Source organism: Zea mays, chromosome 6 (assembly GCF_902167145.1).
Source record: "Zea mays cultivar B73 chromosome 6, Zm-B73-REFERENCE-NAM-5.0, whole genome shotgun sequence".
NCBI classification, from domain to species: Eukaryota; Viridiplantae; Streptophyta; class Magnoliopsida; order Poales; family Poaceae; genus Zea; species Zea mays.
In genome coordinates this window covers 47,267,749-47,411,927 of record NC_050101.1, presented here as the reverse complement: position 1 = coordinate 47,411,927, position 144,179 = coordinate 47,267,749, and the positions used below count along the sequence as shown (strand labels likewise).

Below are 144,179 nucleotides of genomic sequence, written 5' to 3'. Positions count from 1 at the left end.
TATGTTGAATTAATCGCATCATCTAGCATTCGTCAGTTCGTAGGTTATGTGAAGGATATGTTGGGATTTTTATCGGCTAGCCAACTATTTTTCAGTGTTATGACGCTTTTAATTATTAAGATATAATAGATGCTCAGCTCTAGTAGTAGTTATTTTTTATGTTCGGTAACCGATTAAATGTCTTAGATTGATGACAATGTAAATTAGACAAGGAGTGCTTAGGTAGACGTGTAGGTCTGGTACGTTTAAATCAGTTCTACGTTTTCGACGGGAGGTATAACGATGATGTGCGGGATAGGTTTAGTGTTTCTAACAGCTAGCTGACGTGTTCTTCTCGAGTGTCCAATTCTATTGGTTTGAGGAAAGACTCGAACTAGAACCCACTATCGATGCCGTAGTTTCACGTGAAATTAGTATTAGTGGATTTGAGCTGAATTTAATATTGGCGCGCATTTTTGTTATTCCTATTAGCCGAAATATTAGAATTAATAGTCTCTATCCTTAGACTGAGTTAGGTGTCCCTAAATAATCAGCCTAAGTCTAGTCCGCCTTTTGATGTATTCTCTAGCTTAGAAATATATATAGGACTTGTGTTTCGTATTAGCGCTTCTTCTTCAAGTCAGATTCGGTTAAGTTAAAATAGCGCGGACATTGTGCTTAGTAATATCCTGGCATCTGGTAATTGCTTTTAAATATTATTATGTGCCTCGCCACTAGGTATTTAATGCGCTATCGTATAGCACTATTTAGATTTGTGTTGTTCCTGTTGATATGCATTCATGTGCATAATGCATTTCATTTAGGTACGTTAAATAATCGTGTGATGCGAAAGATGAGTCAAGTCGACCTCAAGCATGGGCTACTCCGCATGGTGGTGCTGATGGACGAACCCACCTAATCAAGTGTTAGGACAAGGATGATCGTCAAGTGGACGTCGTCTAACAACACTAACCTAGTGTTATCCAGGCAAGCCCCGGTGCATGCAACCCCTTCCTTGTGTTTTTAAATAATTTTTGCACACTTTAAGTCTAGTGAAATGTGCATTAGGTTTATAGGAGTTGCTTGGAACCCTTTGATGCACTGCCTTCCTTGATATCCATAACTTTATAGATACTTCTGGTGAAGTATCAAAACATGATTTACAAAAATGCTTAGCCCTGCTCAGATCTTGTGGATAGAGGTTGTCTTTTGCATTAAGGCCTAGCTCAGGGGTTATCCTGAGGAAAGATGGCTTCTACCTGCAAGAATATTTTCAGTGAGAGCGTGGTGGGATCTTACTGCAAAGTTCCCTTTGATGCTCTTTTCATCCTAAGGAATACAAACAATCCTAAGGGTGGAAGTACTTAAATCGGGACTTGGGTTAGGAACAGGTGATGCTCCGCCCGGGTCAATTAAGGATTGGATGCGTATGTAGGCCTGATAGATCAAGGACTATCTTAACTGGCCACATGCCCTGGAAATGGGACAGGGTAAGCTTGAACCCGGCTATTCCATACGTGAAAAGACAACCGCGCACTGGGCGTGGGAGATGGTGGGAGTAGCGTGTGCCCTCCTGGCTAGAGGCTGGATGGAGGAGTACTGTGCTCCCGGGTAGCGCGGACCGGTTCACGTTGTGGAGGATCTGTGGGAACGGTTGACATATGCAAGGGTTAAGTGCTACATATGTCGTGTGGTTAGAGATCCTCAGCTGAGTAAATCAATTCGGATCGCCGTTATATCCCCGGAGAGTGGAGACTTGATCACTGACCTGCAACCTAAGTCAGGATGTGAACCTCATGAATAAAAATGATGTTGTATTGATGAGATGGTGAAATTAGACCAGATGCAAACATAGTCTATTAATATTTAATCTGGCGTTAAAATATTGAAAGTAAGGACTCACTTTAGTAAGCTCTTTTTGCAAAAGTATCTAAGTTGATTCTTGTTAAAGCCTCTCCTTGATTCCCAAATCCAGCATATCTTTGAGAGTCTTTTCTTTAGTCGGGTAAGTCTTGCTGAGTAATTCCATACTCAGGGTTTTATTCCCTGTTGTTTTTCAGGATATAACTTTGTGCTGCTGTGATGGTGTTAAGTGCCGGTGGGCTCGGCCTTCTTATATAAGTATAACCCGTCTTTATCTTCTTACTGAGGATGGTCATTTGAGCTAGCATATATTTCAAACTTATACTTTTGTAATCACTCCGATAAAATAATATAAATTTTTTGTAACTTGTAAAATTTGGTAATAAGATTTCCGCTGCAAAAATATTGGTGTGTGTGATTTGTGTTAATTAATCCCGCAGTTCTGGTTGTAAGTGGTTTATCCGGTGTCCTTGGGGCAATCGGACGGATCCTGTTAAGTTATCTGGTGCACATGCATGGCCGTCTGAGGTCTTTGAGACAAGGACAGATGCATGTGGGCCCGATAACTTGGAGGTTCTGCCACAGCTGGTATTGGAGCGAGATTAAGTATATACGGTCACATACGTATTTTCAAAACAAAAGTTTTGGTTTTGAAAAACCTATTTTCAACTAAACACATAGGTTGGCTTTGAAAAACAGCTTTGAAAAACTATAATGCTAGCGACATCCTCTATTAAGCCCTAAGTTAAGGACTATCAGGTGGCTTAGTTGAAAACCACAACCGGGGGTATTGCATACATGTGTATTGTTATTTTTGAGGCCATTCAGTTTTGAATGGATCGACGCTCAGGTAAGGTGAGATGTGAGAGCATGACCGAACAACCGTCGGTCTAGGGAAGAGTATAAAAAGCGCTTGATTATATACATGTTCCACATATGTATATATGAAGGCTGCGATGTGGAGTAATTACTTTTCTAGGAATTCAGTACCCCATGAATGTGTATGGGTATACAGACATGGGAATACTGGGAAATGTAATGTACTTGTAACGACGCACCTACGCTCAGGTAAGAAGGTGAGTTACCATAATGAGTTGCCCTATGGTTAAAGTGTGGCAACGGCGCCTATGCGTGGCTCGGCGCTTAATGATGAGCTGGTCTCCATATAGCAATATATGGAGTATAAACTGTGATACACTGTCATGTGTGACTTGCATCATTGGGAATTGGGTTGTGATGGATTTTTCTGCAGGTACACTAACCTCGAAAACGTATGTGTAGTTGACGACTGGCAAATTACCGTGAGAGAACGTATGCCACCGATATAGAACGTTATTGCCACAATATGTTGGCAAAATTAGTGAGGACGAATAGGACGAGCATGCATCCTAATTGTTGCATCATGTTTGTCACCTATACACCCAAAATGCTTCTCTCATCTTTATTCCAGTAACCAGTGATTGTAGATAATGTGGTGTAATGCGTTATTATGAACTTTGATGAAATAGTTGTCCTCCGTTCTTGAGGTAATCTGTTTAGGTGTTATATGTGTTTGCTCTTGTGCTTGATGTGCCGATAGAAGGTTGGTAATTTGATTGCCTAAACCCAAAACTAGGCCATGTTCTTATTTAGTGAACCATGACCCAAATTTGAATTTTCCGTTATCACTCCATGACTAAACCCATGCAAATAAATGCGTAGATAATTTCTTTGTTGGACATAAATTGTGCCTAGGCTTAAACAAGAATCTCGAGTCATGTTTCCTTCTAAAACCATTCCCTTGTTTATTGGTGCAAGCTGATGTACCTTAACCAGTTCGCCTGTTCTTAAGGATCGCCATGTTGAATTATCAACCCAACCTAGGAAAAGTATGTTCGACCATTTTCTTGAATTTGATGCCTTTGATTTCCCCCATACCTATCGAAGGCATACCAACTTAATCTTATGATTGTTTCCCCTCTGTATCTAATCAGATACTAATTCCTTGACCCTTGTACTCTCTGCGATGGGCATAGAGATATGCTTGGGGCTGAAGACTCCCTCACCACCCAGTTTAGGTTATGGCCATGTCGTGTTCACTTCATCGGGCCATGATCTATTTGGCTCTCTACTTGTAACCATTCTTACAGGTGGAGTCTTTTTTGAATATTGTCATTCAGACTCAGTCTATTTGTGCAGTGCGAGATTTGTTATTGGTTACGTCTGATAATGGTGTTGTGACTAAAATTGATGGTGCCGCGACGAAACCGAGGGCCTCCTGTGGATGCATACACATGGTTGCGCTACTCGGCACGCGCTGGTATCACAGTTAGTAGTTATAATCCATTATGAGACTATATCAATGTGTTATCTTGTCACAAATTATTCTTACCATGTGAGATTCATTATTGGTGCCTGTTTGGTAATGGTGTCACGATTAACGACTTATGGTGCCGCAGCGAAACTGAGAGCCCCTTGTTAATGTACACGCAAGGCTATGCTGCTTGGCGCATGCTGGTATCGAGGTCTCTAGTCATGATCCATTATGGAACTACTCTAATGTGTTATCTTCCGTGGACTTTCCCTTGAAACAATTTCTATGTTGTTTGTCGAGTGATCAAGCAACATTTATCATCTCTGTTGGATCAAAAGGGCATCCCACTTTCATATGTGGTCTCTTTTCTTTTGATCTTGGTGGTGACTACTCATACAAGTTCCCTTTACGTCCCTTGTAAAGGTGAAGCCTTGAAGCTTTTTAGTGTTGGAAAACAGCTAATTAGCTCTCAAATGGAGATTGACTTCCCCTGCTGCTGAGATGCAGGAGTTTGTTCATTCGCTCTCTTATTTAATCCATGTATTTCTGAACCAAGTTAGTTCATCTCGCATGGAGAAACGGATGAACAATCTGACCAAATGGATTTTTACCCAAGTGCATGATCTCCTGTTAACAAGAGTGAACTCTTGACCATTGAATTGCCGATGGATAATAAGAGGACTTGCTCAATGTCAAAGGTAGTTCGACAAGTTGGTTTTACTAACTTGTAACTGCATTGTGATCAAAGGTTGAGTTTAGAGATCGTTTTGTCGAGTTGTCTAAACTCACTTTGGTTCAACCCATCCTGAGAAAGTACTTATAAGAAGCAAGTTAAGTAGACTGGTAACCACCTAATTATTGCTCTAGTCATGCCTCGATTGCCTCACGTGTGCTTTTCCAGCATGTGTGATCAAGTCGAGCCATGCATAGTGCTCGATAAAATGGATTGGTTGCGAAGTCAACATCAACGGATCTCTTCATTGATATTTTCCGAGTCTCTATCATTTTTCTTGAACTTGGATTTTCGGGCTAGCCACGGGTCAACTGTGATATTATTCGACCTTCACACCCGTATCGTGTGATATGAACTTACCATAACCACTTGTTGGTAAACCTCTTTCTGTGTGTTTTACCCAAGAGGTTGCATCTGGTTCTGTTTGGGTAAAGAGATATAATTACCGCTCGCCCAACAGACTCAGATAATATAGTGTCATCAGAAAAAGCAAACTGCACACATGGAACCTTATGTGTTCTTCTGGCAGACCTCGTCTCTATTGTTGGACATCTCTAAATTGGCCTAAAGCGATACATGTTATGTCCACTAGAGAAACCCCATCCTGAGACACTCGCCTTTGCTTGGAACTGTATTATGTGATCGCTGATATGGACAGAAGTTACATTCTTCTCTGCTCTTAAAAGTCTTTTGCTCCGAATCTCGGGACGAGATTCTTTTAAGGGGGGAGGGCTGTAACACCCCAGGTGTTTATCTCCTGTTGGATATCGACTATGGACTTAAGTACGGGATATCGATGAATATAATAGTCACTAAATTTTAGTCGTCTTCGTCTGTTACGATTTTCAATATCTTATCTGTTTCTGTTTGTCTGAACTGTCTAAATTATTTTGCCGGATATTATTTTGGGTCAATCCCTTGTTATCCCTTTTAAACCCTTATCCTAGATAAGATGTCGGCTCCTTAGAAAAAAAAATACAAAATAAACGTTCATGAGAACTTGCAATTGGTGAGAACGTTTGTGAAATATCTTCTTCCAGAGAATGCTCCTCAACGTGTACGTTCTTATCTTCTTCTAGTGCATGCTCCAGACGTGGCTTAGAAGAACCACGTACCCTCTGAAATCTTGCCAGCCTTGCTCTTATCTTGTGCATTATTGCATCGCTGGAAGTCTCTCACGCAGACCGCCAGCATCCTCGTAACGTCCTCGCCCGCCATCGTGCCGCTCACCTAGGCCGGACAACGCCAAGCGTCCCTTCCTGCTTCCTCCTTGCCCTTGTACTCAACACATCAGCGCCGACGACCTCGTCCTGGCCTTCATCATCAGCGTCAAGCTGCTCGCATCACTGCTCCCCACCGCACCGAGCTGCTCACGTCCCTGCTTCGTCCTCCCTCGTATTTGTGCATGAGCAGCTCCTGTACGCCGTCATTTTCAGCGGCGTGGTCGTGTTTCTCCGCCGGCCAGACTCCTCATCGTAGCGTCTCGGTTCTCCTCTACACCAGCACACCAAGCCATAGTCATGGGACTTCGTCTGGTCCGCACTCGCCGGCACCGGAGCACCCGCGCCTTTGCTTCTGTTCCCATGGCCGCTCGCCTGGATGCTGTTCCTAGCTCCACGCTGATGCTCGCCGAGCCGCTTCCTGATGCCTGCTCATGAATTTCCCCAACGCCATCATCAGTCGCTCCATCCTTCATCCTGTCGGAGCCGCTCACCGTCAACCCGCTCAGCCACCTTCCTGTTCCTGTCGTCGTTCTTGCGAATATTGAGTCGAGTTGATTATGGTGAGCTGATTCTCTATTTTTATTATTTGTTTTAATAAATGAATCGATAGTTATGTAGGTTATGTTGATTCTCGTATTTTTAGCAAAAGTGATATATGTTGAATTAATCGCATCATCTAGCATTCGTCAGTTCGTAGGTTATGTGAAGGATATGTTGGGATTTTTATCGGCTAGCCAACTATTTTTCAGTGTTATGACGCTTTTAATTATTAAGATATAATAGATGCTCAGCTCTAGTAGTAGTTATTTTTTATGTTCGGTAACCGATTAAATGTCTTAGATTGATGACAATGTAAATTAGACAAGGAGTGCTTAGGTAGACGTGTAGGTCTGGTACGTTTAAATCAGTTCTACGTTTTCGACGGGAGGTATAACGATGATGTGCGGGATAGGTTTAGTGTTTCTAACAGCTAGCTGACGTGTTCTTCTCGAGTGTCCAATTCTATTGGTTTGAGGAAAGACTCGAACTAGAACCCACTATCGATGCCGTAGTTTCACGTGAAATTAGTATTAGTGGATTTGAGCTGAATTTAATATTGGCGCGCATTTTTGTTATTCCTATTAGCCGAAATATTAGAATTAATAGTCTCTATCCTTAGACTGAGTTAGGTGTCCCTAAATAATCAGCCTAAGTCTAGTCCGCCTTTTGATGTATTCTCTAGCTTAGAAATATATATAGGACTTGTGTTTCGTATTAGCGCTTCTTCTTCAAGTCAGATTCGGTTAAGTTAAAATAGCGCGGACATTGTGCTTAGTAATATCCTGGCATCTGGTAATTGCTTTTAAATATTATTATGTGCCTCGCCACTAGGTATTTAATGCGCTATCGTATAGCACTATTTAGATTTGTGTTGTTCCTGTTGATATGCATTCATGTGCATAATGCATTTCATTTAGGTACGTTAAATAATCGTGTGATGCGAAAGATGAGTCAAGTCGACCTCAAGCATGGGCTACTCCGCATGGTGGTGCTGATGGACGAACCCACCTAATCAAGTGTTAGGACAAGGATGATCGTCAAGTGGACGTCGTCTAACAACACTAACCTAGTGTTATCCAGGCAAGCCCCGGTGCATGCAACCCCTTCCTTGTGTTTTTAAATAATTTTTGCACACTTTAAGTCTAGTGAAATGTGCATTAGGTTTATAGGAGTTGCTTGGAACCCTTTGATGCACTGCCTTCCTTGATATCCATAACTTTATAGATACTTCTGGTGAAGTATCAAAACATGATTTACAAAAATGCTTAGCCCTGCTCAGATCTTGTGGATAGAGGTTGTCTTTTGCATTAAGGCCTAGCTCAGGGGTTATCCTGAGGAAAGATGGCTTCTACCTGCAAGAATATTTTCAGTGAGAGCGTGGTGGGATCTTACTGCAAAGTTCCCTTTGATGCTCTTTTCATCCTAAGGAATACAAACAATCCTAAGGGTGGAAGTACTTAAATCGGGACTTGGGCTAGGAACAGGTGATGCTCCGCCCGGGTCAATTAAGGATTGGATGCGTATGTAGGCCTGATAGATCAAGGACTATCTTAACTGGCCACATGCCCTGGAAATGGGACAGGGTAAGCTTGAACCCGGCTATTCCATACGTGAAAAGACAACCGTGCACTGGGCGTGGGAGATGGTGGGAGTAGCGTGTGCCCTCCTGGCTAGAGGCTGGATGGAGGAGTACTGTGCTCCCGGGTAGCGCGGACCGGTTCACGTTGTGGAGGATCTGTGGGAACGGTTGACATATGCAAGGGTTAAGTGCTACATATGTCGTGTGGTTAGAGATCCTCAGCTGAGTAAATCGATTCGGATCGCAGTTATATCCCCGGAGAGTGGAGACTTGATCACTGACCTGCAACCTAAGTCAGGATGTGAACCTCATGAATAAAAATGATGTTGTATTGATGAGATGGTGAAATTAGACCAGATGCAAACATAGTCTATTAATATTTAATCTAGCGTTAAAATATTGAAAGTAAGGACTCACTTTAGTAAGCTCTTTTTGCAAAAGTATCTAAGTTGATTCTTGTTAAAGCCTCTCCTTGATTCCCAAATCCAGCATATCCTTGAGAGTCTTTTCTTTAGTCGGGTAAGTCTTGCTGAGTAATTCCATACTCAGGGTTTTATTCCCTGTTGTTTTTCAGGATATAACTTTGTGCTGCTGTGATGGTGTTAAGTGCCGGTGGGCTCGGCCTTCTTATATAAGTATAACCCGTCTTTATCTTCTTACTGAGGATGGTCATTTGAGCTAGCATATATTTCAAACTTATACTTTTGTAATCACTCCGATAAAATAATATAAATTTTTTGTAACTTGTAAAATTTGGTAATAAGATTTTCGCTGCAAAAATATTGGTGTGTGTGATTTGTGTTACTTAATCCCGCGGTTCTGGTTGTAAGTGGCTTATCCGGTGTCCTTGGGGCAATCGGACGGATCCTGTTAAGTTATCTGGTGCACATGCATGGCCGTCTGAGGTCTTTGAGACAAGGACAGATGCATGTGGGCCCGATAACTTGGAGGTTCTGCCACACCAACCACCGGCCCTCGGCAAATGTTAACGGCCGTCAGCTTTAGACGGCCACTGACGGCTATTTGCCGAGCGCCGCCTTTGCCGAGAGTTCAGTACTCGGCAAAAAAGTCTTTGCCGAGTGTGTTTGTGTACCGAGTGTCCTGCACTCGGTAAACGACCTCGTTACCGAGTGTGGGACTTTGCCGAGTGCGACGCTCGGCAAAGACGTCTTTGCCGAGTGCCCGACAAAAAGCACTCGGCAAATCTTCTGGCACTCGGCAAAGGCCTAGATTTCGGTAGTGACAATAGGGTACATGAATGCATAATTGTTGTGTAATAAAGCATTAGTGGCCGAATGCTCCTGTTTTTTCAATGAGTTGCACATTTGCGAAGCATGAAGCTTTGTACATTTTTACTATCCGAGTAGTGATACCTGGTACTTTAGGGGTTGTAGCACATTTGGGAAGCATGAAGCTTTGTTGTGTAAGCAGAAGCAAGCTCTTATTTTACACCTGTGTGATCTTCTTTCCCCCCAGCGAGCAGCGACAGCACGTCGGCTTGTTGATCGCTCGCGCTCAGGAGCCTTTGCATGAGAGCAGCAGCTCCGAGCTCCAATGTATCGAAGGTTTCAATCGCTAGGCACATTTTAATCAGAGCATTGAACAACGATGGTATGGTTGACAAACCAAAAATCCTATCTCCTCTTGACTCGAGGGAGCCATGTAAGCTCTCCGCCCTTCGCCTTGTCGCAGCTCCATCATTCAGATCCGACATGGACTGACTTCCTCTCGTCGGGGTCAGGGAGAAGAGCGAGCGCGAAGGCGACATTCACGGTAGCAAATATTCGAGAGATTGGAAAACCCTAGATGTCGGTCTACTCTACTGAAGAAGAAGAAAAGACCATAAGGTGTTGGACGAACCAGCTTCCGAGTTCCGACACGGGCTGACTCCCTGTTGTCTAGGTCAGGGAGAAGAGTGAGGGCGAGGGCGACATTGACGACAGCGAAGATGGAGAGACTGGAAAAACCCTAGATACCGGTATACGCTACTAACGAAGAAGAAAAGGCCATAAGGTGTTGGACGAACCTGTAGAACCTGTGGAGGCGACCATAGCGCACAAGGAGTGAGGACGCACGACCGCTGGTCTCTGGCGTCGTCGTCGTTTGAGAGGAGGCCCTTTTGGGAGACAGAGGTGTGGTATTCGTACATCCCAAAAATCCTATCTTCTGGAAGGTTGTAGGCGTAGGTAGGTTGAGAAGGAACTGCGTCCGTTGATGAGAAATTGTGTGCACGGGTTTTTTTATGCCGATGTGGACGAACGACATCACATGTTTGCGTCGCAGTTTGTAAAGTAGTATATACATCCCAAAAATCCTAAATCCTATCTTCTGGAAGGTTGTAAGCGTAGGTAGGCTGAGAAGGAACTGCGTCCCTTGATTAGAAATCGTGTGCACGGGTTTTTTATGCTGACATGGACGAACGACATCACACGTTTGCGTCGCAGTTTAATTTGCAAAGTAGTAATAGTAATGGCAAAGAGACGGTAGAAGAGCAGGTGCATCCCATCACTGTGTTTCTTTCAGTAACCTGTTGGCAGAGCACACAACTGTATAGATGTCCAAACAGTGCGGGCCGCCCGTTTGGCCCGTGGCACGACACGAATTTAGCCCGGTCCAAACACGGCCCGGCATGGTCGGTTACGGGCCCGGGCCGGCACGGCCCGTTTAGCGGGCCGGGTATGGGCAGATACGGCGGCCCGCGTGCTTTGGCCCGGCCCGGCCCGATAAATGGGTCGGCCCGACGGCGGCCCGCATATTTATGTAAATACTAAATATGTAAATACATTTAATTCTCTCATAGTATATAAATACTAAATACACGGCCAAACATATATAAAATGCATACATAAATATAAAATGCATACATAAATATTTTGTTGTCTTAATATATATAAATAATATGTTATTATATATGATTAATTTTATTAAATATATGTATTTATATACCGTTCTACTGTTGGTTTGGGCCAGTGCCCGGCCCGGTCCATTGAGGCCCACCGGGCCAACAGACCGGCCCGGCACGATTTTTCCCTGTGCGTGCCGGGTTTGGGCATGTCCCTAGGCACGTGGGCCAGCCCGACCCGGCCCGAAGCATCAACGGGCCGTGCCTGGCCCGGCCCTATTCGTACCGGGCCGAAACGGGTTCGGGCCGGGTCCGTGCCGGGTGGCCCGTTTGGACATCTATACACAACTGTAGTCATCTAGGTGTGCATTCTTTTCCTCCGCGACGTATTTCTCTTGTGCTTGGTCTGTGGTTCCTTGTGTGCACATACATGACAATGACGCATGCATGGGGTATGGAAATGAATGATGAAGGCAGATGCCCCTGTTTTACTCCATGTAGCAAAGCCTGCCAAGCATGGTCCTTTCAGGTGGAGCGGAGAGAGTGGCATGCTGGGCATGCATGCTTGGAATCCAAGTCTCAGAGTCAGAAGCAAGCAGACCAAAGCTTCAAGCCTTGGCATCATTCCCCTTTTGCGCAGGTGCGCGCCTTGGCTTTGCTTCCAAGCAATGCCCATGCAGCAGCTAGCAGAACACGATCGATGCGTATATATATACGTGCATGCATTGTGTTTGTTTCATCCATCCCGAGCAAGCAAGTAATATGGCTTGGTCTTGTGCTCGTCCGATGAGCATCGCCCTCGCTGCCGTCCTCCTGCTGTGCGGCGGCGCGTGGCTGCAGCAGGCGGCGGAGGCGCGCCCCCACCACATGGACGACGACAGCAGCATCGACATGGACCGCGGCAGCGACGACTTCTTCTCCATCGTGGGGTACTCGCCGGAGGACCTGACGCAGCACGACCGGCTCGTCAGGCTGTTCGAGGAGTGGGTGGCCAAGTACCGCAAGGCGTACGGCAGCTTCGAGGAGAAGCTGCGCCGGTTCGAGGTGTTCAAGGACAACCTGCACCACATCGACGAGGCCAACAGGAAGGAGGTCACCAGCTACTGGCTGGGCCTCAACGCCTTCGCCGACCTCACGCACGACGAGTTCAAGGCCACCTACCTGGGCCTCCTGCCGAAGAGGACCAGCGGTGGCCGGTTCAGGTACGGCGGCGTGGGCGACGGCGGCGACGAGGTGCCCGCGTCCGTGGACTGGCGGAAGAAGGGCGCCGTGACGGAGGTCAAGAACCAGGGGCAGTGCGGCAGCTGCTGGGCCTTCTCCACGGTGGCGGCCGTGGAAGGGATCAACCAGATCGTGACGGGCAACCTCACGTCGCTGTCGGAGCAGCAGCTGGTCGACTGCAGCACCGACGGGAACAACGGGTGCAGCGGCGGCGTCATGGACAACGCCTTCTCGTTCATCGCCACCGGCGCCGGGCTCCGCTCCGAGGAGGCGTACCCGTACCTCATGGAGGAAGGGGACTGCGACGACAGGGCCCGCGACGGCGAGGTGCTCGTCACTATATCCGGGTACGAGGACGTGCCGGCCAACGACGAGCAGGCGCTCGTCAAGGCCCTCGCCCACCAGCCCGTCAGCGTCGCCATCGAGGCGTCCGGGAGGCACTTCCAGTTCTACAGCGGGGTACGTACGGCAAACTCTGATTGCATTTGCAGCTGGACTAGACTGGGCCATTGATGATCTCTGATTGCACGATGCATGCAGGGCGTGTTCGATGGACCGTGCGGGTCGGAGCTGGACCACGGCGTGGCGGCGGTGGGCTACGGCAGCAGCAAGGGGCAGGACTACATCATCGTCAAGAACTCGTGGGGCACCCACTGGGGCGAGAAGGGCTACATCCGCATGAAGAGGGGCACCGGCAAGCCGGAGGGCCTCTGCGGCATCAACAAGATGGCATCCTACCCGACCAAGGACCATTGATGGATCATGGACGACGGAGATCATATCTATCTTCCCTTCCCTTTCATCCGACTCTTTCGATTTCCATCGTTTGCCCCCTTTTCCTGAATGTGTGTGTTTTTTTTTATATATTACTGTGTCAAGTAATTTCTCGATGGATCGATCGAGGAAGAACGACAAACATGCACTCAAGCACGAGCGCAGCAATGTCATCTTTCTCTTCATTTGGTGCGTTGAAATGACGAATATCAAATAAAGTGGTTTATTTTTTGTCTTGCTGGTGCAAATACATATGCATTTTTTCTATATGCATTTTTCGAGTTTGAGTCTCTATATTGCATCCCAAAGTTTGCATGTGATGTGAGTTTATATGTGAAATATGAATGCGCTGCAGAAACACCAAATGTTAATTTTTTCTGAATTCCCCGGATCAGTTTACGAGGGTATGCACTAGGGGTCCTACCGGTAAAGGCATCAGTGGGCCGATCCACGATAAAGCAAGAGTGAGTGCACCCTTACAAGAATAAGTACCAAAATATCATAGCAGATGTATTTAAATTATGCTGAGCAGGAGACGTTATGATAAAAATTTAGACGCTACGACTTGCAACAGATAAATGAGCGGAGTCATGGACCCTCACTCTTGTCTACCTAGGTTCGCCGCGGGGTAAAGGATGTGTATATTAGTATATAGGATACTCGAGATAAGCACTAGAAGATAACGACGACTAAGTTGGTTCCAGCTGTGAATCCGGACTTGGACTCGATAACTCGAACTTGGTACAAAAACTTAGACTCGGGTCCAATGGGAGTTTGGGGTTTGGCCCACTCATCGAAACCAGATCGACATGTGCAAAAAATAAGAAAATTAAAGTCGACACTTTTCCTTATGCTTGAAGGCTTCTAGTTATGGTATTTTTATATACTAAGGGAACCTGTATGTAATCTCGGAGGATATAACTCCTAGATGGTAGGCCGAACTATAAGAACAAATCTTAGCCTGTCACACATATTTTACCAAGTATCATTCATGTCCTCCTTCGACATAAAAGAGGGGTAAAGCACCTCGCAAGAAAAGGGGGAATAGTTATCGAGAAACTGAACGTAGTGTATTATCTTGTATTATCTCGCATGAAAGCCAAAACCAATATAAAAATTGTTGAATATCAAAATGACCAAAATGTGATACGTAGCATTCCAACTGTGTGGAGTCGCACTGGTCGAGCACAGATGGGTACCGACTGCCAATTTGGCTGAATCCAGATATCCCCCCTCTCAATCCTCGCTATTCGTACTTTCTATCCATATTTAAATACCTCCATTTGAAAGATTATTCACAATAGTTTATCTTATCTGCAACCATTCTTCATATCCATCTCCTTATTTACTTTTTAGCTGAGATATTTGATTTTTCTAAGTAGTTTTTGGAGTTTTAAAAATCTATATAGTATTTATAGTACGATGATACACATTGTTATCTGATAATTAAATTTGAAAGAATTAATTTAATGTAATAATTAATGAATGTGGAAGATTCAGGCTCTCCATTTATTACGGCGTGACCTTCACCCTCGCGAGGTAGAAGGATGGGAGGGAGGAGGCGATGATGTTCGGTGAATTGTTGGAGCGGACACTATCGCCGTGGTTGGTACATCAACCAACCGATCTGGCGATTGAACATGTGATGGCACGACACCGTCCCAGGCGATAGCGTCCGTTACAGATTGGGATCCTCTGAATTTGTGGATGGGTCACTGACACGCGGGACTGAGCAGGACTGGGTCCCACGTGCAGTGACACAACTGCACAAATGCACAAATTCAGAGGACCTGCGTCCGTCCGTTACCGTGCCATCCCGTCCCGCGTTGATATGGTGGGCCCGAGCAAAGTAGGCAGGTGGTGGTGAGAATCGGAGAGCAGATGAAATTCAGTAGTCGATTAGGGGGCGTAAGAGTTGGACTCGATTAGGTCCCTTACCGCTGCGTAGGGGTGAAAACGGGTCGGTATCCAAATTGAGTATTGATTCGGCCTAATTTTTTGGATACAAATACATATATTTTGTAACCTAGATAAATAAGGATACTACCAGGATAAATATTTACCGGATACGGGTCAAATATGGAACGTTCAATATCAGAGTTATTAAAACTTGACCTCTTTTGAAGCTCTGTCCGCGTTTGGCGGCCTCCGCGCCATTCGTCTCACGACGCGTGGAACTATTCGCGGATGCGATTTTTCATTTCATTGCATTGGATACGACTTGCATCCGATTTCTCACCTAGTCAGTCACCTTCGCCTGCGCATGCCTCGCGTTCTCTGTCTCGCCACCGCGTCGTCGCCTCTGCCGCTTTGCCGTGTTGTCGCCTCTCTGCTGCTCCACCGGTCCCTAAAGTGCTTGAAAGGGAAATGAACCTAATCATTTCCTATAATCGATTTTGGTGGTTGACGCCCAACACAAACCATGTGGACTAACTAGTTTGTCTAGATATCATTTATCTTAGGTGCATAAGGTTCAACACAAACCAAGAAAGAAATTCAGTTAGGGGCTCAATCAAAATTAGAGCAAAGGACTTAGAGTATGCTGAAATTTGGCGCACCGGACACACCAGGCCAGCCAGCAAACAAACAGGCCACTCTCGGGTTTCTTCTGGGCACGCTCCACTACGATTCACCGGACTGTCCGGTGTGCCACCGGACTGTCGGTGAGCCAGCAGAGCAATGACTCCCTGCGCGCCAACGATCGACTGCGCAGAGTCTACAGTGGTGAACAGTGCCGCGCAGAAGTGAGCGCAGAAGTCAGAGGTCACCGGACTATCCGGTGTGGCACCGGACTGTCCGGTGCAGCAAAAGGACAAACGACCAACGGTCAACAGCTCCAAACCCTAATGGACGCGCTGACGTGGCGCGCACCGGACAGTGAACAGTGACTGTCCGGTGCACCACCGGACTGTCAGGTGCGCCCATCGCCAGCAACCTTTGCTAACGGCTAGGAAGTGGTTGGGGGCTATTAATACCCCGCAACCACCTCATTCAAAGCCATACAAGCATTCTAAAGTTTCCATTCATTGCAAGAGCAAAGTCCAATAATCCAAGACACAATCAAAGTAATCAATCCACTCCAAGTTCCCAAAATCAACTCTAGTGCTTAAGGGCTTGTGAGAGGATCATTTGTGTTCTTTTGTTGCTCTTGTCGCTTGGATTGCCTTTCTTCCTTCCTCATTCTTTTCTAAGTGCTTGTAAAGCTAAGCAAGAGACACCTAAGTGTGTGGTGGTCCTTGCGGGATCTTATTGACCCGTTTGATTAAGAAGAAGGCTCACTCGGTCTAAGTGACCGATTGAGAGAGAGGGAAAGGGTTGAAATAGACCCGGCCTTTGTGGCCTACTCAACGGAGACTAGGTTCTTTGGAACCGAACCTCGTTAAAACAAATCACCTTGTCTACTCGCTTTGATTCTCGCTTGATTTGTTTTCCCTCTTTCCTCTCTCTAACGTTTCCTTGCTAGTATTGATTTGAGTTTGCTCCCTTACGTCATCCGCATTCTTTGAGCGCCTCTTGGCAAGAGAAACAATCTTTCAAACTTGAATTTAATTCTAACACTAACCCCGACCTTAGTGTGTGTTTAAGTTTATAAATTTCAGGTTTCGCCTATTCACCCCCCCCCCCTCTAGGCGACTTTCAATTGGTATCAGAGCCAGGGCTTCATTAAGAGTCTAACCAACTCGAAGTGATGTCTGGAGATCACGCCAAGAGGGAGATCGTGACCAGCGACAAGCCCGCGGGCTCGGGGAAGACTCTCTCAAGGGAGTCCGGCAACAAATACAAGGAGGAATCCTCTTCCTCCATCAAGTCACATAGGAGGGGTGACAAGAAGAAAAAGAAGATGAAGAAGGTGGTCTACTATGAGACCGATTCTTCAACACCCTCCACCTCCGGCACCGAGACGTCCACTACTTCTAAACGGCATGAGCGCAAGAAGTATAGTAAGATACCTCTACGCTATCCCCGTATTTCAAAGCGCGCTCCATTACTTTCTGTACACCTAGGCAAACTGAAAGGGAAATAGGCTCACACCTTTTCCTAAATGATTTTGGTGGTTGAATTGCCCAACACAAATAATTGGACTAACTAGTTTGCTCTAGATTATGAGTTCTACAGGTGCCAAAGGTTCAACACAAACCAATAAAAAGTCCAAGAAAGGGTTCAAATAAAAAGAGCAAAAGACAACTGAAGGCTGCCATGGTCTGGCGCACTAGACTGTCCGGTGTGCCACCGGACAGTGTCCGGTGCACCAGGGTGGATCATCTCCAACTTGCTAGCTTCGGGTTTTCTGGGAGCCACTCCACTATAATTCACCGGACTGTCCGGTGTAGCATCGGACTGTCCGGTGTGTCAGCGGAACAACGGCTAACTGCGCCAACGGTCGTCTGCAAAAGTGTACAGTGAACAGTGCAACTGCGCGCGCAAAAGTTAGAGCAGGCGCCAGATGACGCACCGGCCAGTGAACAGGACCTGTCTGGTCACCACCGTACTGTCCGGTGGCCCACATGTCAGAAGCTCCAACGGTCGAACTCTAACGGTTGGGTGACGTGGCTGGCGCACCGGACAGTGTCCGATGGTGCACCGGACTGTCCGGTGCGCCCGTCGACAGCAGAGTTCCCCAACGACCATTTTGGTGGTTGGGGCTATAATTACCCCCCAACCACCACTCTTCAAGGCATCCAAGCATTCACTACTCCTCATTCAATACAAGAGCAATACACAACACTCCAAGACATAAATCAAAGCCTCCGATCGAATCAAAGTCCACAATGCAACTTTAGTTTTTTAGGACTTGTGAGAAGATCGACTTGTGTTCTTTTGTTGTTCTTGTTGCTTGGTTGGCTTTCTTCTTTCTCTCATTCTTACTCTCAAAGCCTTGTAAGCGAAGCAAGAGACACCAATTGTGTGGTGTTCCTTGCGGGGTCTAAGTGACCCGGGAAATCAAGGAAGGAAGCTCACTCGATCTAAGTGACCGTTTGAGAGAGGGAAAGGGTTGAAAGAGACCCGGTCTTTGTGACCACCTCAACGGGGAGTAGGTTTGCAAGAACCGAACCTCGGTAAAACAAATCACCGTGTCATCCGCCTTATTTGCTTGTGATTTGTTTTTCGCCCTCTCTTTCGGACTCGATTATATTTCTAACGCTAACCCCGGCTTGTAATTGTGCTTAAACTTTATAAATTTTAGATTTGCATATTCACCCCCCTCTAGGCGACTTTCAATTGGTATCAGAGCCCGGTACTTCATTAGAGCCTAACCGCTCAAAGTGATGTCGGGAGATCACGCCAAGAAGGAGATGGTGACCGGTGAGAAGCCCGCCACAAGCCATGGGAAGGCTCCATCGGGAGAGTCTGGCAACAAGTTGAAGGGATCCCCTTCACACAACAAGACGCATCGGAGTGGCGAGAAGAAAAAGAAGATGAAGAAAGTGGTCTACTACGAGACCGACTCCTCATCGCCATCCACCTCCAGCTCCGACGCACCGTCCATCACTTCTAAGCGCCAAGAGCGCAAGAAGTTTAGTAAGATTCCCCTACGCTATCCTCACGTTCCTAAACACACTCCTTTACTTTCCGTTCCATTAGGCAAACCACCCGTTTTTTAGGGTGAAGATTATTCTATGTGGAGTGCTAGAATGAAAGGTCATCTAACCTCACTCCACAAAAGTATATGGGATGTTGTTGAGTATGGAGCGCAGGTACCACAGGTGGGGGATAAGGACTATGACTCGGATGAGGCCGACCAAATACGGCACTTTAACTCCCAAGCAACAACTATACTCCTCGCCTCTTTAAGTCGAGAGGAGTATAACAAAGTGCATGGGTTAGAGTCCGCCAAAGATATTTGGGACATGCTCAAAACCGCGCACGAAGGAGATGAGGTGACAAGGATCACCAAGAGGGAGACGATCGAGGGGAAGCTCGGTCGATTCATGCTCAATCAAGGGGAGGAGCCACAAGCCATGTACAACCGGCTCAAAACCTTGGTGAACCAAGTGCGCAACCTCGGGAGCACCAAATGGGATGACCATGAAATGGTCAAGGTTATTCTTAGATCACTTGTTTTTCTTAACCCTACTCAAGTTCAATTAATTCGTGGTGATCCAAGATATAAACTAATGTCTCTCGAGGAAGTGATAGGAAAGTTTGTGAGCTTTGAGCTAATGATCAAAGGCTCCAAACAAATCATCGAGCGAGGCGCCACTTCCACACCCGAGGTGCAACCCGTCGCATTCAAAGTGACGGAAGAGAAGAAAGAAGAGTCTACATCAAGTAGGCTCCCCATCGACGCCTCCAAGCTCGACAATGAGGAGATGGCTTTAATCATCAAAAGCTTTTGCCAAATCCTCAAGCAAAGGAAGGGGAAAGACTACAAGCCCCATTCCAAGAAGGTGTGCTACAAGTGTGGTAAGCCCGATCACTTTATAGCAAAATGTCCTATTTCTAGTGACAGTGACAGGGGCGATGACAAGAGAGGGAAGAAGAAGGAGAAGAAGAGGTACTACAAGAAGAAGGGCGGCAATGCCCATGTTTGTCGAGAGTGGGACTCTGATGAGAGCTCCACCGACTCCTCCTCCGACGAGGACGCCGCAAACATCACCGTCAACAAGGGTCTCCTCTTCCTCAACGTCGGCCACAAGTGCTTCATGGCAAGGGACGACAAAAAGAAGGTAAAATCTAGAGCCTCCACTGAATATGCAACATCTAGTGATGAGGAGAACTCTAATGATGATGAGGATAATTTACTTGCCCTTTTGACAACCTAAACATGCAACAAAAGGAAAAATTAAATGAGTTTATAGGTGCTATTCATGAGAAGGATGAACTCTTGGATAGCCAAGAGGACTTCCTTATTAAAGAAAACAAGAAGCATGTTAAGGTTAAAAATGCTTATGCTCAGGAAATAGAAAAATGTGAAAAATTAACTAGTGAGCTAAGCTCTTGCCATGATACTGTTGCCAACCTTAGGAATGAAAATGCCAAATTAATTGCTAAGGTTGAGAGTTCAAATGTTTGTGATGATTCAATTGTTAGTCTTAAAAATGATTATGCTAATTTGATTGCTAAGATTGACAAGTTGAATAAATCACTCTCTAGCCTTAAAATTGAGAATGAAAAATTAATTGCTAAGGCTAAAGATTTAAATGTTTGCAATGTTTTTATTTCCAATCTTAGAAATGAGAATGCTATTTTACATGCTAAGATTGATGAATTAAATGCATGCAAACCCTCTACATCTAGTGTTGATCATGTAATTATTTGTACTAGATGTAGAGATATTAATGTTGATGCTATTCATGATCACCTAGCTTTAATTAAACAACAAAATGATCACATAGATCAACTTAGTGCTAAGATTAATGAGCATGACTTAGAAAATGAAAAATTTAAATTTGCTAGAAGCATGCTCTATAGTGGGAGACGCCTAGGCATTAAGGATGGCATTGGCTTCCAACAGGGAAACAATGTCAAGCTTAATGCCCCTAAAAGATTGTCTAATTTTGTTAAGGGCAAGGCTCCCATGCCTCAGGATAACGAGGGCTATATTTTATATCCTGCTGGTTATCATGAGGATAAGATTAGAAGAATTCATGCTAAGAAGACTCATTCCCACCATGCTTTTATTTATAAGAATGAGGCTTCTAGCTCTAGGCGTTCTACTCATGTTAAAATGCCTAAAAGAAAATCTCCTATTGCATCAAATGAATATAACATTTCTTTTAAGACTTTTGATGCATCATATGTGCTTACTAACAAATCAGACAAAGTAGTTGCCAAATATGTTGGGGCCAAACACAAGGGCTCAAAGACTTGTGTTTGGGTACCCAAGGTGCTTGTTTCTAATGTGAAAGGACCCAAGACTGTTTGGGTACCTAAGAACAAGGCCTAAATCTGTTTTGTAGGTTTATGCATCCGGGGGCTCAAGTTGGATAATTGATAGCGGGTGCACAAACCACATGACTAGGGAGAAAAGGATGTTCTCCTCCTATGAGAAAAACCATGATCCCCAACGAGTTATCACATTCGGGGATGGAAATCATGGTTTGGTCAAAGGACTGGGTAAAATTGCTATATCACTTGACCATTCTATTTCCAATGTTTTTCTTGTAGATTCTTTAGATTACAACTTGCTTTCAGTTTCTCAATTATGCAAAATGGGCCACAATTGTCTATTTACTGATGTAGGTGTTACTGTCTTTAGAAGAAGTGATGATTCAATAGCATTTAAGGGAGTGTTAGAGGGTCAATTATACTTAGTTGACTTTAATAGAGCTGAACTCGACACTTGCTTAATTGCTAAGACTAATATGGGTTGGCTCTGGCATCGCCGACTAGCCCATGTTGGGATAAAGAATCTTCACAAGCTTATAAAGGGAGAGCACATTTTAGGACTAACCAATGTTCATTTTGAGAAAGACAGGGTTTGTAGCGCATGTCAAGCAGGGAAACAAGTTGGTGTTCATCATCCACACAAGAATATCATGACGACTGACAGGCCGCTCGAGCTACTCCACATGGATCTATTCGGCCCGATTGCTTACATAAGCATCGGGGGGAATAAGTACTGTCTAGTTATTGTGGATGATTATTCTCGCTTCACTTGGGTGTTCTTTTTGCAGGAAAAATCTCAAACCCAAGAAACCTTAAAGGGATTCTTGAGACGGGCTCAAAATGAGTTCGGCTTAAGGATCAAAAAGATTAGAAGCGACAACGGGACGGAGTTCAAGAACTCACAAATAGAAGGCTTTCTTGAGGAGGAGGAGGAGGAGGGCATCAAGCATTTGTTCTCCTCTCCCTACACGCCTCAACAAAATGGTTAGTGGAGAGGAAGAATAGAACTCTACTTGACATGGCAAGGACCATGCTTGATGAATACAAGACTTCGGACCGGATTTGGGCGGAAGCAATCAACACCGCTTGCTACGCCATCAACCGTCTCTACCTTCACCGAATCCTCAAGAAGACATCCTATGAACTCCTCACCAGTAAAAAGCCCAATGTTTCATATTTTAGAGTCTTTGGTAGCAAATGTTTTATTCTTGTTAAAAGAGGTAGAAAATCTAAATTTGCTCCTAAGGCTGTAGAAGGTTTTTTACTGGGATATGATTCAAACACAAGGGCATATAGAGTCTTTAACAAGTCCACTGGACTAGTTGAAGTTTCTTGTGACATTGTGTTTGATGAGACTAACGACTCTCAAATAGAGTAAGTTGATCTTGATGAGCTAGATGATGAAGAGGCTCCATGCGTCGCGCTAAGGAACATGTCCATTGGGGATGTGTGTCCTAAGGAATCCGAAGAGCCTGCACATGCACAACATCAACCATCTTCCTCCATGCAAGCATCTCCACCAACCCAATATGAGGATCAAGCTCAAGATGATGAAAATGAAGATCAAGAGAAGCTACCCCAAGAGGAGGACAATGATCAAGGGGGAGATGCTAATAATTAAGACAAGGAAGATGATGACGGTCCAAGACTGCCACACCCAAGAGTCCACCAAGCAACTCAACGAGATCACCCTGTGAACTCCATCCTCGGCGATATTCATAAGGGGGTAACCACTCGATCTCGTGTTGCTCATTTTTGTGAACATTACTCCTTTGTGTTTTCTATTGAGCCATACAGGGTAGAAGATGCATTAAGGGATTCGGATTGGGTATTGACAATGCAAGAGGAACTCAACAACTTCACGAGGAATGAGGTATGGCATTTAGTTCCACGTCCTAATCAAAATGTTGTAGGAACCAAGTGGGTCTTTCGCAACAAGCAAGATGAGCATGGTGTGGTCACAAGGAACAAAGCCTGACTTGTGGCCAAGGGATATTCACAAGTCGAAGGTTTGTATTTCGGTGAAACCTATGCACCCGTAGCTAGGCTTGAGTCAATTCGTATATTACTTGCCTATGCTACTTACCATGGCTTTAAGCTCTATCAAATGGACGTAAAAAGTGCCTTCCTCAATGGACCAATCAAGGAGGAGGTCTATGTTGAGCAACCTCCCGGCTTTGAAGATAGTGAGTACCCTAACCATGTTTATAAACTCTCTAAGGCGCTTTATGGGCTCAAGCAAGCCCAAGAGCATGGTATGAATGCCTAAGAGATTTTCTTATCGCTAATGGCTTCAAAGTCGGAAAAGCCGATCCTACTCTCTTTACTAAAACTATTGCAAATGATTTGTTTGTATGCCAAATTTATGTTGATGATATCATATTTGGGTCTACTAACAAATCTACTTGTGAAGAGTTTAGTAGGATTATGGTTCAAAAATTTGAGATGTCTATGATGGGGGAATTGAAGTATTTCTTAGGATTTCAAGTCAAGCAACTCCAAGAGGGCACCTTCATTAGCCAAACGAAGTACATTCAAGATATACTCACCAAGTTTGGGATGAAGGATGTCAAGCCCATCAAAACACCCATGGGAACTAATGGGCATCTCGACCTCGACACGGGAGGTAAATCCGTAGATCAAAAGGTATACCGGTCGATGATAGGATCTTTACTTTATTTATGTGCATCTCGACCGGATATATGCTTTTCGTATGTATGTGTGCAAGATTCCAAGCCGATCCTAAGGAAGTTCACCTTAGGGCCGTAAAACGAATCTTGAGATATTTAGTTCATACTCCTAAGTTTGGTCTTTGGTACCCCAAGGGATCCACTTTTGATTTAATTGGATATTCAGATGCTGATTGGGCAGGGTGTAAGATTGATAGGAAAAGCACATCAGGGACTTGTCAATTCTTGGGAAGATCCCTGGTGTCTTGGGCTTCAAAGAAACAAAACTCAGTAGCTCTTTCCACCGCCGAAGCCGAGTACATTGCCGCAGGCCATTGTTGCGCGCAATTGCTTTGGATGAGGCAAACCCTTAGGGACTATGGTTACAAATTAACCAAAGTTCCTCTCCTATGTGATAATGAGAGTGCAACCCGCATGGTGGATAATCCCGTTGAGCACAGCCGCACTAAGCACATAGCCATTCGGTATCACTTTTTGAGAGATCACCAACAAAGGGGGGATATCGAGATTGCTTATGTTAGCACCAAAGAACAATTAGCTGATATCTTTACCAAACCACTTGATGACAAAACTTTTACCAAACTTAGGCATGAGCTAAACATTCTTGATTCTAGGAATTTTGATTGATATTTTTGCACACATGGCTCATTTATATACCTTTGATCATCTCTCTTTCATGTGCTATGACTAATGTGTTTTCAAGTGTATTTCATGCTAAGTCATAGATTGAAAGGGAAATGGAGTTCTTCGGTGAAGACAAGGCTTCCACTCCACTCCATCGAATTATTTCATCCTTCGCCGTCACTCCGCATAGCTCTCCAATTTGGTATAATCTTCACTCATATATTTTTTGCCAAAGGGGGAGAGAAAGTGTAAGGGCTTATATTTCACTCACAAGTATCCGTTTTTGGTGATTCATGCCAAAGGGGGAGAAAGTATTAGCCCAAAGCAAAAGGACCGCACCACCACCAATTTCAAAAAATGTAGTCTCACCACCAATTTCAAAAAATGTAGTCTTTCAATGTTATATTAAAAGAAGTTTTTCGATTGGTATCTTATTTTTGATATAATTTCAAATTGGTATGACCTCTTTCAAAATTAATATATAAAACCCTCTTGAACACTAAGAGGAGAATTTCATTAAGGGGGAGTTTTGTTTAGTCAAAGGAAAAACATTTGAAACAGGGGGAGAAAATTTCAAATCTTGAGAATGCTTCTCAAAATCTTATTCATATACATTTGACTATTTGTAAAAGACTTTGAAAAAGAACTTCCAAAACATTTTCAAAAACAAAACAAGTGGTGCAAGCGTGGTCCAAAATGTTAAAATTAGAAGAAACCATCCATGCATATCTTATGAAATGTAAATTTGTTTAATTCCAAGTAACCTTTTGCACTTACCTTTTGCAAACTAGTTCAATTCTGCACTTATATATTTGCTTTGGTTTGTGTTGGCATCAATCACCAAAAAGGGGGAGATTGAAAGGGAAATAGGCTCACACCTTTTCCTGAATGATTTTGGTGGTTGAATTGCCCAACACAAATAATTGGACTAACTAGTTTGCTCTAGATTATGAGTTGTACAGGTGCCAAAGATTCAACACAAACCAATAAAAAGTCCAAGAAAGGGTTCAAATAAAAAGAGCAAAATACAACCGAAGGCTGCCCTGGTCTGGCGCACCGGACTGTCCGGTGTGCCACCGGACAGTGTCCGGTGCCCAGGGTGGATCATCTCCAACTTGCTAGCTTCGGGTTTTCTGGGAGCCAATTCGCTATAATTCACCGGACTGTCCGGTGTAGCACCGGAATATCCGGTGTGCCAGCGGAGCAACGGCTAACTGCGCCAACGGTCGTCTGCAAAAGTGTACAGTGAACATTGCAACTGCGCGTGCAGAAGTCAGAGCAGGCGCCAGATGGCGCACTGGACAGTGAACAGGACCTGTCCAGTGCACCACCGGACTGTCTAGTGGCCCACATGTTAGAAGCTCCAACGGTCGAACCCTAATGGTTGGGTGACGTGGCTGGCGCACCGGACAGTGTCTGGTGCGCCTGTCGACAGCAGAGTTCCCCAACGACCATTTTGGTGGTTGGGGCTATAAATACCCCCAACCACCACTCTTCAAGGCATCCAAGCATTCACTACTCCGCATTCAATACAAGAGCAATACACAACACTCCAAGACACAAATCAAAGCCTCCGATCGAATCAAAGTCCACAATTCAACTCTAGTTTTTAGGACTTGTGAGAAGATCGACTTGTGTTCTTTTGTTGTTCTTGTTGCTTGGTTGGCTTTCTTCTTTCTCTCATTCTTACTCTCAAAGCCTTGTAAGCGAAGCAAGAGACACCAATTGTGTGGTGGTCCTTGCGGGGTCTAAGTGACCCGGGAAATCAAGGAAGAAAGCTCACTCGGTCTAAGTGACCGTTTGAGAGAGGGAAAGGGTTGAAAGAGACCTGGTCTTTCTGACCACCTCAACGGGGATTAGGTTTGCAAGAACCGAACCTCGGTAAAACAAATCACTGTGTCATCCGCCTTATTTGCTTGTGATTTGTTTTTCGCCCTCTCTTTCGGACTCGATTATATTTCTAACGGTAACCCCGACTTGTAGTTGTGCTTAAACTTTATAAATTTCAGATTTGCCTATTCACCCCCCTCTAGGCGACTTTCACAAACCACCATATTTTGATGGTGAAGATTATTGCATGTGGAGTGATAAAATGAGGCACCATCTAACCTCACTCCACGAAAGTATTTGGGATATTGTTGAGTTTGGAGCGCAGGCACCTCAAGTGGCGGACGAGGACTACGACTCGGACGAGGCCGCTCAAATTAGGCACTTCAAAATGAGTTCAGATTGAGAATAAAAAAGATTAGAAGCGATAATGGAACGAAGTTCAAGAATTCTTAAATTGAAGGATTTCTTCAGGAGGAGGGCATCAAGCATGAGTTCTCTTCTCCCTACACACCTCAGCAAAATGGTGTAGTGGAGAGGAAGAATAGAACTCTACTAGACATGGCAAGGACCATGCTTGATGAATACAAGACACCGGACCAGTTTTGGGCCGAGGCGATTAACACCTCTTGCTACTCCATCAACCGGTTATATCTTCACCGAATCCTCAAGAAGACATCTTATGAACTCCTCATTGGTAAAAAGCCCAATATTTCATATTTTAGAGTTTTTGGGAGCAAGTATTTTATTCTTATTAAAAGAGGTAGAAGTTCTAAATTTGCTCCTAAAGCAATAGAAGGCTTTTTACTAGGTTATGACTCAAACACAAGGGCATATTGAGTCTTCAACAAGTCCACTAGATTAGTTGAAGTTTCTTGTGACATTGTGTTTGATGAGACTAATGGCTCCCAAGTGGAGCAAGTTGATCTTGATGAATTAGATGATGAAGAGGCTTTGTGCGTCGCGCTAAGGAACATATCCATTGGTGACATGTGTCCAAAAGAATCCGATGAGCGTACACGAACACAAGATCAACCATCATCTTCCATGCAAGCATCTCCACCAACTCAAGATGAGGATCCGGCTCAGGAAAATGAAGATGAAGATCAAGACAATGAGCCACCTCAAGAGGACATTGATCAAGGGGGAGATGAAGACAACGATGATAAGGAAGACGATCAAGAAATTAGGGATCAAAGACCCCCATACCCAAGAGTCCACCAAGCAATTCAAAGAGATCACCCTGTCAACTCCATACTCGGTGACATTCATAAGGGGGTAACGACTAGATCTCGAGTTGCTCATTTCTGTGAACATTACTCTTTTGTGTCCTCTATTGAGCTATACAGGATAGAGGATGCACTAAGGGATCCGAACTGGGTGGTGGCAATGCAAGAGGAGCTCAACAACTTCACAAGGAATGAGGTATGGCATTTAGTTCCACGTCCTAACCAAAATGTTGTAGGTACCAAGTGGGTATTCCGCAACAAGCAAGATGAGCATGGTGTGGTGACAAGGAACAAAATCTGACTTGTGGCCAAAGATTATTCACAAGTTGAAGGTTTGGATTTTGGTGAAACCTATGCACTCATAGCTAGGCTTGAGTCAATTTGTATATTACTTGCCTATGCTACTTACCATGGCTTCAAGCTTTATCAAATGGACGTGAAAAGTTCCTTCCTCAATGCCCTATCAAGGAAGAGGTGTATGTTGAGCAACCTCCTGGCTTTGAAGATAGTGAGTACCCTAACCATGTTTATAAACTCTCAAAGGTGCTTTATGGGCTCAAGCAAGCCCCAAGAGCATGGTATGAATGCCTGCGAGATTTCCTTATCAATAATGGCTTCAAAGTCGGTAAAGCCGATCCTACCCTCTTCACTAAAACAATTGCTAAAGACTTGTTTATATGCCAAATTTATGTTGACGATATTATATTTGGGTCTACTAACAAGTAATCTTGTGAAGAGTTTAGTAGGATTATGATATAGAAATTCGAGATGCCTATGATGGGGGAGTTAAAGTATTTACTTGGATTCCAAATCAAGCAACTCCAGGAGGGCACCTTCATCAACCAAACTAAGTACATTCAAGACATACTTAAGAAGTTTGGAATGAAGAATGGCAAACCCATCAAGACACCCATGGGAACTAATGGGCATCTTGACCTCGACACGGGAGGTAAATCGGTAGATCAAAAGGTATATCAGTCGATGATAGGTTCCTTACTCTACTTATGTGCATCTCGACCGGACATTATGCTTTCTATATGCATGTGTGCAAGATTCTAGGCAAATCCTAAGGAAGTTCACCTTAGGGCCATGAAAAGAATCATGAGATATTTAGTTTACACTCCTAAGTTTGGGCTTTGGTACCCCAAGGGATCTACCTTTGATTTAATAGGATATTCAGATGCCGATTATGCAGGGTGTAAAATTGATAGAAAGAGCACATCAGGGTCTTGTCAGTTTCTGGGGAGATCCCTGGTGCCATGGGCTTCAAAGAAACAAAACTCTGTAGCTCTTTCCACCACCGAAGCCGAGTACATTACCGCAGGTCATTGTTGTGTGCAATTACTTTGGATGAGACAAACCCTTATTGAACATAGCCGCACTAAGCACATAGACATTCGGTATCACTTTCTGAGAGATCACCAACAAAAGGGGATATCAAAATTGCTTATGTGAGCACCCACAACCAATTAGCCGATATCTTTACCAAGCCACTAGATGAGAAAACTTTTAACAAACTTAGGAATGAGCTAAATATGCTTGCTTCTCGAAATTTTGATTGAAACATTGCACACATAGCTATTTCACATACCTTTGATCATGTCTCTTTCATTTTGTGCAAATGCATATTTCTTATTGTGCCAAGGCTAAGACTAATGTGCTTTCAAGTGTATTTCTATCCTTAGTCTTAGATTGAAAGGGAAATGGAGTTTACGGCAAAGACAAAGCTTCCACTCCAACTCTGACGGTATCATTTACCCTTTGCCATTACTCATGTAACTCTCCATTTGGTATGACCCTTCACTCATACATATTTTACCATTTGGGAGAAAATATTAGGCCCCAAGGGGGAGAAAATGACATAGGGATCTCGAGTTCTCTGTTTTGGCGATTAATGCCAAAGGGGGAGAAAGTATTAAGCCCAAAGCAAAAGGACCGCACCACCACCATTTCAAAATTTCACAAATGTTTATTTCAATTAGTATTTAAGTTAGCCTGAAAATGAATTTTCAAGTGGTATCTAATTTTCAATGGTATCTTTGAGTCAATATTCAATTGGTATCTTACTCAGTTTCAAAGTATCAAGTTAGTATGAAAAATTTCAATTGATATAATATCACTTTATCTATTTCAAAAACCCTCTTGAAAGCTAAGGGGAGAATTCATTCAGGGGAAGCTTTTATTTAGTCAAAGGAAAAGCATTTAAAACAGAGGGAGGAATTTCAAATCTTAAAAATGCTTCTTGCAACCTTATTAATATACCTTTGACGATTTGCAAAAGATTTTGAAAAGATTTTTCCAAAAGATTTGCAAAAATAAACGAGTGGTGCAAATGTGGTCCAAAATGTTAAATAAGAGAAAAGCAATCCATCCATATGTATAAAGTCTTTCATTGATTTAATTCTAAGTAACCTATGCACATATATCTCAATTGCAAACTAGTTACATTTCTATTTTGCTTTGGTTAGTGTTGGCATCAATCACCAAAAAGGGGGAGATTGAAAGGGAAATGGACCTAATCATTTCCTATAATCGATTTTGGTGGTTGACGTCCAACACAAACCATGTGGACTAACTTGTTTGTCTAGATATCATTTATCTCAGGTGCATAAGGTTCAACACAAACCAAGAAAGAAATTGAGTTAGGGGCTCAATCGAAATTAGAGCAAAGGACTTAGAGTGTGCTGAAATTTGGCGCACCGGACACTGTCCGGTGCACCAGGCATCCAGCCAGCAAACGAACAAGCCACTCTCGGGTTTCTTATGGGCGCGCTCCACTATAATTCATTGGACTGTCCGGTGTGCCACCAGACTGTCCGGTGAGCCAGCGGAGCAACGGCTCCCTGCGCGCCAACGATCAACTGCGTAAAGTCTACAGTGGTGAACAGTACCGCGCAGAAGTCAGAGGTCACCGGACTATCCGGTGTGGCACCGGACTGTCTGGTGCAGCAAAAGAACAAATGGCTCCAACGGTCAACAGCTCTGAACCCTAACGAACGCGCTGATGTGGTGCGCACCAGATAGTAAACAGTGACTGTCTGGTGCGCCACCGGACTGTCTGTTGCGCCCATCGCCAGCAGCCTTTGCCAACGGCTAGGAAGTGGTTGGGGGCTATAAATACCCTCCAACCACCTCATTCAAAGCCATCCAATCATTCTGAAGTTTCCATTCATTGCAAGAGCAAAGTCCAATACTCCAAGACACAATCAAAGCAATCAATCCACTCCAAGTTCCCAAATCTACTCTAGTGCTTAAGGGCTTGTGAGAGGATCATTTGTGTTCTTTTGTAGCTCTTGTCGCTTGGATTGCCTTTCTTCCTTCCTCATTCTTTTTCTAAGTGCTTGTAAAGCTAAGCAAAAGACACCTAAGTGTGTGGTGGTCCTTGCGGGGTCTTAGTGACCCGTTTGATTAAGGAGAAGGCTCACTCAGTCTAAGTGACCGTTTGAGAGAGAGGGAAAGGGTTGAAATAGACCCGGCCTTTGTGGCCTCCTCAACGGGGACTAGGTTCTTTGGAACCGAACCTCGGTAAAACAAATTATCGTGTCTACTCGCTTTGATTCTCGCTTGATTTGTTTGCCCTCTTTCCTCTCTCTAACGTTTCCTTGCTAGTATTGATTTGAGTTTGCTCCCTTACGTCCTCCGCATCCTTTGAACAACTCTTGGCAAGAGAAACAATCTTTCGAACTTGAATTTAATTCTAACGCTAACCCCGGCCTTAGTGTGTGTTTAAGTTTATAAATTTTAGGTTTTGCCTATTCACCCCCTCTAGGCGACTTTCAGTGCTGCTGCTCCGGTGCCACGGGCGGCGCCCTCTGGCAGCCAGCTGCCGGGGGTGCATGGAGTACGCATAATGGTCCTGGTGGCGGTGACAGTGGGGGGCCAGCAACTACGAGCGGTACTATGCTCCTGTGGTGGTTTCGGATGCAGGGGCCGAGGGTCCACAATAGCGCGCATCTAGCCGGCTCAGGCATCGTGGATCTGACCGAAGGAGGCCATGACTGTTGCTCCTCCCTCGGCAATGGCGAGGGTTCGGGACAGGATGGAGCACTTCAAAGAGGTCGTAACGCTCTCAGATGGATATACTGAGGTGTGTTGCGTCCTCAGCCTCTCCACTCGCACCCCCTCGTTAACGTAGTGATGACGCCTCACCAATGGTACTCAGTTCTTCACGCTCATTGGCTCATTGTGTTGGTTGGTGTATGCCATTCAATTAATGTAGGATGTGCTTAGCCCAATTCATACTATTAACCTATGTCCTTTAGTGCTATGGTTGGCTCACTTATTTGCTTTTATTTTGCTTGATCTGTATTTTTAACTATATATGACACATGTTTTCTAAACGTTTGCTCCCACAGAAAATGAGGACCAGTCGGAAACGTCGCTCACTCTGGCTGAGGTAATGGAAAAGGCACTAGGCATCCAAAACTAGCACTTTCAATCTTTAGAAAATAGCAGGAGTCATTTTTTTGCCCGATGGAGTTATCCTTTGATTCAGTCAGTATTTTCCCTAAGAAACAAATCAACCATGTGGCACCTGAACCACCATCAGAGATTGCAGACGAGCACGATGGTTTAGAGAGAGTTTTAGCGCCTATGCAGGGGATTGTGGATAATGAGAAAAGTACTTCAAAACTATTGAGTGGCTATGTGTCATTAAGGTCAGCAGAGGTGGGGATGGCAAGCATGCTGTGTTTTAGTTTTTTCCTTTTTTGCAAGTTTTTCAGAAAAATAATTTCGATTTTCCTATACTTTTTAGGTGGTTGGATCACCATTTGGCCGAATTGTGAAGTGTGAGGAGTTCCTGAAGGTTGCAGGACCTACTGTGGTATGTAATATATGCATATTGTTTGATCTAAATTTTATACATTGTGCAATGCCGATGGATATTAAAATGTCGGTTGTATTTATAGCCTGTGTTAGGGTAGTGTCAACCCTAAGAAGGATTCAGCTTTTCTTTCCATCTTCTGATCTGGCTTTCTGTATCGAGTTGACGATGTGAAATGCTAACAGTAGAAGCTTGCCTAACTATGTCATGTGGGAATTAGATTTAAGTTCTTGAATGTTACATTATTTTGTGAATTTTTTATGTTGGACAAATTATATAGTAAGGGTGTCAAGAGAATCATGCAAAGAATGGAACTTTACGACTTACCACGCTCTGTCCCAAATCATAGCTCATTCTTAGGAATAAGAATTTAAAACGCAAGATAATGTATCTAGAAATTAGATTAGGCTTTGCATCGTATTATATTGCTATAACATAGTCAATCTGAAGAAAATGAGTCACAGAACATCTGCATGTCGCACTTGCATGTATAGGAGTACATGCTACATATTTTTTAGATTTCATAAATAGAAATGAAATGTCTAGAAAGGAGATTAAGTATGCAAAAGGTTTAATACATGTGACCATGCAGGTATTACATATCAATTGAATTGAATGTTGTATCAAGAAAGTATACATATGTAGTTGATGTTAAAGTAGTAGAGAACACATTTCAAATTTGCACAGCATGCAGTTTTGAGGATTTGTCTGCTTCTCGTTCATATTAGAGTTTGAAGCATAAAATTTACATGGCAATCTGTAGAATTGAAAGTGGTTTCTTAATGTAAGAACATTAGATTAATCACAAGAGATATGGTAGGGAAGTTAGAATTGAAGCATAAAATTCACATGGAAAGGCTCTAATGCATTGAATCAAACAGGTTGTGTGCATGAATGTATGAGTGTAGTCGTGCAGCAATGGTAGTCACCTTGATGCAGTCCCGTGATTGATCTTGCTTGGACGATTCAGGTCTTGACTTATATGTGCCAGAAAAGATAGAGACCTGAGCATCAGTTACAAGCAGATTAGATGGTGTCAATCTTGACTTTACAACTCGGCATGAGCAGGCGAAGAGGCAGAGGGTTGAGTATTTGAAGCAAAGAGGAAGTCCTCGTGGTTCAGCCCATGCTGATTACATAAAGCATGTAGATACCCTCTCAAGAAAACTAGCAAGATACTAATATGGCTCTCAACAAGTGCATATTTTGATTTTTTTCCCCTTGTTCTTGTCCGACGAGTGGAGTTATCATCATATGTGTTTTGCCATTTTTTTTGTACTCCAAGTACTGGAGAATGTTTGTAAAGTCCAAGAAGGCAACATTTGCTTTGGCTCAAGCTTATGATGCCTTCGAGATTAAGGAGAAGCCTGTGAGAAATATGCCTTTTAGAAAATTAGCCATGTCAATGAAATTGGCAAACATTGTTTCTGCTTCATTTTGTTTTAGTGGAATAACTATTTTATTCATATACTAAACCCGATATACAAAATAATAGTTGGACTTAGAATTCAAAGTTCTCATGCTCTATATGTATTCTTCTAGGGAGGGCAACCATCTTTAGAGTAGCAATTAGCTGAACCTGCCAAAAAATCTTTTTGTTAGCTCTGATTTGGGAGGATTTCCCCAAACCAGCCAATAATATTATATTGGTAAAATAAAAAAAAAGTGGACAAGGAAAGGTGCCTTGTTAGGCAAAGAGAAGAGCTGAAGATAGGATTACCTTCTATCTATATTGCAGAGTTTGTTGGTACCAGGAAACTCAAAAGAAATACAATACTCCTATCTAGCACCTGTCTTGATCTCCTTCCAAAAAGAAACCATAGACTGAGTGGTGGGGCCACCAGCATAGCATGAGTACATAATGAGAGCAGATCATAACCACCAGCATTATAACTGATTTTTAAAAGTAAGTTGTCACACCCGGATTTAAGGGACAAAGCCAGGTGCATCTCATACATGCGCCAAAGAATAGGAGGCATGCAACACGTTAATTTCCTTTGGCCGTTACGCCCTCCATATAGCCGCCCGAGGTCGGTCATGGGTGGCTCCAACGGGTCCCGCGACGTGCACCAGGACCGAGCTCGTCCACACAGCGCGGCGAAGAAAGGGGGAAAAAGGATAGAGCTGACGTAAGGGCCCACGCGCTAGTGAAGAGATGAGGGCGAGCACGGGAGAGCACCGACCGGCTGACGAGAGGGCCCCACCTGGCGGCGCCATGTCTCAGCGGTCCGCACGGCGCGAGTGAGTTGGGCCAGCGAGGCATATTTCGGCCCATACACACTTAACCCTCCCATTTTCCTTTTTATTTTCCTTTTTCGGAATTTATTTTCCTCTTTTAGAATTCAAATTTGAATTTGAATTCAGTTATGACATTCATCCTTGATCAAAAATGTATTAATTCAAATATTAATGAAAGGTAAGTATATTCTTATTTATATATTTATTTTATCTCATTTGCATTGTATTTTCCTTCTTTTCTCTTTATTCCCTTTTCTCCATTCAAATCAAATTCAAATTCAAACTCCCATTTTTGGACTTCAAATTCCCAAGTGTCAAGGTTAACACTAATGTGAATATAACATCTACTGTTTACAATACTATTATTTACTCTTTTCCTTGTCATTTATTTACCAAAGGAATAAATGGTTCCATAAATTGTTTTCTTTCTCATTTTCTATTTTATATTTTCATTTATACTTTGAGTCCCAAGTTTAAATTATGACTCTTTATTAAAATGTATCCCAACATATTCATAGGTATAAAATACCTATAGTGCATCATTTAATGAAATGAACAATCATTTAGTTGAATTGTAAACCTTTATATTACTTCTTTTCTAAAATAATTCTTGGTTTTCCAAATTCAGTTCTAAATTTTTAATTCTCAAGCATAATTTGAGATATCTGAATTTACTATTTTATCTCTTCATATATTTATTTTATTATTAAATTTTTTTCTTATACAGATTTTGGGCCTTGCAAATCCTACCCCCTTAACAGAAATCTCGTCCTCGAGATTTGTAAGAAAAGAGTGCATACTCATATTGTCTCAACACATGTGCACAAACAAAAATCTCAGCATGATGCACAATTTATCAGCAGCACATGGGGTCGATTAGACCTTATTATTCCTCTTAAAACAGTATCATAGCAACTACTAATTAAAGTAACATTTAACTAAAATAGTAATATATATATATATATGTAGCTTGGTGGAGTCGGTGGTGGTGGTGGAGGTAGTGGGCGTTGTTGATGGTGTCTTTCCAACTGTGCTCGCCTTATTTCTCGACGTATCTCCAACCGGTCCGGAAGTATTTCCTCGCGTTCTTGTCTTATCTTATTTTGAAATTCGGTAACCATGTTTGCCATTTGTTGTATTACCATCATTTGGGTGGCAACCACTTGATCGATTCCAACCGGTGGAGGATCTAGAGGATTCATTTCTGTTTGCTGTTGTCTAATAATCTTTCCTTCCTGGTATTGACCATGACAAGTAGAAGCATATGGTAGGATAGCTTTGCAATGAAAAGTATTTGGTAAGCAGAATGAATAAGTTAGTAATTGTTTATGATCTGAAGATTCTTTAGCAGGGCTTAATCTGTTTTATGTCCAGATTGGGGTAACCAGTCGTATAAGGTGAATATCCAAAGGTAGGGTAGAATTTGTAGATGAGATAGTCTACATGATGTAGGTTAAAAGTTTGTTTGATGTTAGGTGGGGACAGATAATTAATCAATTCATCATGACTCTATTGGTTGAGTTAGCTCATAGTTGAGTTGGTCTAATGCACTAATTTTAGGTTTAAGTGCATGAGGGGAGAACAAAGTTTATAGGAGCAGGATCTAGTTTATTTCACTAGTGTTAACTTGTTAAGTGACCCACATTAGATTGAGTAAGCTCTAGATTAGTACAAATTGAGGGTGTTATGTCAAATTTCAGTTGGGTGACTTTGTCTTAGGCAGGGCTTGGAAAAACAATGATGTATATCATTGATAATATGTAGGTCAAACTTGTAGATTAGAATTTTTTTATAGACAGATTAGGTAATTTATCAAGAATGTGTAGGTCGTTGGTATATGGCTGAGTTGGCCGAGTTGATCGAAGTCACCAATTTAGGCTTGAATGAATTAGGAATATGGCCTTATCCTTCGTATCAGCATTAAGTAATTCACATTAGATGAGATCATATTAATTTAGATAGGTCTACTTCCTTCTACCGGTATCACTAATCTGTTTAGGTAGACCACATTGGATTAGATCACACTAGATTCCATAATCCTATTTAAGAATATCATTTAGTTGAGCATATCCAACTGACTTTATCTTTATGAAACTCTAGTATATATATATATATATTTTATCTAAGTGGAACTTCCAATTAGTATATATTTTTTATACCTAAAATTTTCATGCCATTAGCAGGTGTGGCATAGAAAACAAGGGTACATCATGTTTTAGCTATTGTGAGTGTAGAGAAGATTTGGGGTAAAAGAAAGTTAGGTAAGGAAAACTTTTATTTCGGGTGGTGGATCTTGATTCATCCGAATATCTGTTTCTACTTCTATCTTTCATTGTCGAGGTTAACCTTCTTCTTGAGTCTGATTTAGGGACCATAGGTTGTGGTGTTAGATGCCATTAACCGAGTTGGGATAATAATTGCGGGTACATGGGGTAGGTAGGTTAAACAGAGTTTTGCTTTCTTGGATAAATGGATTGGGCATCCTATAACATAGTCTAGGTCATGATTTCATGGACGAGTTGATCTAAGACACCAATTTAGATTTAAAACTCATTTATCGGAATGGTCTAATCTATGTCACCAGTATTAAATAACTTGTTTAAGTAACTTTCTTTAGATTAGATCATGTCAGATTAGGTAGGGTCTAGATTAGATTGGATATAACTAGATTAGATCCTAGTTTAAGTTAGATAAATCTACTAGGGTAGAATATATATTATTAGGATATGTTAGAATCTTTTGGGATAGGATGGACTATATGGTGTAGGTAGATCAGAATCTCTGTCAGGTTAAAACAGAGGGGTTATGCAACTATCTGATGGTTAAGGTAGTCGCATATGGTTAGGTAGTTGTATGTGGTCTAGTTAATCCAGAGCACCAATTTAGGTTGAAACATGCTTATAGAAGTAGGGTCCAATCTATTTTCCCAGTATTATTTATCATGTTTGTCCATTAGATTAGATCTGATCAGATTAGATGGGGTCAGAATTAAATTGGTGTAATCAGATTAGACTAGATAAGATCTACTTAATTTATTTTGAAATATATCATGTTTGTTACACTATTATGAGATAAGCAAAGTGGTTGGGATAAGTATGCTTGTTAGGTCAAGATGAGTCTCATTTATTTCATCATTATTATTCTTCTTGTTAAGCAACTTACATTAGATTAGCTCAACTTGAGGTTAGCCTTCGTTAGGTTAGATTAATCTATTACATTAGATCAGATCTAGGTTAGATTGGTATTACTAGTTGAGCCTAGATCAGATGTACTTAATTTGGTTTAGATCATGACCATGGTGGGATAAGTCAGGTGGTTTGGATAATATGAATCCTTCAAGGTAAGATGAATCTATTAAGATAAGAGAGAATCTTTTAAGATAAGATGGAATCTGTTAAGATAAAATGGATTTATTAAAATATATTCTAGTGGGGATATTCTTAGTTGATCTTGTTCATCTTATAAACATATCTAGTTTAATAGATCCATTTTTAATAGGGAATATTCTGTGTCGTCTATTTTATAAATATTTTCTCTTATGTCTAAGTGTATATGTAGATGCAATTGTGGACATTACTCCACAACCCATCATACTCAATCAAAGATCCAAATCAGACAAGTATCATAAGAACAAACACTCAAGCATATAGATATCTATAAAAATAGTTTTGTTTTTGTTCCTAAGAGTAGGTCTCCTATTCCTAAAGATTACTTTAGGCACAGGATTTCAAAGTGTGAAATCCACATTTGTCTTTAGAAAGAAAAGGTAAGAATAATCAGAGTAAAGCGGAAATGGATGAGAAAAGATTAAGATAAGTTTAGAAAAGAATCAGAGTAACAAAGGTAAGGTTAATTAGAGTAGACCAATAGAAGATGAGACATGATCAAGAAAAGTATAGAAAGAATCAAAGTAAAGTAAGTAGGTAATGGTTGTCCAGTTCTATCTAGGTTTTGTCCTACAGTCAACATTCCTATGATACCACTTCTGTCACACCCGGATTTAAGGGACAAAGTCGGATGCATCTCATACATGCGCCAAAGAAGACAACATATATAATAATAGAGAGTATAGAGATAAATGTTACAATATAATCAGAATATTTATTACATAGCGGAAGTCTTACAAAATAAAAGATAAATATAGATCGAACTAAAGTCCATCCTTGGCGACATAAAGTCAACTGGAAGACGCCACCTCGTTGTGTGACTCCTCTTGAACCACCTGTTCTTCTCCTGTGGGGGGTGTGAGACAGCAAGGGTGAGCTCACATATGATCATAGCTCAATAAGTTGTGGGGAATAATGTGGCATGAACTCACCAAAGGTTAGAGTTCATGTGATGTGTAAGGCTGGTCGACAATAGGGGTTAAAGCTGAGCCTTGCTTTTAATAAGTTGGTCAAATTTTATTAGCAGTTACTAAATGTAAGTGAATACAAACCATAATAAATAATAGAACAAAATTAATAAATAATCCCATGCAAATGCAAATGCAAATGACAAATTGAATTTAAGTTACATAAATTAATCATGTGAGAGTCCTTAGCTGCTCTTGACCGTGAGCTCGGCTAGTATACCAGTTTTACACTCTGCAGAGGTTGTACCCTGTACCCACAAGTCATGTTACCCATCTGCCAAGGGATCACGACTCCCATACACCTCTACCAAGGAAGCAAGACAGGGCAACACTACGAGGCCTTTACAAAATTCCACTAGCTTCCAAAAACCCGCTACAGTTTATGGGAGGAGCACTTGCAAGAATCCCTCGTCTGACCGCCATCGCAACAAAATCAACCCGAGAATCTCCCTGCATGCAACTCCCCTACTGCCCTTGCCCCTTTCGGGTAAGGTAGTCTTCCACTAGCTTTCCTAATTTGTCAGCCAAGGGCGTCCCATTCCACCCTTGTGGTGGCACGTGTTTCTCAAGTTAAGCTCCATGTTCCAATGATCTTGACATGAACATAAATAAGATAACAAAAAATTGGAACATGGATATAATGAAATATTAACCCAAAACCATGTGAAGCAATAGCAAAACTACCCATGTGATTCAGGGATAACAAGGTAAAGAGATAAACAGTCTAGGGTGACCTATCGGGTCCCATCAAAATTGAGCCTATGCATGGTAAATTATTATAAAGAACATTATTGGGTAAACAAAAGTGATCAAGGGCACAACTTGCTTGGCACTTGAGATTCTAATTACCAGAATGATTCTTCAGATCCTCGTGACCTCACTGCTAGTCGTATCAATACAAACAAACATGGTATAGACAAAATTAACATGACACCAAACATAAGATCAAACTGCATAATAATGATCTACGCGAAGCTACGAGATCGTGGGATCGAGAACTACTAAGATCGGAGTTACGGTTAAGGAGTTATGATTGTATAGAGGATTTATGTGATTAAAATGTTAAACTATATTAAAAATTGGTTAATATAAATCATATAAGAGGTTATTCTTTAAATAATTATCTCAGCGTTAATCTAAGTTATAAATTGACCATAGATCATATTTTAGTAGATTATGATGAGCACATTAACAAGACTAACTAACATTAGTGAAATAAAGATCTAATCATAAAATAATGAGACATGGTATAATAAATGTTGTTATTGCATAGTAAATACTTGTACGAAACTAACGCAACTGGAACGAGTCAATTCGGAATTAAAACGGAGAGTTATGACGAAGGTTTTATGTATATTTATTAAGAGATCATATTTATTATTGTTTTCATGCCAAAACTGAGGCAATAGGTGATAAACAACATTATTACAAAATTATAGAAATTGGATTGGACCAATTTCGAGTTCATATGAATTTTCTTTGAATTAATCAAGTTTCTGGAATTATTTTAACACTAAAAATCATTTTCTAATTGAATTTCTGAATTTTCCTATGATTCTAGACTGCGCAACAATTACTAAAAAGCTCGAGGTTTAATTTGCAAAAGTCTGTCAGACACAGACTTCCACCTTGTTTCTAGAATTCATTTTCCTCCTTGTTTCTAGAATTCAAATTTGAATTTGAATTCGGTTATGACATTCATCCTTGATAAAAAAATGTATTAATTCAAATATTAATGAAAGGTAAGTATATTCTTATTTATATATTTATTTTATCTCATTTGCATTGTATTTTCCTTCTTTTCTCTTTATTCTCTTTTCTCCATTCAAATCAAATTCAAATTCAAACTCTCATTTTTGGACTTCAAATTCCCAAGTGTCAAGGTTAACACTAATGTGATTATAACATCTACTGTTTACAATATTATTATTTACTCTTTTCCTTGTCATTTATTTACCAAAGGAATAAATGGTTCCATAAATTGTTTTCTTTCTCATTTTCTATTTTATATTTTCGTTTATACTTTGAGTCCCAAGTTTAAATTATGACTCTTTATTAAATGTATCCCCACATATTCATAGGTATAAAATACCTATAGTGCATCATTTAATGAAATGAATAATCATTTAGTTGAATTGTAAACCTTTCTATTACTTCTTTTCTAAAATAATTCTTGGTTTTCCAAATTCAGTTCTAAATTTTCTATTCTCAAGCATAATTTGAGATATCTGAATTTACTATTTTATCTCTTCATATATTTATTTTATTATTAATTTTTTTTCTTATACATATTTTGGGCCTTACATAAGTGTTACTCTGAAAGTTTCTCCTTTTCAGGGTCGTAAATGATTGGAATATTTTTGGTTATATACCATTTGTTTGCGTGTATTATAGTTTTGTTGTATTGTTTGAATCTAACATGATTTTCCTACTTTTGTGGTTTGAATCTAACATGATTTTCCTACTTTTGTTGTATTGTTTATTTTTTTAGAAAAACACAGTAAAAATATGGGCCTCCAGTTTATAAGCACTCGGCATGTAGGCTAGCGAGATAGTATATAGATTAAACAACAGTCGATAAATGATATTAGGAAGAAGCTTGTGTAGCATCAGTGGCCCTATGGGCATGCTGTTCACAAATACATCAGTGGCCTTGTCAGTTTTATTTTGACCCCCTCAAGGCCTTGCAACCATTTCCCAAGCCACAATATCCAAGAGATGGCAGTGTCACTCCAAGAAGCAGCTGTTCATAGTATGTGATTTAGGAATTCTATGAATTATATCTATGTATGGCTACACAAGTTCTATGCTGACAATTTGTAACATGTGTATGCTTGTATTTGAACCTGAAACTTGTGTAGGCTAGTGTGAGATATGTTTATGGTATTTTTGGTAACCTAAAATCTATTTTCTATGCTGTGTATGTTGCTTTTGGAAACCCGAAACCTGTTGTGTATGTTGTGTATACTACTTTGTAGAAACCTGGAATTTGTTTTGTATACAACAACTTCTATGCTGGTACGAGATTGAAACCATAGAAGTTGTTTTGTATGCTGCTTGCATGCCCAAGGTCCCACAAAGCTTTTATGGTTCAGGCCAAAGAATCTGTTGTTTTGTATGGCACATGGTTCCACAAGGTTACCAAAGAAGTTGTTGTTTTGTATGTTTAACCTGAACTTGTGTTTGAAGAAGGTTCGGACAACAACTTGTGTGGGTTAGGGGTTCGGGTATATGGCGCATGGCTCATGTGGGCTTAGAGCGGTCATATAGCATGGTATATAACGACACTAGACACACAGACGTGGCTAAGAGGGAAGGTTCCTGGATTGAGGTTGACCGACAAGGACGTCGGTCTTCTAAGGGGGCTGGATTATGATATCCTGGCTCATGGGATGGTGATATCCTGGCCCAAGGCTTAATAGAATGAAAAGAGTATATATACCAACAAGGTGCATCTTATTTTTTGGAAGCCTATATCGAAAGAAACCTCCATATTAAACGTGCTTCGCTTGAAGCAATTTGAGATAGATGACCGATCGAGAAGTTTTCTCGGGTGCGCATGAGTGAGAACAAAGTCCACACAAAAGACAAGTGTTGGTCTGTGGAACAATATATAATCCTAAAGAGCTGCTAGGAGTAAGCACCGCCGGTCCGGAAGAGAACAGGTGTTACAAGCTTCTACATCAAATAGTTTTGTTCAGATTTAATATAGATTTATTTAGACAAAAACTTTTCTTAACACAGATTCTGGCATTCTGCGTTGTCATAATATGGCGCCCGTAAGGACGTCTCCAGTTTTAGTCTGATAAATACCCGGAAGTGTGGACGGATATGGGTACTCGGGAGCCGTACCCCGGTACCCAGCCTCCAGCATTTACCCACGGCGACTGGCCATGTGTGTGGGGTGGGGGCTGTGTTTGAGGGAAGTGCCGTTGTTTTCCCTTTTTTTTCTTTCATAAAGTATCTCAGTTTGTTTTTATAAATATAAATAAAAATTAATAAATATAGTAATATGTATCTTTAAAATATCGAGCTTTACCTAATAAGAAAATATTCTTACCACTAAGTTGATGCGGTAGTTTTGATAAAAAAATATATAACTTACTGTTCTTAGAAGCAGACCAGCCGATGGTCAAACTAATTACACTGTAAACTAAGATATTAGACAGTTTGCTATCCAATTAAATTAAAATAAATATATCTCCAAGTTGTTTCATATATACTTAGTGCGATCCTCAACAAAGCTCTAATGTAGAAATTGAGAGAGATCTCATAAAAATGATTAATGGACGTACAAATCCTTGAAACGACGTCAACTAACCCATAATGATCTTAATTAGCATTAGCATAACATATTTTTATGAATCTATCGGCATATGGATAGTATTTATTGCTATATTGTTACGTTCAACTATTGTGATGTACTGATGTACGATGTGAACTTATTGTTACATTGTTATGTTGGATAATTATGTTGTTCATTGTGTTTTATATACGAACTAAATTATAGTGAATATAAGCGATGTATGCATTACCGATAAGCATTGTTATCTGTTTCGTTTCTAACTATCTGTATCTGATCTTGTATCTATATTTGACCCCAAATCTGTTTAAAATACATTACGGTATAATACGATTTGACCTACTATCGCCATATCCGCCCGCTTTCAGTTTTATATATAAGCAAACCCCCTTAGGGTCCGTTCGTTTCTCCAGAATTTGAATCGAGATTCATTCTAGCTCATCAAAATTTATATAAATTAGAGAAGTAATCCAACTAGAAGCATTCTGGAGCTTCAATCCGTGGAAACCGAACAGGGCCTTAGCCCCTTCCGGCTCCCTCCACCACCTCGCGCAACCCCAACCGCAAGTCCGCAACTACCCAGCAGCGATGTCCAAGGTCTTCACCCTCGCGGAGGTCGCCAAGCACAACTCCAAGGAGGACTGCTGGCTCATCATTGGTCCGGTGCTTGCTTTCCCCGCGTAGACTCTCGCGCTAGCGCTAGCCTCTGCTCTCTGGGCGGGGTCGGTTCAGAACCACGCAGCCCCTAGTTGCGCGCCGGCTGTTGAATTGCAATATCGCAGTGCTTCGTGGGTGTTTACAGTTCGGTTCCCGCGCACCCCCGAATCGAACCAAATCGGATAGAGTCTGTGTGTTTGCTTCGTATCTGCAAGCAGACACCCCCACCCACGTTTGGTTGGTACACAGCGTTTGGCACTTGCCTGCGCGTTTGTACTTGTGATCTGCCATGGTTTATCCTCGTCATCTCATCTCTTTGTAAAAAGTGCCATACTAAACCTTGATAGAGGCCATTGGAACACCCGTAACAGCTCCTCAATAGAAAACGCGTTCTAAGAGCATCTCCAAGAGATCACTTAAAACACCTCGAAAAGTATATTTTAGCAAAATTTCATGTTTTTAGCCCTCCAACAGTCTCCCCAATTTCTTCCCAAAAAGATCTCATCCCGAATACGAGCTCCTCCTCCCCATATTTTTTCGCCTCGGCGATTCCTCCCCAATCGGCAGTGCGCATGCGAAATTGCGAGCCCCGCGAAAAATTGCCAGCGCAAGGGTCTGTTGGAGTTGCACGCGGGTGCGGTAAGCATTCATGTCGTCCGGCTTGAGCGGCGGCGATGGCGGTGGCGGTGGCGGTGGCGGGGGAGGATTGAGGGGTGGTGGAGGAGGCAGCCAAGGCGGCGACGAGTACTGGTAGTTGGAGATGGGGTCTAGTGGATTTGCTCCTCTGATTGAGCCGGCGAACTCCATCGGCGGCAGATTGCCCCAAATGCAGGTGACTGGCGGAGAACTCGACCTTGGCGGCGGAGGTACCTTGTCCGTGTGTGCCTGGACGTGAGGTGGAGTAGATTTCCTCTCCTGAGCTACACGCACTACATCAGCTTTGCTGAAATTGTGAACATTAGAGGCACTGTTACTCTGCAACGAACTTCTCTTCAAGATTGAAAAGTTGAATTTCCAACAGATCTATTATTGGAGCTAACTCCAGCCCTTTGTGGTGTGCTTGGGACCAACCTGCTAGCTTCAGTATATTAAGAACAGATAGAGGAAAAATAAGACATGTGAAATGCTTCAACCATTAAATGTGAGAATGAGATAGACATGAGCAGGAACATATAGGGTGTTGATTTAGTCTCTTTGGGTGCGGAATCTGAGTTCTGAGAAGCCCACAATCTTCCTGAAGAAGCTTGTAAGTTATTCTCTGAATTTTGCAAGACTGATGATCGCCATGCATATATGTTCAGTTGTCACTCCAACAGGAGTACTCATTGTGTTCATTTAGCAGTCTAACAGTCCCTGCATATATGTTCTAAATATATGCAGATATATGTAGTATCAATTTATGCTTATTTTGTTCACTTCTCACTGCTTAGTGGAACCTGCATATATGAAGCATATTGTTTTCAGCACCATATTGTTTTCAGTAAAAAATTATGCTTTATTTTGTTCAGTTCTCACTGCATAGTGGAACCTACATATATGAAGCATATTGTTTTCAGTATCATATTGTGGTCGGTAACAATTTATGCTTATTTTGTTCAGTTGTCTCTGTCCCTTGCATTTGAAATTACCACGATGTATTGTTTGTGTTGGACACCAAAATGAGCGGACGGTCCGGCCCATGGGCCCGGACGGTCCGCGTGTCCCGAGATTAGATTAACTCGGATGTTTATCCTTATCTCGTGCGTGGTTATCCATCTAATCACGTGGGAGTTTGTTGGCTATCTCTTAGGAAAAGGTCCAGACCTCCTCCCCTATAAATATAAAGGGGTACGGCCGATTGAGAACCCCCGAACACACTCCAATCGAACCAATTACCTTATTTACTTTTCCTGCCCTAGGAGTAGATGTAGCATAGTTCTAGTTGTAGTCTTCCACATATCCACCTCCATCCCTATTCGACTCTACGTCGTCTAGATCCGTCTTGGGTGGCCTGCCGATCCCAAGACAACACTAGTATCTCACCCCTCCCGGGGGGCAAGATCTAGTTGTCCATCCAAGACCTCTTCCTCGAATTGATCTCTTAATTCCTAGACAGCTCCACGTCGTCTGGGGACGCCCCGGGTGACCTGTCGACCCGGAGCACCTTAAGATCTTTTCCCCCAGGGGACGAGATGTAGATTCTAGCAAGGAGGAGGAAGACGACCCTGTCGCCAGGTCGTGGACCGTCCGCCCTAGGGCGCGGACTATCCGGCCGTTAGGCAGGGAACCCTAGCCTCGCGCCAGGTCGCGGACCGTCTGGCCCTGTGTCGTGGACCGTCCGCGCATGACCAGAGAGCACCGCCGCCGGTTCGTATTGAGTGATTGGCGCCCCCAAAAAGGCGTCAACATACTTTTGGCGACTCCGCTGGGGACGAGGTTGCAGATCTACAAAATCAGGCTTACATGGCCGATTCTAAAGATCTCAACAGTGCTTCTCCAAACAGCAACACTTGGCTGACTAATTTATCGGCCGCTGAGCATGAAAAATTAAAAGATGACATGAAGAAAATAGACGAGGAGGCCCAGCGACAAACAGAGCAGGTGTTCAAGGTGGCGGATAAGTGGTTCCTCTCGCACTTCAGGGTAGATTGCCACCAGAAGACCGTCCAAGAGAGGGAGATAAACGCCGAGTACATGTCAGCCGTGCTGCAACAGCTCCCCACGATAGGTGATGCCAGGTCAGCCGATGATATTCCATTTATTAAAATTTCTTTTGATAATCGGATTAAAAGTATCACAGAGGATATAGAAAGGATGGCACATGCATTAGGAAAAACGCACATGCCTAGTTTTTTATCACATAAATTAGGCGCCAAAACAATTGCGCCAAACACATCGGCAACAAATGGGTTTCCCCAGCCATATTCTGGTATGCCGATGGACTCATATCCAGGACGACCGTCACCACCATCTTCGCTAAACGGTGAGTCAACTCTGAGCATGGCCGGACCGTCCGCACACAATCGCGGACCGTCCGGCCCTCCGTCAGACCGTCCGGCACCCTACATCGGACAGTCCGGAGTTACACAGAGCCTACCACAAGGGTCACAGGTGTTGCCTGACGTGACCGGACAGTCCGAGGATAGTACCGGACCGTCCGATCCATCCACAGACCGTCCGACTGCGCAGGTCGGACTGTCCGGAGCACCAGAAGTCACCTGTGATCCGTCTAGTACGGAAGGCCGACATAAATATAATCGTCCACCCAAGCCCCAAGAACCAAAAAAGTCACACGTCCCTGAGCTTGTTTGGCCCACTAAGGCCAAACCTTCTGTTCGCTCTCACCCGCACTCGACACAAAAGGAAAAAGTTAAGTTCACATTTAATATTACTAAATGTGATAAAATATTTGATGAGTTGCTTAAACATGGTAATATTAAATTGTCACATGTAATTCCTCCGGTTGAACAATTAGAAGGGCACGTTTATTGCAAATGGCATGGCTCCTTTCTCCATAACACCAATGATTGTGTCGTCTTCCGTCGGCAAATACAATCGGCTATAAACGAAGGCTGGTTGAGGTTTCAAAAAGAGGTGAAAATTGGCAGGCCACCTGTTCCTGTCACCACATTAGAGCCAACGAGCAAAAAAGCCATAATTCAGCCTTGTGCGGCCGATAAAAGTAAAAATAAAAATATCGTCATTGGTGATCCTCGCACACCAAATATGTCACGCAGAATGGTTACTCTGAAGGCTCCTGACAAAAGAAAGACCGGAGGCACCGGAGGGCAAGCACGATCGGGCACCCGATCACGGTCACCTGTCCTGCGTACGCCGGACGATCCGGGTACTAAGGCCGAACAGTCCGAGACAGGCGCGGATAGTCCGGCTATGATGGCCGGACGGTTCGCAGATGGTCACAAGCAGCAACCTCAGACCATCGGACCACAACGTTCCAACACAAGTGTTAGGAAACAAAACACTACTAAGACGTTGTAACACCCTGAATTTGGGGATATAAAATTTCTTTTCCAATATCCACCAAATTCAGGTGTTACCCTCTCTTTTCCTTGATCTTTCTTTTCTTTTCCCTAAATAGTGGGGAATTATTTTGTATTATATCTACGTGTAAGCCTAGTAAATTAAAACCCTATGAGCGCTTTGATTGTCGCATCATGCTGTCGTATACTTTCACTTTGTTTGATGAGTGATTTTGTGGAGCATGGGTTTAATAAGGAATTCAATTTAACATCGTGCAGAAAATAGGAAAGAACAAAATATAAAGAAAATGGAAAATAGAAAGGAGCCCCCCTTCTCTCTTGGGCCGGCTCTTTGGCAGGCCCAGCAGCCCCCCCTCCTTCCCCCTTTCCCCTTGGGCCGGCTGGCTCGGCGGCCCAGCCGCCCCCTCCCCCGCGCGGCCCACCTGGCCCATCCCGCGCGCAGCAGCCCCACCCCCTTAACCCTAGGCCGCGCCCCTCCCCCAGCCGCCACCGCCGCCACCCCCCTTGGTGGGGCCCGCTCGTCAGCCCCACCCCCTTTCCCCTACCTCCTTCTCTCCCTCCCCGATCCCGCGCACGTCCCTCTCTCTCCCTCGACGCCGCTCGCCCTCGCCCTCCCCTTCCCCCGCCCCTCCCTCTCCCCGCCCCCCCTGCAGCGGCGTCGCTGCGGCCCGGCGCGGCTCGCCAGCGCGCAGCCAGGGTGCAGCCGCAGCCGCGGCAAGGGCTCGGCCTCGCCGGCACGGCGGCCCCGGCGTCCTGGCGCGGGCGGCCTGGGCACGGCCCCCTGGCGCGAGCACGTGTCCCCGGCTCGGCGAGCAGGCGCGCGGCGGCCTCGGCCCCGCGGCGAACGGGCGCGCGCGACGGGCATCGGCCCCGGTGGCGGGCGCAGCCCGGCGGCCGCACGGCTCGCGGGCGCGGCCCCAAGCCAGCCCCGGCGGCATGGGCGCGCGTCGATCTCGGCCGGGCAGGCGGCCTCGGCCACGGCGGCTCCGGCGCGGGCAATGTGGCCCTGCGCGCGTGGCCTCGGTGCGGGCACGACCCTGGCGCGGGCGGCCTGGGCACGGCCCTCTGACGTGCAGCCCGGCGGCCAGTCGGCGCGACGGCGCGGCAGCCATCCCGCGTGGCCTGCGCAGCGGCTCGGCACGGCCTCGCACGGCCCAGCCGTGGCCTCCCCTGGCACGCAGCGTGGCCAAGCTCCCCTCGTGCGAGGTGTGGCTCGCGTGCCCACGGCTCGCCCAAGAGCGGCCCCGGCATGGCTCGCGGCATCCTCGCTCGACCAGCACAGTTCGAGCAGCCCCGGCGTAGCTGCTCGCGCCTTTGCACGTTGCGCAGGACTAGTTCGTGGATGAGATGGATTGTGGCCACATGAGATCCCATCATACTGAATCGTGTGCGAGTATGTATTCAATGTGTATGCATAGCAGATACATTTGATCCTGTTCTGATTGTGGTAACTTCGTGGTCATGTCGAGTACACGTTAATAATAGTATTTTGTCGCATCACAGGATTTAGCAAGTTAATGGATTATTTGTTTGTCCAATGACTAATAAAATAACATTCCAATTTAGGTATAGCTCTAACCTGTTCACGTATAAATACCCGTTAATGTGATTATGTCGATGCAAATATTGTAATTAACACTTTCTTAATAGGGATGCGGGATCGGTTAGCGATTCTAGCTTACCGTCGCGCTGTTTTCACATGTTGTCGCGTGATGTCTCACGTGTTGTCGCGCGCCGTTCGCGCGTGTCGCGCGTTGTCCGCGCGCGAGGTTAAGCGGTTCGCTTATAATGACTCAGGTCAGTTAAGTAGCTGTTTGGGTAATTATTCACTATTAAAATAGTATTTCAGTCGAAACTAGGTAGTAGTTTTAATCTACATTTAATAAGGGTAGATTAATATAACCATGTCGAACTAAATGCTATAATTAATACTTGTTTAGCGTAAATACGCTAACCCCTCGATCGTAGCTTCAACTATCACATTTCTTTTTCCTCGCGTGACTGTAGTAACGCGCTCTATTTCGTATTGCAAGTTTTGATTATGTTTCTCTTTGTATGGTGTAATGTTCTTATGCATATGTACATGTTTGTTTGCTTGTGCCTGTTCGTCTTCGCTTCGCGTCGCGATTAGATCGCGACTCGTTTCTGGGCTTCGAGGAATCGACGATCAAGCTTTGGCGACCAAGTGATCAGGCTCTTCGAGTTCCACAAAGTTGAAGACCCTGAGCATCTGTTTGGTGAAGGCAAGTGTCCCTTGACCTATCTCTGTCCTATTCATTCTTTAAATCACCTCCCGCATTACACATTTATACCTAAGGATTGACTAGTTTTGTTATCCATGTCCTTGTTTACCTATTTGGGTTGGATTATTATTGTTTAGCTTTATGCTATTGCTCAACTATAATCAATGAACATGATGAGATTATCTATGATACACTGTTTTCCCTTCTCTTATTATGATGTTATACTTGTGGTCTTCAAGGGGGCTCGAGCGGTTTCTCGAGTGCCTCTCCGTAAGGACCTGTTCTATGGATGACCGCCCGGGAAAACAGTGCAACCATGAGGGTGGAATGGGGTGCCCTTAGCTGAATAATTAGAGGAACCGGGGTGTAGTTCGCTTAGCCGTCGTGCCGTCAATGGGGCTCGGTGTATGCGGCTCGCTCTGCCAAGGTTGATTTGTCCCTTGGGGAGGAGTGCGGTACATTTAGGAAACCTAACGGGCGACTACAGCCCCGGGAAATCTTTGTAAAGGCTACGTAGTGATGCCCTGCTGGGTCACCTTGGTAGTGATCAATGGAGAGTCATGATCTCCGGGCAGAAAGGGAATCACGGCTTGTGGGTAAAGTGCACAACCTCTGTAGAGTGTTTGAAAACTGATATATCAGCCGTGCTCACGGTTATGAGCGGCCAAGGGAGCTCCAGTGATTAGTGGTACTTGATCAGAGACATTTTGGTTTACAGGTGGCAATGAGATTGATGGTTCTGGTTATGACTATGGTGCTGGTAAGTGGTATTCTTTCCGTTTGGAAAGGGTACATCGGGCTAATAACTTGGGTTAATGCTAAAACCTGGCTTTCTACTAATAAATAATAATCTGACCAACTAAAAGCAACAGCTTGACTTATCCCCACATAAAGGTAGTCCACTACAGCCAAACAGGATACTTGCTGAGTATGTTGATGTGTACTCACCCTTGCTCTACACACCAAACCCCCCCATCCCCAGGTTGTCAGCATTGCAACCACTGCTCAGGAGAAGATGAAGCCGTGGAAGGAGACTTCCAGGAGTTCCAAGACTACAACGAGTTCTAGGCGTGGGTTAGCGGCAACCCCCAGTCGGCTGCCTGTGAAGGCCGCGGTTATCTACGTTTCGTTTTCGCACTTTGATTTATTGTAAGGACTATATGGACGTCTCAGACGTATGATGTAATCGACTATTATTCCCCTTTTAATACTATTTTGAGCACTGTGTGATGATGTCCATGTTATGTAACTGTTGTGTACGTGAATTACTGATCCTGACACGTACATGGTTCGCATTCGGTTTGCGTTCTAAAACCGGGTGTGACATAAGTGGTATCAAAGCTGTGCTGATTGTAGGACCGCTAACCTAGAATAGAATGGTCGTTCTAAGGATTATAGACCTCTGTCCCTGCCTTGACTTTGGTATCCCTTCAAAAGTTGGTCATATCGACCAAACATATGTTCTACTATATATTATACCTTGCTGCAAATTGTGTTTTATTCTAATCCTTCATTTATTTATGGTTTATTACTTGCTGGTCATACTAGTTCTATTCTCACCCTTTTGCTTGAGACACCTTTGTAGATGCCCCCTAACCATAATCTTCTTATCTTTTTGGGATTCTTTCCTCTTTTGTCATCAAATTGCTACCATCTGGTGAACTCTAGTCCTTTGGTATTGACATGCTTGTATCCCTTTAATACTCTTGTTTCAAATACTTGTCTCTAAATTTCTATTGCCTACTTAAAACATTTCAGTTTATATGTTCATGACCATTCTGTCTTTTGAGACCTTTTCCTTTTCTGTTGTTAAGTCGCTATCTTTCGGCAATTTCTTTACTCTTGGTATTGGTATGCTCATCTCCTTGAAATCTCTCATACTCTTATCTTTTTATGCCTACCTTTATATCCCAATAACTGTTCAGGACATTTCAGTTAACATGTCCTTGACCACCCCTATTTCTCAACGGTCCATGAGCGATCATTTTATGTTGCCCATCCTTGGTGACCTCGTTGTTCCTTTATAACTTCTATCGATAATGAATTCTTACTTCAACCATTCTATTGCACCCTCACCTATCTTACCCTTGATTGTTTTCTCCACTTCGCCACTTCATGAGTCTTGCCTTAACTTTATCCTTTGTCATGCCTTTTGTTATGATCACCTTCACCTTAGACACCTTTATATCTTGTTTGATGTTTGTCTCATACCTGCCCTTTAAAATCACCTCTCTTCCGTCTCATTCTGAGAGCTACACTTTACCTATCTTTACCTTGGTCGTATCCTCTTCTTTGGCTTGCGAGTTTGTAACTTCGTCCTTTGTTGTGCTTTTGTTTGTTATTGCCTCCACCTTTCTCTCTTGATCTTACCTTGGTAATTACTCCATGCCTGTTATCTAAAATCCCCAATCTTCCATCTTCGTTCAAGAGTGGCGTCTTGCTTATCTCACCCGTGGTTATATCCCATTCCTTACCATTTGCAAGACTTAGCTTAACTCTATTCTTGGTTGTACTTAGATCCTTGGTTCTGATGCACATTTACCTCTTCACTTATAGCCTTGTCTGTTATCAACCTTGACCCTTGACATCTCTCCATATTTACCCTGACACTCACCCACATTTTTAAAGCCTCATTTGTTCCATTTCAATCCGAGTGTTGTTTTCCCTATCCCGCTCTTGTTCATTTCCTTTTCCTTTGTCACGTTGCAAGTCTTGTCTTACCTTAACTCCATCCTTCATGAGCTTTTGTTCGATATCATCCTTACCTTCACAATAGGTGGATCCTGCCTCGATGCTTATTCTAGGTCGGCTATTTGAAATCTCCTATTTTCTAACTCAATTTGAGAGCGGTGTTTTACCTATCTCCCCCTTTGCAATATCCTCTTCCTTACCAGGTGCGAGCCTTGACGTTACTACATTCTTTGTTGTACTTATACCACTGCCCTTCTATGCCTTTATCTTCTCTCTTACACGCCCGTCCATCATCGCTTTTGACCCTTGCGATGTTTATGTCTTTACCTAAATGCTTACCTTGATTTTATCTTTTAAAAGTCTCCCCTTTCTTTCAACCCAGTTTGAGAGCTGTGAATTACCTATCTCTCCCTTGATTTATTTTCACTCCTTGTCACCTTACAAGTTTTGTCTTAATTCCATCCTCGGTTGTGTGTTTTATTTGCTACCACCATTACCTTGTCATCCATCAGTCTTGCTTTGATACTTATCTTTATTCTTATTCTTAAAAAAATCTCCTCTCTTCCACCTCAATTTAAGAGTGGCAGTTTACCTATCTGGCCCTTGGACGTACCCTCTCCTTTTCCGTTTGTAGGTCTTGTCTTAACTCCATCCTTTGTGGTACTTATATTCTTGGTTCTTATGCACATTTACCTCCTCTCCTACATCCTCGTCCGTTATCACCTTTAAACCCTCGTGATACCTATGCCCTTGCCCACATGCTTACATTGAACCTACCCCTTTGAGCCTCCTCTTTTCCATCCCTGTTCGGGGATAATGCCTCATCTATTTCATCATTGACTGCTCCCCCTTCTTTGACACCTTACCAGTTCTATCAAAAAAATCCTTTGTTGTGTGTTCGACCATTATCACCTTAACCCTTGTCGTCCCTCGATCCTTACCTTGATGCTTGCCCGCATTTTAGAGCCACCTCTCCCATTTCATTCCAAGAGTGAGGTCTTGCCCATCTCGCTCTTGTCTGTTCCCTTTTCCTCTGTCGCATTGCAAGTCTTAGCTTTTGCTCGATATCACCCTTACCTTCCTAATATCTAGATCTTTCCATGATGCTTACCCTATGCCTACCTTTTGAAATATCATCTTTCCTATTTTGATTTGAGAATGATGTTTTACCTATCTTGACTTTGGTTGCATTCTCTCCCCTGTCGGTTACAATCCTTGCTTTAGCTCCATCCTTTATAGTGCTCATGCCCTTATTCTGTATGTCTTATTATTCCCCTTGCCTTTCGATGGCCTTAGAATAGTTTTCCCTTGGTAAGGAAAGACCACCATTTAATTAAAAGTTACGTATAGCAACGAGATGTTTGTTGTTGTATGCTTGTGCTGTTTGTCTTTGTGTGATGACTGATTTGCTTCTTTGTGATGAGTGTTGATGTGTTGTGGCCCTTGGTCCGCAATGACATCAGTTTACTAGTTGAGTGCCATAGAGTTAAGTAGTTGGGTTCTCCCCCCTGCTCTCTCTAATCTATCTATACTTACGTTTTCTCGCTATTCTTTCCTCTCACACCTGTCCATTTGGCAACCTCCAACCTCTCTTAATAGGTCAAGATCAGAGTTGGCAGCATCTTCACCAAGTGCGTATCAATGCTTCTGTTAAGGGGGTTAGCCGCTAACCCCAATGAAGGCAATGCGATCAACATCAACCAACAAGATCGGAGTGGCGCAACGGAAGCATGTGGGGGTCCTAACCCACAGGTCCAGGAGATCCTCAAGAACTGCATCAATTGGTCTCGAGCATCTGAAAGTCAAAGCAACAAGTCCGCAAGTTAAGGTTGCAGAGTGAAAGCCAACTCAAGAAGGTCATGATCAACCAATGAACCAATCTCATTTTCTTGCTAGCCTCTTATTGAATCTCGAGGGCGAGATTCTGTTAAGGGGGTTAGATTTGTAACACCCTGAATTTGGGGATATAAAATTTCTTTTCCAATATCCACCAAATTCAGGTGTTACCCTCTCTTTTCCTTGATCTTTCTTTTCTTTTCCCTAAATAGTGGGGAATAATTTTGTATTATATCTACGTGTAAGCCTAGTAAATTAAAACCCTATGAGCGCTTTGATTGTCGCATCATGCTGGCGTATACTTTCACTTTGTTTGATGAGTGATTTTGTGGAGCATGGGTTTAATAAGGAATTCAATTTAACATCGTGAAGAAAATAGGAAAGAACAAAAGATAAAGAAAATGGAAAATAGAAAGGAGCCCCCCTTCTCTCTTGGGCCGACTCTTTGGCAGGCCCAGCAGCCCCCCTCCTTCCCCCTTTCCCCTTGGGCCGGCTGGCTCGGCGGCCCAGCCGCCCCCTCCCCCACGTGGCCCACCTGGCCCATCCCACGCGCAGCAGCCCCACCCCCTTAACCCTAGGCCGTGCCCCTCCCCCAGCCGCCGCCGCCGCCACCCCCCCTGGTGGGGCCCGCTCGTCAGCCCCACCCCTTTTCCCCTACCTCCTTCTCTCCCTCCCCGATCCCGCGCACGTACCTCTCTCTCCCTCGATGCCGCTCGCCCTCGCCCTCCCCTTCCCCCGCCCCTCCCTCTCCCCGCCCCCTTGCAGCGGCGTCGCTGCAGCCCGGCGCGGCTCGCTAGCGCGCAGCCAGGGTGCAGCCGCAGCCGCGGCAAGGGCTCGGCCTCGCCGGCACGGCGGCCCCGGCATCCCGGCGCGGGCGGCCTGGGCACGGCCCCCTGGCGCGAGCACGCGTCCCCGGCTCGGCGAGCAGGCGCGCGGCGGCCTTGGCCCTGGTGGCGGGCGTAGCCCGGCGGCCGCACGGCTCGTGGGCGCGGCCCCCAGCCAGCCCTGGCGGCATGGGCGCGTGTCGATCTCGGCCGGGCAGGCGGCCTCGGCCACGGCGGCTCCGGCGCGGGCAATGTGGCCCCTGCACGCGTGGCCTCGGCGCAGGCGCGACCCTGGCGCGGGCGGCCTGGGCGCGGCCCTCTGACGCGCAGCCCGGCGGCCAGTCGGCGCGGCGGCGCGGCGGCGCGGCAGCCATCCTGCGTGGCCTGCGCAGCGGCTCGGCATGGCCTCGCACGACCCAGCCGTGGCCTCCCCTGGCGCGCAGCGTGGCCAAGCTCCCCTCGTGCGAGGTGTGGCTCACGTGCCCACGACTCGCCCAGGAGCGGCCCCGGCATGGCTCGCGGCATCCTCGCTCGACCAACGCGGTTCGAGCAGCCCCGGCGTAGCTGCTCGCGCCTTTGCATGTCGCGCAGGACTAGTTCGTGGATGAGATGGATTGTGGCCACATGAGATCCCATCGTACTGAATCGTGAGCGAGTATGTATTCAATGTGTATGCATAGCAGATACATTTGATCCTGCGCGCGTGGCCTCGGTGCGGGCGCGACCCTGGCGCGGGCGGCCTGGGCACGGCCCTCTGACGTGCAGCCCGGCGGCCAGTCGGCGTGACGGCGTGGCAGCCATCCCGCGTGGCCTGCGCAGCGGCTCGGCACGGCCTCGCACGGCCCAGCCGTGGCCTCCCCTGGCACGCAGCGTGGCCAAGCTCCCCTCGTGCGAGGTGTGGCTCGCGTGCCCACGGCTCGCCCAAGAGCGGCCCCGGCATGGCTCGCGGCATCCTCGCTCGACCAGCACAGTTCGAGCAGCCCCGGCGTAGCTGCTCGCGCCTTTGCACGTTGCGCAGGACTAGTTCGTGGATGAGATGGATTGTGGCCACATGAGATCCCATCATACTGAATCGTGAGCGAGTATGTATTCAATGTGTATGCATAGCAGATACATTTGATCCTGTTCTGATTGTGGTAACTTCGTGGTCATGTCGAGTACACGTTAATAATAGTATTTTGTCACATCACAGGATTTAGCTAGTTAATGGATTATTTGTTTGTCCAATGACTAATAAAATAACATTCCAATTTAGGTATAGCTCTAACCTGTTCACGTATAAATACCCGTTAATGTGATTATGTCGATGCAAATGTTGTAATTAACACTTTCTTAATAGGGATGCGGGATCGGTTAGCGATTCTAGCTTACCGTCGCGATGTTTTCACATGTTGTCGCGTGATGTCTCACGTGTTGTCGCGCGCCGTTCACGTGTGTCGCGTGCCTTGCCGCGCGCCGTTCGCGCGTGTCGCGCGTTGTCCACGCGCGAGGTTAAGCGGTTCGCTTATATTGACTCAGGTCAGTTAAGTAGCTGTTTGGGTAATTATTCTCTATTAAAATAGTATTTCAGTCGAAACTAGGTAGTAGTTTTAATCTACATTTAATAAGGGTAGATTAATATAACCATGTCGAACTAAATGCTATAATTAATACTTGTTTAGCGTAAATACGCTAACCCCTCGATCGTAGCTTCAACTATCACATTTCTTTTTCCTCACGTAACTGTAGTAACGCGCTCTATTTCGTATTGCATGTTTTGATTATGTTTCTCTTTGTATGGTGTAATGTTCTTATGCATATGTACATGTTTGTTTGCTTGTGCCTGTTCGTCTTCGCTTCGCGTCGCGATTAGATCGCGACTCGTTTCTGGGCTTCGAGGAATCGACGATCAAGCGTTGGCGACCAAGTGATCAGGCTCTTCAAGTTCCACAAAGTTGAAGACCCTGAGCATCTGTTTGGTGAAGGCAAGTGTCCCTTGACCTATCTCTGTCCTATTCATTCTTTAAATCACCTCCCGCATTACACATTTATACCTAAGGATTGACTAGTTTTGTTATCCATGTCCTTGTTTACCTATTTGGGTTGGATTATTATTGTTTAGCTTTATGCTATTGCTCAACTATAATCAATGAACATGATGAGATTATCTATGATACGCTGTTTTCCCTTCTCTTATTATGATGTTACACTTGTGGTCTTCAAGGGGGCTCGAGCGGTTTCTCGAGTGCCTCTCCTTAAGGACCTATTCTATGGATGACCGCCGGGGAAAACAGTGCAACCATGAGGGTGGAATGGGGTGCCCTTAGCTGAATAATTAGAGGAACCGGGGTGTAGTTCGCTTAGCCGTCGTGCCGTCAATGGGGCTCGGTGTATGCGGCTCGCTCTGCCAAGGTTGATTTGTCCCTTGGGGAGGAGTGCGGTACATTTAGGAAACCTAACGGGCGACTACAGCCCCGGGGAATCTTTGTAAAGGCTACGTAGTGATGCCCTGCTGGGTCACCTTGGTAGTGATCAATGGAGAGTCATGATCTCCGGGCAGAAAGGGAATCACGGCTTGTGGGTAAAGTGCACAACCTCTGCAGAGTGTTTGAAAAATGATATATCAGCTGTGCTCGCGGTTATGAGCGGCCAAGGGAGCTCCAGTGATTAGTGGTACTTGATCAAAGACATTTTGGTTTACAGGTGGCAATGAGATTGATGGTTCTGGTTATGACTATGGTGCTGGTAAGTGGTATTCTTTCCGTTTGGAAAGGGTACATCGGGGCTAATAACTTGGGTTAATGCTAAAACCTGGCTTTCTACTAGTAAATAATAATCTGACCAACTAAAAGCAACAGCTTGACTTATCCCCACATAAAGCTAGTCCACTACAGCCAAACAGGATACTTGCTGAGTATGTTGATGTGTACTCACCCTTGCTCTACACACCAAACCCCCCCATCCCCAGGTTGTCAGCATTGCAACCACTGCTCAGGAGAAGATGAAGCCGTGGAAGGAGACTTTTAGGAGTTCCAAGACTACGACGAGTTCTAGGCGTGGGTTAGCGGCAACCCCCAGTCGGCTGCCTGTGAAGGTCGCGGTTATCTACGTTTCCTTTTCGCACTTTGATTTATTGTAAGGACTATATGGACGTCTCAGACGTATGATGTAATCGACTATTATTCCCCTTTTAATACTATTTTGAGCACTGTGTGATGATGTCCATGTTATGTAACTGCTGTGTACGTGAATTACTGATCCTGGCACGTACATGGTTCGCATTCGGTTTGCCTTCTAAAACCGGGTGTGACAGACGTCTGGACGACTCAGTAGAGTCGGCCCTACTTTTGGTCAGTTGCTTGCCAAATATATGAAGAAGGCCGTTCCACACAACCGGCCAATAAAACAAACGAAGTCAAAAGGGCGACCTGTGCGAAAGCAAAAGCCGACTAAACGGACCCAAAGGGTAGCACAACCAAGATCGCCTTGTCATCCTCCTCCAGGGATAGCATTGTGTGTCCCATTCTATCCATCGCCGATGTGTTGTCCTGCTCATGTGTGGGGTGGTATGGCGATGAATTCGTATTACTGGCCCAATCCGTTTGCTTATTTGGGCTGGGGGGCACCACAAGTTTTTGCCTATTGATAGGTTGATCAGGTAGACATGGCCGAAGAAGATGCGATCCGAAACGGCCTCTTTGCATTAAAGTCCCATCAAGTATTTATATTATCTGATCGCAAGAGCCGATGACTTGCATCGAGCTGAGTCCTTACTTCGGGAACAAAACCTCATGAGGTCAACTGTTTCCGAAGTTTTCGCTGATGCTTTTGGTTCACCAAGCTCCACCAAAAGGCAGGGGGCATATGTTGGACACCAAAATGAGCGGACGGTCCGGCCCATGGGCCCGAACGGTCCGCGTGTCCCGAGATTAGATTAACTCGGATGTTTATCCTTATCTCGTGCGTGGTTATCCATCTAATCACGTGGGAGTTTGTTGGCTATCTCTTAGGAAAAGGTCCAGACCTCCTCCCCTATAAATATAAAGGGGTACGGCCGATTGAGAACCCTCGAACACATTCCAATCGAACCAATTACCTTATTTACTTTTCCTGCCCTAGGAGTAGATGTAGCATAGTTCTAGTTGTAGTCTTCCACATATCCACCTCCATCCCTATTCGACTCTACGTCGTCTAGATCCGTCTTGGGTGGCCTGCCGATCCCAAGACAACCCTAGGATCTCACCCCTCCCGGGGGCAAGATCTAGTTGTCCATCCAAGACCTCTTCCTCGAATTGATCTCTTAATTCCTAGGCGGCTCCACGTCGTCTAGGGACGCCCCGGGTGACCTGTCGACCCGGAGCACCTTAAGATCTTTTCCCCCCAGGGGACGAGATCTAGATTCTAGCAAGGAGGAGGAAGACGACCCTGTCGCTAGGTCGCGGACCCTCCGGCCCTAGGACGCGGACTGTCCGACCGTTAGGCAGGGAACCCTAGCCTCGCGCCAGGTCGCGGACCGTCTGGCCCTGTGTCGCGGACCGTCCGCGCCTGACCAGAGAGCACCGCCGCCGGTTCGTATTGAGTGATTGGCGCCCCAAAAAGGCGTCAACAATTTCGTTATCTGAGTCATCCGCATTCATGGCCATATGAGTAACAGAGACAAAGAATTCGTTGTTATCATCATCTGATGACGAATCCAGCACCAGGTGCATTGACAGGCTTCGTCGACTCATTGCGTACTTCGTCTAACAATGCTTTCAAAGAATCGGTAAAGTTAAAAATAAACCTACCAGCAGAAGAGCAACATCTATCAGCACTGGTGGAATCTCAAAAAAGAAGAAAGTGAAATCCAATGCATGCGTGGAGCACAAACAATGAGCAAAGCTTCATGTCCAAGGATGTATCATGGAGCAACGCCTGTGCTGGACGCCTGGCTCTTGTCTCCGACGACGCAGGAACAAACAAAATTGGAAATCAAACAGAACCTGAGCGCAAGAGTAGTTGCTGAAGTTTAAGATTTGGCAGCCCTAGGCCCATTTACAACAAGCTGGCCCACGCAGAACGTTTCAAATTTTTGAGGGTGCACGTTTTAGCATACTGTTGTGACGTCAAGAATTTTTTACGTGTTTTTTTTTCACCAGCCCCCAAAATAAGGTTTTTAGAATCAATATTTTAGCAATCTCTTAGAGTTGCTCTAAACTGTTCCAGATGTTTTGCGCCCCCAACAATTCAGCAGCCAGCAATGCTATCAACATCAAATTGTCCATAGTTCTGCTAAGCCGGGTTGCTGACTTGTCCATCACTATGCCTAATCGTGACACATGTTTGACTGACTTCTCTTTACTCTGGTCTTGTTTGGATACTCTCATATTCACCTTAATCCACATATATTGAGGTGGATTGAGGTGCAAATTAGTTTAAATTACATCCCACTCCACGTTAATACATGTGGATTGAGTTAAATACGTGATTATCCAAACAAAGCCATGTTCTTTGGCCCCCTCCACAAGCTCATACAGTAGTAGATTTGTTTCAGCTCAGTAAGTGCCATATCTTTGTTCTGGTAGGGAAAGCAAGCTCTTAAACATGATCTTCTAATAACAAGTCCACATTCTTTTTTTTTACCTTCACGCTGATAGGCATGTAAACTGATGGAGTATAAAAGTTTTTGGAAGTTTCCTACCTCGTTTGCCGACCCTATCACATATAACATATAGATGTTTTCGTTCTATTGCGTTTTCCCAAAGATTGATGTTTTTTTAGTCTTTAGGTAAGATTAGACATGCTAGATAACCTTGGTGAAACTCGTGTCTTCTTATCCTTCATATTCTGTTCTGCCTTCCTTCGAAACCGTTTTTTGTTTTGCATTATTTGATCACCTGTTTTTTTATTATGGTGGCCCCATTTTGCTGGAGGCATTTGCTACAATTCTTTCATTGCTACTTTGGTCTAATAATGATCAGCACTGTTGTCCTTTTTCTCCATAAAGAACCTCACCAGCGCAAATGTTTTGCTGTGGAATATAGGTGTACGATGTGACCAAGTTTCTGGAAGACCACCCAGGAGGCGACGATGTTCTGCTGTCCTCAACTGGTATGCCTTCTTGTATTTCCTCCTCAGCTAAGGTTCCGAACGACGACATGCTGTAAATAACACACAACCCAATCCGTTTGAACCTTACACAGGCAAGGATGCGACCGACGATTTCGAGGACGTCGGCGGGCACAGCAATACTGCCCGCGCGATGATGGACGAGTACCTGGTGGGTGAAGTCGACGATCCCTTCTAGGACCAAGTATGTGCCCCCCAAGCAACCGCACTACAACCAGGACAATACCCCCCGAGTTTGTCATCAAGATCCTCCAGTTTTTAGTTCCCCTGGCAATCCTGGCCTTGGCTGTTGCCGTTAGGATGTACACCAAGTCAGAGTCTGTTTAGCTCTGTTGCCCTTTGCCCCCTCCTTGAGGATTGTAAAAAAGTCGAACTTGTTGGTTATATATGATATTCTTCTCTCAGTGATAATATCTATTCACGAATTGATCAGCTCATCTTTAGCTGCTCCTGCTAAATTATCACAAGATGTATCCTAGAGAGATCATTCAGTTGTTTTTTTTTTATTTTGCATATGGACATGTCGTTGATGTGCTGCATCTCTCTATAAAGAAAGTGTTTATTATGTCTGATCCATTGGTTTTTTTTGAAGTCATGTCAGCTGGCCCATTGTTGGTACACAATCGTTGCGGCATGAACAAGACTACAAGAGCATGATTTTTCTACATTGTGTGACGTAGGCTTATGTTGTATGATCTTAAAGATCTCATCGCTCCTGCAGTGAGTGATGGCGTGGAGGCTAATTTTTCGAGTCGTCATGTGAAAAGTTGTACATCCCTAGGTCGTTAATTGATAAGGGGTACATACCCGACTCATCCTACTTTAACCTCAAACCAAAATATATTTAATTAATAAGATGTACATGCTCTAAGTCGTTAACCTATCTATATTGTGCAGATTCCATCATTATTTGAGCCTGCGTTCCAGTTCATCGACCTTATAGAAAACAAGTTGGAAACCAAACAACTGAGCACATTTTCATATATCCAATCGTGAAAGGATGAACATTCTGATACATTTTATTCATGCATACCGACGATGCCATTATTTTTACTAGCAATTTATTGGAACGAAGCACACACATCCATTATTCGGCGACGGACATGCACGCATGACATGTCCGAGTTATTCATTTTATAGATTTGATTCTCAGCCGATGTGGGGTGCCTCCGCGACGGTGTCGACGAAGATGCGAACGCGGTTGGGGCGGAAATCCATGGTCACCGGCGTGCCGACGGGCAGCACGACGATGTCGGCGTCGGGCTTGTCGCACAGGATCACCCTCTTGGCTTCTTCCAGGCTGAGCCCGACCACTTCCGGCCAAGACTTCTTGGCGCCATCGTCGCCGCCTGTGGAGCTCATGGTGCTCGGCTGCCGATGGCGAACTGAAACTGCAAATCAATCGATGATGGCGTTAAACGAAAACTAACAAACTACTGGTAGCTCCTACTATGTTATTGCAAAAAATCCAAAGCGTGATAATATATATTAAGAGAGAGAGGCACAGTACTTACGGGCAATAATTAATTATGGAGCTTCTTTGTGTGAAGCGAGTATGCGCGGTGGTGAGGTATTTATAGAGCTGCTGCTGCTGCTGCAGCCAACAAGGCAGCATGTGTGTGTGTCATCGCTCATCAGGATAACACAGGCTGCATGCTCCACCGCTCAACAATAATGCATGCGTATATGTAATTATATATACACGCACGAGGCACACGAGGTGGCCCTGGTCTGCATACAGCCAGTAATAATGCAAAAAAAAAAAGAAAAATGAAAGGATAAAAACGATGCAGGAACATGTATATCCATCCATATGGTTGTACGAGCATCTGAACACTACTGGCAAAAACACTTGACACTAGACAATGTGAGATGGGTGAACTTCTCAACCCACTAAGAGTTAGTTTCGAAACTCTATTTTTTTATTGGAAAATGAACTAATTTTTCTTAGCAAAATATAAATTCATTAGAAAAATTAGGTTTCCAAACTAACCCTAAAAGCTTAGTTCCGTTAGGAGCGAATTGAGGAGGCCAGAATATAATGGAGAGATTAAATTTCTGTCTATTTAATTTTAAGCACGAAGAAATTTAATCCCCTAAACCCCTCCAATTAATCCACCTGCAATCGAATATGACCTAAGAGATGCTGAAGATTAGTTTAAGCTTTAATATATATACGTGTGATTGTTACGGCCACACAATCTTAGGCGTTGCATTATGCATCTATATATGGCGACAGCGAACGAACTGCTTTTCCAACATAGTAGTATATTATATACACAGATGAAGCTTTTTAATGAACATGCGTTGATGATACTCCTACTACGTATATATTCACTCTTGATTACTGCTCATGAACATCACATATTTACTATATTACAGTTCCCGAGTACCTGGCCGTAAGGACCCGTTCGTTAGATGACACCTAGGAAAATAGTAGAACCATGAGGGTGGAATAGAACGTCCTTGGCTGATTAATTTGGAGAACTTGGAGGTGTAGTTGGCTTCACCGTAGTACCGTCAATGAGGGCTAGGACATTGTTGGTCACTTGTTCTCAAATGCTATGAGTTAAGAATAAGGCAACACAAAATGTTAATAGTTAAAAACCTTCGTCTTTCGAAGCATTATCTTCCTTCGGATATAATAATCTTTAGACGAAGGTTATGAAGGATATACCTTCATCATCTCAGTATAAAATAATGAAAGTAGATGCATATGAGACATAGAAAATAACATGAATAATCATATGATATGTATAGCAGAGTGACATGCATTATTCATCTTTTCTTTATGTTGAGCACCAAATAGAGGGTGAACGGTCTGCGCCGCGGGTCCAGACGGTCCGCGCGTGCGTAGAACAAATTAGTGTTCCGAGTTTTGTGCTACGGTTGTTAGCTAGATTCGCGGAATTAACTCGGAAATTAGTTTGTAAAGGGTCCAGCCCCCTCCTCTATAAATAGAGAGGTATATGACCGATTTGTAATCATCAATCGAATCAATAATACTTCTATCTTGCATTTATTTCCTGTACAATTAGGAGTAGTTCTAGTCTAGTTCTAGTTTAGCCTCTCAATCTCCAAATTCTCCGCTTCTCTTCGACTCTACGTCGATTAGAGGAGTCTATGTCGGCCTGCCCGAGCCTAGACAACTCCTAGGATCTCTCCTCCCCGACGGGGTCCCTCCCGGGAGCGAGATCCAGGCGCCGCCGGCGACCTTCCATCGCCCCTGCGCACGCGCGGACCGTCCGGCCCCAGTGCACGTACCGTCCGGCCATCAGGCAGGAAACCCTAGCCCCTGCGCCAGGTCGCGGACAGTCCGGCCCCTAGCCGCAGACCGTCCACGCCTGACCAAAGAGCACCGCCGCCAGTTCTTATTGAGTGTTTAGCGCCCGCAAAAAGGTGCCAACATACTTTTTGGCGACTCCGCTGGGGAAAACACATCTAGACCCATCAAATCGGCCCTTAATGGCCGGTTTCAAGGGATAGTTCTGAAGTCTCCCCCAGCAACATTATAGAGCTGACTTGGGAAACCTTGCCGGCTGACGAACAGCTCCAGTTCGAGGAGCATAAGGAGCAGCTGATTCAAGAGGCGAGGGCGAAGTTCCTGGCCAACTTCAAGGTGGACAGGAACAATAAAGTCGTCTGACAACGGGCGACGGATCTGGCTTCGCTCCGACCCGCACTGGATATCCCCAAGGTAAGTAATGCAAACGAGCTACAATCTCTTAAGAATTATGTAGATAAACAGCGAGAACAAATACAAAATATCATAGGGGGTATGCAAAATGATTATAGGAGACTAGTACGTGCATTTGATAAATCTACCATTGCAAATTTTCCTTCGCACGAGGTTGAATTAGGGGGAAACACATGTAACACATCGGCTATAGGTTGTCATGACCGGTCACAACCCCTTTATAGGATGCTAATGGACACATACCCTGAGCAACCGCAAATCGACAGTAAATCAGCCGATCTGCACATGCCCGGACCGTCCGCACGTGAGCACGGACCGTCTGGGACAGCAACGATCGGGCCCATTTTTAATGAGTTACCCAGATATGCACCCGAGCCACAACATATGACACAGAATCTAAACTACCCAGTCGGATGATCCGCATACAACGATGGACGGTCCGCATATAATCACGGACGGTCCGTGCCAATGTCTGGACAGTCCGCACATGACTTTTTTGAGGAGGATTGTTACCTGAATCCTCACCGGTCCCAGCAACACTTCCCATCATACTATGCGATGTATCAGCCCATTAATACAAAATCACGAGCCCAGGAAAGCTTTCTAGCCCTGCCTAAAAGGTCGGAAAGGAACGATCAATCCTATGAGCCATATATGGTAAATGGCAATGTACCACATAGCTCAAACCAATGGGGGGAAAGACAACATGCTAATATCCAGCCACCCCACCTATGTTTAACTAGAGAGTCGGTGGTCTCGCACCGGCTGCCATCGATATAGTGAGGGAGAAAATAGCCGGGGCGTTCCGAGATAAGCTCGGAGTAAGCATGGTGCCTGGGGGGCAATCATATCGGAAACCTTATGACAGCCGATTTGATCACCACCCATACCCCCAGGGGACTAGGATACTCGAATTCACAAAATTTTCGGGTGACCAAGAAAAAGCCACGCGCGAACACATAGGCCAGTTCTTAGCACAATTAGGAGAATTGACCGACACAGAAGCATTTCACGTGCGTCTATTTTCATTGTCTTCAACAGGAACCGCGTTCGGGTGGTACGCCACCTTACCACCTAATTCTATTTTGTCATGGGGGAGTTAGAGCAAAAATTCCATGATCACTTCTTTTCTGGTGATTATGAATTAGATCTGGTAGACCTAGTGGCCCTGCGACAGGGGAAGGACGAACCAGTTAATGAATACATCCAGAGGTTCCGGGATACAAGAAACCGATGCTTCCAAATACAATTAGCAGAAAAACAGCTAGCAGGATTAGCCTTCAATGGGCTACGATATTATTTAAAAGAAAGATTAGAAGGTATCCAGTTCTTTACGCTAGCACAATTACACCAGAGAGCTTTGGCCTATGAAAGCCAGAGCAAAGAGACTACCAAAACCATTCGTCACAATGTCCATATAGTAGAGTGCGACCAAAGTAGCTCGGACGACGAATCAACAGAAGTATATGCTGCTGAAATGGTTTGGCCAAAGCAGGCCAAATCTTCAGTTTGTTCCTCCTTGCAGCCGGTTCAAAAGAAACGACAAGAGGAGGTTAAGTTTACATTTAATGTTGGTAAATGTGATAAAATATTTGATGAATTACTCAAAAATGGCAACATTAAAATAAATCACACTGTTCCATCCGCCGACGAGCTGAAACGTCGTGCATACTGCAAGTGGCATAACTCATTTTCTCATGCCACTAATGATTGTAATGTATTCCGTCGATAGATTCAATCAGCCATTAACAAAGGACGATTGAAATTTTAGGAAATGCAGGTGGACACGGAGCCCTTTCCGATGAACATGATCGATTTTGAGGGCAAAAGGATCCTGGTTCGGCCAAACACAGCCGATAAGGGCAAAGATAAAGAGATAATCATCGGCAACGCAAGGGACGCCGATGGGAATCATAAAATTTCTTACAGGAAAGTGGTGGCCGAGAAGACTCCCTATGAAGGGGAGACTCTTAAGGTGACCATCACGACCTCCAGCGCTGGGGGGCAAGCGCAGACCAAGGGGCAGGAGCAGGAGCCCGTGCTGCGCATCTCGGACGGTCCGACGCAGAGGCGCAGACGGTCCGGGACCACGCCAGACGGTCCGGAGAGTTCCAGCGTACGATCCGATCATACTCAAAACCCGCAACGACCACGCACCTTCAAACCACGACAACCAGAGATAGGTACGTGGAAAACAAATACATTTAAAGCATTTGGTCGGCTAGTCAAATTCGGCCCGACTTTTGATCAATTATTGTCCAAATACGTGAAAAAGAAGGCCAGCCCCAGTGACCGGCCAACAAAGTGACCTCGCTCGCTCATTCGTGAGCAACATCAGGTAAGACCGATTGGACCACCTCACCAATCGAAAGAAATGGAAGGTCATACTGTCCAATTGAGACCTAACATACCTACATGGACACCTCCACCCCCTTATCCACCTATGCCATATCCATACACATATATACCTCCACAATATGTCCCAAATCAAATGTGGGGCATATGCCACCATATCCATTTGGGATGCCACAGTACCCTGCTTGGGGGGCACCCCAAACATCTGTATTCAACAGGTTGGCACCTCCAGTACAAGACCGATTGAGCGCCGCTCAATCCGGTCACCAGACATAGGCCCAACAAGATTGCCGGAGTACTCGGCCTCAAAGGCCAACCAATCCGCAGGGGGGCATATACCTGCAGTGACCGAAAGAACAACAAAAAAGGATATCATCAAAATAGGTACTGCAGATGTCATCATACAGGAAGATAATGAAGGGCCGATGATTTTTGGTGAATCGGCCAACATAACCAAAAAAGAAGATATGGCTACCATCAAAACAGCCGATCCAAAATACTCCATGCCTTGATGGCGCCCAACGGGATTGACACGGTCTCAAAAGCAAAAATTACAGCGCCTAAGAGCAAAAGAGAACCAGGAAAAGGAAGCGGAAAAGATATTCAATGACACACATCCACAATACCCGCCACTGCAAAAGAAATAGAGACCAAAGGCCGTTGAGGAAAAGCAATCGGCCACAAAAATAGAAAATAAAACAACACTTGTGCAGCACCCTGCAGGTATGGCAGACAGCCTAGCTAAAAAAGATGGACCATCTGCATAAGGAGCGGACCGTCCGACCCCTGAGTCTGGACCGTCCGCACCACACCAGGATGCCTCCAACGACGTGCCAACACCGATGGAGGAGGACGACCTACTGGGAGAGGACCTAGTCGACTACAAAGCTTCTCCAGAGCGCCCAGGTATGGATGTAAATGTTATTACATTTTCCGCTGATTGTACTATTGTCGGTGACGATGAACCTATTGTTGCCTGGTTTGATTTTGGTCCTAGAGAAGCCGCCTTCACTAAACCAAAAAAATCGGTAAATCATTTGAAGCCGCTCTTCGTGCACGGTCACATTGATGGGATACCGATTACTAAAATGTTGGTAGATGGAGGGGCGGCTGTGAATCTAATGCCTTATTCATTATACAGAAAATTAGGTAAACAAGATGACGAACTTGTCAAGACCAACATGACCCTTAGCGGTGTTGGAACTGATAGTTCGATCAAAGCCAGGGAGTCACATCCGTTGAATTAACCATCGGGACTAAGACCCTTGCTGCTGCATTCTTCATCGCTGATGTAGAAGGAAATTACAGTCTAATCCTAGGCAGGGATTGGATTCATGCCAACCAATGTATACCGTCTACATTACATCAGATGTTAATACAATGGGTAGGCGATGATGTAGAACAAGTACATGCTGATGTATCAGCCTGTATCGCTGTGGCCGATGCTCCTGTACTCTAGACTTATGAGACTGCTACATGTCTCACAGGAGTAGATTTTTCTGATTATCAGTTCATAAGTATAGATAAGAAGGGTTTCATTCCTGTAATGCTAGAGCCGATGGAGAATCGGCTAAATCCTAAATAAAGTATATGATGAGTACACATAAAATACATGAGTCCTTGGTCACGGACAGTTCGGCTTCTAAGGCCGAATGGTCCGGTCTTTCACAAAACAGTTTGGTCTTTAAGACCGAACATCTACCATAGCGTAAAGACAGTATCACAGATGGTCCGGCCCCCAAGACCGGAAAGTCCGCCAGCACACAAAGATCATCCGATTCCTCTGTGGGAGACATGATAGAGGAATTCAGAGATCTCGATAAATTAGGATAGGGGTTTACATCGGCCGATCCTTTGGAGGAAATTGACATAGGAGATGGTAAAACTCCAAGGCCGACTTTTGTGAACAAGACCCTGGAGACCGATCCTAGAGATGAAATGATCGCGGTCTATTAAAAGAATATTTGGATTGCTTTGCTTGGAATTACACTGAGATGCCAGGATTAAGCCGTGAGATCGTAGAGCATCGGCTGCCCATTAAGTCTGGTTTTAGACCTTTCAAGCAGAGAGCTAGAATATTTCGTCCAGACCTTCTCCCATGAATCAAGGACGAAATTCACCGGTTACTAGAAGCTAATTTTATTAGACCTTGCAGATATGCAGAGTGGGTATCCAATATTGTGCTGGTAGAGAAGGAGTCAGGTAAGCTCAGAGTATGCATTGATTTTCGCAATTTAAATAGAGCAACTCCTAAAGATGAATATCCCATGCCCATAGCCGATACATTAATCAATAATGCGTCAGGAAATAGAATTATTAGCTTTCTTGATGGTAATACTGGATATAATCAGATTTTTATGGTCGAGAAAGATGCGTCTAAAACGGCCTTTATATGTCCAGGCTTCATTGGTTTATTTGAGTGGGTTGTCATGACATTTGGTTTGAAAAATGCTGGTGCTACTTATCAGAGGGCTATGAATTTGATCTTTCATGAGCTGTTGGGAAACACTGTGGAAGTCTATATTTATGCTATTGTAGTAAAATCGGCTGAGTGTAGTTCTCATATAGCTGATTTGCGTAAAGCCTTTGATAAAATGTGTCGGTATGGTTTGAAAATGAACCCGCGTAAATGTGCTTTCGGAGTATCGGCTGGTAAGTTTTTAGGATTTATCATCCATGAGCATGGTATAGATATTGACCCTAACCGAATCAAGTCTATTCGGAATGGGATCGCCGACCTGTAAGGTCGAGGTGCAGAAGTTTCTCGGCAAGGTAAATTATTTACGAAGGTTTATTTCTAACCTAGCCAGGAAATTGATGCCTTCACCCCTATCCTTCGGCTTAAAAATGATGCCGAATTCACTTGGGGGCAGAACAGCAGGAAGCATTTGATCTCATCAGAAAATACTTGTCTTCGGCTCCCGTGTTAAAAGCACCACAAGTAGGAGTACCATTTCGATTATACATTGCAGCTGAAGATAAGGTTATTGTGGCTGTTCTGACACAAGAGACTGGAGGAAAGGAGCACGTGGTGACATATTTAAGTCGGAGGTTGGTGGATGCTGAAACAAGGTACACTTATATTGAGAAGTTATGCTTATGCTTGTTTTATGCATGCACCAAGTGTAGATGTTATTTACTGTCTAGTCATTGCACTGTTGCTAGTCAAGCTGATGTAATCAAATACATGTTACATAACCCAATTATGAGTGGTAGGATTGGTAAGTGGGCTTATGCAGTCATAGAATATGACTTGGCCTATGAACCATTGAAATCTATGAGAGGCTAGGTCGTAGCAGATTTTATTATAGAACATCGGATTGATGATACTCATAAACTAGACATGTCATACCTCACTATTGCTCCTTGGACTTTATATTTTGATGGATTGGTTTGCAATGAAGGGCAAGGAATTGGCATCGTACTTGTTTCACCAAGTAATGTCTCCTTTGACTTCTCTAGCTGATTGAAAACATATTGCACTAACAATCAAGCTGAATATGAGGCCTTTTTGTTCGGCTAGGAGCTTTTAAATTGTTTGGGAGTAAAACATATGAAGGCATTTAGTGATTCTCAGCGGGTTATCCAACAGGTGTTAAAAGAATATCAATGTTTTGATGGTACTTTAAATAGTTACCTTGAAAAGTGTTGGGACATAATTCATTCTTTTGACGAATTCAGTATTCGGCACATCTCTAGAGTTGAGAATCACAGGGCTAACAATTTGGCACAAGATGCATCAGGTTATCGGATAAAGCAAGGAAGATTTCACAACACTGAAAATCTGATAACCGGTGCAGGGCCAATTCCCCAGGCCACGGACCATCCGAGTGAAAACTCCGGACCGACCGGGGTTGCTTGGAAAGTCCTTCTAATTGATTCGGCTGATAATAAAGCCGATACAAGTGATTGGAGGACACCCATAATTAATTATTTATGGAATCCCAATATTAGGACGGATAAGAACATTCGGCGTACAACTTTCAAGTATGTTTTAATGAGTGATGAACTATACCGCCGAACGGTCAACGACGTCCTGCTTAAGTGCTTGGGCCTAGATGATGCTATATTAGCCATGGCCGAAGTACATGAAGGGATTTGTGGTACCCATCAATCGGCTCTAAAGATGAAGTGGTTGTTGCGAAGATCTGGTTTCTATTGGCCCAACATGATAGCTGATTGTTTCAAGTACTATAAAGGATATCAAGTATGTCAAAAATTCGGCGACTTACAGTTGGTCCCTACAGCCGAATTACATCGTATCATCAAGCCTAGTGAGAGCACCTAGAGGGGGTGAATAGGTGATCCTGTAAAATTTAACACTAAATAGCCACAAGCTTGGTTATAAAGATGTTAGTGCAATAGAACCAAGTGGCTATAGAGCGAGCTCTTGCGAATCACAAATAATCAAAGAGAAGGACAACACAAGGACACAATGGTTTATCCCATGGTTCGGTCAAGTATAAGACTTGCCTACCTCCACGTTGTGGCGTCTCAATGGATGAGGGTTGCACTCAACACCTTTCAAGTGATCCAATGATCAACTTGAATACCACTGCTTTTCTTTGCTTATCTCTTTTTCCCATTTGCGAGGAATCTCCACAAGTTGGAGTCTCCCGCCCTTACAACAAAGACCATAGTAAAAGCACAAGAGTAAGGGTGGGAAGCAACACACACAAATCTGCAGCAACACACACGTACACAAGCCAAGACTTGAGCTCAAAATGAAGCACAACGAGTTCACAACTAGAACGGAGCTCAAATCACTAACACAGTCGATCAAGTGCGCGAAGACGGAGTGTGGAAGACTTAGAATGCTTAGAATATGCTTCGGTGACTCCTCCATGCGCCTAGGGGTCCCTTTTATAGCCCCAAGGCAGCTAGGAGCCGTTGGAGGCAATCTTGGAAGGCTAATCTTGCCTTCTGTCGGGTGGTGCACCGGACAGTCCGGTGCGCCACCGAACAGTCCCTGTAGCTGTTCGGTGCGTGATCTCCTTCCTTTTCTGTCGCATAGGACCGTTGCAGATTCGTGGCAGTTGGCACACTGGATAGTCCGGTGTCCCCTGCCGACCGTTGGAGCGGGCCACGTGTCGCCCGCGGATTGCGCGGCCGACCATTGCGCAGTCGACCATTGGCTCACCGGACAGTCCAGTGCTCCACCGGACAGTCCGGTGAATTTTATCCATACGCCGTTGAACTTTTCCTGAGAACAACGACATCGCCGCGGACGACTCACCAGACAGTCCGGTGCACCACCGGACAGTCCGGTGAATTATAGTCGTACGCCACCATCGAGTCCCGAGAGTGGCCTATTCACCGAGACTGGCCTGGCGCACCGGACACTGTCCGGTGCACCACCGGACTGTTTGGTGCACCTAGACCGAGCAGGAGTTGGCTGTACAACTCTTTTCCAATTGCTTTTCTCCTGTTTCTAGCACTTAGACATAATACATTAGTACCCAAATCAATGTACTAAGTCTAGAAACGTACCTTGTTATATGATTTGCACTTCTTCAATCTTTGGCACAAATTAACACTTAGAGAATAGGTGTTGGGCACTTAATCACCAAAACACTTTAGAGATGGCCCAACGACACATTTCCCTTTCAATCTCCCCCTTTTTGGTGATTTATGCCAACACATCCAAAAGCAACCAAAAGAAATGCAATATCAATGCAAAAGAGAACCAAATTGTTTTTGACTCTAATTTGGCATATTTGGATCATACTTTGCCACCACTTGGTTTGTTTTTGCAAATCAAATTCATTTTCCTATCTCTAAGTCAAACACACTTGTTTAGGCACAAAGAAAGATATTCCAATGGAAAAATTGATCAAGAGCCAAAAACTTCCCCTTTTTCCCATAATCAAACATTCTCCCCATAAGAGACCAAATTTTGAAAATAAGAATATTTTGACAAATCAAAAGTTCTAACACTACTCTTTTCGAAATTTCACAAGTGGTAGCTGATCCATTTGCTTTGGACGTAGTTTCTCCCCCTTTGGCATGAAGCACCAAAACGGGATCATTCTTGGCCCTTTAACCCCATTGCCTCACCAAAATTGTCAGTTAAGAGCAAAAAGGCAATAAGAGCATAGATATGAACTTGGAGTTAATACCGGAGTGCAATGGAAGTCTTTGCATGGTCCAAGTTCACCTTTCCCTTTCAATTCACTTTTGAGACTAAATCAACTAAACTCAAACATAAAGGTTAGTCTCAAGGGATCAAGTTGTAGCATGCCTCCCCCTAAATAAGTGCATCACTTGCACATGGACTTGTGAGGTCCGGGGATCATGTGTACAACTTGAGCACCACAAATAAACAAAAATAGATTGAAATGCATAAATTAACATGATCAAAGGTATAAAACACATGTATGCTATAGATCAATCCAAGTTACGTGAATCTAAGACATTTAGCTCACTATGCAACCTGCAAAACCTTTTCTCATCTAAAGGCTTGGTGAAGATATCGGCTAGCTGGTTCTCGGTGCTAATATGGTACACCTCGATATCCCCCTTTTGCTGGTGGTCTCTCATGAAGTGATGCCGAATGTCTATGTGCTTAGTGCGGCTGTGTTCAACCGGATTATCCGCCATGCGGATTGCACTCTCATTGTCACATAGGAGTGAGACTTTGCTCATATTGTAGCCAAAGTCCCGGAGGGTTTGTCTCATCCAAAGTAGTTGCGCGCAACACTGTCCTGCGGCAACATACTCGGCCTCAGCGGTGGATAGGGCAACGAAAGTTTGTTTCTTTGAACTCCAAGACACCAGGGACCTTCCTAGGAATTGGCACGTCCCTGATGTACTCTTCCTATCAACCTTGCACCTGGCATAATTGGAGTCTGAATATCCAATCAAGTCAAAGGTAGACCCCTTTGGATACCAGATCCCGAAGCAAGGCGTAGCAACTAAATATCTAAGAATCCGCTTAACGGCCACAAGGTGACATTCCCTTAGGTCGGATTGATATCTAGCACACATGCATACGCTAAGCATAATATCCGGTCTAGTAGCACATAAATAAAGCAAGGAACCTATCATAGACCGGTATGCCTTTTGATCAACGGACTTACCTCCTTTGTTGAGGTCGACGTGTCCGTCGGTTCCCATTGGTGCCTTCGCGGGCTTGGCGTCCTTCATCCCAAACCGCTTGAGCAGGTCTTGCGTGTACTTCGTTTGGGAGATGAAGGTGCCGTCCTTGAGTTGCTTCACTTGGAACCCAAGGAAGTAGTTCAACTCGCCCATCATCGACATCTCAAATTTCTGTGTCATCACCCTGCTAAACTCCTCACAAGACTTTTAGTTAGTAGAACCAAATATTATGTCATCGACATAAATTTGGCACACAAATAGGTCACCATCACAAGTCTTAGTGAAAAGAGTTGGATCGGCTTTCCCAACCTTGAAAGCATTAGCAATTAGGAAATCTCTAAGGCATTCATACATGCTCTTGGGGCTTGCTTAAGTCCATAGAGCGCCTTAGAGAGCTTACACACATGGTCGGGGTATCGTTCATCCTCAAAGCCAGGGGGTTGCTCTACGTACACCTCCTCCTTGATTGGCCCGTTGAGGAAAGCGCTCTTCACATCCATTTGGAACAACCTGAAAGAGTGATGAGCGGCATAGGCTAATAGAATACAAATAGGCTCTAGCCTAGCCACAGGAGCAAAAGTCTCCTCAAAATCCAATCCTGCGACTTGGGCATAACCTTTTGCCACAAGTCGAGCCTTGTTTCATGTCACCACCCCGTGCTCGTCTTGCTTGTTGTGGAACACCCACTTGGTTCCCACAACGTTTTGCTTTGGACGTGGCACCAGGCTCCAAACTTCATTCCTCTTGAAGTTGTTGAGCTCTTCCTGCATGGCCAACACCCAGTCCGGATCTTGCAAGGCCTCTTCTACCCTGAAAGGCTCAATAGAAGAGACAAACGAGTAATGCTCACAAAAGTTAGCTAATCTTGAGCGAGTAGTTACTCCCTTTCTTATATCATCCAAAATCTGGTCGACGGGATGATTCCTTTGAATCGTCGCTCGGACTTGAGTTGGAGAGGCCCGTGGTGCTTCTTTCTCCATAACTTGGTCTTCTTGTGCTCCCCCTTGATCACACGCCTCCTCTTGAGGAACCTGTTCATCATCTTGAGTTGGGGGGTGCATCGTTGTTGAGGAAGAAGGTTGATCTTGCTCTTGTTGTTCCTGTGGTCGCACATCACCTATCGCCATCGTGCGTATTGCGGCCGTTGGAACATCATCTTCATCTACATCATCAAGATCAACTTGCTCTCTTGGAGAGCCATTAGTTTCATCAAATACAACATCACTAGAGACTTCAACCAAACCCGATGATTTGTTGAAGACTCTATACTCATTTGTATTTGAGTCATAACCTAGCAAAAACCCTTCTACAGCTTTGGGAGCAAATTTGGAATTTCTACCCTTCTTTACTAGAATGTAACATTTACTCCCAAATACACGAAAGTATGAAACGTTGGGTTTGTTACCGGTTAGAAGTTCATACGAGGTCTTCTTGAGGAGGCGATGAAGGTAGACCCGGTTTATGGCGTGGCAAGCTGTGTTCATAGCTTCCGACCAAAACCACTCGGGCGTCTTGAATTCTCCAAGCATCGTCCTCGCCATGTCGATAAGCGTCCTGTTCTTCCTCTCTACCACACCGTGTGTTGTGTAGGGAGCGGAGAACTCGTGCTTGATTCCTTCCTCCTCAAGGTACTCCTCCACTTGTAAGTTCTTGAATTCGGACCCGTTGTCGCTTCTTATCTTTTTCACCTTGAGCTCAAATTCGTTTTGAGCTCTCCTTAGAAAGTGCTTTAGGGTCCCTTGGGTTTCTTATTTATCCTGCAAAAAGAATACCTAAGTGAAGCGGGAAAAATCATCAACAGTAACAAGACCATACTTACTTCCCCCGATGCTGAGGTAGGCGACGGGTCCGAAGAGATCCATATGAAGTAGCTCCAGAGGTCTTGATGTGGTCATCACATTTTTGCTGTGATGAGTGCTTCCCACCTGTTTACCTTCTTGACAAGCTGCACAAGGTCTATATTTTTCGAAAAATACATTGGTTAGTCCTAACACATGTTCTCCCTTTAGAAGTTTATGAAGGTTCTTCATCCCAACATGTGCTAGACGGCGATGCCACAGCCAGCCCATGCTAGTCTTAGCAATTAAGCATGCATCTAGATCGACCTCCTCTTTTGAAAAATCCACTAAGTAGAGTTTGCCATCTAATACACCCTTAAAAGCTAGTGAACCATCACTCCTTCTAAAGACAGACACATCTACATTGGTAAATAGACAATTATAACCCATGTTACATAATTGACTTACAGACAATAAGTTGTACCCGAGCGATTCAATGAAGAACACATTTTAGATAGAATGCTCGGATGAAATGGCTATTTTCCCAGTCCTTTAACCTTGCCTTGGTTCCCATCTCCAAAGATTATCGAATCTTTGGGAATCTTTGTTCTTGACGTAGGAGGTGAACATCTTCTTCTCCCCCGTCATGTGGTTTGTGCATCCGCTGTCGATAATCCAGCTTGAGCCCCCGGATGCATAAACCTGCAAGGCAAATTAGGCTTGGGTTTTAGGTACCCAACTCTTGTTGGGTCCTACAAGGTTAGTTACAATAGCCTTTGGGACCCAAATACAAGTCTTGTCTCCCTTGCATTTGGACCCCAACTTTCTAGCAACCACTTTTTCATTTTTACATGAAAGTACAAACGTAGTGTTGCAAGCAAGAAAGACAGTGGTAGGTTTATTACACACTTTCCTAGGAGCATGAGACACAAAATTTCTCCTAGGCCTACCATTACAATTAGAACTTGAAGCAATCATAGCATGTGAGTCAAAAGCATTATAACTCCTATTATAATGAGAATTTTTAGAAAATTTTCTATCATTATACATGAAAGCATGATTCTTTTGATTACTACTAGCCATAGGGGCCTTCCCTTTCTCCTTGTTGGGAATGGGAGCCCTTTGGCTTGTTAAGTTCTTGGCTTCCTTTCGAAAGCCAAGTCCATCCTTAATTGAGGGGTGTCTACCAACGGCGTAGGCATCCCTAGCAAATTTTAACTTATCAAAGTCAATTTTGCAAGTCTTAAGTTGAGCATTAAGACTTGCCACCTCATTATTTAATTTAGTAATCGATGTAAGGTGTTCAACACAAGCATCAACATCAAAATCCTTACACCTATTACAAATGGCAACATGTTCTACACAAGATCTAGTTTTATTAGCTACTTCTAGCTTAGCATTTAAATCATCATTAACACTCTTTAAGCTAGATACAGTTTCATGATAAGCAGATAATTCAGAAGATAGCATTTCATTCCTTTTAACCTCTAAAGCAAGAGACTTTTGCACACTAACAAACTTATCATGCTCTTCATACAAAATATCTTCTTGCTTCTCTAACAATCTATCTTTTTCATTCAAAGCATCAATTAACTCATTAATTTTATCTACTTTTGCTCTATCTAAGCCCTTAAATAAATCGTTATAATCTACTTCATCATCACTTGAAGTAGTATACTTAGGGGTTTCTCGAACGCTTACCTTTTTCTCCTTTGCCATGAGGCAAGTGTGGCGCTTGTTGGGGAAGAGTGTCGATTTGTTGAAGGCGGAGGCAGCGAGTCCTTCATTGTCGGAGTCGAAAGAAGAGCAGTCCGAATCCCATTCTTTGCCAAGGTGCGCCTCGCCCTTTGCCTTCTTGTAGGCCTTCTTCTTCTCCCTCTTCCCACTCTTTTCTTGTAACTGGTCATTAGCATTATCAGGACAATTTGCTATAAAATAACCAGTCTTACCACATTTAAAACAAGAGCGTTTTCCTTTGCTTTACTCTTGTTGGGATGCTCCTTGCGTCCTTTTAGCGCGGTCTTGAAGCGCTTGATGATGAGGGCCATCTCATCTTCGTTTAGCCCGACAGCCTCAACTTGTGCCACCTTGCTAGGTAGCGCCTCCCTACTGCTGCTTGTTGCCTTGAGTGCAACGGGCTGGGGCTCATAGATGGGCATTAGGCCGTTCAATGCATCATCAACATATCTTGCTTCCTTGACCATCATACGCCCGCTCACAAACTTTCCGAGTATCTCCTCGGGTGTCATCTTTGTGTACCTGGGATTCTCACGGATGAGGTTCACAAGATGAGGGTCAATAACAGTAAAAGACCTGAGCATAAGTCGAACGACATCGTGGTCCGTCCATCTCGTGCTTCCATAGCTCCTGATCTTGTTGACCAGGGTTTTGAGCCTGTTGTATGTTTGAGTTGGCTCCTCTCCCCTGATCATGGCAAACCTTCCTACCTCGCCTTCCACCAACTCCATTTTGGTGATCATGGTGGCGTCGATCCCCTCATGCGATATCTTGAGGGTGTCCCATATTTGCTTGGCGTTGTCCAAGCCGCTCACCTTGTTGTATTCATCCCTGCACAACGATGCTAACAAAACAATGGTAGCTTGTGCATTCTTATGAATTTGTTCATTAATGAATACAGGGTTATCGTACTATCAAATTGCATTCTATTTTCAACTATCTCCCATATACTAGGATGGAGAGAAAATAAGTGACTACGCATTTTGTGACTCCAAAAAGCGTAGTCCTCTCCATCCAAGTGTGGAGGTTTACCAAGAGGAATTGAAAGCAAATGAGCATTGGAATTAAAAGGAATACGAGAATAATCAAATGAAAAATTTGAATTAACCGGTTTCTTTTTCTCGTCGTCATCGACTCTTGGGGAAGAAGAAGACTCGTCACTGTCGTAGTAGACGATCTTCTTGATGCACCTCTTCTTTTTCTTCCCATCCTTCTTCTTGTGACTTGAGCCATAGTCAGTGGGCTTTTCGTCCCTTGGCTCGTTGAAGATGGACTCCTTCTCCTTATCGTTGACCACCATCCCCTTTCCCTTAGGATCCATCTCTTTGGGCGATTAGTCCCTTACGTGAAAAGAACAGCTCTGATACCAATTGAGAGCACCTAGAGGGGGGGGTGAATAGGTGATCCTATAAAATTCAACACTAAATAGCCACAAGCTTGGTTATAAAGATGTTAGTGCAATAGAACCAAGTGGCTATAGAGCAAGCTCTTGCGAATCACAAATAATCAAAGAGAAGGACAACACAAGGACACAGTGGTTATCTCATGGTTCGGTCAAGTATAACACTTGCCTACCTCCATGTTGTGGCGTCCCAATGGACGAGGGTTGCACTCAACCCCTTTCAAGCGATCCAATGATCAACTTAAATACCACGACTTTTCTTTGCTTATCTCTTTTTCCCGTTTGCGAGGAATCTCCACAAGTTGGAGTCTCTCGCCCTTACAACAAAGATCACAGTAAAAGCACAAGAGTAAGGGTGGGAAGCAACACACACAAATCCACAGAAACACACACGCACACAAGCCAAGACTTGAGCTCAAAATGAAGCACAACGAGTTCACAACTAGAACGGAGCTCAAATCACTAACACAGTCGATCAAGTGCGCGGAGACGGAGTGTGGAAAACTTAGAATGCTTAGAATATGCTTGGATGACTCCTCCATGCGCCTAGGGGTCCCTTTTATATCCCCAAGGCAGCTAGGAGCCGTTGGAGGCAATCTTGGAAGGCTAATCTTGCCTTATGTCGGGTGGTGCACCGGACAGTCCGGTGCGCCACCGGACAGTCCCTATAGCTGTCTGGTGCACGATCTCCTTCCTTTTCTAGCGCATACGACCATTGCAGATTCATGGCAGTTGGCACACTGGATAGTCCGGTGTCCCCTGCCGACCGTTGGAGCGGGCCACGTGTCGCCCGCGGATTGAGCGGCCGACCATTGCGCAGTCGACCATTGGCTCACCGGACAGTCCAGTGCTCCACCGGACAGTCCGGTGAATTTTATCCATACGCCGTTGAACTTTTCCTGAGAACAACGACATCGCCGCGGACGACTCACCAGACAGTCCGGTGCACCACCGGACAGTCTGGTGAATTATAGTCGTACGCCACCATCGAGTCCCGAGAGTGGCCTATTCACCGAGACTGGCCTGGCGCACCGAACACTGTCCGGTGCACCACCGGACTGTTTGGTGCACCTAGACCGAGCAGGAGTTGGCTGTACAACTCTTTTCCAATTGCTTTTCTCCTGTTTCTAGCACTTAGACATAATACATTAGTACCCAAATCAATGTACTAAGTCTAGAAACGTACCTTGTTATATGATTTGCACTTCTTCAATCTTTGGCACAAATTAACACTTAGAGAATAGGTGTTGGGCACTTAATCACCAAAACACTTTAGAGATGGCCCAACGACACATTTCCCTTTCAATCTCCCCCTTTTTGGTGATTTATGCCAACACATCCAAAAGCAACCAAAAGAAATGCAATATCAATGCAAAAGAGAACCAAATTGTTTTTTACTCTAATTTGGCATATTTGGATCATACTTTGCCACCACTTGGTTTGTTTTTGCAAATCAAATTCATTTTCCTATCTCTAAGTCAAACACACTTGTTTAGGCACAAAGAAAGATATTCCAATGGAAAAATTGATCAAGAGCCAAAAACTTCCCCTTTTTCCCATAATCAAACATTCTCCCCATAAGAGACCAAATTTTGAAAATAAGAATATTTTGACAAATCAAAAGTTCTAACACTACTCTTTTCGAAATTTCACAAGTGGTAGCTGATCCATTTGCTTTGGCCGTAGTTTCTCCCCCTTTGGCATGAAGCACCAAAACGGGATCATTCTTGGCCCTTTAACCCCATTGCCTCACCAAAATTGTCAGTTAAGAGCAAAAAGGCAATAAGAGCATAGATATGAACTTGGAGTTAATACCGGAGTGCAATGGAAGTCTTTGCATGGTCCAAGTTCACCTTTCCCTTTCAATTCACTTTTGAGACTAAATCAACTAAACTCAAACATAAAGGTTAGTCTCAAGGGATCAAGTTGTAGCATGCCTCCCCCTAAATAAGTGCATCACTTGCACATGGACTTGTGAGGTCCGGGGATCATGTGTACAACTTGAGCACCACAAATAAACAAAAATAGATTGAAATGCATAAATTAACATGATCAAAGGTATAAAACACATGTATGCTATAGATCAATCCAAGTTACGTGAATCTAAGACATTTAGCTCACTATGCAACCTGCAAAACCTTTTCTCATCTAAAGGCTTGGTGAAGATATCGGCTAGCTGGTTCTCGGTGCTAATATGGTACACCTCGATATCCCCCTTTTGCTGGTGGTCTCTCAGGAAGTGATGCCGAATGTCTATGTGCTTAGTGCGGCTGTGTTCAACCGGATTATCCGCCATGCAGATTGCACTCTCATTGTCACATAGGAGTGAGACTTTGCTCATATTGTAGCCAAAGTCCCGGAGGGTTTGTCTCATCCAAAGTAGTTGCGCGCAACACTGTCCTGCGGCAACATACTCGGCCTCAGCGGTGGATAGGGCAACGAAAGTTTGTTTCTTTGAACTCCAAGACACCAGGGACCTTCCTAGGAATTGGCACGTCCCTGATGTACTCTTCCTATCAACCTTGCACCTGGCATAATTGGAGTCTGAATATCCAATCAAGTCAAAGGTAGACCCCTTTGGATACCAGATCCCGAAGCAAGGCGTAGCAACTAAATATCTAAGAATCCGCTTAACGGCCACAAGGTGACATTCCCTTAGGTCGGATTGATATCTAGCACACATGCATACGCTAAGCATAATATCCGGTCTAGTAGCACATAAATAAAGCAAGGAACCTATCATAGACCGGTATGCCTTTTGATCAACGGACTTACCTCCTTTGTTGAGGTCGACGTGTCCGTCGGTTCCCATTGGTGCCTTCGCGGGCTTGGCGTCCTTCATCCCAAACCGCTTGAGCAGGTCTTGCGTGTACTTCTTTTGGGAGATGAAGGTGCCGTCCTTGAGTTGCTTCACTTGGAACCCAAGGAAGTAGTTCAACTCGCCCATCATCGACATCTCAAATTTCTATGTCATCACCCTGCTAAACTCCTCACAAGACTTTTGGTTAGTAGAACCAAATATTATGTCATCGACATAAATTTGGCACACAAATAGGTCACCATCACAAGTCTTAGTGAAAAGAGTTGGATCGGCTTTCCCAACCTTGAAAGCATTAGCAATTAGGAAATCTCTAAGGCATTCATACCATGCTCTTGGGGCTTGCTTAAGTCCATAGAGCGCCTTAGAGAGCTTACACACATGGTTGGGGTATCGTTCATCCTCAAAGCCAGGGGGTTGCTCTACGTACACCTCCTCCTTGATTGGCCCGTTGAGGAAAGCGCTCTTCACATCCATTTGGAACAACCTGAAAGAGTGATGAGCGGCATAGGCTAATAGAATACAAATAGGCTCTAGCCTAGCCACAGGAGCAAAAGTCTCCTCAAAATCCAATCCTGCGACTTGGGCATAACCTTTTGCCACAAGTCGAGCCTTGTTTCATGTCACCACCCCGTGCTCGTCTTGCTTGTTGTGGAACACCCACTTGGTTCCCACAACGTTTTGCTTTGGACGTGGCACCAGGCTCCAAACTTCATTCCTCTTGAAGTTGTTGAGCTCTTCCTGCATGGCCAACACCCAGTCCGGATCTTGCAAGGCCTCTTCTACCCTGAAAGGCTCAATAGAAGAGACAAACGAGTAATGCTCACAAAAGATAGCTAATCTTGAGCGAGTAGTTACTCCCTTTCTTATATCACCCAAAATCTGGTCGACGGGATGATTCCTTTGAATCGTCGCTCGGACTTGAGTTGGAGAGGCCCGTGGTGCTTCTTTCTCCATAACTTGGTCTTCTTGTGCTCCCCCTTGATCACACGCCTCCTCTTGAGGAACCTGTTCATCATCTTGAGTTGGGGGGTGCACCGTTGTTGAGGAAGAAGGTTGATCTTGCTCTTGTTGTTCCTGTGGTCGCACATCACCTATCGCCATCGTGCGTATTGCGGCCGTTGGAACATCATCTTCATCTACATCATCAAGATCAACTTGCTCTCTTGGAGAGCCATTAGTTTCATCAAATACAACATCACTAGAGACTTCAACCAAACCCGATGATTTGTTGAAGACTCTATACTCATTTGTATTTGAGTCATAACCTAGCAAAAACCCTTCTACAGCTTTGGGAGCAAATTTGGAATTTCTACCCTTCTTTACTAGAATGTAACATTTACTCCCAAATACACGAAAGTATGAAACGTTGGGTTTGTTACCGGTTAGAAGTTCATACGAGGTCTTCTTGAGGAGGCGATGAAGGTAGACCCGGTTTATGGCGTGGCAAGCTGTGTTCATAGCTTCCGACCAAAACCACTCGGGCGTCTTGAATTCTCCAAGCATCGTCCTCGCCATGTCGATAAGCGTCCTGTTCTTCCTCTCTACCACACCGTTTTGCTGTGTTGTGTAGGGAGCGGAGAACTCGTGCTTGATTCCTTCCTCCTCAAGGTACTCCTCCACTTGTAAGTTCTTGAATTCGGACCCGTTGTCGCTTCTTATCTTTTTCACCTTGAGCTCAAATTCGTTTTGAGCTCTCCTTAGAAAGTGCTTTAGGGTCCCTTGGGTTTCTTATTTATCCTGCAAAAAGAATACCTAAGTGAAGCGGGAAAAATCATCAACAGTAACAAGACCATACTTACTTCCCCCGATGCTGAGGTAGGCGACGGGTCCGAAGAGATCCATATGAAGTAGCTCCAGAGGTCTTGATGTGGTCATCACATTTTTGCTGTGATGAGTGCTTCCCACCTGTTTACCTTCTTGACAAGCTGCACAAGGTCTATATTTTTCGAAAAATACATTGGTTAGTCCTAACACATGTTCTCCCTTTAGAAGTTTATGAAGGTTCTTCATCCCAACATGTGCTAGACGGCGATGCCACAGCCAGCCCATGCTAGTCTTAGCAATTAAGCATGCATCTAGATCGACCTCCTCTTTTGAAAAATCCACTAAGTAGAGTTTGCCGTCTAATACACCCTTAAAAGCTAGTGAACCATCACTCCTTCTAAAGACAGACACATCTACATTGGTAAATAGACAATTATAACCCATGTTACATAATTGACTTACAGACAATAAGTTGTACCCGAGCGATTCAATGAAGAACACATTTGAGATAGAATGCTCGGATGAAATGGCTATTTTCCCAGTCCTTTAACCTTGCCTTGGTTCCCATCTCCAAAGATTATCGAATCTTTGGGAATCTTTGTTCTTGACGTAGGAGGTGAACATCTTCTTCTCCCCCGTCATGTGGTTTGTGCATCCGCTGTCGATAATCCAGCTTGAGCCCCCGGATGCATAAACCTGCAAGGCAAATTAGGCTTGGGTTTTAGGTACCCAACTCTTGTTGGGTCCTACAAGGTTAGTTACAATAGCCTTTGGGACCCAAATACAAGTCTTGTCTCCCTTGCATTTGGACCCCAACTTTCTAGCAACCACTTTTTCATTTTTACATGAAAGTACAAACGTAGTGTTGCAAGCAAGAAAGACAGTGGTAGGTTTATTACACACTTTCCTAGGAGCATGAGACACAAAATTTCTCCTAGGCCTACCATTACAATTAGAACTTGAAGCAATCATAGCATGTGAGTCAAAAGCATTATAACTCCTATTATAATGAGAATTTTTAGAAAATTTTCTATCATTATACATGAAAGCATGATTCTTTTGATTACTACTAGCCATAGGGGCCTTCCCTTTCTCCTTGTTGGGAATGGGAGCCCTTTGGCTTGTTAAGTTCTTGGCTTCCTTTCGAAAGCCAAGTCCATCCTTAATTGAGGGGTGTCTACCAACGGCGTAGGCATCCCTAGCAAATTTTAACTTATCAAAGTCAATTTTGCAAGTCTTAAGTTGAGCATTAAGACTTGCCACCTCATTATTTAATTTAGTAATCGATGTAAGGTGTTCAACACAAGCATCAACATCAAAATCCTTACACCTATTACAAATGGCAACATGTTCTACACAAGATCTAGTTTTATTAGCTACTTCTAGCTTAGCATTTAAATCATCATTAACACTCTTTAAGCTAGATACAGTTTCATGATAAGCAGATAATTCAGAAGATAGCATTTCATTCCTTTTAACCTCTAAAGCAAGAGACTTTTGCACACTAACAAACTTATCATGCTCTTCATACAAAATATCTTCTTGCTTCTCTAACAATCTATCTTTTTCATTCAAAGCATCAATTAACTCATTAATTTTATCTACTTTTGCTCTATCTAAGCCCTTAAATAAATCGTTATAATCTACTTCATCATCACTTGAAGTAGTATACTTAGGGGTTTCTCGAACGCTTACCTTTTTCTCCTTTGCCATGAGGCAAGTGTGGCGCTCGTTGGGGAAGAGTGTCGATTTGTTGAAGGCGGAGGCAGCGAGTCCTTCATTGTCGGAGTCGAAAGAAGAGCAGTCCGAATCCCATTCTTTGCCAAGGTGCGCCTCACCCTTTGCCTTCTTGTAGGCCTTCTTCTTCTCCCTCTTCCCACTCTTTTCTTGTAACTGGTCATTAGCATTATCAGGACAATTTGCTATAAAATAACCAGTCTTACCACATTTAAAACAAGAGCGTTTTTCCTTTGCTTTACTCTTGTTGGGATGCTCCTTGCGTCCTTTTAGCGCGGTCTTGAAGCGCTTGATGATGAGGGCCATCTCATCTTCGTTTAGCCCGGCAGCCTCAACTTGTGCCACCTTGCTAGGTAGCGCCTCCCTACTGCTGCTTGTTGCCTTGAGTGCAACGGGCTGGGGCTCATAGATGGGCATTAGGCCGTTCAATGCATCATCAACATATCTTGCTTCCTTGACCATCATACGCCCGCTCACAAACTTTCTGAGTATCTCCTCGGGTGTCATCTTTGTGTACCTGGGATTCTCACGGATGAGGTTCACAAGATGAGGGTCTATAACAGTAAAAGACCTGAGCATAAGTCGAACGACATCATGGTCCGTCCATCTCGTGCTTCCATAGCTCCTGATCTTGTTGACCAGGGTTTTGAGCCTGTTGTATGTTTGAGTTGGCTCCTCTCCCCTGATCATGGCAAACCTTCCTACCTCGCCTTCCACCAACTCCATTTTGGTGATCATGGTGGCGTCGATCCCCTCATGCGATATCTTGAGGGTGTCCCATATTTGCTTGGCGTTGTCCAAGCCACTCACCTTGTTGTATTCATCCCTGCACAACGATGCTAACAAAACAATGGTAGCTTGTGCATTCTTATGAATTTGTTCATTAATGAATACAGGGTTATCGTACTATCAAATTGCATTCTATTTTCAACTATCTCCCATATACTAGGATGGAGAGAAAATAAGTGACTACGCATTTTGTGACTCCAAAAAGCGTAGTCCTCTCCATCCAAGTGTGGAGGTTTACCAAGAGGAATTGAAAGCAAATGAGCATTGGAATTAAAAGGAATACGAGAATAATCAAATGAAAAATTTGAATTAACCGGTTTCTTTTTCTCGTCGTCATCGACTCTTGGGGAAGAAGAAGACTCGTCACTGTCGTAGTAGACGATCTTCTTGATGCACCTCTTCTTTTTCTTCCCATCCTTCTTCTTGTGACTTGAGCCAGAGTCAGTGGGCTTTTCGTCCCTTGGCTCGTTGAAGATGGACTCCTTCTCCTTATCGTTGACCACCATCCCCTTTCCCTTAGGATCCATCTCTTTGGGCGATTAGTCCCTTACGTGAAAAGAACAGCTCTGATACCAATTGAGAGCACCTAGAGGGGGGGGTGAATAGGTGATCCTATAAAATTCAACACTAAATAGCCACAAGCTTGGTTATAAAGATGTTAGTGCAATAGAACCAAGTGGCTATAGAGCAAGCTCTTGCGAATCACAAATAATCAAAGAGAAGGACAACACAAGGACACAGTGGTTTATCTCATGGTTCGGTCAAGTATAACACTTGCCTACCTCCACGTTGTGGCGTCCCAATGGACGAGGGTTGCACTCAACCCCTTTCAAGCGATCCAATGATCAACTTAAATACCACGACTTTTCTTTGCTTATCTCTTTTTCCCGTTTGCGAGGAATCTCCACAAGTTGGAGTCTCTCGCCCTTACAACAAAGATCACAGTAAAAGCACAAGAGTAAGGGTGGGAAGCAACACACACAAATCCACAGAAACACACACGCACACAAGCCAAGACTTGAGCTCAAAATGAAGCACAACGAGTTCACAACTAGAACGGAGCTCAAATCACTAACACAGTCGATCAAGTGCGCGGAGACGGAGTGTGGAAAACTTAGAATGCTTAGAATATGCTTGGATGACTCCTCCATGCGCCTAGGGGTCCCTTTTATATCCCCAAGGCAGCTAGGAGCCGTTGGAGGCAATCTTGGAAGGCTAATCTTGCCTTATGTCGGGTGGCGCACCGGATAGTCCGGTGCGCCACCGGACAGTCCCTGTAGCTGTCTGGTGCGCGATCTCCTTCCTTTTCTAGCGCATACGACCATTGCAGATTCATGGCAGTTGGCACACCGGACAGTCCGGTGCACACCGAACAGTCCGGTGCCCCCTGCCGACCGTTGGAGCGGGCCACGCGTTGCCCGCGGATTGCGCGGTGGACCGTTGTGCAGTCGACCGTTGGCTCACCGGACAGTTCGGTGCTCCACCGAATAGTCTGGTGAATTTTATCCGTACACCGTTGAACTTTTCCCGAGAGCGACGACTTCGCCGTGGACGACTCACCGGACAGTCCGGTGAATTATAGCCGTACGCCGCCGTCGAGTCCCGAGAGTGGCCTGTTCACCGAGACTGGCCTGACGCACCGGACACTCCGGTGCACCCAGACCGAGCAGGAGCACAACCAACTCTTTTCTAATTGCTTTTCTCTTGTTTCTAGCACTTAGACACAATACATTAGTACCCAAATCAATGTACTAAGTCTAGAAACGTACCTTGTTATATGATTTGCACTTCTTTAATCTTTGGCACAAATTAACACTTAGAGAATAGGTGTTGGGCACTTAATCACCAAAACACTTTAGAAATGGCCCAAGGGCACATTTCCCTTTCACCTTGGCCTTTCAAAGGATGGGGATTAGACTTCATAGGAGAAATTCATCCTTCATCATCAAAGGGGCATCGGTTCGTGTTAGTTGCCACTGACTATTTTACCAAATGGACCGAAGTCGTTGCTCTAAAGAACATGACACACATGGAGGTAATTGAGTTCATAACCGAACATATTATTCATAGATTCGGCATTCCTCAGACCTTGACTACAGATCAAGGAGCTTCTTTTATGTCAAAGGAGGTACGTGAGTTTGCTGAATTGTATAGAATTAAATTGCTCAATTTGTCTCCGTATTATGCTCAGGCCAATGGATAGGGCGAGTCTAGTGATAAAACATTGATTAACTTGATAAAAAATAAGATATCTGATAATCCTAAGTATTGGCACAAGATTTTGTCTAAAGCTTTGTGGGCTCACAGAATATCTAAACACCGTGCTACTAAAGTTTCTCCATTTGAGCTTGTCTATGGGCAAGAAGCAGTTTTACTTGTGGAGATAAGTTTGAATGCTGTCAGAATCGCTAGGCAAAATGGCTTAACTATCAGTGATTATTATAATTTGATGATGGACAATATTGATGAGGTGACCGATAAAACAGTGGCAGCCTTAGGAGAGATATAAAAGGACAAGATCATGGTATCCAAGGCCTACAACAAGAAGGTTAAAGCTAAATCATTTCAGGTAGGGGACCTGGTGTGGAAGACCATCTTGCCGCTAAGAAATAAAGACCGGAAGTTTGGGAAGTGGAAGCCAAGCTGAGAGGGTCCATATAAAGTAACACAAGTAATATTTGGTAATGCCTATTTACTGCAAACATTGCAAGGCAAAGATTTTCCCAAGGCTTTGAATGGGTGTTTCCTTAAGCAGTACCATCTTAGTATGTGGCAAGATGCTTAAGAAAACCGATGTGATCACATCGAGTTAGTTGCTTTTGGTTCGCTCAGCCACACCAAAAGGCAGGGGGCATATGTTGAGCACCAAAAAGAGGGCGGACGGTCCGGCCCTGGGGCCGGACAGTCCACGGTCCGGACGGTCCGCGCCGCGGGTCCGGATGGTCCGCGTGTGCGTAGAATAGATTAGGGTTCCAAGTTTCTTGCTGTGTTTGTTGGCTAGATTCTCAGAATTAGCTTGGGGAGTTTGTTTGTAACGGGTCTAGCCCCCTCCTCTATAAAAACAGAGGACTACGGCCGATTAGAAATCATCAATCGAATCAATAATACTTCTATCTCGCATTTATTTACTGTACAATTAGGAGTAGTTCTAGTCTAGTTCTACTTTAGCCTCTCAATCCCCAAATTCTCTGCTTCTGTTCGACTCTACGTCGATTAGAGGAGTCTAGGTCGGCCTGCCCGAGCCTAGACAACTCCTAGGATCTCTCCTCCCCGACGGGGTCCCTCCCGGGAGCGAGATCCAGGCACCGCCAGTGACCTTCCACCGCCCCTGCGCACGCGCGGACCATCTGGCCCCAGGCACGGACCGTTCGGCCGTCAGGCAGGAAACCCTAGCCCCTGCACCAGGTCGCGGACAGTCCGGCCCATAGCCACGGACCGTTCGCGCCTGACCAGAGAGCACCATCGCTGGTTCTTATTGAGTGTTTGGCGCCCGCAAAAAGGTGCCAACACTTTAGTGTTTTTCACGTTACTCCAAATTAATCTATAGGTCGTCACCGAAATCATACTTGGGAACTAAGTTGTTGGCCGGCTGCGACCAGACCTGGGAGCGCGAGGGATCGACGAGAGTTCTTTGTTTCTAGTTCTCTAAATTTTGTACAAACCAGTTAGCTTTGTGAGAAGAGGAGGGTGCCAGGAGTGGTGCTCGTCGTCTCACACTGATTCCTCACGGATCAAGACAACTCACGGGGGAAGACTTGCAAAGTCAAAGGATGAAGGAAATAAGCTGATCAGGAGCAAAACAGACCAGATATGAACATCCAGAATAAGTTAGCACTACCAGAATCCGACACTTTGCCGAGTACTTTTTGTCAGGCATTCGGCAAATAAGCCTTTACCGAGTGCCGCACTCGGTAAAGTCCTGTTCTTGGTAACGATCGCGTTTACCAAGAGCAGGACTCTCGGCATAGAAATATAGTCGACAAAAATGTCTTTGCCGAGTGCCAAACACTCGGCGAACGGTGGCGCTCGGCAAAGGGCCGTCAGCAGCCGTCTATAGCTGACGACCGTTAACTTTACCGAGCGCCGAGCGTTGGCACTCGGCAAAGAAGCTTGTTTGCCGAGTGTCAACCTGCTGACACTCGGTAGAGCATACTGTGCCGAGTGCCATTTTTGGGCACTCGGCAAAGTATATATTTTTTATTTTTTTCTTTTCCCAACCATACTTTTTGTGGTATGTTCCTACACTATGTAGACCTACATGTACCATTTTGGCACAATTATAAAAGTGTTTCCTATAACTATTGGATTTAGTTCGTTTAATGGAATTTCCTTGGATAATTCAGATTTGAACTGCAAGTCACTCGAAATATGGAAAACCGTGCATGCAAAAATGATATGTATGTTATTTAGCACAAGCTACGACCGATTTCAGGAACAGGTCGAAATCTTCGAGCACCATGCTCACTAAACATAACCGTGAACTTGCCATTCAGTTGTTTAAAACACAAACAAAGTCAGAAAATCATGAAACTTTTCCACATGTCATGATATCATATGTAGAGGCTGTGATAAAAATTTGAGAATATTTCGAGAAAGTTGTGACACACTATGTGTAGAAACCTAGCCGGTCTACATTGAAACTTTATGATTTCATGTGTAGGTCACTTAGGTTTCTACACATAGTGCATCATAACTTTATCGAAACATTCTCAAATTTTTATCACAGCCTCTACATATGATATCATGATATGTGGACAAGTTTAATGATTTTCTAACTTTGTTTGTATTTTTTACAATTTTTAAACAATTGGATGGCAAGTTCACGGTCATGTTTAGTGAACATGGTGCTCGAAGATTCTGGTCTGTTCCTGAAATTGGTCGTAACTTGTGTTATCTACAATGGATATCATTATTGCATGCATGGCTTTACATGTTTCGATCGACTTGCAATTCGAATCTGAATTTTCCGAGAAAACTAAATTAAAAGAACAAAATCTAATAGTTATAGCAAACAATTTTATAATTGTGCTAAAATGGTACATGTAGGTCTATATAGTGTAGCAACATAACACAAAAAAGTTTGGTAAGGAAAACAAAAATAAATAAAAATATACTTTGCCGAGTGTCCAAGAATGGCACTCGGTAAAGAATTCTTTGCCGAGTGCCAGATGTGGGGCACTCGGCAAAGTTTTTTTGAAAACTCTAAATGCAGTCTTTGCCGAGTGCTTGGCAGCGGACAATCGGCAAATTCTATTTTTAAATTAAAAAATCTTTGCCGAGTGCCCACGATCTGGCACTCGGCAAAGCCAGTGAATATTACAGCCGTCGTCTTCCTCTTCGCTCACTCCAACTCAAAAACTCGCGCCCGCTGCACCCGCCGCCGCCGCTCCACCGTCCCTGCAGTAGGTGATGGCGTGGATGCTAATTTTTCAAGTCGTCATGTGAAAAGTTATACATCCCTAAGTCGTTAATTATTGATAAGGCGTACATGACCGTCTCATCCTATTTTAACCTTAAACCAAAATATATTTAATTAATAAGATGTACATGCTCTAAGTCGTTAACCTATCTATATTGTGCAGATTCCATCATTATTTGAGCCTGCGTTCCAGTTCATCGATCTTATAGAAAAGAAGTTGGAAACCAAACAACTGATCGAGCACATTTTCATATATCCAATCGTGAAAGGGTGAACATTATTCTGATACTTTTTATTCATGCATAACGACGATGCCATTATTTTTACTAGCAACTTATAGGAACGATCGAAGCACACACACATCCATTATTCGGCGACGGACAGGTACGCATGGCATGTCCGAGTCATTCATTTTGTAGATTTAAACCTCAGCCGATGTGGGGTGCCTCCGCGACGGTGTCGACGAAGATGCGGACGCGGTTGGGGCGGAAATCCATGGTCACCGGCGTGCCGACGGGCAGCACGACGATGTCGGCGTCGGGCTTGTCGCACAGGATCACCCTCTTGGCTTCTTCCAGGCTGAGCCCGACCACTTCCGGCCAAGACTTCTTGGCGCCATCGTCGCCGCCGCCTGTGGAGCTCATGGTGCTCGGCTGCCGATGGCGAACTGAAACTGCAAATCAATCGATGATGGCGTTAAACGAAAACTAACAAACTACTGGTAGCTACTACTATGTTATTGCAAAAAATCCAAGAGCGTGATATTATATACTAAGAGAGAGAGGCACAGTACTTACGGGCAATAATTAATTATGGAGCTTCTTTGTGTGAAGCGAGTATGCGATGGTGAGGTATTTATAGAGCTGCTGCTGCTGCAGCCAACAGGGCAGCATGTGTGTGTGTCATCGCTCATCAGGATTACACAGGCTGCATGCTCCACCGCTCAACAATAATGCATACGTATATGTAATTATATATACATGCACGAGGCACACGAGGTGGCCCTGGTCTGCATACAGCCAGTAATAATGAAAAAAAAACAAGAAAAATGAAAGGATAAAAACGCTGCAGGAACATGCATATCCATCCATATGGTTGTACGAGCATCTGAATGAACACTACTGGCAGAAACACTTGACACTAGACTGTGAGATGGGTCAACTTCTCAACCCACTAAGGGCTAGTTTGAGAACTCCATTTTTCCAAATGAACTATTCTCTTGAAAAAATGGAAATTCATTGAGAAAATTAGGTTCCCAAACTAGCCCTAAAAGCTTAGTTCGGTTAGGAGCGAATTGAAAAGGCTGGAATATAATGGAGAGATTAAATTCCTGTCTATTCAATTTTTAGGCAGGAAGAAATTTAATCCCCTAAACCCCCTCCAATTAATCCAGCTGCAACCGAGTATGACCTAAGAGACGCTGAAGATTAGTTTAAGCTTTAATACATACGTGTGATTGTTACGGCCACACAATTCTCAGGAGTTGCATTATGCATCTATATGGCGACAGCGAACGAACTGCTTTTCCAACGTAGTAGTATATTATATACACAGATGAAGCTTTAATGAACATGCGTTGATGATACTCTTACTACGTATATATTCACTCTTGATTACTGCTCATGCACATGACATATTTACTATGTTACAGCAATAGTAACAGCACTCAACTTAATCTGTGTATAGCAGAGTGACATGCATTAATCTACAGATCGTCACCGAAATCATACTTGGGAAGTAAGTTGTTGGCCGGCTGCGATCAGACCTGGGCGTGTGAGGGATCCACGAGAGTTCTTTGTTTCTAGTTCTCTAAATTTTTTATAAACCAGTTAACTTCTTGGGAAGAAGAGAGTGCCGAGAGTGGTGCTCGTCGTCTCATGCCTTCGATCTATATTACAATTGGTATCGGATTCTGGTCGCGGTCCTAGCAGAATCTCTTGAATATTTGCAGTACAAGATGAGGGGGTAGAAGCACATTGACGTCATCAAGCAGGAGCTTCTTCAATCCATGCAACTGCAGTACGACTCCATCAAGCAGGAGCTAGAAGAGAACACAGCTCGACTTGGAAGCCGCAGATCGAGATTGATGGTGGTCATCTTCGTAAGGAATTGGGAATTCTCATGGGCAAAATTAACGAGTTGGTGCCATTCCGAGAGAAATTTCACGTAGCCTTGAAGGTGTCCGATTGGGAGCCTCTAGAGTACACGTTGCTACTCCTATTCAGTCGTTGACACTTGACACCAGGACCTATTAACAATTGCACTACACCTTCTTACCGGAATGATGGATTTGGGGTGATGACCACCCTGATTCCGCCTCCGGTCACAGGTACACATTCTCTCCTGTATCTGGGATCACCATATTCAACACATAGATCCTTTGTTATCGCCTTATGCTTCACATCTGGTGGCGTCATTGCCTAAATTATGTTTTCCCCCGATTGATGGTCACCATCCTAAGATGTGGAAAGCTAAGTGTGAATCATGTTTTGAAGTTTTCGCTATGCCAAGTGAACTATGGGTCAAAATTGCGTCTATGCACTTCGAGCCTTCAACTGCATTCTGGTTGTATTCAACTGACCCTGTTTTACGTAACAACCCTGGGTCAAAATTTTGTTCAGCGATGTTGAAAGTCGCCTAGAGAGGAGGGCTGAATAGGTAAATCTGAAATTTATAAACTTTAAGCACAACTACAAGCCGGTGTTAGCGTTAGAAATAAAGTCTAGTCCGAAAGAGAGTGCAAAAACAAATCAACCAAAGAAATATAGCGGATGACACAGTGATTTGTTTTACCGAGATTCGATTTTTGAAACCTACTCCCCTTTGAGGTGGTCACAAAGACCGGGTCTCTTTCAACTCTTTCCCTCTCTCAAACGGTCACCTAAACCGAGTGAGCTTTCTTCTTAATCAAATGGGTCACTTAGACCCCACACAGGGACCACCACAACTTGGTGTCTCTTGCTTTGATTACAAGTGTGTGAAAACAAGAATAGAGGAAGAAGAAAAGCGATCCAAGCGACAAGAACTCAAATGAACACGAAAATCTCTCTCTCACTAGTCACTAAGTGTTTGGAGTGATTTTGAACTTGGGAGAGGATTTGATCTCTTGTTTGTGTTTTGGAGTGAAGTCTAGATCTCTTGTATTGAATGCAATATGTTGGAAAACTTGGATGCCTTTAAGGGTGGTGGTTGGGGGTATTTATAGCCCCAACCACCAAAACAGCCGTTGGGGAGGGCTGTTGTCGATGGGTGCACCGGACAGTCCGGTGCGCCAGCCACGTCACCCAACAGTTAGGGTTCTGACGGTTTCGACCGTTAGAGCTCTGACAACCTGGGCCATCGGACAGTCCGGTGTCGCACCGGACAGTCACTGTTCACTGTCCGGTGCGCCTTCTGGCGCTGCTCTGACTTCTGCGCGAACTGTCCGCGCACTGTTCACGTTGCAGGCGACCGTTGGAGTCGACCGTTGCATTTGGGAGCCGTTGCTCCGCTGGCACACCGGACAGTCCGGTGACCCACCGGACAATCCGGTGAATTATAGCGGAGCGCGGCCTCAGAAACCCGAAGGTGAAGAGTTTGAAGTCGATCCACCCTGGTGCACCGGACACTGTCCGGTGGCACACTGGACAGTCCGGTGCGCCAGACTAGGGTTCTCTTCGGTTTCTTTTGCTCCTTTCTTTTGAACCCTAACTTTAGTCTTTTTATTGGTTTGTGCTGAACTTTTGGCACCTGTAGAACATATAATCTAGAGCAAACTAGTTAGTCTAATATTTATGTTGGGCAATTCAACCACCAAAATCATTTAAAAAAAGGTTTGACCCTATTTCCCTTTCAATCTCCCCTTTTTGGTGATTGATGTCAACACAAACCAAAGCAAATATATAAGTGCAGAATTGAACTAGTTTGCATAAGGTAAGTGCAAAGGTTGCTTGGAATTAAACCAATTCATAATTTCATTAGATATGCATGGATTGCTTTCTTTCTTTTTAACATTTTGGACCACTGTCGGCGTTTCGACCCCGGGGGGTCCCTGGACCGACGAGTAAATTGTCGCTACGTGTCCCAGCCCAGATGGGTCGGTGCGAGATGGAACACAAGGGGGAAAAAAGGGAACCGCGGCTCATGTTATCCTGCGCCCAGGGTGGATGCGCTTGCAGTAGGGGGTTACAAGCGTCCGCGAGGGAGAGAGAGAGCCTGTCCGTCAGCCCGTCCTCCCGCGCGACCCCCCTTTCGTACGAGGGCCCTGGACCTTCATTTTATAGATGTAAGGAGAGGGTCTAGGTGTACAATGGGGGTGTAGCAATGTGCTAACGTGTCCGGCAGAGAGGAGCCAGAGCCCTATGTACATGCCGACGTGGCTGTCGGAGAGGTGTTAGTGCCCTGTGCATGTGATGTCATGGCCGTCGGAGGAGCGCTTGAGCCCTGTAGAAGCACAACTGTCGGGGCTGTCAGGACCTTGCTGACGTCTCCTTACTTCCATAGGGGGTTGAGAACCGCCGTCGTCATGGGAGCACGCGGGGTGCCATCATTACTTGTTTACCGGGGCGAGCTAGATGGGAGGCCGGTCTTGTTCCCCGTAGCCTGAGCTAGCTAGGGGTGGGGTAATGATGTACCCCCCTGTAACGTGGCCGGTCCGAGCCCAAGGTCGGGCAAGGCGGTGACTCCTCCGAGGTCGAGGATGAGTTCGAGCCCTGGGGTCGGGCGAGGTGGAGACCGTCTTCCGAGGTCGAGGCGGGTGCCGAGCCCTGGGGTCGGGCGAGGCAGAGACCGTCTTCCGAGGTCGAGGTTGAGTCCGAGCCCTGGGGTCGGGCGAGGCGGAAACCGTCTTCCGAGGTCGAGGCAGGGGCCGAGCCCCGGGGTCGGGCGAGGCGGAGCTTCCTATGGCGCCTGAGGCTGGACTTGGCTGCTGTCAGCCTCACCTTGGCGGGTGGCACAACAGTCGGAGCAGGGCAGGCGACGCTGTTTTCCTATCAGGTCAGTCAGTGGAGGGGCGAAGTGACTACGGTCACTTCGGCCCTGCCGATTGAGAAACGCGCATCAGGATAAGGTGTCAGGAGATCCTTGCATTGAATGCTCCTGCGATACGGTCGGTTGGCGAGGCGATCTGGCCAAGGTTGCTTCACTGCGAAGCCTGCCCGAGCTGGGCCTCGGGCGAGTCGAAGGTGCGCCCGTTGCTTGAGGAGGCCCTCGGGCGAGGCGTGAATCCGCCTGGGTCTACTGTTCCTGCCCGAGGCTGGGCTCGGGCGAGGCAAGATCGTGTCCCTTGAGTGGACGGAGCCTTGACCTAAATTGCGCCCATCAGGCTTTTGCAGCTTGTGCTGATGGTGATTACCAGTCGAGATTAGGAGTCTTGGGGGTACCCCTAATTATGGTCCCCGACAGTAGCCCCCGAGCCTCAAAGGGAGTGTTGGTACTCGCTTGGAGGCTTTGTCGCACTTTTTTGCAAGGGGACCGGCCTTTCTCGGTTACATTTTGTTTCGGTGGGTGCACGCGAGCGCACCCGCCGGGTGTAGCCCCCGAGGCCTCGGAGGAGTGGTTTGACTCCTCCGAGGTCTTAGTGCCTTTCGTGATGCCTTGGCCGGTCTGGTTGTTCCCTCATGCGATCTGATCGTAGCCCGGGTGCATGGTCAGGTTCCGAGTTCTCGGGCTGGTATGTTGATGCTGTCAACGGTTTGGCCGGAGCCGGGTTTGCGAGAGCAGCCCCCGAGCCTCTGCACAGAGCGAGAGGATGGCCGAGGACTGACTCGGCTTTTATCATACACCCCTTTGTCGCCTTTTCGCAAGGAGGAGGGGGCAAGCGCCATGTTGCCCTCGGAGGGCGCCGAACATGGTGTCTCTAGTGAGTTGCTAACGGGTAATCCGAGTGGACGCCCGTGCCCCGTTCGATAAGGGTCGGCTGGTGGCCCAGAGGTGCGCTCCAAAAGTACCTGCAGGTGATTTGCCGGACCCGGTCCCGTTTGATAGGGTCCGAGGGCTCGATGCCTCCCTCTGATGGGATTCCGTTACAGAATCGCTCCTGCTGGTCTCGGAAATGTCCTAGGGTACCTCGGGAGCGTAGCCCGAGCCTCGGCCATGTATCGGACGTACCCAGAGTCATCCCTCGCTCTGCGTGTTCTGGGGCGGCTGTCGAACCCTTCGGGGAGCCAGCCTTCGAACCCCTGGTCAGTAGTGGGCGCGGAGCCCGAGTGCTCTGAGGCGGCTGTCGGGTCCTTCCGAGGGGCCAGCCTTCGAACCTTTGATTAGTAATGAGCCTGGAGCCCGAGTGCTCTGAGGCGGCTGTCGAACCCTTCCGAGGGGCTAGCCTTCGAACCTCTGATCAGTAGTGGGGGCTCGGGGCCCGCTTCCTTCGCAGAGAAGGATCCCTTTCGGAGTATCCCCTTTCCCGGTCCCTGTAGCAAGAGAGAGAAAGAGGAAGAGGGAAATGATACGAAATTAAATGATGTGCCGCACCTTTTTTGACGCGGTCATCATGGCGGAGGTGAAGCGTCGCCCGCTTCGCCTGCCAAATGTGTCGCCTGCCCTGCCACGAAGTTAATGCGACGGGATGGGTGGTTCGCGGGGCAGCCGTTGCGCGAGCCGTTCGAGGGACGGAACACGGGCGTGTCGTCTTCACGCCGTGGGAGAGGGCTCCCCTGCTGCTCCAGGAGGGGACGTGAGCCTGCAGACGATTTGACTGCTGCTTCCGCCCGCCTGCCGCTGCCATTACTGTCAGCCCACTTTTGGCCATATCGACCATCGCGCCTTCTCCCGCGGCTGACTGACCTGTGACCGATGTGCTTGGTTGGCACTGTTGGTCCATGCGCAGCGTTGCCTCGAGTCGCGGCACCGGTTCCGCAGTCGAGAAGGCACGACATTAGCGTTGTTGGGGGCCTTCGGCTTCCGAAGGTCCCCTAAAACATGATTTAACAATATTTCTGAGTAAAGTACATTGACAGGTATCTTCGGACTCGGATCAGAGCCATGGTACGAAGAAGCACAAAGAACACGAAGGTTGGCGCAGGGCCGAAGCTGTGTGTAGAAGAGCTTCGGAATAGCGGCGGAAAAGGAAACCGACTTAAAGATGAAAAACTAGATCAGACCTCGAAGAATTATCATAGAGTTATTGATAAATGTGAGGGGCATTAATGTAATTTTACATGGGTTGCGTCCCGTGCCTATAAATAGATGAACAGTGATCCTGTACTGTTCACGCTGATTTGGCATTGGCTTTTGCGTCACGCTTGTACTTTTACCTTCTCACGAGCTGAAGGTACATTTGTGATTTAATATCATTTTTATATTTTCATTATAATAAAATGAAAATAAGTCGACAATAGTACACAACTGTTTATGTTATCTTCATGTTTCATATGTTTCCTTCTTCATTATTATATTTTATGCTAATGAAGGTGCGTCCTTCATTCCTTCGTCCAAAAATCATTATATCCTTGGGGAAATAATGCTTAGAAGGACGAAGGATATTAACATTTAACATTTTCTGTTGCCTTGTTCTTGATTCATAGCATTTGAGAACAAGTCCCCAACATTGGCGCCCACCTCCGGTGAACTCACTTCCATTTCTTGACTTTTGAACAACTTCGGCAAGCATCACCTTTGTCATGCCGCCGAAAAAAGCCTCAGCGACAGGGGCTGGTACTTTACAGCCACTGGATCCCAATCAGGATGTCCTTTCTCTCAGAGAGGCCCGGAGCCAGAAAAGGAAGGCTGTTAGTCCAACACTTCCGGAGGATGACCTAGATCAGGAGATCCAAAACCTGGAGATCCTTCAGCAACAGGTGCAACGCAAGAAGGAGAAGATGGCTCGTCTAGCTGATCTTCAGAGACAGATAGACGAAGCTTCTGAAGAGGTTCGTCATCTTGTTCAAGATGATCAAAACCGAAGGCCTCCACGCAGAGAGCTTCATCAGGAAGGCTTTCACAATGAGGACGACTGGTATGAAGATTTCCATCATGGAAACTTTGCTTTTGATGATGCTTCTCCTCTCTCAACAGAATTGCAGGCTACACCATGGCCCCAGTACTACAAGCCACCACAGCTCCCCATGTATGACGGTCATACAGACCCCAAGCAATTCCTGATGAGCTATGAAGCAACGATATCTTCGTATGGTGGCAATACGACAGTCATGGCAAAATCTTTTGTCATGGTCGTCAGGAGTGTTGCTCAGACTTGGTACTCTTCTCTTCGGCCTGGGACAATCACTTCTTGGCAGAAATTGAAGGATATGCTGATAACTAGCTTTCAAGGGTTTCAGACGAAGCCAGTCACCGCTCAGGCTCTCTTCCAGTGTACCCAGGACCATGAAGAGTACCTTCAGGCGTATGTCTGAAGGTTTCTGCGCCTGAGGGCACAAGCGCCGACAGTGCCCAATGAAATTGTCATTGAGGCCATGATTAAGGGGCTTCGGCCGGGACCATCAGCGCAGTATTTTGCCAGGAAGCCACCACAAATGTTGGAGAAGCTGCTCCAGAAGATGGACGAATACATTCGAGCTGACAATGACTTCCGCCAAAGAAGGGAGGAAGCATTCAGGTTCTCTAAAATGACCAGGGGCTTCGGAGGAAGATTTCACCCGAGGCATGTTAGGTCAATCCATAATTCTGCTCAAACTGATGATCGAGGGAGCCAGCAGCAGAGGCCACACCACTCTTCACAAGCTTCGGCCCAACAGCAGAGTTCCTTTCGGCCGCCAGCGCCAAGGGGCAGAGGCGCCAGGGGCTTCGGGGGAAGGTTTGGAGACCAGCCAAGAAAAATATATTGCTTATTCTGTGGTGAAGACAAGGGCCATACTACCAGGATGTGCCATGTTACCATCTAGAAGCAGAAGGAAATAGCGGAAGCAGCAGCGCAACAGAGTCAGCCGAAGCAGGTCATGCATACCGCTTCGTATCACTCACCTTATATTCCAGAATATGTAGGCAACCACCCTGCAGCTTCTGTTGCTTCGGCGAGTCAATCCCAAGCATCCTGGCAGCAACCTCCACCGCCACCGCCGATCTAGCGAGGACAACAGCCAGAAGGGAGTCAGCACAATCATCATCAGAGGGATTTCAGAGAGGAATCTGAAGCTCGCACAGTCAACAGCACTATGCCAGAGTCGAAGCACATTTATTGACAAATATCCTACTTCAACAGCAGTTCTTTTGCATTTTCTACATTCACTATTCCATTTTTGTCAATAAGAAACAATTATGAAGAGTTTTAATATCTTTTGTTGAATTTCAATTCCTTGTAATACTTTCGTCTTTTACCATAATAAAGATATGTTTTTTCCATAGGCTCGAGTTGCCGAAGCATACGAACTTATACTGATTTGGAGGACCTTTGAATTATCAAAAATTTGATCTAACGGACACAGTACACATTGTTCGAAACAGTACAAAGTCGTTCCTAAGGGAGAGCAGTATAAGTTTTCTAAACCTACAGCGTAAAATAAACGCTGATTCCGCTGAAAGTAAAAGGCGAAGAAGCTCCTAAGGGAGGTTTGCAGCGAAAAATAAACGCTGATTCCGCTGAAAGTAAAAGGCGAAGAAGCTCCTAAGGGAGGCTTGCAGCGAAAAATAAACGCTGATTCCGCCAAAAGTAAAAGGCGAAGAAGCTCCTAAGGGAGGCTTACAGCGAAAAGTCAGCGCTGATATATAAAGTGTGTATGCTTTATTACAGGGATATGTATCTGCGGCATAAAAATCATTTTGCACAACATAACATCATCACATCATTTTTGCATAACATAAGCACCATACAGCATACTGCATCTGGAACAAGAAGGGGATACAATTGGAACATATTTTGGAAAAGAGAAAATCATGCTAAGGCACAAGACGAATCGAAGTGAACAGAAGCTTCGGAGGATAGTTCACGAAGCTTGGATGTTTTTATTAGAAAAGATTTTCTTCACGAAGCATGAAAAGAAGGGAAGGTGTTTTTTCGCCGAAGGCTCAAAAAATGGTATGTATGCAAAGTTTCATGCATCGTAAATAATTAAATTATAAGTAGACTATATGTTACATTCAAAGATACAATATATTACACATCTTATGTTCCAAATGTTTCCACAATAACGATTTAATTCTCCTTGAGAACTATCTCTGCAGTTTCGTTCAAAAGTTGGTTGACAACCTTATCCATAATGTCTTCAGCCATTTTTCTAATTTCATCGTCCCCCTTCGGGTGGGGGCCCGGAGATGCCTCAGCAGGTTCTGAGGAAAGAAAAGATACGGCTATATTACTATTACAAACCGAGAGCAGAGTTTGGAATTAAAAATTACAGCATGATAAAAACCACTAATTAATACCTATGTGCCCTTCGGGCTCTGTACTTTTCTCGGTAGTTTCCGCTACTTTCCTAGCGTCATGAATGTCTTTTTCACTCTTTTGAATAATTTCTTGTGCCATTTCTCGACCGCCATTGTCCCAGATATCAGTAAAGAATTTACTGCCAACCATGCTTGCTTCGGCCGAGGGGTCTTTGATGTCTTCGGAGGACAAAGTAGCTTCGGACTACGCTAAGGATTTTACATGCTCGCAGCCTTTCTTCTCCAAAACAGTAGCAATCCCTCTAGCACCCGAAAAAGCGCAGATGTCGCCGCGGCTGTTCAGAATTTCCTCGAAGGCCTCTGCTTCGTGGCTGATCCATTCCATTGGACCTTCGGGATCGCCTCTTGAAAAATTCTCTTCGCTAGAGAATGCACCAACGCTGGCGAAGCTAGATTTTATTTTCTTGACGCACTCTATGGATTTAACATAGTATTTTCTCTGGGATGCACGAAGCTCCTTAACGCTTATCTCCAAATGATTGGCCAATTGGTCACTAAGCTCTCGTTTTGTTTCTTCAAGTATACGTTCTTCTTTAGCTCTAGCTAGCTGTTTCTGAAGATCTTTAATTTCACGTTTTTGAGCTTCAGCCTGGACCTTTGAAGCAGATTCGTCCTTTTTTACCTTGTCTACCAATGAAAGCAGAATTTTGTCTTTTTCCAGAGCTTTGTTCCTCAGTTTGATAACTTCTGATCGCAGATTGTTGAACGCAATTTCATAGCTCTCGTCTTCGGCACTCTTTTGTGCCCTCAGTGCGTTGCTTAGAATTAAACCCTATATGAAAAAGAGTTTGTTTAAGAATAAAAGAATGAGTTACGAATTATAAAAGCTCCAAACGTCTAATTCTCATACCTTCAGGCTATTATACGCAAGACTGTCCGCGAGATCTTCTTTTGTCATAGCACATAAGCCAGCTTCGAGCTTCGGAAACCCCATACTTCTAGCCATTTCCCGACAGACGGATAATTCTTTGTTGTCTGGGAGGCAGTATAGGAAATCTTCTTCGTTCGTCCCATTGAACACTAGAGCCCCCTTCGGATATTTCAGTTCTTTGGCATAGTGGTTAGCTTCAAAAGCTTCTTCTTCCGATAACTTTTTCCCCGAAGCATGACGCACAATATAATCGTATATTTTGGAAGTTGCTTCGGGGACAGCAGTATCAATTTCTTCGACCAAACTAGGCTCTGAAATTTTCATTTCTTCAGTTGACCTTGCAATTTTTGCTTCTTCTGCTTCCAAAGGTATTACCTTGGTTGGTTCTGAGGGCCCAGTTCCAACTTCAGTCTGTTGCTTCGGAGCATCAGCAGTGGATACTTCAGCAAGCGCCTCAGAAGTCTCAGCAGTCTTCTTTGGGGTTGTGCTTGGAAGTTTAATTGTTTCCAAAACATCCAATACGTTAACCATTCTCTTTCTTTTTGGGGTCACTGTTGGCCCCTTTTTAATTTTTGTTACTTCAATCTCTACTGAAGGACTTAAAATTTCTGATATTTTTGCTATCTCAGTTGATGCTTTTGCTTCTTCCATCTTTTCTGTTGATGGTGCTTCGGCCAACTCTTTGGTTTCTGGTAACAGAGTCTGTGGTTCCTCCAATTCTTTTGTTGTTGGCGCTTCGGCCAACTCTGTGGATCCTGGCAGTAGAGTTGATCCCTTAGCTTCGGGAGCCGTAGATGTTACGCTGCCGAATTCAGGCACTGTGGCCAGTTAAATGTAGCATGGCCGGTGTGTGAGAACTTTCACCCTTTTTCTCTTCGGTGCTGGCTCGCTAGGAGCAGCTGAAGCGGTTTCTTTTGCAGAAGCTGTACCTTTCCTTTTCTGCCCCCGCACTGGATAATGGTAGTCGGGGTACACGAACCCAATTGCATCAAATACTCGGTTCAGTCTTTTCTTTCTTCGGCCTCCGAAGGCTGCTGACAATGCAGTATCTTCAGCCTTCGAGTATACCCCAAGCAATTCATCACTTAAAGTCTCAATGCTCTTTAACCAATCATCATCGGGTTCAACGAATTTGTCTCCATACTTGAATGTATATTTCAGCCTGATTAGCCCACCTTCGTCAGTTTCTTTAACAGTTTCTTTCGGCATTTCCCAGTTATCTATAAGAGGCCACACTCTGAAAGCAATGTGCTCTTGTATTAAATCCCTTGTCCCGATAAAAGAGCAGACTGCGCCGAAGGCCCGTTGACATTCTTCAGCTACCTCGTCCATTTCCACCTTCGGTTTCCGGAGTCCGAAGCGCTGCCAGATGGGGCGCATGATGATATCCTTAATATCTTCTCGAACCTTCAAATCATTTTTAACATAGAACCATTCTTTCATCCATTCCCCGGGCCATCTCTTACGAAACGTGGGCACGGGGCAGCTTGACCCAGAGCGAGCGCCGAAGTTGTAGCAACCAAAGTTGTTATGATATTGCTCTTTACCCCAGGGCTTCGTTTCATATAACAATTCATGTATATTGCAAAAGCTTTTCGCACTTGGCTCTAGACCCTGACTCTTCACAGCCCAGACGAAGAGTCCCATTCTTATTATTGCTTCAGGGGTAAGTTGATGAAGGTAAACCTGATATATTATCAGGACTTCTACCACGAATCTGCTTAAAGGAAATCGTAGCCCAGCTTTTAAAAAGCTTTGGAAGATAACGACTTCATCATCTTTAGGGCTCGGCACAGTTCTTTCTCCGGCATCTGCTCTCACAATGGACATATCTCAAAAGTATCTCCCCTTCATGTTTTCAAGGTGACTTTGCCCAATAGTTGATTTTCCGAAGACTGAATGGCTTGGTCGCCATGGCCGATCTTCGGAATCTTCACCCCCGCTATCTGCATCATAACTGTCACTCTCACCAGTATCCTCAGATAAACCTTCTAAAATCTCCCTTGTAATCTTCTCCGTATTCGACTTCGCCATTGACTCAAGAAAACCCAGATGCATCTCTTCTGAAAGGCTCAGCTTCATTTCGGCAGCAACCTTCTTCTCCTCAGACATTCCTTCGGAATTCCTGTCTCTCGCTTCCGAAGCTTAAAACTAGGGAGGCAACCAAATTTTGGTAGGTAGGAAACTATTTGAGCAGAAAAAACAGATGGCAAGAGAGCGTGCCGAATAAATTGTGGCGAGCCCGTATTTATAAACCTATTATGTCGAAGACTGGAGGGCCCCATTCGCCAGAGACTGTTGCTATTCTAGCAAAAGGAAGGTGTTTTTTCGGACCTTCAGCTCATAGCCTTCGTCCATTTCGCAATCTGAATTTATCATTCTAACAAATTAATATTGCGAGGGGCTACTGTTGGGGGCCTTCGGCTTCCGAAGGTCCTCTAAAACATGATTTAACAATATTTCTGAGTAAAGTACATTGACAGGTATCTTCGGACTCGGATCAGAGCCACGGTACGAAGAAGCACAAAGAACACGAAGGTTGGCGCAGGGCCGAAGCTGTGTGTAGAAGAGCTTCGGAATAGCGGCGGAAAAGGAAACCGACTTAAAGATGAAAAACCAGATCAGACCTCGAAGAATTATCAGAGTTATTTATAAATGTGAGGGGCATTAATGTAATTTTACATGGGCTGCGTCCCGTGCCTATAAATAGATGAACAGTGATCCTGTACTGTTCACGCTGATTTGGCATTGGCTTTTGCGTCACGCTTGTACTTTTACCTTCTCACGAGCTGAAGGTACATTTGTGATTTAATATCATTTTTATATTTTCATTATAATAAAATGAAAATAAGTCGACAATAGTACACAACTGTTTATGTTATCTTCATGTTTCATATGTTTCCTTCTTCATTATTATATTTTATGCTAATGAAGGTGCGTCCTTCATTCCTTCGTCCAAAAATCATTATATCCTTGGGGAAATAATGCTTAGAAGGACGAAGGATATTAACATTTAACATTTTCTGTTGCCTTGTTCTTGATTCATAGCATTTGAGAACAAGTCCCCAACAGGCGTAAGTGGCGGTGCAGTTTTTCGCACGTAGTAACCGGCGCGCCGGTTACATGACGTGTGGGCCTGGGCCTCCACGCTGGATGCGTCGAAGTCGAAAGGGTGCATCCCCGTGGTGCAGTTGCCTGCCGCCTGCATGGCGGTCCGCCCTTTCACCCGCTGGTTTAGGCGAAGGTGGAGGAGTGCTTGTAACCGCGGGGCGGTTACACGCTCCGCGCGCGGTGGTTTGGCTTCTTCTGTCCCGGGCCAGCTTGCATGACGTGTGGGACCCAGCCCCCATGTCGTATGGGGAGGACCTTGGAGCGCGTTGGTGAAGACTTAGTCCGCGATGCCTGAGGACGCGAGTGGGGAGAGTCGCCTTTAAAAAGGGATCGACCCCCTAGGTGGTAGCCACGCCTTCGCACTCCCCTCATGCACTGCGCCCTTCCACCTTCCGAGCCCCCGGATGGGGAGCGCCCGCGTTGCTTTCGTCTTGCTGATGTTGGAGGAGCGCAACTTCGTGGAGGTTGGCACCTTTCAGCCATTGCTCAGCTTCAAGGATTTTCATCAGGCAGCCCGGCTGCATCCTCTCACCGATGGTCACGCAGGAGGGTGACCACCGGTTCGATGGTGGGGAGAAGCAAGCCGGGCTGCAGCCTCTGCCCCGCCCTCAGCTTCAAGGATCTTCATCATCCTTGCTGGGGCGGAGGGCGAGGCGAGCCGGGGCCTGCCTTCGTGGTGGCTGGCGTCCTGCCTCTTCCTCCGGCATCTAGGGGTGGAAACCATCATCCAGCTCTGCGGAGGAGGCATCCTCCAGCCATGCCGGGGAAGGCGAACTGCTGTTGCCCGGCCAGGGTGCAGCATTCCGTCCTCTGCACGGGCGACTGCGGCCGGCCGCACCGGAGGGTCTCACAACACGTCGTACGCCGCGAGGGCGGTACTCGTGTTCTGGGACGGTCCCGTTCTCGTTTTCGTGGCGAGGACGGGGGTGAGGACCTCCCGGTGCGCTTTGGGGCGGCCGGCGCTCGCTGGTGCGGTGTTGGTGGGCAGGTGGACGCCGCCGTCGGTGCTGAGGTGGTGGCAGCCGGAGAAGGTTTCTCCACCAACGAGATCGTCAGCGCCATCTGCGCTCCGGGCCTCCGGCTCTTTGGCTTTAATATCTGGTTCTCGTCCTCCGCGAGGGGACACGAACGAGAGCCTTCCAACGGTAGCGTCCGCCCTGGGACCATCGCTGCTGCTGCAGAGGTCGCCGGCGAGTCACCCGGAGTTTGTTGTCCCGCAGGCCCCCGATGTGGAGGTTGTTCATACCCGCGGGAGTGGAACCAGAGTTCCGTTTGTAATGGCACCTTGAGTGCCGGTGTCTGTTCATTGTGGCTGTCGGGGCCTGAACATCTTGGTATTTTGGGTGCGATACCGTGTTTCTTCCTCATTTCGAGCACCAGGACTCGTCTGTCGGCTAGCTGAACCGCTTAACCAAGTGTGAGTTACCCTGTGCGGAAGGTGACAAGTGAGGTATCCGTATCCCGGAGGCGTAGGAGTCCCTCGGCTCGGTCGGCCTTGCCACCCAAGGCTTCTCTTGCTCAGTTAAAGAAACCCTCGGCCGCTCTGCGATGAGCCGGAGCTGGAGGCAGCGGTGTCAGCGTGGACAGAGGCAGAGTCAGCTCGAGAAGAAGCTTCATCGGCCCAGGAGCAGGGGACTTCCCAGGCCAAGGAGGCATAGCAGCGGCGGCTGGAACCTGGCCAGGTCGTCCACTGGCGGGACCAACCCCGGAGTCGGGCTGCCGAGGCCATGAGCCGGGCTGATGTCCTCGGGGGACAGCTGGCTGAGGCTACGGAGCGGCCGGTCAAGCCGTCTGCTCGGGCCGGGTTCCTGGAGGAGACCCTGGCAGCGATGGCCTAGGCACGGTGCTGACGTCATCCTTCGAGGTGGAGATCCTTCGCCTGTGTCGCTGTCCGAGGCCGGGTCAGGTTCCGCTGAAGGTGGAGTGGACGCCGAGGGTGCTGCTGCTCCCTCTGTTGATGTCTAAACCTGCTGGAACAGTTTGTCTGTAGTGTGTGTATGTTTTTTGCGGCCGCCGAGGCCCAAACATATCATTGTCGTGTTATAAAGCTATGTTTCTTTTCCTCTTGTTTCGAGTATCAGGACTTGTTTGTCGGTAGCAGAATCACTTATCCGAGCGAGAGTTACTTATTGCGAAAGGTGATGAGTGAGGTATCCGTATCCCGGAGGCGTAGGAGTCCCTTGGCTCGGTCGGCCTCGCCGCTTACATGTACTCTTACTCGTTCGCAGGATTCTGTTATCGATATAGTCGAGAAGGCACGAAAAATCATTTTGGCAGAAAAGTTTTTGAGCGTTAAGACTTGTTCGGTCAGCAGAAATCGCTTATCCGAGTGTGAGTTACTTATCGCAGAAGGTGATGAGTGAGGTATCCGTATCCCGGAGGCGTAGGAGTCCCTCGGCTCGGTCGGCCTTGCCGCTTACGTGTACTCCGTCGTTTTCAGGATCCCACTATCGAAGTAGTCGAAAAGCGCGAAAGATGTTCTGGCAGAAAGACTTTTTCTGATGCGTCACGATGCCCGATCTTCTTGACGTAGGATCAATATTCAGATAACTAGCTTCAAAGAAGCCAAGATAACTTGCTACAAGCAGCGATAACTAGTGCAACCTGACAAATAAAACTCGAAGCCAACCACCATCTTTAACCGGCAGCCTGATTCGAGGATTCGCCCAACCACACTCTCAAAGAACCAACCAACACAGCCTAAAATTAATTGAGGAGACCTCGAAGGGAGTAGGAGCACCAATTGGGAGCGGATGAAGCCGCCGCTTCTGCAATCCCGCGAAGGAATTCACAAGAGCAAAGGGGTAGAGATCACTCTCAATATTTGTTAGCACACAACTGAACAAAGGGGTTCTGTTTTAGATTATCATAAGCTGCCTTACATCATAGACATAGGGTGGTATTTATACTAGTAACAACCAGCCTTAGCGAGGTATAAACACGAAACAAAGTATTTTCACGTGCTAATGTGAAGGAGCCTCTTTGGGAGATCTGCAGAGCTGATTTCCGTGTGGCTGTTTGACTTCTGCACAACCTTCAGTATTTTGACAATAACTTCTTCTAGGAATCTTCAAATGACGTGAGGCTGGATGCGTTGGAAAGCTAACTTGATATGCTTTCTCACCATGTATAGAATGCTTAATGAAACTTTGTAGAATGATGCAGTTTAATACGAAAACTTGGTTATCAAGCTGATTGTTGACCTTCTGACCAGTCGGCACTAAAGTAGGTCGGCTGCCTTTCTGGTAGATGTGGTTAAGTCGGCTTTAGAAGCATTGGAAACAAGACTTCAAGAGCTTTCCAAAAAGTATTTATGGGCCTTCATAGCTTTTAGGAATCAAAAGATATGACTGTTTCTTCTGGACGGTTTTGTTGCGCTGGACTGACTCGGATATAGCTCTTCTTGCTGATTCGCCCTTGATATGTTTTGTCCTTCCTCTTTGGTGAACCTAAGTAATATCAACATACATGACTTAGGTAGCATAAAATTCTCATTAGTGTTTAAATAAAATTCATAAAGTAGTGTGTGCACCTCTTGTTGTAGCTTCTTAGCTCGGCTACGTGTAATTGGTCCATCAAAGGCTTGAGTTGGTGATGATGTTGGTTGTACTTGAGTTGATGTAGTATGACTTGAGGGTTGTAATGTGTTACTTAATGGCATGGTCATATCATCCTCCCCCCTTGAAAATGAGTCGTCCTCGACTCTGAAGTGTCTTCACTTGTATATGGTAAGAGGTCAGCAACATTGAACGTGTTACTCACGCCATAGCTTGGTGGAAGATCTATCTTGTATGCATTATCATTTATCTTGGTAAGAACACGAAATGGACCATCCCCTCGTGGCATCAATTTGGATTTGCGCTAATCAGGAAAACGCTCCTTGTGCAAGTGAATCCAAACCAAGTCCCCTGGTTCAAATAACACTTTCTTCCTATGCTTGTTCATGCTTGCAGCCTTGCGCACTGCTTTGAGCTTAATTGCCTCCTTGGTCTTCTCATGTATATTTTTTATGTATGCAGCACGCTTGGAAGCTTCCATATTGGTTCTTTCCTGCAATGGAAGGGGCAACAAATCTATCGGAGCAATAGGTTTGAACCCATATACAATTTCGAAGGGACATAAATTAGTTGTAGAATGTACTGCCCTGTTATAAGCAAACTCCACGTGTGGCAAACATTCCTCCCAATCCTTCAAGTTCTTCTTTACCATTGTTCGCAGCAGCATCGACAATGTACGATTCACCACTTCAGTTTGCCCATCAGTTTGGGGGTGGCATGTGGTGGAGAACAAAAGTTTAGTCCCAAGCTTGCCCACAATGTTTTCCAAAAATAGCTCACAAACTTCACATCACGGTCAGATACGATGGTCTTGGGCACTCCATGTAGTCTCACGATTTCTCTGAAAAACAAATTAGCAACATGTGAAGCATCGTCGCTCTTGTTGCATGGAATAAAATGAGCCATTTTTGAAAATCTATCAACCACAACAAAAATAGAATCTCTCTTTTTTTGAGTCATTGGCAGTCCTAAGACAAAATCCATCCTTATGTCTTCCCAAGGATTTTTAGGAGCGGGTAAAGGAGTATATAAACCATGAGGGTTCAATTTTGACTTAGCTTTGTGACAGGTGACACAACGCTCCACAAATCTGATGACGTCTCTCCTCATCTTGGGCCAATGGAAATGATCACTGAGCATTTCATAAGTCTTCTTTTGTCCAAAATGACCTGTTAGACCTCCTCCATGTGACTCCTGCAATAAAAAGCAATTTAACCGAAGAATTTGGTACACAAAGTTTGTTAGCTCTAAACAAAAATCCATCATGTATATGATATTTTTCCCAACCTTTTCCATCTTTACAATGATTGTATGGTTCTGAAAATTCAGGATCATCATTATACATTTCTTTCAAATTTGCAAGACCCAAAACTTTTACCTCTAGTTGATTCAACAACACATTCCTTTGAGACAAGGCATCAGCGACCACATTGTCCTTACCTTTCTTATATTTCACAATGTATGGAAATGTTTCGATAAACTCAACCCATTTGGCATGGCGACGGTTCAGTTTGGCTTGCCCTTTCAAATACTTCAAAGCTTCATGATCAGAATGAATAACAAACTCTTTTGGCCATAAGTAGTGCTGCCATGTTTCAAGCGCTCGGACTAAAGCATACAATTCTTTGTCATACACAGAATAATTTAATTGAGCACCTCCCAATTTTTCACTAAAATATGCTATAGGTTTCCCTTGTTGCATTAAAACTCCTCCTATCCCAATCCCACTAGCATCACATTCTACTTCAAAAGTTTTAGTGAAATCAGGAAGAACAAGTACAGGTGCTTCAGTCAAACGTTTCTTCAATTCTTGAAAAGCATTTTCTTGTGAGTTTCCCCATTTAAATTCAACACCTTTCTTTGTCAATTCATTTAAAGGGGAAGCGATGGTACTGAAATCTCGCACAAATCTTCTATAAAAACCAACAAGACCATGAAAACTTCTTACTTGACTTACATTCGTTGGAGCTGGCCAATCCTTGATGGCTTTCACCTTGGATTCATCCACCTCTATTCCTTTTGCTGAAACAACAAAGCCAAGAAACACAACATGGTATGTGCAAAAACTGCACTTCTCAAGATTAGCAAATAATTTCTCATTTCTAAGCTCATCTAAAACTTGTCGAATGTGTTTCACATGTTCATCAAAAGACTTGCTGTAAATTAGAATTTCATCGAAGTAGACAACAACAAATTTTCCAATGAAAGTTATTAAGACATGGTTCATTAATCTCATAAAAGTACTAGGAGCATTAGTCAACCCAAAGGGCATCACTAACCATTCATACAACCCAAATTTTGTTTTAAATGCAGTCTTCCATTCATCTCCAGTTTTCATTCTTATTTGATGGTATCCACTTCTCAAATCAATTTTAGTAAAAATTGTGGAACCACTTAATTCATCAAGCATATCATCTAGCCGTGGAATAGGATGGCGATAGCGAACGGTAATATTATTTATAGCTCTACAATCAACACACATCCTCCAAGATCCATCTTTCTTAGGTACTAAAATCACAGGAACAGCACAAGGGCTTAAGCTTTCACGAACAAAACCTTTATCAAGAAGTTCTTGCACTTGCCTTTGTATTTCCTTAGTTTCTTCAGGATTGGTTCGATATGGTGGACGGTTAGGAAGTGCAGCCCCTGGAATAAGATCGATTTGATGCTCAATCCCTCAAATTGGAGGTAGTCCAGCCGGTGTTTCTTGTGGAAACACGTCTTCAAAGTCCTGCAAAAGATCAGCCACAACACTAGGAAGAGATGTTATATCGTTAGGAGAAATCAAAACATCCTTATTCACAAGTACAAAGAGTACTTGATATGGGTTGTTCGTCACTTCTCTCAGCTCAAATTTTGTGGCTAGCATAACTAGATGTTCTCCCTCTTCCTTCCTTTTATCTCTTGAATTTGTCTTGTAGCACTCACTCACCGAATTGTGGATGGCACTCAATTTCTTTTGCTCTTCTCCTCCTCTACTTGCTGCACTAATTTCAGTTTTCTTTTGTAAATGTTCAGCCATGATTTGTTGAGGGGTCATAGGCTTGAGTACAAACTTTCTCCCTTTCAGATCTAGCGTGTATTGATTTGTTTTTCCACAATGCTGAGAATATCGGTCATATTGCCAAGGTCTTCCTAGCAGCATGTGACACACAGACATGGTTGCAACATCGCACTCCACTGTGTCAACATACTCTCCAATCTTGAACGAAACTTTCACCTTATAACCAATCTTGATATCTCCCGATTCATTTAGCCATTGGACATGATATGGATGAGGGTGTCGCTGCAACTTCAAACCAAGCTTTTCAACCATCTCACGACTTGCAAGATTATGACAGCTCCCTCCATCAATGATCACCTTTACTAGTTTGTCTTGCACTTTTGCTCGTGTTTGAAAAAGATTATGTCGCTGTCCAATTTCAGCTTCTTTCATTTTAACACTCAAGATTTGTGTAACCACAAGAGTAGTACCATGCTCAAATTCACATCCCGTATGTTCTTCAGATTTATCAATGTCATCTTCATTTCCTGCTTCAGCTTCCTCTTCACTAGCTGATGTATATTCTCCATCATCAGTCACAAGGATCACACGATTATTTGGACACTCCTTTATGACATGACCACGACCTCCACACTTGAAGCACTGAATACCACTACTCTTGGCTGTTGAACCCACTGATGTTGAAGTGGATGCTGCTGGTTTATAACTCGTGTTTGGAGCAGCACCGTTCTTTCCACTAGAATTGCCTTGAATATTGGATCGCAAGCCTCCAGTTGAACCTTTTGTTGCTGAGGATGCAACAGTAAACCTTGAGATCGATTTGCTTCCTCCAGTCATGGTTCGTGCACCATATGACAAGGGCTTGCTGCTCTTAGCATCTTGTTGCAGCTGGCGTTCAGCTTTGGTGGCTTGATGTACCAAATCAATAAGACTTTGGTACGGCTGAAACTCAACAATACGCTAAATGTTGCGGTGTAACCCAGCCATGAAACGTGCAATGGTTTGCTCCTCGTCTTCATACACATTGGCTCTAATCATGGCCTTCTCCATCTCCTTATAATACTCCTCAACAGAGAAACTTCCTTGCCTCAAATTCTGCAATTTATCAAAAAGATCACGCCGATAATGCTTCGGCACAAAACGAATTCTCATTTCTCGCTTCATCTCTTGCCAAGTAATAATAGGGTCATCTCCATCTTCTTCACGATCACGAAGAAGTTGCTCCCACCAAATCAGAGCATATCCTTCAAACTCAATAGATGCCATTGCAAGTTTCTTCTCCTCTCAATAATTATGTAGGCGGAAGATTTTCTCCACCTTTAATTCCCATGTGAAATAATCTTCAGGATCAGATCTACCATCAAATTTTGGCGTGGTAAACTTAAGTTTCCCAAATCTCTCTTCTTGGTTGACGCCTCTATGATGACGACGACCATAGCGATGTTGGGACTGATCATCCTCATTCCCAAATTCAGATTCCTCATTGTCATCATTTCTTCGATTCCGACCTCTTCCTCTACCACATGCAACACCTTGATTTCTCCTCCCATGTTCGCTTGCCCTTCTAGAATAATTTCCTTCACCTTCTTCCCCATCTTCATCATGGTTTCTTACACCGTCAGGGAGTCGACGACGACCTCTAATTTCAGCCATAAGTGTCTGAAGATCTTGTGCCAACAGATCTTGCTTGGCTTCTATGCTTTGTTTGAGCTCATTGAATTGTATCATGGTGACACATTCTTCAATCTCAACGTTGGGATCCATCTTCCTGCAAAATTAGTGGCGACAAGGCAACAAATATAGGTGGAATATGAAGCTATATAGAATCTCACAACCTCACCACTCTTACCAACCAAAGCTCTTATGAGTTCCCTGCGGGTTGTGAGAAAATGTGTGGTGGTAACAAGAAAGTGGTGGTTAAGCGAATACAAGACCAGAGTACCGATTACGATGGCTTATATGTGGAGCTTGGTGGGGAATTATAAACAAGGGATGCATTCTGAATCCTAGTTGTTGTAAAGTTAAATAACCATCCAACTAGAAGTTCCTTGCCTAGTGCTGACCATAAGATACGAGTGATGTAAATAGATCCAACACACGCGTAAGAAATTTCAGATTTGATGCAGACAAGGAGTATGATTGGAATGCAAGTGTTGCAATCAGATCCAACCAATATTTTGCACCAAATGACAATAGCAAACTGGTTGAATAACTTGATAAAATTTTCAGCACTTGTGCATATAAACAAACTGATTGTTCTACTTTTCTTTCACAATCTTGTTCAACACTTTTCTTTGGTACTTTTCTTTCTTCTCTTTTTTTTGATACTCTTTTTTATAGAACTAACCACAGAGATCTGATATGATATTGCACACTTTATAATACTTAACAAAGAACTCAACCAGCAGCTATAACTTAAATAGGATCAAAGTTAACGCGAAGGAAATGATGAGGGTTTTCAGATTTTTCTTTTTGTGGATATTTTCAGATATATATAAGAGGCTCAAAGGAAACACAAAGGATAGAGTGACCAGCAACTAAACAAAGACTCTAAGGACTGAAACTTAACAAAACTCACTGGAACAATAGATTGAAACAAAGGGCTATGGCAAAAATATATTTATGGCTTTTTGGTGGATAGGACGAACACAAAATATATGTAGCTAAGGGTAAAGAATCCTACCGTGGCAACTGAGGCTTTGATACCAGATGATGCGTCACGATGCCCGATCTTCACGACGTAGGATCAATCTTCAGATAACTAGCTTCAAAGAAGCCAAGATAACTTGCTGCAAGCAGCGATAACTAGTGCAACCTGACAAATAAAACTCGAAGCCAACCACCGTCTTTAACCGGCAGCCTGAATCGAGGATTTGCCCAACCACACTCTCAAAGAACCAACCAACACAACCTACAATCGATCGAGGAGACCTCGAAGGGAGTAGGAGCACCAATTGGGAGCGGATGAAGCCGCCGCTTCTGCAATCCTGCGAAGGAATTCACAAGAGCAAAGGGGTAGAGATCACTCTCAATATTTGTTAGCACACAACTGAACAAAGGGGTTCTGTTTTAGATTATCATAAGCTGCCTTACATCATAGACATAGGGGGGTATTTATACTAGTAACAACCAGCCTTAGCGAGGTATAAACACGAAACAAAAGTATTTTCACGTGCTAATGTGAAGGAGCCTCTTCAGGAGATCTGTAGAGCTGATTTCCGTGTGGCTGTTTGACTTCTGCGCAGCCTTCAGTATTTTGACAATAACTTCTTCTAGGAATCTTCAAATGACGTGGGGCTGGATGCGTTGGAAAGCTAACTTGATAAGCTTTCTCACCATGTATAGCATGCTTAATGAAACTTCGTAGAATGATGCAGTTTAATACAAATACTTGGTCATTAAGCTGACTGTTGACCTTCTGACCAGTCGGCACTAAAGTAGGTCGGTTGCCTTTCTGGTAGATGTGGTTAAGTCGGCTTTAGAAGCATTGGAAACTAGACTTCAAGAGCTTTCCAAAAAGTACTTATGGGTCTTCATAGCTTTTGGGAATCAAAAGATATGACTGTTTCTTCTGGACGGTTCTATTGCGCTGGACTGACTCGGATATAGCTCTTCTTGCTGATTCGCCCTTGATATGTTTTGTCCTTCCTCTTTGGTGAACGTAAGTAATATCAACATACACGACTTAGGTAGCATAAAATTCTCAATTGTGTTTAAATGAAATTCATAAAGTAGCGTGTGCACCTCTTGTTGTAGCTTCTTAGCTCGACTACATGTAATTGGTCCATCAAAGGCTTGAGTTGGTGATGATGTTGGTTGTACTTGAGTTGATGTAGTATGACTTGTGGGTTGTAATGTGTTACTTAATGGCATTGTCATATCATTTTCCAAGGAAAATTTTGACGCAGAGGGGGTTCCCCCCTTCTAGCCCCCGAGGGAGGGTCGGGCTTTGCCGAGGCAAGGCTGACCCTTCCTTGATGGTTAGACTCTATTTGTGTATGTAAAGGGAACGAGGCATATGAACGACTTGAAAACATCTTAAGGATAAAAGCGACGTAGCTGTCGGATGTTCCAAGCGTTGATGTAGACCTCGCCGTGACTGTTGGCCAGCTTGTATGTTCCGGGCTTCAATATCTTGACGATGATGAACGGCCCTTCCCAGGGAGGTGTGAGCTTGTGGCGCCCTCGGGCGTCTTGTCGTAGCCAGAGAACCAAGTCCCCCACCTGAAGGTCTCGGGACCGAACCCCTCGGGCGTGGTAGCGTCGCAGAGACTGCTGATACCGTGCCGAGTGTAGTAAGGCCATGTCCTGAGCCTCTTCCAGTTGGTCTAGTGAGTCTTCTCGGCTGGTCTGGTTGCTTCGATCGTCGTACGCCCTTGTCCTCGGGGAGCCGTATTCTAAGTCTGTGGGCAAGATAGCCTCGGCCCCATAGACTAGAAAAAACGGCATGAAGCCCGTGGCTCGGCTTGGCGTCGTCCTCAGACTCCAGACCACCGAGGGGAGTTCTTTCATCCATCGCCTGCCGAACTTGTTGAGGTCGTTGTAGATCCTCGACTTAAGTCCCTGCAGAATCATGTCGTTGGCACGCTCTACCTGCCCATTCGTCATGGAGTGAGCTACGGCGGCCCAGTCCACCCGGATGTGGTGGTCCTCGCAGAAGTCCAGGAACTTCTTGCCAGTGAACTGGGTGTCGTTGTCGGTGATGATGGAGTTTGGGACCCCAAAGCGATGGATCATGTTGGTGAAGAACGCCACCGCCTGTTCGGACCTGATGCTGTTGAGGGGTCAGACCTCGATCCACTTGGAGAATTTGTCGATAGCGACCAGCAGGTGCGTGAAGCCCCTGAGTGCCTTCTGCAAGGGATCGACGAGGTCCAGACCCCACACAGCAAATGACCAGGTGATGGGTATTGTTTGCAGGGCCTGAGCGAGCAGGTGTGTCTGCCTTGCGTAGAATTGACTCCCTTGGCAGGTGCGTACAATCCTAGCGGCGTCGGCCACCGCGGTTGGCCAGTAGAAACCTTGTCGGAAGGCGTTTCCAACGAGGGCTCGAGGTGCTGCGTGATGACCGCAAGCCCCCGAGTGTATTTCTTGCAGTAGCTCCTGACCTTCGGCGATGGATATGCATCGCTGGAGGATGCCTGAGGGGCTGCGGTGGTAGAGCTCCTTCTCGTCACCCAGCAAGACGAACGACTTGGCGCGCCGCTCCAGTCGCCGAGCTTCGGCTCTGTCGAGGGGTAGCTCTCCTCGGTGGAGATATTGCAGGTACGGGGTCTGCCAGTTTCGATTAGGCGTGACCCCATTCCGCTCTTCCTCAACGCGCAGTGCCTCACCCTCGGCGGCCGAGGGTGCCTCGGGCTGGGCCGAGGCCACCTTAGGCTCGGGCGTGTCATCGGTCTTGACGGAGGGTTGATGTAGGTCTCGGGAGAAGATGTCCGGGGGAACCGTTGTCCGTCCCAAGGCTATCTTAGCGAGCTCGTCCATAGTCTCGTTGTACCGTCGAGCGATGTGGTTGAGCTCGTGCCCGTAGAACTTGTCTTCCAGGCGCCAAACCTCGTCGCAGTAGGCCTCCATCTCCGGGTCACGGCAGTGGGAGTTCTTCATGACTTGGTCGATGACATGCTGCCAAAGGGTGTGATGAAAGAGGTCGCGAGCTGGTCGGACTCTTTCATCCTGATTTGGTGATACCCTGAGTAGGCATCAAGGAATGACAGGGTTTCGCACCCAGCAGTGGAATCCACGATTTGATCAATGCGAGGCGGAGGGTAGGGAACCATCGGACATGCTTTGTTTAGACCAGTGTAGTCTACACACATCCTCCATTTCCCACCTTTCTTTTTCACAAGCACAGGGTTGGCTAGCCATTCGGGATGGAATACCTCTTTGATGAACCCTGCAGCCATCAGCTTGTGGATCTCCTCGCCTATGGCTCTGCGCTTTTCTTCGTCGAATCGGCACAGAGGCTGCTTCACGGGTAGGGCTCTAGCTCGGATATCCAGCGAGTGCTCGGCGACATCCCTCGGTATGCCAGGCATGTCTGAGGGACTCCACGCAAAAACCTCGGCGTTCGCGCTGAGAAAGTCGACGAGCACTGCTTCCTATTTGGGGTCGAGCTCGGAGCCAATCCGGACTTGCTTGAAGGCGTCGTTGCTGGGGTCGAGAGGGACGGACTTAACCGCCTCTGCTGGCTCAAAGTTGCCAGCGTGGCGCTTCGCATCTGGCACCTCCCTGGAGAGGCTCTCCAGGTCTACGGTGAGGGCCTCGGATTCGGCGAGGGCCTCAGCATACTCCACGCACTCCATGTCGCATTCGTACGCGTGTCGGTACGTGGATCCGACGGTGATGACCCCGTTGGGGCCCGACATCTTGAGCTTGAGGTAGGTGTAGTTGGGGACGACCATGAACTTGGCGTAGCATGGTCTCCCAGCACTGCGTGGTAGGTTCCTCGGAGCCCGACCACCTCGAACATGAGGGTTTCCTTTCGGAAGTTGGAGGGAGTCCCGAAGCAGACGGGCAGATCGAGTTGCCCAAGGGGCTAGACGCGCTTCCCGGGGATGATCCCGTGAAAGGGCACCGCACCGGCCCGGATCGTGGACAGATCGATCTGCAAGAGCCCGAGGGTCTCGGCGTAGATGATGTTGAGGCTGCTGCCTCCGTCCATGAGGACCTTGGTAAGCCTAACGTTGCCGATGACGGGATCGACAACGAGCGGGTACTTCCCCGGGCTCGGCACGTGGTCGGGGTGGTTGCCTTAGTCGAAGGTGATGGGCTTGTCGGACCAGTCTAGGTAGACTGGCGCCGCCACCTTCACCGAGCAGACCTCCCAGCGCTCCTGCTTGCGGTGCCGAGCCGAGGCGTTCGCCACTTGCCCACCGTAGATCATGAAGCAGTCGTGGACCTCGGGGGAACTCCTCTGCTTTGTGGCCCTCCTTCTTGTCGTTGTCATGACCTTTGCCACCTTCCGCCAGGGGCCCGGCCTTATGGAAGTAGCGCCGAAGCATGACGCACTCCTCAAGGGTGTGCTTGACGGGACCCTGATGATAGGGGCATGACTCCTTGAGCATCTTGTCGAACAGGTTGGCCCCTCCGGGAGGCTTCCGAGGGTTCCTGTGCTCGGCGGCGGCGATAAGATCTGCATCGGCGGCGTCGCGTTTTGCTTGCGACTTCTTCTTGCCCTTCTTCTTTGTGCCGCGCTGAGCGGACGCCTCGGGGACGTCTTCCTGCTAGCGTCCCTGAGGCTGCTTGTCCTTCCGGAAGATGGCCTCGACCGCCTCCTAACCAGAGGCGAACATGGTGGTGATGTCCATCTGCTCGCTCGCCCTGGTGGGAGTCTTGCGACCCAGCTTGCTCACCAGGTCGCGGCAAGTGGTGCCGGCGAGGAACGCGCCGATGACATCTGAGTTGGTGATGTTGGGCAGCTCGGTGCGCTGCTTCGAAAATCGCCGGATGTAGTCCCGCAGGGATTCTCCCGACTGCTGGCGGCAGCTTCGGAGATCCCAGGAGTTCCCAGGGCGCACGTCTGTGCCCTGGAAGTTTCCGGCGAAGGCTTTGACCAAGTCGTCCCAGTTGGAGATCTGCGCAGGAGGCAGATGCTCCAGCCAGGCCCGGGCGGCGTCAGAGAGGAACAGGGGGAGGTTGCGGATGATGGGGTTGTCATCGTCCATTCCACCCAGCTGGCAGGCCAGCCGGTAGTCCGCGAGCCACAGTTCCCCCGAGTACTTGGTGATGGTAGTCGGGGCTCGGAACCGGGTCGGGAATGGCGCCCGTCGTATGGCCCGGCTTAAAGCTTGCGGACCGGGTGGTTTGGGCGAGGGACTCCGATCCTCCCCGCTGTCGTAGCGTCCGCCACGCCTGGGGTAGTAGCCTCGGCGCACCTTCTCGTCGAGGTGGGCTCGACGGTCGCGGCGGTGGTGCTCGTTCCCGAGGCGACCCGGGGCTGCAGGCGTTGCGTCCCACGTGCGCCAGGTGTGGACCGAGGCTTCCCGCATGAATCGGGAAGTCGCGGCGCGATGCTCCGCCGGTACCCTTGCCTTCGGGAGGCAGAGCTTTCGGCCCGTCGGACCGCGGCATCCTCCAGGAGATTCTTGAGTTCTCCCTGGATACGCTGCCCCTCGGTGGTGGATGGCTCCGGCATCGCTCGGAGTAGTATTGCTGCTGCAGCCAGGTTCTGGCCGACCCCACTGGAAGCCGGGGGCAGCCTTGCCCTGTCATCGTCAGCGATGCGGTGCTGGACGTCCTGGGCCAGATGACGCGCTTCTCCGGCTAGTGCTCGGCCTGCCCACTCCTGCCCGATGTTCTGCCGGAGTTGCACAAGTTGTCCTGCCTCCTCGTCGAGCATGGCCTACATCTCGCGGATTTGCTCGAGCTTTGCGTCCTGACCCCCCGCAGGGACTGGGACCACAGCTAGCTCCTGAAGGATGTCAACGCGAGGCGCGGGCCTACGGGGATCGCCGTCCTCTGGCATACCAAGGTGGTTGCCTTCGTCGAGACCCCCTAGATCGATGTGGAAACATTCGCGACTTGGGCCACAGTCCTCGTTGTCGAGGCTGTGGCCACCATCGGAGTAATCGGAGAGGCAGTAGTCACATGCGGTCATGAAGTCTCGCATGGCACTGGGGTTACCGAGCCCGGAGAAATCCCAACCAGAGTCGGGCTCGTCATCTTCCTCGAAACCCGGGGGCCCGTAGGTCGAGACGGCCGTCAGTCGATCCCAGGTTGACCACATATGGTACCCCGGAAGGTTAGGATATGCCTTTATGAAAGCGTCCACCAAAGCGGGGTCGCTTGGTGGGTCGAAGCTGAATCTAAAAGGCACAGGGTGGAAGACGGACGGTACCTCTTGATCGACGGATGGTGACGAAGTCGCATCGAGGACGGACTGCACCGTTATCTCGGGTACGAGGCTAACGCCCAGTAAGTCCTTCGCGAGCGTGCTGACGTCATCCGTCCGCTTGGGGTTGGCATGTTGCAGGGAAACGACGTGTCCCCCGCTGGGGCGCCAGCGTCGTCGACTCGCTCGACAGCCAATGAGGTGCTGCCTCCTGCTTGGCCATGGTTGCCCCGCCTCCTCCTCCTGCGTCGGGGAAGGTGATGGGACAGGCTCGGATGCTGCTCTTCCGCCATGGGGGGAAGACGTCGTCGATTCCGCCGCTGTCGGGCGGGATGACGGCCGTCGTTGTCGTTGTCGCGCGGCGGAGGAAGGAGTACCATGTCGTAGCTGCCGTCGAGGGACATGAACTCGAGACTCCCGAAATGGAGCAGCATCCCAGGCTGGAGAGGTTGCTAGAGACTACCCATCTGGAGCTTGACGGGAAGCTATTCGTCAACACACAGCAGGCCCCTACCTAGCGCGCCAACTATCGGCGTTTCGACCCCGAGGGGTCCCTGGACCGACGAGTAAATTGTCGCTGCGTGTCCCAGCCCAGATGGGTCGGCGCGAGATGGAACACAAGGGGAAAAAGGGAACCGCGGCTCGTGTTATCCTGCGCCCAGGATGGATGTGCTTGCAGTAGGGGGTTACAAGCGTCCGCGAGGGAGAGAGAGAGAGAGCTTGTCCGTCAGCCCGTCCTCCCGTGCAGCCCCCCTTTCGTACGAGGGCCCTGGACCTTCCTTTTATAGATGTAAGGAGAGCGTCCAGGTGTACAATAGGGGGTGTAGCAATGTGCTAACGTGTCCGGCAGAGAGGAGCCAGAGCACTATGTACATGCCGACGTGGCTGTCGGAGAGGTGTTAGTGCGCTGTGCATGTGATGTCGTGGCCGTCGGAGGAGCGCTTGAGCCCTGTAGAAGCACAGCTGTCGGGGCTGTCGGGACCTTGCTGACGTCTCCTTGCTTCCATAGGGGGCTGAGAACCGCCGTCGTCATGGGAGCACGCGGGGTGCCATCATTACTTGTTTACCGGGGCGAGTCAGATGGGACACCGGTCTTGTTCCCTGTAGCCTGAGCTAGTTAGGGATAGGGTAATAATGTACCCCCCTGTAACGTGGCCGGTCCGAGCCCAAGGTCGGGCGAGGCGGTGACTCCTCCGAGGTCGAGGCTGAGTCCGAACCCTGGGGTCGGGCGAGGCGGAGACCGTCTTCCGAGGTCGAGGCGGGGGCTGAGCCCTGGGGTCGGGCGAGGCGGAGACCATCTTCCGAGGTCGAGGTTGAGTCCGAGCCCTGGGGTCGGGCGAGGCGAAGACCGTCTTCCGAGGTCAAGGCAAGGGCCGAGCCCCGGGGTCGGGCGAGGCAGAGCTTCCTATGGCGCCTGAGGCTGGACTTGGCTGCTGTCAGCCTCACCTTGGCGGGTGGCACAGCAGTCGGAGCAGGGCAGGCGGCGCTGTTTTCCTGTCAGGTTAGTCAGTGGAGGGGCGAAGTGACTGCGGTCACTTTGGCCTACCGACTGAGGAACGCGCGTCAGGATAAGGTGTCAGGCGATCCTTGCATTGGATGCTCCTGCGATACGGTCGGTTGGCGAGGCGATCTGGCCAAGGTTGCTTCACTGCGAAGCCTGCCCGAGCTGGGCCTCGGGCGAGTCGAAGGTGTGCCCGTTGCTTGAGGAGGCCCTCGGGCGAGGCGTGAATCCGCCTGGGTCTACTGTTCCTATCCGAGGCTAGGCTCGGGCGAGGCGAGATCGTGTCCCTTGAGTGGACGGAGCCTTGACCTGAATTGCGCCCATCAGGCTTTTGCAGCTTGTGCTGATGGTGATTACCAGCCGAGATTAGGAGTCTTGGGGGTACCCCTAATTATGGTCCCCGACAAAGCTTGCACGACTTGTTTTGTTTTTGCGAATTCTTTTGGAAAATCTTTTCAAAGTCCTTTTGCAAATAGTCAAAGGTATATTAATAAGATTGCAAGAAGCATTTTCAAGATTTGAAATTTTCTCCCCTGTTTCAAATGCTTTTCCTTTGACTTAAACAAAACTCCCCCTAGATGAAATTCTCCTCTTAGTGTTCAAGAGGGTTTTACCAATTGAAAGAAGATTTACTATACCAATTTGAAAAATACTAACCAATTGAAAAATCCTCTTTTAAATATTTCATCATAGGATACCAATTGAAAACTTCATGTAAAACTTTGAAATTGGTGGTGATGCGATCCTTTTGCTTTGGGCTATATTCTCTCCCCCTTTGGCATTAATCGCCAAAAACAGAGTCTTTTGAGAGCCCTTTTTACTTTCTCCCCAATGGTACAAAGGAATATGTGTGAAGATTATACCATAGTGGAGAGCGGTGCAGAGTGACGGTGAAGGGTAAATAGTACCGATAGAGTGGAGTGGAAGCCTTTTCTTCGTCGAAGACTCCATTTACCTTTCAATCTATGACTTAGCATAAATATACACTTGAAAACACATTAGTCGTACACATAAAAGAGATATGATCAAAGGTATATGCATGAGCTATGTGTGCAAAATGTCAATCAAAGTTTCGAGAATCAAGAATGTTTAGCTCATTCCCAAGTTTGGTAAAGGTTTTCTCATCTAGTGGTTTGGTAAAGATATCGGCTAATTGTTCTTTGGTGCTAACATAAGCAATCGCGATATCCCCCCTTTGTTGGTGATCCCTCAAAAAGTGATACTGAATGGCTATGTGTTTAGTGCGGCTGTGTTCAACGGGATTATCCGCCATGTGGATTGCACTTTCATTATCACATAGGAGAGGGACTTTGCTAAATTTGTAGCCATAGTCCCTAAGGGTTTGCCTCATCCAAAGCAATTGCGCGCAACAATGAACTGCGACAATATACTCGGCTTCGGCGGTAGAAAGAGCTACTGAATTTTGTTTCTTTGAAGCCCAAGACACCAGGGATCTTCCTATGAACTGACAAGTCCCTGATGTGCTCTTTCTATAAATTTTACACCCTGCCCAATCAGCATCTGAATAACCTATTAAATCAAAAGTGGATCCCTTGGGGTACCAAAGACCAAACTTAGGTGTATGAACTAAATATCTCAAGATTCTTTTCACGGCCCTAAGGTGAACTTCCTTAGGATCGGCTTGGAATCTTGCACACATGCATACGGAAAGCATAATATCCGATCGAGATGCACATAAATAGAGTAGAGATCCTATCATCGACCGGTATACCTTTTGATCTACGGATTTACCTCCCGTGTCGAGGTCGAGATGCCCATTGGTTCCCATGGGTGTCTTGATGGGCTTGACATCCTTCATTCCAAACTTGGTAAGTATATATTGAATGTACTTAGTTTGGCTGATGAAGGTGCCTTCTTGGAGTTGCTTTACTTGAAATCCTAGGAAATACTTCAACTCCCCCATCATAGACATCTCAAATTTTTGAATCATAATACTACTAAACTCTTCACAAGTAGATTTGTTAGTAGACCCAAATATGATATCATCAACATAAATTTGGCATACAAACAAATCATTTGCAATAGTTTTAGTAAAGAGAGTAGGATCGGCTTTGCCGACTTTGAAGCCATTCGTGATAAGGAAATCTCTTAGACATTCATACCATGCTCTTGGGGCTTGCTTGAGCCCATAAAGCGCCTTAGAGAGTTTATACACATGGTTAGGGTACTCACTGTCTTCAAAGCCAGGAGGTTGCTCAACATAGGCCACTTCCTTGATTGGTCCATTGAGGAAGGCACTTTTCATGTCCATTTGATAAAGCTTAAAGCCATGGTAAGTAGCATAGGCAAGTAATATACGAATTGACTCAAGCCTAGCTACCGGTGCATAGGTTTCACCGAAATCCAAACCTTCGACTTGTGAATATCCCTTGGCTACAAGTCGGGCTTTGTTCCTTGTCACCACACCATGCTCATCTTGCTTGTTGTGGAATACCTACTTGGTTCCTACAACATTTTGGTAAGGACATGGAACTAAATGCCATACCTCATTCCTTGTGAAGTTGTTGAGCTCCTCTTGCATTGCCAACACCAAGTCTGAATCTCTTAATGCATCTTCCACCCTGTATGGCTCAATAGAAGACACAAAAGAGTAATGTTCACAAAAATGAGTGACACGTGATCGTGTTGTTAACCCCTTATGAATATCGCCGAGGATGGAGCTCACGGGGTGATCTCGTTGTATCGCTTGGTGGACTCTTGGGTGAGGCGGTCTTTGACCCTGTATTTCTTAATCATCTTCCTTGTCTTGATTATTATCATCTCCCCCTTAATCATTGTCCTCCTCTTGAGGTGGCTCATGTTCTTGATCTTCATTTTCATCATCTTGAGCTTGATCCTCATCTTGGGTTGATGGAGATGCTTGTATGGAAGATGATGGTTGATCTTGTGCTTGTGGAGACTCTTTGGATTCCTTAGGACACACATCCCCAATGGACATGTTCCTTAGCGTGACGCACGGAGCCTCTTCATCATCTAGCTCATCAAGATCAACTTGCTCTACTTGAGAGCCATTAGTCTCATCAAACACAATTTCACAAGAAACCTCAACTAATCCAGTGGATTTGTTGAAGACTCTATATACCCTTGTGTTTGAGTCATAACCAAGTAAAAAGCCTTCTACAGCCTTAGGAGAAAATTCAGATTTTCTGCCTCTTTTAACAAGAATAAAGCATTTGCTACCAAAGACTCTAAAATATGAAACATTGGGCTTTTTACCGGTGAGGAGTTCATATGATGTCTTCTTGAGGATTCGGTGAAGGTAGAGCCGGTTGATGGAGTAGCGAGCAGTGTTGATTGCTTCCGCCCAAAACCGGTCCGAAGTCTTGTACTCATCAAGCATGGTCCTTGCCATGTCAAGTAGAGTTCTATTCTTCCTCTCCACTACACCATTTTGTTGAGGTGTGTAGGGAGAAGAGAACTCATGCTTGATGCCCTCATCCTCAAGAAAGCCTTCTATTTGAGAGTTCTTGAACTTCGTCCCGTTGTCGCTTCTTATTTTCTTGATCCTTAATCCGAACTCATTTTGAGCCCGTCTCAAGAATCCCTTTAGAGTCTCTTGGGTTTGTGATTTTTCCTGCAAAAAGAACACCCAAGTGAAGCGAGAATAATCATCCACAATTACAAGACAATACTTACTCATGCCGATGCTTATGTAAGCGATCAGGCCAAATAGATCCATGTGGAGTAGCTCAAGCGGCCTATCGGTCGTCATGATGTTCTTGTGTGGATGATGGGTACCAACTTGCTTTCCCTGCTTGACATGCACTGCAAACCCTATCTTTCTCAAAATGAACATTTGTTAGTCCCAAAATGTGTTCTCCCTTTAGAAGCTTGTGAAGATTCTTCATCCCAACATGAGCTAGTCGGTGATGCCAGAGCCAACCCATATTAGTCTTAGTAATTAAGCAAGTATCGGGTTCAGCTCTATTAAAATAAACTAAGTATAGCTGACCCTCTAATACTCCCTTAAATGCTACTGAATCATCACTTCTTGTAAAGACAGTAACACCTATATCCGTAAAAAGACAGTTGTAACCCATTTTGCATAATTGAGATACTGAAAGCAAGTTATAATCTAAAGAATCTACAAGAAAAACATTGGAATTGGAATGGTCAGGAGATATAGCAATTTTACCAAGTCCTTTGACCAAACCTTGATTTCCATCCTCGAATGTGATAGCTCTTTGGGGATCTTCGTTTTTCTCGTAGGAGGAGAACATCTTTTTCTCTCCGGTCATGTGGTTTGTGCATCCGCTATCAATGATCCAACTTGAGCCCCCGGATGCATAAACCTACAAAACAAGTTTAGGCCTTGTTCTTAGGTACCCAAACGGTCTTGGGTACTTTCACATTAGAAACAAGCACCTTGGGTACCCAAACACAAGTCTTTGAGCCCTTGTGTTTGGCCCCAACATATTTGGCAACTATTTTGCCTGATTTGTTAGTTAAAATATAAGAAGCATCAAAAGTCTTAAATGAAACATTAGGTTCATTTGATGCAACAGGAGATTTCTTTTTAGGCATTTTAATATGGGTAGAATGCCTAGAACTAGATGTCTCATTCTTATACATAAAAGCATGATGAGAACTAGAATGAGACTTCCTAGAATGAATTCTCCTAATTTTATGCTCAAGATAACCAGCAGGATATAAAATGTAACCCTCGTTATCCTGTGCCATGGGAGCCTTGCCCTTAACAAAATTGGACAATCTTTTAGGGGCATTAAGCTTGACATTGTCTCCCTAGTGGAAGCCAATGCCGTCCTTAATGCCAGGGCGTCTCCCATTATAGAGCATGCTTCTAGCAAATTTAAAATTTTCATTTTCCATCTCATGCTCATTAATTTTAGCATTTAGTTGAGCTATGTGATCATTTTGTTCTTTAATTAAAGCTAGGTGATCATGGATAGCATCAACATTAATATCTCTACATCTAGTACAAATAGAAACATGATCAACACTAGATGTAGAAGGTTTGCAAGATTTTAATTCATCAATCTTAGCATGCAAACTGGCGTTCTCATTTCTAAGATTGGAAATAGAAACATTGCAAACATTTAAATCTTTAGCCTTAGAAATTAGTTTATCATTCTCAATCTTAAGGCTAGAAATTGATTCATTCAACTTGTAAATCTTAGCAATCAAACTAGCATTATCATTTTTGAGGTTGACAAGAGAATCATCACAAACATTTAATTTCTCAACCTTAGCAATTAATTTGGCATTTTCAATTCTAAGGTTGGAGATAGTGTCATGGCAAATGCTAAGCTCACTAGACAAGTTTTCATTTTTCTCTACTTCCTGAGCATAAGCATTTTTTTACCTTAACATGCTTTTTGTTTTCCTTAATAAGGAATTCATCTTGACTATCCAAGAGTTCATCCTTCTCATGAATAGCACCTATTAATTCATTCAATTTTTCTTTTTGTTGCATGTTTAGGTTGGCAAAAAGATCAAGCAAATCATCCTCATCATTGCTAGAGCTACCCTCATCACTAGATGTTGTATATTTAGTGGAGGCTCTAGATTTTACCTTCTTCTTTTTGCCGTCCTTTGCCATAAGGCACTTATGGCCGTTGTTGGGGAAGAGGAGGCCTTTGGTGACGGTGATGTTGGCGGCGTCCTTGTCGGAGGAGGAGTCAGTGGAGCTCTCATCGGAGTCCCATTCCCGACACACGTGACCATCGCCGCCCTTCTTCTTGTAGTACTTCTTCTTTTCCTTCCTTCTTCCCTTCTTATCGTCACCCCTGTCACTATCACTTGATAATGGACATTTAGCAATAAAATGATCGGGCTTACCACACTTGTAGCAAACCTTCTTGGAACATGGTTTGTAGTCTCTCCCCGTCCTTTGCTTGAGGATTTGGCGAAAGCTCTTGATGATGAGCGCCATCTCCTCGTTGTCGAGTTTGGAGGCGTCGATGGGGAGCCTACTTGACGTAGAATCTTCTTTCTTCTCCTCCGTCGCTTTGAACGCGACGGGTTGCACCTTGGGTGTGGAGGTGGCGCCTCGCTCAATGATTTGTTTGGAGCCTTTGATCATCAATTCAAAGCTCACAAACTTTCCTATAACCTCCTCGGGAGACATTAGCTTGTATCTAGGATCACCACGAATTAATTGAACTTGTGTAGGATTAAGAAAAACAAGTGATCTTAGAATAACCTTGACCATTTCATGGTCATCCCATTTTGTGCTCCCGAGGTTGCGCACTTGATTCACCAAGGTCTTGAGCCGGTTGTACATGGCTTGTGGCTCCTCTCCTTGGTTGAGGACGAACCGACCGAGCTCCCCTCGATCATCTCCCGCTTGGTGATCTTTGTCACCTCATCCCCTTCGTGCGCGGTCTTGAGCACGTCCCAAATCTCTTTGGCACTCTTCAACCCTTGCACCTTATTATACTCCTCTCGACTTAAAGAGGCGAGGAGTATAGTAGTGGCTTGGGAGTTGAAGTGCCGGATTTGGGCAACTTCGTCCGAATCATATCCTTCATCCCCTACGGATGGTACCTGCGCTCCAAACTCAATAATGTCCCAAATGCTAGAGTGGAGTGAGGTTAGGTGATGCCTCATTTTATCACTCCACATACAATAATCCTCACCGTAAAAAACCGGTGGTTTGCCTAATGGGACGAAAAGTAATGGAGTACATTTAGAAATGCGAGGGTAGCGTAAGGGGATCTTACTAAACTTCTTGCGCTCATGGCGCTTAGAAGTGACGGACGGCGCGTCGGAGCCGGCGGTGGATGGTGATGAAGAGTTGGTCTCATAGTAGACCACTTTCTTCAACTTCTTCTTCTTATCGCCACTCCGATGCGACTTGACGCGGGGAGGTGATTCCTCCCTTCCTTTGGCGTCGGACTCCTTCGATGGAGCTTTTCCTCGGCTTGTGTCTGTCTCCATCTCTCTCTTGGCGGATCCTCCCGACATCACTTTGAGTGGTTAGACTCTAATGAAGTACCGGGCTCTGATACCAATTGAAAGTCGCCTAGAGGGGGGTGAATAGGCAAATCTGAAATTTATAAACTTTAAGCACAACTACAAGCCGGGGTTAGCGTTAGAAATAAAGTCTAGTCTGAAAGAGAGGGCAAAAACAAATCAACCAAAGAAATAGAGCGGATGACACGGTGATTTGTTTTACCGAGGTTCGGTTCTTGCAAACCTACTCCTCGTTGAGGTGGTCACAAAGACCGGGTCTCTTTCAACCCTTTCCCTCTCTCAAACGGTCACCTAGACCGAGTGAGCCTTCTTCTTAATCAAATGGGTCACTTAGACCCCACACAAGGACCACCACAACTTGGTGTCTGTTGCTTTGATTACAAGTGTGTGAAAAACAAGAATAAAGGAAGAAGAAAAGCGATCCAAGCGACAAGAACTCAAATGAACACGAAAATCTCTCTCTCACTAGTCACTAAGTGTTTGGAGTGATTTTGGACTTAGGAGAGGATTTGATCTCTTATTTGTGTCTTGGAGTGAAGTCTAGAGCTCTTGTATTGAATGCAATATGTTGGAAAACTTGGATGCCTTGAAGGGTGGTGGTTGGGGGTATTTATAGCCCCAACCACCAAAACAGCTGTTGGGGCTGCTTTCGATGGGCGCACCGGACAGTCCGGTGCGCCAGCCACGTCACCCAACCGTTAGGGTTCTAACGGTTTCGACCGTTGGAGCTCTGACAGCCTAGGCCACCGGACAGTCCGGTGTCGCACTAGACAATCACTATTCACTGTCCGATGCGCCTTCTGGCGCTGCTCTGACATCTGCGCGAACTGTCCGTGCACTGTTCACGTTGCAGGTGACTGTTGGAGTCGACCATTGCGCTTGGGAGCCGTTGCTCCGCTGGCACACTAGACAGTCCGGTGACCCACCGAACAGTCCGATGAATTATAGCAGAGCGCGGCCTCAGAAACCCGAAGGTGAAGAGTTTGAAGTCGATCCACCCTGGTGCACCGGACACTATCCGATGGTACACCGGACACTGTCTGGTGGCATACTGGACAGTCCGGTGCGCCAGACCAGGGTTCTCTTCGGTTTATTTTGCTCCTTTTTTTGAACCCTAACTTTAGTCTTTTTATTGGTTTGTGCGGAACCTTTGGCACCTGTAGAACATATAATCTAGAGCAAACTAGTTAGTCCAATATTTGTGTTGAGCAATTCAACCACCAAAATCATTTAGGAAAAGGTTTGACCCTATTTCCCTTTCAGATGTGTGCCCATTTCGAGTATGATCGACATAATCATCTTATTAGACAATTTTCCCATATTCGTCATTTTGACTATGTCATGGAATATGTCAAACGGTTTGTGTTGAGTACCCAGGAACTGGGTGCCCAAAGTTGGCCCAAAGCCTCTTAATGGCCCACTTGCTAATTAGCTCCATGCCGAGCAAACATGCGAGGCGCAGCGGCTGACCAAGTCACTGTCGAGCAACCCAGCAAGGTGGAGCGGCCGACCAACCAAATGCCGAGCAACCCTGTGAGGCGAAGGGACCGACCAGCTCCCTGTTGAGCAAACCTATGAGACGGAGCAACCGACCAAGTCACCACCGAGCAACCCTGCGAGGCTGAGGGGCAGACCAGCTCCCTGTTGAGCAACCTTGCGAGGTAGAGGGGCTTACCAGCTCTCTGTCAAGCAACCCTACAAGGCGAAGCATACAACCAAGTACTCATCGAGCAACTCAGTGAGGAGGAGTTTTCGGCCCAGTACTACTGACCCACGTCAGCACAATAAGACATGTCACCAGCAAACCACATTCGGACCATTGGCGCGACATACCGAAGGCGCGCCGGGAGGTCACTATTGACACGATTGTACGACGCCACGTACAGTCCCGGGCGCATTCCCGCTGCCCAGTGGAGAGAGTCAACCCCAGTCATGGGGGGACCTCAGCATCGGAGTCTCTACAGTGACCCACGTACAGGAAAGAATGGGACAATACACCATACCAGGTGTATGCCCACGCACGCAGGAAGGTGATGTAAGGCTCATGACGAAAGACGAAGCTTCACCACGCACAACCACGAACCACACCGCAAGTCTACCCCATGGAACCCGTCAAGTACCACTACGTCGGCATCAAACTCACTACATGGAGCTGCATACTGGATGGATGAAGCAATACACCATACTGGGAGTATGGATACACACGACCCAACTAGAGGTATCAGAAGACTACACCACTCAAGGGAAACATGCCACACTCTCATCAGTAGAATACAAGTCCCCACTTAAAGGTCCTAGCCTTGAGCTATAAAAGGGTAGGGCCCCCTCCTTCCCATACGGGCACTTGCTGCAACATAGTCCTCAAGCAATACAATAATCAACACTACACTAGACTAGGGGGTGAGCCTGAACCAGTATAATTCTCCGCCTCAAACCCCTTGCTCGAGTCCCAACGATTCACCATTCGGAGTGAGTCCACTCTAACACCCCCTACCGAACACAAATTCTATTGTCTCCTAGTTTTCGAAACCACGACAATTTGATACCCTGATGCATCAAATACTCTCTCATGATCTAGTGTTTAGTGTATTTGCAATTGTCAATCGTTTCATTGATGTTCCAAAACCTGATATTAGATCAATAGTGTTCATTCACTGTCCTCTCGATCTAGATATTGTTGTTTATCTTGAATTGTTACAGGAAGAATTATTGTAACCCAGAGCTCTATCAAGTTCTCAACGCTTGGGTGATCTCCCATCTTCAAAGGCATATACTCTCTCGATGCAGACACTTTCCTCTTCTTCGTTAGTTTTGTGTGTTGATGTTGCTATACGGCATCTTTCTGCTGATAACCATCGTGTTGTGGAGCTTCCTATGATAGGGGTTTTCGGTCTTAAGGTTTCAGCATTAATGGCATACCACAATGCTATAGGCCTTTGTTACAGATGTTGATTACATTAGGGTTCGACTCACAAATGCAGTTCTACGGTTCGTTTACATGTAGTGGAAGAACAATGGAACATGTTGGAATTGTTAGTGGTTCATGAAGGCAATCTCTCTAGTCAAGATGACTCTGGGGATGATCTAATGGTTTTGTTAGTTAATGCCATACAAGGAATTGAAGCTCTCAAAACTATGAAATCGATGGTCGCCCTGTTTCCCAAGAAGTGATTATGCTAGTGGATTTAGGTAGCCCTTCTTCCTTCATTATTCAACCTTTGGCTGCTCTTGGTCCTATGTTGGTCCCTCTTTCTTAAACTGTCCAAGTGAAGGTGGCTAATGGCCAACTTATATCATGTACTCACCATCTACCTCAATGTAAAGTGACCCTTCTTGGCCATACTTTTTACATTATTCTGAAGGTGTTGTCCTTGTAATGCTATGATGTCCTTTTAGGCATGGATTTGTTATCTTCACATAGCCCGATGAAAATTCATTGGCAAGAGAAGTGGCTTGCATTTAACTATGAGCAATAGAGAGTTACCTTACAGGGCTAATTGTTGGATTTCTCAGCAGTGGAACAGATTTTAGTTTTCCAACTCTATCATCTAGAAAGTTTGGATGAATTGTGGTGCACTCTAGAATTGCAACAGAGCCCTAAATCATCTTCCCCTGTAGTATTGCCGATGGAATTTAAAAACACATTTAAGAATTTGCCTCTCTTTTTGATAAACCCACCACTAGGCTGTCACCCCTAGATCACATTGTCGTACTATACCTCTAATCCCTTGTGATTCTCCTTTCCATCTATGTCCTTACCATTACAACTCAGCTCAAAAAGATGAAATAGAACATTAGATTGCTGAACTTCTTCAAAATGTATGATCCAGTCCAGTTGTAGTCCATTTGCTTCACCAATTATTTTAGCTCAAAAGAAAATAGGTGATTGGAGATTATGTGTTGATTACCATCGTCTCAACACCCTTACAATCAAAAAATATCCCCTACTAGTGATCGATGAACTATTGGATGAACTTCAACGGGCAATGTGGTTCACTAGCTTGGATCTCAGTTCGAGTTATCATCAAATTCAAATGGAACCCAATGATATTCCAAAGATAGCTTTCCAAACCCACAATGGACGTTATGAGTACAGAGTTATGCCTTATGTTGTCACTGGAGGCGTTGTCACATTTCAACTTGCAATGAATTCTATTCTGGCACCTCTTCTCCAAAAATGTGTAATGGTTTTTATAGATGATATTGTGATTTTCAACAATAATTGGGTTGGTCACTTGAACCATCTACAGGTTGTTTTCTCTATCTTTGGATCACCACCAGTTTAAGGTTAAACTTTCTAAGTGCTCCTTTGCTCAAACTAAACTTCACTACCTAGGCCATATCATTAGCCAAGAAGGTGCACCTATAGATCGAGCTAAAGTGGTAGTGGTATAGTCTTGGCCCACTCCCCGTAACATCAAAGATATTCATAGTTTTTTGGGTTTGGCTGGGTATTATCGGAAGTTTGTCCATAATTTTAGCATATTGTGTCGTCCCCTCACTACTTTACTCAAGAAGGTACAAGTGTTTGTTTAGCTCTCTAACCAGGAATAAGCCTTCCTAGGCTTTAAAACATGCTTTGGTGACATCACCGATTTGGGCTCCACTAAACTTCATGAAACCTTTTGAGATTGAAACTAATGCAAGTGACAAGGGCATTGGTGTAGTGTTACATCAAGTGACACATCTATTAGCATCTGTCAGTAAAGCTCTAGGCCATTGTCATCAGGGATTATCCACTGACGAAAAATAGTGTCTAGCCATTTTAATGGTTGTGGATCACTGGCGTTCCTATCTCATATGGGATGAATTTATCATTCCCACGAATCAGTGTAGCCTTATTCACATGGATGATCAGTGAATCACTACTCCCTAACAACAAAAAGCCCTTACTAAGTTACTGGTCAAAGGTATAAAATCTGTTACAAGGACTGACCAACCGTGTGGCTGATGCTTTATCCTGCCTTCGCATTGATCAAGTTCTGCCCTTGTCAACTTTATAGCCTACTTGGCTTCAAGTTGTCTTTGACATGTATGTCCAACATTTGGATATGACTTATGTGTTTTAAGCTCTTTCAGTTCGCTCTATTTCAGGTGACTATACTGTTGGGGGCCTTCGTCTTCCGAAGGTCCTAAAAACACGGCTAACCATTTGTTATCAGCATGTTTCCAAGTGTTACAGGAGCTTCATTACCAGAAAAGCTTCGGCATAGATTAATGGAAGCGCGACAAAGCAAGCTTCGTTACGATGACGCAGGAAGGCGACATAAGGAGAAGGTGTTGTTCAACCTGCTAAGTACAAATGACAATATTGTCCTTGTGACATTTGTAAACCTTGTATGTAATCTTTGAGGGTATGAATGTAATATCGTACGAAGCTGTACGATTGCCTATAAATAGATGAACAGTACCCCTGTACTGTATACACTGGATTGTGATTGCATTCACGCCTTCACCTTCGAGCAAGCCGAAGGTATCAATGTAATATGTATCATGTATCTTGATATCGTTTGTACATTTAATATGAGATAAATAAATGGCATAGTATTACATTTATAATTATGTTTTTATATTTGTAAATGATGAAGACATGTTCTTCATGAACTTCGTCTGAGATTCGTTATACCTGAAGGGGAATAATACTTCTAGGGACAAAGGTCCTTAATGTTTAACAAATGTGTTGCCTTGATCTTGGTTCACAGCAATCGAAAACAAGTGACCAACATTAGTGCCCACCGTAGGTGAACTCAAACGACCACCTTCGTCAAGAGAACTCAAACGACCACCTTCGTCATGCCACCGAAGAAGACAACGGTGCCAGGGGCTGTCCTTGCTGTCACACCCGGTTTTAAGGGAAAACCGAATGCATAGTATATGTGTGCCAGGATCTATTTCCACACATATGTTGACGTCACAAGTGTAATATATCAAAAGAACAATGCATAAAAGCATAAATAAAGATTATATTAACATATTACACTTTGAACAGACATAATGTCTTAACCTTTATTCATCAAAGTACAATGAAACATGGACATCCTTCCACAGGAAGATGACCGGGGGTATCACTAGACTAGCATCCATCATATTCACCATCATATCTTCATCTGCAAACTTCTGATCAAGATTAAGCAAGGGTGAGCTCACTTATGGTTGGGGCTCAGCAAGTGGGGTGAAAATGCAAGGTAAGAAGGTAAGGCTAAAGTTTTAATGCGGTTAGCATTTTAGTTGGTCAACATTTTATTATCAACACTTGATTACTAAGTATAAGTATATACCAAACCCATTTAAGCATAAGCAATAATCTTCAGCATATATATCATCAACATAAATATATCACCAGCATAAGCTCAGAACCACTTGAACCAAAAAGGACCACAATTTATTTTCATCTTCAAGTTCAATTATCATGTGAGGGTCCAGGCTACTCATAACCGTGAGCACGACTGATATATCAGTTTTACACTCTGCAGAGGTGGCACAACTTTAACCATGAGTCGCGATTCCCTTCTAGCCCGGGTTTGCAAGTCCCGTATTCACTTCCGAGCTGACTGGCTAGGGTCTCACTACGAGGCTTTTCCCTAGAGTCCTCACTACGCAGATGTTTGAAAATGGTCAAACTGCATAGAGCACATTTGACGTAACCCAACTTATAGTCCAGTCTACAGGGTAAAGCTTGAGAACTTTGCCCATATCCAATCTGCCTGAGTGGAAATATAAGCGCTTGGCAGATGCCCCCGTTCCAGTCGACCAAGACCAGCACCCAACATAAGACTTCCCTAGTTATTTATCCAAGGGCGTCCCATACCACCCTCATGGTAGCAGTGTTTTCCTAGTTGGTCACTCCATGTTCCAATTAAATCATATGATCTTGCTAATCATTGGATTAACAACAATAATGTAAACTTACCATTTGGAACATTAATATCATAAACATGAGTGACTGCACAAAGTTAAAGTTGTAGCAATAGCATAGCTACTACAGTAAAGTACAATACCCAGGTTTGATCAAGGAATAAGGTTGGAAAGGTTAGATGTATTTGAATAGGTAACCCATCAAATTATGCACATATCCAAAAGTAAACTTTATTAAATTTATTGTATGGGATCAGACAGAATATGCAGGGAGAGAAGTCCACTTGCCTTGCTTATAGAAAACTTGAGATTCTTCCACGGAATAGATCTTGATTCTCAACTATTGGATCAATCTCTAAACATCACACAAACGAACAAGAAGAAACAAACAACACTCAGTAACATACAACATTCACCATAGACCAAGTTAAAAGAAAGCATAACTAAAACAACATTTGCTTTTCAAAAGCACCACAAGCAATGGTTGTAACAAGAAGGCACACTTTTGAAAAATGTTTGGTTCATATTTTATAAAAAGAAGACCTAATATTGAATATATCTTAATTATAAATATAAACATATTAAGTTCACCATTTTAATCGTTTATAAAAGTCATATGTGGTATGTCTAAGATTAAGAGTTTATAAGATGATAAATCATATTACAAAATTATTAAACCTTTTTAACCTTTTAGAAATTATCTTTAGTTCTAATTAAGCAACAAATGATCTCATTTAGATTTGATTAATAAATTATGACAAAGGATAATTAATCTATTAATTATCTTTAGTTCTAATTTAGGAACAAATGATCTAATTCATTAAAAAGGAAAATTTGTTCAACAATATTTAATCCATCATTTCAGTTATGTGGGCACTTAATTAAGCTATATTAATATTATTTAAAATCCCTATCTGGCATACACATATGTAAATATGAAATACTTGATTAATTATAAGAATCACAAATCAGATTTAAATTACACAAACATGTGAACAGTTAGAAACACTAACTAAAAATGCTTACCATATAATTGTGAAACTAACGAAACCATTTCTATTTTATTTGGATTCTAAATTTACATTTTATAAAAACTGTAACAGGGACCTACACATAAATAAAGGTATACTATAAGGGGTAGCTAGTAAATATTTACATTTTTGTGTACAAATATCATGATAAATAACTATCTCTTATTTTTGTTTACAAAAATATGAAAGCTATAATTCTTTTTAATTTCTAATTTAAAAACCACACATTATAACAAATACAAATTAATTTATAAAAACATATAAATCGTTGCAACTATCAATTCAAACTGATTAGCACACTAATACATAGCTATCTAAATACTATTTATTTTATTTGTATATTAAATACACATAAATCAATGTCGCAAAAATTAATACATTATTAACAATAGCTTATAGGAGGTAGATTAGAAATATGACATTTTTCTACCTCGGAACAGCAGCAGGGCGGCGTAGGGCGAGAAGAACTTCGTGTCGCGACAATGGATGCTCTGGATGCTCGATGAGCGGGCAGAGACCACGAGCGCAAGGAGGTCGTGGCGCAGGCGCGAACGGCGTCGAACAACATCATCAACACACGACATGGCGAGAGGCTTTGCATCGGGATAAAGATTAGGCAGAACATTGGCGACTGCATGAGCAGCAGGCGTAGAACATGATTTGTGGCATTATTAAGGACACAAGCGAGCGGCAACGGTGAGTGCCGTGGGTGGAAAATGAGCGGGGGCACACGCGGCTAAGAGAAGTCCGGGAGAGCATGATCTGTGGCATGGCTTTGGCAAGGGCCTCGGCACTGGCGAAGTAGCAAGCAGGGCCCGAAGCAGAGCAGAACAGCAGGACACGGCGATCGCGGCAGCAGCACGATGCGGATGAAGGCAGCGCGAACAGAGGCAAGAAAAGGAGCACACAAGAGAGAGAAGGCCATGCTGCTCCATTTTATAGTAGAGGAAAGGGAAGTAGAAAGGACGCCGGATTAACGCTCCATTGGTGGCCTCTTTGTTGCGCCCTTAAATTCGTAGGAAAAAACAGTCGTGTAAACTCCATTAGGGCTTGTTCGGTTATTCCTATCCCATGTGGATTGGATGGGATTGGAAAAAATTGTGAAAGATTTTGACTTGTTTGGGATTGAAACCCATCCAATTCCACCCAATCCACATGGATTGAGAGCAAAACGAACAAGCTCTTACTGGTGATTTGAAGATAAGAGCAAGAAACGGCTGGGTAGGGAACGGAAACGGACGGCCGCGACGACACTTGCCGGCGTACAACACTAGGAGCTGGACGGGCATAGAACGCGGGCTGGATGCATGGCGTGGGCAGGTGCGTGGCGAGGCACAAACTGCAGTGCACGTCGCGACAGGTAGAACCGGCGAGCTAGCAGCCGAGAACAGACTGGGAGGTTGAGGATGTCCATGACATTGCTGTCCCACACGTCATACAAACAAATAGAAGAGAGATAGAGTGGGGGAGAAATGGCAGTGCTAAACGGGCTAATTTGGTCGAGCGTGCGTTTTCAATTTTTTGTTTTCTTTCTTATATATATAATTATATATATAAATATTCTAAAACTATAATAAATCCTAAAAATATATTTTTTCAAAAAGAAATATCTAATTTTGAAAATAAACATTTTGGACAAAATGTATTATTTGAATAAATTGGGCTCCACAAAAGAGAGTGAATTTTTGACAAATACCTACAACAAAAATTATTAACCTATGAAAAGCATGTTCCAAAAACACTTATTTTATCAACTCAGTATTATTTTATAAATGAGATTTTCTTACCAAATTAAATCCAAAATTAGATTTATAATCAAGCCAAACAAAGTTAGTGCTTCATCATGAATGCATCAAACACTTGGTAAACTTAATTATTCATAAATTGTTTAATTTGTTTCTATCACCAATTTCATTAATTGAAAATACAAGTTTTCTCTCTCTTTCAAATAGATTAAATTGAATTACTTTTAGTTGATGGATTTATGGTGTACACTTGCTCATCTGGACACCAATCAAAATGGGCTCCTTCTAAGGGAGGCCCGAAGCTAGAAGAGGAAAGCTATTAGCCCAACACCACAAGATGGAGAGTTGGATCAAGAGATCTAGAAGCTATTCATCAACAAGTGGAAAGAAGAAGGGAGAAGATGCTTTGGCTGGCTGAGCTCCAGAAAAAAAATTGATGAAGCAGCCGAAGAGATGTGACACATCACACAAGACAATGAACAAGTGCATAAGTCACAACAGAGAGAGCTTCATCAAGAAAGCCCTAGCCATGATGACATATGGTATGATGACTTTCATCATGATAACATTGCTTTTGATGATGCTTCCTCCCTAATACAGAATTGCAGGCTGCCCTGCGGCCACCTTCATACAAACCACCCTAGTTTCCCATGTATGATGGGCACTCTGACCCGAACCAGTTTCTCATGAGCTACTAAGCAACTATATCATCATATGGTGGCAACACCGCTGCCATGGCAAAATCCTTTGTCATGGCAGTCAGAAGTGTCGCTCAAACCTGGTATTCTTCTCTTAGGCCAGGAACAATCACATCATGACAGAAGCTGAAGGATATGTTAGTCACCAGCATTTAGGAGTTTCAGACAAAGCCAGTGACCGCTCAAGCCTTATTTCAGTGCACACAGGACCACGAGGAGTATCTGCAGGCATACGTTCGAAGGTTTCTGCATTTCAGAGCTCAGGCGCCAACGGTGCCAAATGAGATTGTCATTGAAGCCATGATCAAGGGACTTCGTCCAGGACCAACAACACAATATTTCGCCAGAAAGCCCCCACAAACCCTGGAGAAGCTTCTCTAGAAGATGGATGAGTACATTAGAGCCGACAACGATTTTCGACAAAGAAGGGAGGAAGCTTACAAATATTTTGAGATGAGCAGGGGCTTCGAAGGAAGGCTCCACCCAAGGCATGTCAAAACAATACACAATCCCAATCAATGCAAAGTGAAGATAGAGGCAATCACAACCAAGGGCACCAGCACAGTTCCTAGTCAACTGGGACGCGACAAAGCTCCTTCAAACCGCTAGCCCCAAGAGGCAGAGAGGGACGAAGCTTCGGAGGAAGATTCAACTCACAACCAAGAAGGTTGTTTTGCTTGTTTTGTGGAGAGGATAAGGGGCACACAACTAGAACCTGCCAAGTTACAATACATAAGCAAAAGGAGATAGGTGAGGCCGAAGCACGACATAATCAGCCGAAGCAAGTCCTACATACTGCTTCATGTTATTCCCCATACATTCTAGAGTATGTGGGTAGTCAACAGCCATTCTCACAACCTACAGTTTCAGTGGCTTCAGCAAGTCACTCTCTAGCTGTGTGGGCCTTACCACATCCACCGGTACTCGCTCCAAATTCGTCCCACAACCAGCAGTCTGAAGGGCAGCGCCAAATTCAGCAGCAATGTGATGCAAGAGAAGAGTCCGAAGCTCGAACAGTTAACAGTGCTGTTCTAGAGTCTAGGCACATTGAAACTACAGAGGGCCTGGACTAAGAATTTCATATACACCTATTGTAATTTTCATTTCTCTCACTTCATGTTCTTGCCTCAAAAACAATTTGAGAAGGTGCAACCTTCAGTATGTTGTAATAAATCTGTGGTTACACCATCGAGTGTAACATCAAAGGTAAAAAAGCTCCAAAGGCATTCCTACGAGGATGCAGAACTAAAATACCACCTACGTAAAAGGTGAAGAAGCTCCAAAGTCGTTCCTAAGGGGATGCAGAGCTTAGCTCCAAAGTCGTTCCTACGGGGATGCATAGCTAAAATACCACCGAAGTAAAAGGTGAAGAAGCTCCAAAGTCGTTCCTAAATGGATGCAGGGCTTCAATGCCACCTAAGTAAAAGGTGAAGAGACTCCAAAGTCGTTCCTAAGGGGATGTAGAGTCTTATTATTATGAAGTGTCTTCTATTAACATTTCTTGCATCATGTCATCGCATCATTCTGCATCATAACATCGCATCATTCATCATTTCACATCATTCAAAAAGGTTGAAAGAAGGGAAATTGCTCCTTCGTCCGCAAATATGGTTGACCTACGAAGCTAAGTGTGTTTTTTGTCAAAGAATTATGAAAGGATACTGCATCTCTACCGATTGCTATTAGACAGTACATAATTTCTTATACAAGACATGCGGCAAGACCTTCGGGTCTAATACTGTCACTTCAGCAACAATATTCCTTATGCAAGACCTACGACAAGACCTTCGGGTCTAATACTGTCACTTTGGCAACAGTATTCCTTATGCAAGACCTGCAGCAAGACCTTCGGGTCTAATACTGTTACTTCGACAAAAAATGGATTTTATTTATGAAGCGTGAAAAGAAGGGAAGGTGTTTTTTTGCCTTCGGCTCAAAAACGGCATGTATGACACTTTCACGCTACACAAAGAAATATATTACATAATGAATAACATAGTCTGCAACTGTTTCTTACATAAACGCATCATACAAATTTTGCAATTGTTTTTTACACACAGTTTAATCATCCTCCTTCAGGACTCTCTCAGCCGCTTCGTTAAAAATTTTCTCTACAGCTTCATTTATTGTTGCATTCACTATCTTGATTTCATCGAAGGTACCCTTTAGGGCTGGATCGGTATCAGGATCGTATGGCTCTGAAGGAGGAGAAAGTTCAGCTGCACCAAAATACGCCTTTCACGCTCTGTGGCTTCCTCAGCTTTTCTCGCTTCTTCTAAGGCAAGATGAGATTCTTCTTCGCTTTTCTTGATAGCTTCGTCTGCTATCTCTTGGCCGTCGTTCATCCACACATCAGAATAAAATTTCCCACCAAGGGTGGTAGCTTTGGCTGAAGGTTCTTTAATGTCATTCGCTGCAACTGAGAATTCTGGCTAAATTATAGCCTTTGCATGTTCACAACCAGTTTTTTCAAGCAGCGACACAACCCCCTGAGTGCCTACACAGGCACCAAAATCCCCCTGCCAGTTAGAACTTCGTCAAATGCTTCGATTTTATCCAATCCATTTGATCAAACCCTCGGGATCACCACGAATAAAGTTTCGCTCAGCCGAGAATACGCCAACACTAGTAAAAGCATTTTAGCTTATCAGAGCATTGCATAGCAACGACGCAACATTCCTCGTTCGCTTGACAAAGCTCTTCAACATTTTTTTGCACCCTGGACCACTCAGTGTCGGATATCTCACACTTCGATTGCTCAACATTGAAGTTTTCAGTAACTTCATCAAGTTTCTTCTCCAGTCCTGCTACTTCAGATTTGTGCAATTCCACTTGGACAGATAAAGCATATTCTAGGTTAGCTATACGTTTTGCATCCGCTTCTTTTTCCTTCTCAAAACTCGAAATCTTTTGATCCACTTCATAGAGTCTGGCCAAATTAGCTTCACTTGTCTTTGGCCTTTCGATTAAAGAAAGCATAATCTTATCCTTATCAAGGTCCTCATTCCGAAGTGTTATAACCTTCGAGTGCAGATTCCCAAAGGCTATTTTAGTGCTCTCATCCTCACATTCTTTTTGCGCCTTCAAAGCTTTACTTAAAATAAGACCCTAATATTAATTTTTTTATTAAAATAAGCAAGTAATATACTCAAAATGATTATCAAAAGATCAAGGGAAAAAGTAAGCACAATCCTTCAAACTATTGTATGCCAAGCAGTCTGCCAGATGATCCTTCGGCATTAAGGACAACCCGAGCTCAAGCTTCGGGTAACCCATGTTATCCATCATTTCTCGGTAGACATCAATTTGCTTGCTATCAAGAAGACAGTATAGGAAATCATTTTCTTCATCACCTTCGTACACTAGGGATCCTCAAGGATACTTCGGATCCTTACCATAATGCTGAGCTTCGGCAATTTGCTTCTATGTCAGTTGTTTTCCCGAAGCGTGACGAATGATGAATTCAAGATCTCTGGTCGACACCGCTTCGGGTATCGGAAGTGATACTTTCTCTGATAGACTCTCGTTTACTTGCTCTGTTGGCCTAATTCCCGATGGTCCAGCCTTAGTGCAATCAGGAGCAGCACTTACGTCGACAGCTTTTTCCAATTCTCCAGCCTTGTCTTTGGAAACCCTTGTAGGAGCAGGAGTAGCCATTTTGAAGGTTTCAGAATAGCATCTAGAATGCTGGCCATCCTACTCCCTTTCTTAGGTGTTGCTGCTAAAGTGGATGTTATCCTTGATAGCCCTTGCACCACCAGAGAACTCTGCAGCTTCGGTTGCTGCTTGGTCTTAGAACTCTCTATTTTTTATTTCTCTA

The 144,179-nt window shown here is 45.0% G+C and overlaps 3 protein-coding genes, 1 long non-coding RNA gene and 1 pseudogene across 4 annotated transcripts; 2 read left to right on the top strand and 3 right to left on the bottom strand.

The window, feature by feature from the left end:
* Positions 1-9,494: 9,494 nt before the first annotated feature.
* LOC111589519 (uncharacterized) lies at positions 9,495-10,792 on the bottom strand. Its single transcript, XR_002748555.1, has 2 exons — positions 10,237-10,792; positions 9,495-10,101 (listed from the first exon to the last, which is right to left on the bottom strand). It is a non-coding gene; the product is annotated as an uncharacterized lncRNA (long non-coding RNA).
* A 982-nt stretch (positions 10,793-11,774) lies between these two features.
* Positions 11,775-13,314, top strand: LOC100283433 (uncharacterized). The gene is made up of 2 exons (NM_001156334.2): positions 11,775-12,732; positions 12,814-13,314. Exons 1-2 carry the CDS (start codon positions 11,815-11,817, stop codon positions 13,027-13,029), a joined length of 1,134 nt encoding a protein of 377 aa, NP_001149806.1. The 5' UTR covers positions 11,775-11,814; the 3' UTR covers positions 13,030-13,314.
* A 30,241-nt stretch (positions 13,315-43,555) lies between these two features.
* Positions 43,556-61,774, top strand: LOC103631023 (cytochrome b5-like; annotated as a pseudogene).
* Positions 61,775-62,236: 462 nt separating this feature from the next.
* Positions 62,237-62,936, bottom strand: LOC100280933 (subtilisin-chymotrypsin inhibitor CI-1B). Its single transcript, NM_001371434.1, has 2 exons — positions 62,800-62,936; positions 62,237-62,676 (listed from the first exon to the last, which is right to left on the bottom strand). The coding sequence occupies exons 1-2, from the start codon at positions 62,898-62,900 to the stop codon at positions 62,415-62,417; spliced, it is 363 nt and encodes a 120-aa protein (NP_001358363.1). The 5' UTR covers positions 62,901-62,936; the 3' UTR covers positions 62,237-62,414.
* Positions 62,937-92,099: 29,163 nt separating this feature from the next.
* Positions 92,100-92,711, bottom strand: LOC100282452 (subtilisin-chymotrypsin inhibitor CI-1B). The gene is made up of 2 exons (NM_001158424.2): positions 92,680-92,711; positions 92,100-92,555 (listed from the first exon to the last, which is right to left on the bottom strand). The coding sequence occupies exon 2, from the start codon at positions 92,524-92,526 to the stop codon at positions 92,311-92,313; it is 216 nt and encodes a 71-aa protein (NP_001151896.1). The 5' UTR covers positions 92,527-92,555; positions 92,680-92,711; the 3' UTR covers positions 92,100-92,310.
* Positions 92,712-144,179: the final 51,468 nt, after the last annotated feature.

What these genes read in the sequence shown, in the direction of transcription:
- LOC100282452 (NM_001158424.2), bottom strand. Translation starts at nt 92,526, where the DNA reads ATGAGCTCCACAGGCGGCGGCGACGATGGCGCCAAGAAGTCTTGGCCG.
- LOC100283433 (NM_001156334.2), top strand. Translation starts at nt 11,815, where the DNA reads ATGGCTTGGTCTTGTGCTCGTCCGATGAGCATCGCCCTCGCTGCCGTC. An exon ending in ACTTCCAGTTCTACAGCGGG is followed by an intron (nt 12,733 to 12,813) that starts GTACGTACGGCA and finishes CGATGCATGCAG; the next exon opens with GGCGTGTTCGATGGACCGTG.
- LOC100280933 (NM_001371434.1), bottom strand. Translation starts at nt 62,900, where the DNA reads ATGCTGCCTTGTTGGCTGCAGCAGCAGCAGCAGCTCTATAAATACCTC. An exon ending in TCCATAATTAATTATTGCCC is followed by an intron (nt 62,677 to 62,799) that starts GTAAGTACTGTG and finishes ATTGATTTGCAG; the next exon opens with TTTCAGTTCGCCATCGGCAG.